General features: G+C 36.1%; 1 protein-coding gene across 2 annotated transcripts; it reads left to right on the top strand.

Moving 5' to 3' along the window:
* Positions 1–55169: 55169 nt before the first annotated feature.
* Positions 55170–95429, top strand: ANGPT2 (angiopoietin 2). 2 transcript variants are annotated; one of them, XM_062488536.1, is made up of 9 exons: positions 55170–55454; positions 77301–77456; positions 79485–79606; positions 81266–81498; positions 83764–83891; positions 89936–90037; positions 90564–90730; positions 93780–93910; positions 95269–95429. In XM_062488536.1, the coding sequence occupies exons 1-9, from the start codon at positions 55170–55172 to the stop codon at positions 95427–95429; spliced, it is 1485 nt and encodes a 494-aa protein (XP_062344520.1). The 2 variants fall into 2 exon arrangements, with proteins under 2 accessions (XP_062344520.1, XP_062344521.1); XM_062488537.1 differs by lacking the exon at positions 77301–77456.
* Positions 95430–142328: the final 46899 nt, after the last annotated feature.

Genomic DNA, 142328 nt, shown 5'->3' with positions numbered 1-142328 from the left:
GTCACGGTCCAGTCTTTCCTCAACAATTCTCAACCACAGCTTCACCCTAGACCAGCAGTTCTGGCTCAGCCTTTTTCCCCTCGTTTGGTCAAGCTCTCAGTCCCTTTGTATGTAACTTGGGTGGCCTCTGCCTCTGTGGCAGTCGGGTGCAGGCAGGAACAGCACTGAGAGAATGGCAGAAATAAGGTACTGTGGCCCCCCACCTGGTCCTTGGATGGGCTGAAGGGTTCAAAGCATGCTGTCTCTCAGGAAGGACAGCATCTGTACAGCCTGTTCAATGAGCCAGGATTTGTGCATTTTAGCTGGTAAACTTGGGTTCTGTATTATGCAGTTACAAACAGATTTATCAGAGGTTAGTGGCTTTACCAAATCTGAGCCCATTTTCACAGTAGGAGGAGAAGTCGTATCCATAGCTCAAATGCTACTAATGACCTTATCAAACCTTACCCCGCTCTAAGGCCAAAAGTAGTAAGAATTAAAAGGATTATGAGCAGTATAGCAGAACAGCAGATTTTCTATAGCTATATGCCCTAAAATAATGCAGTTTAGGAAATTTCAGCCTTCCATTTTAAAATAAGCAGGGGCAAGACAACAAAGACAAGCTCTTTGAAATTTGAAATTAAAATCTACTAATAAAAATGGACTTTGATACCAGGTAATGCTACAGTTCTTCCCTGCAATTAAGGCTGTGTTCATAGTAGAAACCCAGTTGATGGATGAGTTAATATTTATAATAGAGAAGCCTGAGAAACCTGGGATCATGAAAGACATGGGAAGAGAACTAATGTGATGCGCCTAGACACAGATATAGCTGCTTGTATTCAGCAGAACTAGGAATACTGTATATGAGTATTTAGGGAAGAAAAAATTGCCTCCTTCTATCTAAAGTTTTAGTTCTATACTACCCGCAAACACTTACTTAGTCATAGTAAACCAACATTTTTGCATGGAGAGTATGGTTTCAGTATAAGAAGTGGCACAGGGGTATTTTTCTGTAGGAATTTATACCATTGCTTCAAGGTTGTCTGAGTCTGACTGTATCTTATCTGTGTACCTTTTCCACAAAAGAAACAGGTAGGCTTGCTACTGAAGTTCTGCAGCTTTAGGAACACTGGGCTCAAGATACAGGCTTCCTATCTGCTGTTGTATAATTTATTTTGGTTTCCCATTTATAAAATTAAAGTAATACTTATCTCACAAGGTCATTGTAATGGCAAATGAAGTTTAGAGTGAAGAGACTCTTGTGATCAAGGGATGACATGAAATCTAAGTTTTCCTCCACGCTGCAGACCTGACATAGTATCTCTGTGATTCAGTCCCCTTGGTGTAAAATAAGGATAATATTTCCTCCCCACACCCTTTATTTGTTTAGATTGTCAGTAGAGCTGGTTGGAAAAATTCTGACATGTTTTTAATTGAGCATTTGCTGACTCATCAAAATCTAGTGTTTCAGTGAGAACCCTACTCAGCTTCCTGACAGCTTGCTGACCTGGATCCTTGGCAGAGATCTGGGAAGTGCTGGGAGCTGTGGCTCTCAGGGCCTCCAGGCTCATTCTTCCTGGATAGCTGAAGCTCTCAGTGTCCACAGCTGTGGGACAGCCTGCCGCGCATGGACTCCCATTGCTCACGGCTCTGGGGCAGTCCACCTCCACTTCCCTGGAGCTGCACTTTCACACCTTTTTTTCTAAATAGCATATTATTCCCGACAGAAGGACATTACATTATGAAATAACAGAATTTTTTTGCAAAACAAAGTTATGCTTCTCTATTGAACTTTTCAGAGCAGGACTGTTTTTTGCTTTAATGCTGGTACATTGCACAAGGCAAAGACAAGTACAGCCCTCTACTTAAAAAAAAATAAACAATGTAGAAAGAAGAGTGACACAGCAGTTAGTCCTTTTGCTGCCTTCCACTATAATTTCCACAATTTCCAGTCTTGCAACACTGGAGACTGTGCTCAAGCCATTTGCCTACAGACGAGACACCATAAAGAGTAGGTGATACCCAGACACCGTAAAGAGTAGATGAGACATGTAAAGAGTAGGTGATACCTACCCTATAAAGGGGAAGGTGATGTCCTTACCTGACATTGTAACACCATGGAAAAAGGGTAATAATGTTTGAATAATATATCCAGCATCAGAAAAACTAGTCCCTGTTCACCTCCAAAGGAATAATCTGAGACATGAAGCAGTCAATGACTTCATAGAAGATACACACATGCAAAGTCACAATTCTGTATGTTCACCTGTAATTTGTGAATGAATAGATGTAACAGGATAGAGGGTTGCTCACTCCTTGGCTGTAGACCATTTTTATCCCTGTATCCTGCAAAGAACTACTAGGGGAAATAAAAAGAAAATATGCAGATATATTAATGAAACAACCATCCCAATGCCCAAAGATGCTAACGGTGAAATTGCCAGGCCTAAAATGCCTGTTGGTGACTTTGGAAATCACTTTCTGTCTTGAGACAAAAGCACAGAAATGCAAAATGACACGTTAAGAGATTATCAACTTCAACCCCTTTGCATTAAGAAAAGCACAAATATCTGGTGTGCATCAGGAATCAAGTTGAGGGAGGTGATTGTCCCACTCTGCACTAGTGTGTCCTCACCTCTGAGTCCTATGTGCACTTTTGGGGTTCACAATATAAGAAGATTATTCAACTATTAGAGAGAATCCAGAGGAGGGCAACAAAGATGGGAAGGGCCTTGAGGGGAAGCTGTGAGTGGCTGAGGTCACTTGGTCTGTTCAGCCTGGAGGAGACTGAGGGGAGACCTCACTGCAGTTCCAGCTTCTGGTGAGGGGAAGAGGAGGGGCAGACCCTGATCTCTTCTCTGTGGTGACAGTGACAGGACCTGAGGGAATGGCCTGAAGCTGTGTCAGGGGAGATTTAGGCAGGATATCGGAAGAAGGTTCTTCACCCAGAGGGGGGTCGGGCACTGGAACAGGCTCCCCAGGGCACTGGTCACAGCACCAAGCCTGACAAAATTCAACAAGTATTTGGACAATGCCCTCAGGTACATGGTGTGACTCTTGGGCCAGGGAGTTGGACTTTGATGAGCCTTTAGAACTCAAGATGCTCTATGGTTCGTACCTAGCCTTTTACATTCTTCATGAAGTTTATTACAAGACTTCTACCCTGAAGTTTCTTCAGCCTTCTTTATCCAGGAACAAGTAAATCTAAAATTTCTTCAATCTCTTATTTCTATGCCACAATTTCTAAATCTCTTCTCATCTGACTTGGTTTTTTTTCTTGTCTCTCCTTGTTCTGTAAGCTTCTTGCTAAAGCTCAAGTTTCAAAACCTTCCCTAAGCAGAACAGAACAGAATAGTTATTTCATGTTTTACAAATGGTTTTGCTTAGAGAGATAAGAGCCAAGTAGCCATAAAGGGAGAATGAAAATACTAAACCTGTTGTGAACACCCAAAAACCACTGGATCAAAGCAATAAACCCAACACCACTAATATTTTACCTGAGTAGACTTCTTGAAAGGAATAGTATGTAAAAAAAGAAAAGAAAGGGCAATACTGTTGTCTCAAAGCTGGCTGCAGTATCCTAAGGAAGGACAATCTCCCATATACCCTGTGGACTGTAAAAGTGAGAACATAATATGCTGTAGAATTACTGTTTGTGAGATGCATCAAGCTCCTCCCTGCAGATATAACAATTCTGTTCAGAGTTCTGGAGAGAAGTTAGAAACAGAGCTGGGCATCAACATCACAGGCTGCAGAAAATATGTTCTTATTCCAAAGGGGCCTGCGGGGAGGTGTCCTACTGGTACAAGAGGAATTGCTAATATAATCCAGAGTAAATGCAAATTATCCAGTTATACCTTGGGCAATATAAAATGCACTCATTTCACATTAACCTACTTGAAAAGTCTGAATGGAGGAACTTATTGACTTCTAAAATTACTGCTTATCTACCAGGAGTGCTCTCATGGTCTACTGAGAATAGGCAGAATGTACTGTGTGCATGACGAGAGCAGTTCACATTGATTCTGCATCTTGCAAGGTTTCAATTATACTGGTGCTATATTTAAGGAGATTATTCTAGATAGTCTTTCAGTCTGACTTCACAGGACTTAAAAATCTATTTTTAATGGAAAAAAGTACCAAAGAGATTAAAATTGCTGTAAAATAGGATAAAATTCAAATTGCGTTTTCATGTTCTATAGTAAGATAAGTGAAAAATTGCAGTAAGAGTTATCATCTTCTCTAAAGGACTCAATAGAGTGCCAAATGGAAAATTGGTAATTAAGGTGGACAGCCTGAAGATCAGGAATAGAACTGTAGGCAAGGTGAGGAACTGGCCAAAGAGAAAAGTGAAACTAGTGTGAAATCAGAGTTCCTTAAAGACTGGTCTTGAGTCTGATATTCTTTAATGGCTTCTTTACTGACTTTGCAAAAAAAAAAAAAAAAAGAAGATGAAAATGTAGACATGTTGTGTGCTATTGTTTCTTCTCAGTGGCACTGAGAAAAGCTGGGTAGCTGGTGAGGAGATAGAAACACTTGACAGTAATGGCCCATCAGAGTAGTGCCTGGGGCATGCTGGTTCACATGTAGATACAGTGAAATTATTATCAAAGCTCCATGCTTACTTGTAGAGAAATAAAGTCATTCCTGTTCAGTTGCTTGTCTTGTTCATTTTGACATGGCTGACAGTTCAGCTGGAGGCAGTTTCCAGAAATACAGTTGAGGGAAAGCTACAGAAAATTAGCCTTACTTATGTTTTTATCTTGCTGTCTCTTTGCCCGTTCTTTTTCTAAGTATTTTATAAGCATACTGATTTTTACATTTTATATACCAAGTCATAATTTTTTGTTAATATGGTGGAATTCATTTTGGCTACACAATAACATTTGTGAAAATTACCCTCAGTACTCCTTTCGTAATCCGTGGTGATGTATTATTATGATTTAATGTTGCACTTCACTTCTAGCAGAAGACACCAGCACTCTCCTTTATGGAATGTGTACATATTTTTCTTTCTGAGCTAACAAGAAAGGTCACTCTAACCTTGCTGGGAAAGTAGAGCCCTTTCTGATTATCAGCAGAAAAATAATGCAGTTCTTGTCTACCTAATAAGTGTCTTAAAATTACATCCTCCCTAATGCAGCTCTGTAAAGGCAAAACACTTAAAGTTAACAGGCTAGATGAGAACTAGAGAAATAGAAGTGGGATTAAATGTGATTGTGCAAAATGTAAGTCAACGCACAAGAAGATTAATACTGGGTAATTCTGTTAGATGGCAGAATCTTATCACTTGGGAATGAGATCTTCCTAACAGGTGCAGGGAGGCAACAAAGCTGAAGTAGTTTTAAGATTGAGCTTGATAACTTTACAAATGGATGATGACATGGTCCTGAGATTGCAGACAGCTGGGATTTGATGACCCAGATAGTTCTTTCCTAGTCTGTGTTCCCTTTTTGGTGGTGGTGCTGCTGGGGGAAGAGCCAGTTGTCTCTGGTAGGATGGAGAGGTGCATATAAGGACCTATGAATCAGGTTTCACATGTCTCTTTAAAGGTCTGGGGACTACTCAAACCCCCAAATAAATGACATTTTCAGATATATGTGAAATAAAAGGTTTCTGGTGTCATACAGTAAGTCTCTCTTGACCTTGTGATCCATATTAAGGAGTGGATCTTGATACCTAGGCCAAACCATCTGGGAAACCAAATTAAGGATACCTGGTAAGAGCACCTGGTGTGGAGCAGGAAAGCTGAGTAGGTAGTGGGAGAAGGGTGTTCTGCATCTGTGTGGGTGGTGGTGTGCACCCTAAAAGGTTTTTTAAAACACAGTTTTGCAAAATCAGTCTCTCCTTATGTATAAGGAAAAAACAGACCAAAATCTTTATTTCCAGAGATTTGCAGGTTGTTGAAAAATATCTCTCTGATAACCAAAGGATCAAAAAGTCTGAGTCATAGGGATGGGATCTGTATGCAGCACATGCATAAGCTCTTAAAAACCCTCAAACTTGATCTCCCAGTTACATGGGGCAAAACCAGGAGACAGAAGTCATGAATCATTTTCAGAGTTAGTAGAAAATCCTTAGATTATACAGACAGAGCAGTCGGATTAAGATTTGATTTCCAAAGTGTAACTACCAATTATCTGAATTTATCCTAGGACATTTGCTAGTGGGCTGTAGTAGCCATTTACAGTATCAATAAAAATATACACATAACATTTCCTGTTTTGTAACATTTTTTGGGTAAAAAAATAAGGGGCAGTATTACATTAATAGATACTTGAAGCCATGCAGTCATTTCTATATAGATTAACTTTATTTTAGTTGAGTAATTATTTAAATAACTTGTCTATCCTTTTAAAGAATCAAAATATTCTGCCCAAACTGAAGAATACCAGTACTCCCATTACTCTCATCTTTGAAAGTGAATATTATCTTCTATTTTACTGTCAGAACTTTTAAGAGAATATGTTGCCTAACATTCACAAATGTAAGACATTTAAATGAAGAAAAGAATGAATGGAATTCCTTTCACATAATTATAGCACTATAATTAAAGACAGAATATATATTAATCATTTCCTTTAAAACCAAAAAGGAACTTTGAAATCCCACAGGTCATTAAGTTGGCAACTCATTAAAAACAAGACATTTCCCATGCAGCAGCACAAGTGTACTCCTTAGTTTCACAGAATCCAGTCCTGTAAAACTAAAGTTAGGTTCATTAAAAAAAAAAAAACTACAAAAAGCAGTAAAAGTCATGAATACAGTTAAATTTCCATCCTTCTGTAGTAGTAAGTGTTGTAATAAGCATTATGTAGTAAGTGTTGTAATAAGCATATAGGTATAAGAACAGATAATTTCCAAAATATTTCATCAGTGCCAGCACAGAAGATAGATAACATTAATCTAACTTGGCTTTGAAAATACAAAATGACAAATACCAGCAGATCACGTAATATCCCATTTTCAGGAGAGGGATCAATTTCCAATATTATGTTTTGATTTTTACCTTTCTGTCACTGCTAGAAATATTATAGTTATATTCTGGTCTGAGTAATTTACCAGAAATCTTACCCAGAAACTCTTTTCTCATGGGAACTTGTTTAGGGAATCTCCAAAGTCCTAATTATTTCAATAAAGAAAGCTTCTGTGGTTACACTACCTACCAGAAAATTCCAAAGGTTTTTAATGTATCATTGTCAAATCCCAGGTGCAGTCAGGAAGACACTTCTACTTGTTCATATGATGGCAGGAGTTTATGTCAGTGATTGCCTTTTCTCGGATGTGTTTGGAATTGGTCACAGACAACAATGGTGAATTGAACTACATGGTAACTGCGTTATTCTGGGGCTTTTTCCTTGCAGGCAATTCTACAGAAGCAATAATTTTAAGTAGGATTTAACTAGAAGTACTGTGACATGTTTCAATTGTATTCACACTGCGTGAGGAATGTCCCTTTCCCCCCCTGTTGGGCTGAAACTCTGAGTGCCTTGCTCAGCAGGGAAGGGGCTGTGGGAAGTGATGACATTTGCTGTAGTTCAGTTATTATTAGTACTACCCTGCCAAGGACACATTGGCTGGCAATGATATGGTGGCCAGAGCAAACCCATTGAAAAACTGAGGTCACAGCAACCCTTCCAGGGGCTTGGTGTAGTCCAGAGATCACCATGTCATCTGCCTGCTTCCCTCAGGGCTTACCTTACCTCCCTGCCCCATCTACCCCATCTAGCAGTTCAAAGGACTTTGCAGTTCCAGGGCAGCACACATCACTCTTCCACAGTCTTTCATGGAGATTTTCTCACTGCCAGGGTGAGGATAAATGCAGTCCAAAGCAATATAAACCTCCAAGGAATTGTATTGATTTTCCCCACCTAATTTTCAATGACAGGCTTGTCATTTAGGAAAACAGATGCTCATTCATCTCATTAATTGCACTGTGTAGAGACCTTTATCCTTTACAGTCTAATGCTGAGGATTCTGATCATGCTTTTCTTATGGGACAATTTCACAATATAAGTTGGGTGTGGAGCATGCCCGGTCCCCACAGCCCTGTGCTCACACATTGCTTCCCTGAGCGGGATTCAGATGTGACTACAAGTCCATCAAGCAGATGATTCCACATATTAACCCGTTGAAACAAGAAACAAAGGCTAATCAATCTCCCAAATCAGCAAGCTGCTCTATCTCCACGTGCCCATACTGGTTTTGGTCCCCTGTGGAGGGAGTGGTGGGCCCTCCCTTTTTTGGCAACAGTCAGCCATCACAACCGACTTGGTGTGATCTCACTCCTCCAAGGACTAAAGGTTTCCTTTGAGGAGGCAAGAAGTTTAGGTTCCTTCCCACTTGCTGAGGATTTTCCAGGGAGGTTGGTGTCCATGTTCCCATTTTACTGAAATTATCAGCAAGGGCCCTGTAGCTACCAACAGGAGAGGATTTGCATTGTCAGAAGGCATTTCTTATAGCAAGGATGGGTATGGAGGAAGCAACTGACCTTCGTCCCTCGGAGTCTGAAACAGAGGAGAGTGAGATGTGACAGAAGCAACTACAAATTAAACTCAGTTTTCAAAGTAGCCTAGGAAATTTCTGGGATTTCACCTTGACTGTATTAGATGATGAGATTTTTGACAGTGGCCCTGCTGAAATTCATGGAGAATCTCCTTGTGTTGAGGGAGGTTTGTATCCTGTCAGTTTCTGATCACCCAGATACATTTTCTTTACTCCGATTTGCCAATTTTAATTTTCTTTTTGCATTCAAACAAAGATTTCTTTCTCTCTAAACATCGCTTTTACTGCCTTAGGAGCATTGCCAAACTTGTGCCCTTTTTAATTCTCTGCAGCTAGGCTGGAGCTTTTAATTCATGATCTTTAAACAACATTTCAGCTTGATCATTTAACTCTTTCCTATCTCAGCTTACTTCCAAATTTGGCTATGTAGTAGATCTTACCTAGAATAGTGTTAAGGCTTGAACCTTGAACCAAGCCCTTGTAGAATATTGTTGCTGTTTGGAAAACATGCATTTGGCTTTTGGACTCTGTAAGAACTCGCTCTATGCCAAATGGGAGCAACATTTTGAGTTTAATCTGTTGGAGTTAATTGCATTATATCCTACAGAGATAGGGACATGCAGAAAAAAAACACTGCACAGAAGGGAGAGGAATGAAATTGTCAGTTCAGAGGCTGTAGCTTGTCCTATGACTATTCAAATGAATGCTTACTAGTAAAGGAACTCCACTTGAAAAACAAGATTGGAAAGAGAAGAACCTGAGCCAAGGAGCAGAAATGCTTGCAGAGTAACAGAGTACTTTGCAGCAATAAGACAGAAACTGTAAAAATTCATTTTTTTTTCTTTTTTCTTTTAAATTCACAGAAACTCCTGGGATTATCCTGCAGAACTTCAAGTGCACTGTACTACTTGATGCATACTTAGTGCTCTTTCCAATGAGGAAGAAGTGTTGTATATCAAAGCTGTGGTTATTCCTTTACCTTTGGGCTTATGTTCCTACTGTCATAACAGCAGAATAATTTTGCTGGTCTGCTGGTATAGGCATCTCAATTCCCATTCAAAAATACCCTGAATGAGAGAACATGCTGGTCACTGCATTGAGAGATCAGACTTGTCTTTATATAGAAATAATCTGTGATGTGTAGAGCATTTCTAAGTAGACTATAGAGCGCTCAATGATTGTATGACTTTGGTTGATTGGCTGTGATACAAAGGTTTGTTATAGTCCCACATTCTGACTGCAATGTAGGAAAATAAATATCCAGTCCCCTTCACAATGTGAAACTACCAGTTCTCAAAGATGTTGTAGGAGGTGGCTGTGCAGAGAGCTCTGCTTTCCTGTGCACAGTCAGATCTTCTTCTGTGATGAGGAATTTTCCATTATCTCAACAGCCTCTTTATCTGGACCAACTAAAATTGAGTCAATGTAAAAAGGTGGTATTTTTGAAGTGAGCCATACTTCGTTCAGTGTACAAGCATTTAAGAGGGTGCAGAGTTTGCATACCATGTAACAAATCTGTTAACAGGCTGTGATAGCAATACTCTTGGAAACATTCGCTTCTTTTAAGGAATCAGCATTTTGGTATTGCATATATCACGACAATTTGCATTCATTTTGTATACAAATTTGCTACTGCATAGATACAAATTTAAAGTTATTTTGATTTGAAGTGTCAAAAGAATGCAAATAAGAATTCCTGCAGGCATCTCAGCTTTTTTTTATGTGTGCTGAGCTATTTCACTGTGCTCTTAGTATTAGGAATCACACACTTTACACCTTATACTATGGAGGTTCTCTGAGTTGCTGGAATCCTATGGGGTTAGGACTTTCTCTTCTCATGCTCCTTGTTTACAGAAAGTCATTGCCATCTAATATTAGGAACTCAACATCCCTGCCAGTTCCTGGGCTGAATTTAAAAATGTTTGTTTTGAAACTGGTCTTTCATTACCGCTCATCTAGTTTTCTGTAGACATGAAGCCATGCATAAAATCATCTCATCAAACTGCTGTGTACTTTCAAAAGATATAATGGCATAATGTGATTTTCTGATTTCATATTTTTCACATGAGCATTTTTCTGGGCTACATAGAATAAATGGTCTGGGTCTGTCAACTGAGCTGTTCTACTCCCCGTGCTTCCTAAAATGTTGTGTGAAGCCATTCCCCGTAGCTGCATCTTGCAAATGCCTGTTCTTTAGGAGGTACATGATCTAGTGTCTCGGAGAAAATAATTTATCATCTTCTGTAACGATAATGATTATGAGCTTCTAAAGTGAAAACAGCGTAGTGGCTTAAGGTGAAATAAAAAAGGCAAGACGGAGGAAATTGAGGACTGAATGGCAGACAAAACTTGCCATTAGGTCAGTCTTTTCCCCCGCTTCTTGTCATCAGGGTTCCGGTGCCGAACTCGTTTTAGGGCGAGCTTGCTCAGGGCCAAAGCTGGAATTCCCGATCGCTGCCGCCGCCCCCCTGCGCTGCGCAGTGCCTGCGGTGCCGCGGGCGGGCGCCAGGGGGAGCCATTCCCGGCCCATTCCCGGCCCATTCCCGGCCCATTCCCGGCCCATTCCCGGGCCATGGGAGCCCGTGCGTACACGCGAGCCGAAGGCAGAGGCAGAGCAGCAGAGTGCCGCTCTGGTGTTTACAGTAGCGCCCGCCGAGCACACACGTCCCGCACGTCTGCGCGGTCGAGCCTCGCCGTGCGGAGCGGGAACAGCGGCCCCGCATCCCGGGGGCTGGGCGGGCACGGACGGACGGGAACGGCCCGAGCCGCCCGCGGGCATCGCGGACATGAACTGGCGAAGGACGCCTGACCCTTTCCTGATGCGAAACTGCCGTAGCTCCGTCTTGCTAAACTCTCCTAATTACATATTTTCTGAGCTGTGATCTAGCTTTATTCCCAGGGGTTCTCCAAGAAAGGAAGTGGAGAATGTTCTTTTCAAAAGCATGAAGTGGGAAAATGTTTAGAACTATTTATAGCTGCACTTAGGCTGTGGAAATCCCAGACATTATAAACTATTTATAGTTATTCTCTGGGTTAAAAGGGTGAAGTCAGAAATCCTATTGAAAAAGTTGCATATGCTTCTTATCCATCAGTTAGATTAATTGAGACTTCTGAGCACGGGATGGGGCTGGCTGAAATTGGTTAAAAACTCATTAGAAGGAATGAAATCAAAGATGAGGTGGAAAGACCAATGCAGAGAAACACACACCGCATGTTGTGGATACAGGAAGGGCCCTGTGGCACCTGTGGACTTAGCCCAGGGCCAAATGGGTGGTAGGGACATGCACACTCACTCTTCAGCTGTGGCTGCTGACAGCAAGTTAAAGTCTTTGGCTGCCACAGGCTTCTCCATCCTGGCTCTTAGGGGAACCCATGGCAGCTGCCAATGCGTTAGAGCGGCTGTCTCTGCCTGCTTTGGTGTCAGATCTCTGTATGCTTTAAATCCTTGGGAGTCTATGCATGAGCCTTTTCTTCAGTGAGCTCACCCGGGCATCGGGAGGCAGCAGGCATCATCAGGAGTATTACTCTGTGTGCTCTGGCCGTGCTGCCTCAGCAGCTCCAGCAGCTGGGATCGCCTCCATGCACATTGTGGTGGCCTGGGCTGCAGTGATGGTTCTTTGGGCTGGCTGGGACTTCCCGTCCTCACAGCACCTTGGTGACTGACTACATTTCAAAAATAAATAATGTCTAATGCTTTTCCTGCTTTTGTCAGAATTGGTTGCACCAAACCTGAATTTGCTCTAAGTAATGCAAGAACTCCATAGGACTATCTCTTTACTGACAGTTGAGCACAACCAGTAGATGGAAACGGACCAAAAATGTCCTGTATAAGATGAGAAATATGCTGAAACTCAGCTCATTAGAACAGAAATATCATATCAATACTGTTAATGTAACTAATTTAAGGGAAAGCTTTTCTTACTGTAACCTCCATAATGTCAGACACGAAATCCCAATGATGTTTGCTTTCCACTGCTGTGCTTCTCTGATGAAGTGTGCAAAATCAAGAATCTCTTTAAAACTCCTGAAAACAAACATCATAAAGCATTATTATGATGATTTTATTATAAAAAAGAAATTCTCCTATCATCCAACACTGCCTGGAATATCTTTCAATTAGTATCACTGATAAATAGATTATTTCAAGTCTTGAAAGAAGTATCCTAGTATCTTCAGAAAAAACTCACTTTTCTGTGAATAGTGGATTTAAATGACTCATTTCAAAGAAGAGAGCTGTATTATTTTTGCTCTAATCTATGCTTCTCTTTGGCCTTGCCTAATGCTGAAATTTGTGCCCGTGTCTTTGAAGTTTGTATAGTTTGCTGTTTGCCATGATTGTAGGGTCAGCAAATAACTGCTGTGTGGTGATGCCACTAATCAGGTAGACAGTAACTTCATACTTAAAATGGATTTTTGTTTGCTAGTGATTTGTTGGTCCTTCTGAACAAGCATGTGTGGGTGTCTAGATTGCCCTATATTCTGCCTGCAGTCAGTGTGAATAGAAATATGGGGTGCACAAACATGTAAAAACTGTCTGCTTGTTCTACTGTTGTCCTACCCTGCTTTCCCTAGCTTGCCTAGATTTCTGCAGTGACCCACAATGGATCTTACAAAAAGGTTTCTTGGAGTAAAAATAACCTTAGAAGTAAGGTATCCTTTTTCCCCCCACCTCCCTTTTCAGGTATAACAGGTTTTGTAGATGACACTGCAATTACATGCTGATGAGCACACAGAATAACCCCCCAAGGTCACACCACAGCCTTCATTGTTGAAAGAAGAAAGCCCTAGAGCTCAACTTCCTGCTCTCATGCCATTACTATCCTTCATGATACGAAGGGCTGATGACCAAACTTGAGGTCAATTTGGTTTGAAAAAGCCAAACTCCAGTTTAGGAGTGAGTTGAGTTTATGATCTAATTTGTCACAACTCGCATTTTGATAACTCTGTAAATAATTTTATTAACACTGCCATGTTTCTCTCAATGATGCAGCAACATCCCACAGCAAAAAAAAAAAACCCAAAAAAACACCAACTAAAACCAAACCTCCAGAGTTAAAAGGTTGCAGATAAACTTCTGTTTTAATAGGCAGACCTACCAGATGGCATCTTTTTACTGGCAGTAATGCAGCCATTAACAGCCTTGTTAGCAGCCACATGTGGATTACTCAAAAGTTTCCTGCGACAATCCTGGGTGTTTTTAAAGGGTATTTTGAAACTTATTTATCTTATTGCAGTGTGCCTCCCTTCTTCAAGATCACAAATTCATCAAGAGTTGAGGTAATTTTCTTTCCCTAAAAGACAGAAAAATGTTTTACAGCAAAATATTTTAAAAAACCCAAACCAAAACAGGATGTAAAATAAATAGCACCACTTGTCCATAAACCACCAGACTGCTCTTCAGGAGCAGTGGCTGACAGGGCCTGTGCTGATTCAGTTCTAATGTACCCTTTTCCCTTATTAAGGAGACCACAGTGATGAAGAACCTCTGTGGTGCAGCAGAAATGAAGTATAGAAATAAAGCTTCTCTCTGAATTTTCTAACTTGTAAAATACAGCTATCAGTTTTCAGGTATTCACTTAATTGAATCATGGGCAATAATAATGGAACAGAAATCACTTGTGAAGAGGTAGATACTAATACTTGTGCAGGTCATGCAAAAGAGCACAACTCTGCAAGTTAAAAACAAACACTACTTCTAGGTACCCATACTGATATTCTGCAGAAAGAGTTTATTAAGTCTGTAAATATAGCTGGATTTGGTGGCTCATTGTACAGATTATCTTGATATCAAACCCTCAGCAAAGCAGTGTTTTACGTCACTGACTACCAGTAATAGCAATGCAGAAGCAGAGGTGTTGAGTTTAAATGTCAGCCATGACCTGAAGCTCTCAGCATTTTCCCACACTCAATTTGCAACCTCCAGTTTTCCTGAGAGACCCCTGTATTTGTACTTTCCTTGTATAACTTGGGATTGGACATTTGTACACCATTTTTTTTCTCTGTGTTGGGAGCTGGAAGTCTAGCTTATTTAGTCTAGGGAGTAAAGTAGCAATTTTCTTAATGCATTTCTGGTTATATAGAATCTAGCTACTAAGATAGAAATGAATAAAAGATAAGACCACTGATATAAGTAAATTGTATTAGTTACAACACAACTGAGCACTTGCTCCTACTTTGAAAAAAGCAAAGATTTTCTTACCTCAGTAACTGTAGTTAGTTCTGTCAAAAATACAAAAGCAAAAAAGTTGCTAAGTGGAGATCAAGTATAGCTCCAGTTATTTACACAATCTAAAACTATTCTTTAATTCGTTGGAAAGAATTCTGATATAATTTTAGATATAAACAGTAGTAGAATATAAGACATAGAGAAGGTTGGCAACTGTACTGGAAGTCCTTGTAAGTAAGCAAGCTCTCCCACACACTGTATGCCACAAAGAAATGGCATCTGTGCCAGGAAAGTAGGCAGAGCCGACCACTTTGCTACTCATTTCCTATGGTTGTGTACTTATTTCATAGTCTGCTCCATGAAAAGAGACACTCTTATGCTATTGATTCTGGAAACATAGTCTTACAGCTGTGTAGGGAGAACATAAAAAGAAGGAAGACACCCCTTATTTGGTTCAGTAGTGATGCCTAGAGTCTACCTAGAACAGAGGCTAGACAGTGTTAAAGGAATAAAATAGGTATTTTTTAAAAGACCTTCAATGGATACACCTTGGGCAGTACAAGAATCTGGATGAGGTTATACCCAAGATGGACAGCTGGTTATGACTTTTCACACTTGGTTTGGTCCATTTACATATTGGGGTTATTTGTCCAATTACAGGTCCAGGTTGTGAAGTCCCATCCTCCCAGATTGCTCTCCTCAATTCACTGTTTGCACTTTTTGGGCCTGAAGCTGCAACAGTGTCCTCGGTTCTCAGGCTGGATAAAGATTGTTTTGTCTAACTAAACTGTGAGGAGAACTTGTTAACACTATATGAAGTTCAGAGTCACATACTAATGCAGTACAGAATCTGGAAAATATGAATGTTAAAATTTAAGGCATCAGTAGTGGTGGGGCCACAAAATTGGATTGCTAAGATTATTTGGATGTAGACATCTGCCTCCTGGGTTGGAAAAATTATGGTTCATTAGGAAGAGTATTCTTAAGATTCAACCTACACTATTTCAGGTTGTGACTATGACAGTCACAACTGAAGCTATAGCAGACTTAGGTGTCACTGGTTTCCTTGAACTCTCACAGCCAGAGGTGCAACACACACCTTCTTTGCTGCTCTGACCAGATGTAGTGGGTCATCGTCAGGATGTTGTCTCTGCAATATTGCAAAGGACTGTAGATCATCATATCCATCACTTCCATCTAGTTTTGGAAGGATCTTGTACTACTTGGCAGCAAAAAGGCCAGGAAGCACCTGGAATTGGTGCCATCAAGATTGAGGGAGTCACCATCCCATTCAGCAAGATTGTCCAGTCTCCAATGATTTCTACCTCAGTTGTTTTTAAATCCATATAAACTTTTAACATCCACTAAGTTCCACAGCTTGATTCTATGAGGTGTGAAGAGCAATGCTGCCCTCTCAGCCATCCCTTTTGAAGGCAGGGGGTTCCCCAGTTTGTGCAATCATTTCTCATACAGAGGACAGTTTATAGGTTTGACTTTGCTGCCCCTCTCTGAACCTTCTCAAATGTCCTGTATCTGTTTAGACACAAGGGAGAACACAGCCGAGTACTTGTGAACTGCAAAAGAAGATGCTGCTATTTGGCAGGAAGTAAAGAACCTTTCTTAAATTTCACCTTTTGGATTACCTAGGCTTTTAGGTCTCTAACTTAGGCATGAAACAAAGCTTCCTGAGATACAAACCTCTCTTCATTAATGACATAATTAAAAATTCAGTTGGATATTCAGACAATTTTTATTAGGAGTCTTTGTCCTTCTGCTGTCTTTGTGCCTATCTACACTTTTAACTTATGCTCTAAATTGCATAGATAGCAAATTTAGTGGTACAAGTAACACTCATAAAGGTATTCATAGAACTGAAGACCTGAGAACAAGGCCCTTGTTAGCCTGGGCAGATCCAGACTCAGATTTCCCATGAGAGCTGTAGCTTCACTTTGTGTGTAGCCCACTGCTGGTGGTCTAGGTATGCAAAAGATTCCAAATGGGAAGGCAGAAGAGGAGATCTGTTTCTGTAACAGAGGAGCTGTGATACTGGACTAGAGAGTATTGCTTAGAGACTATGGGTTTCTGTCTCTCATACAACAATTACAATGCTGTTTTATATATGAAATATCACTACTAACATCAAGGGAAAAGAGAAGACAAGAAAGCACAGAAGGAGAAGAGGCTGGATAAAATCAGGGCAAAGTGAATCTCAAGTCCTATAATTTCAGATTCTTTTATTTGCAGCTATGCCCTTTAATAGCTTCTATATGGGTCATCAAAATATGTTCAACATCCCTGCACTTAAGGACATTCTTCTCTTCATCAAGTAGGATACTGAGTGTAGCTGGGAATAAAATAACAGTGTTGATTCCCAGACTAGAGAACTCTGCTTTTAGCGTCAATTTTTTATTCAAGCCTGTGTTGCCTGGGCAATGTCAGGGAAAATATAAATTCTCTTCTGTAGGAGGAAATGCAGGAAATGCTCTTCCTCCAACTTCTAAAATGCTTATCTTTGTGTACAGCTGAAATATGATGAAGCATGTGTCCAAAAAAGTGTATTCCCAAGTCAGCATTTCAAGTGGGTGTGAATTTCAAGTTATTCAGAAATATTCAGTCATCGGTTGGGGGGAGGAGGAACACCAGGTTTCTTTAAGTGTACATTAAAAGTGACAAAGGGATGAGGCAGGCTCTTCACAGAGGTCAAGTATCTGCAAGCTTATAGCAGGGTTCCCAAGTGTCTTGATTTTTATATGAATTAATACACTAGGCTGTAATCAGAGCAGGTCCATATATGTTCATTTCTTGAACTAAAACCTTTGTGCCCCCCACCCCCCCCACAATGTTAAGGTCAAAAATCCTGGGTTTGCTCAACCTAATTTTTAAAAAGTATAATGTAGAATTTCGGATGTTGGTTTAGTTTTATCCATGATGTGTTGCACAGAACATTTAAAGTCATGACAATTTCCATACTGCATGCATAAAAATCATCTTGGATTTAGGCTTATTTCTAGATCCATGGGACTATTTATTTAGCAAATCTTCCCCTGAACAAATTTCAGTTTGAGTAAATGAGTTGGAATGCTTCACTCCAGAGCAGAAAATCTGGAAAATGTTTCTTCTTTACCTCTCCCCATACTTGCATCCAAGTCAACAACTAAAAATGTAATTTAGAGATGAGATCATCTCCCTAACAGTTCTCAGTCATGAAGCTATCTTCTGTGATTTTTAAAGTATATTTCTTTAATTATTAAAAGATTTGAAAAAGCAGGGTCTTAAGAGAGATCCATGTACTGCAAAAAGTAATCACTTGCAGAAGAGTTTCCAAGTTTCAGCTTCAGCTGCCATGACTGTCACATTGCACTTGTCACATAAATAATATTATGAAACTGTTTCCCTTTGCACACTACTTCCTAAAGACCTGGTTTTCTCTCTTAAAAGCCTTGAGTGTATAGCTCCATAAAATCTATGATGAAGAAGGAAAAAAAAAACCCAAGCAAACTGTAAACCTGCCTGGACTGGTAGTACCAATCCTTTCACCAACTCACATGTAGTCGCACCTTTTTTTTTTTCCTTTAAATACACCTCTAAAACAATGTGAGTGACATTATCATTATTGATAAACCCCCTTGGAAAATAAACACCCCATGGCAGTTTTGTCTCTAGTGATAGCTCAGGTGCCTTTCAGACAACAGAAGCTACAAGGCAAACAGCACATGCTGGCACGGAAGAGGTCTCAAAAGGTTCAGCCAGTGTGAGCTTGAGATTCCCAGGGGTGAGGAAGGTGAGGAAGGTGAGGACGTGTTGGCAGGCTGGGAGGACTGTGCCTCCAGCACTGTGCCACAAAGCACTCTCTGAAGGATGCTGACTCTGGCAGTTCAAGGAAACGTGCAGTCCTGCATCACACCTGGCTGCTACTTTACACCTTGGTCCTGCACAGCAGCCTGAGCCACTCCTGGGTTATTAGAGGTTGTTTCACATCTGTATCAACACAAGGAAAACCCTGCTCTGCGAGATCCCAGCAAAAGCTCTCAGCAAATACCTGTGCTGATAACAGTGGTTATGTTTTTACCACTGGCAGTTTATAACCACTCTGTTATCAGCTGCTGCATGATGCTGTAGTACAGGTGATACTCTTCCAGAGCCTGCTGTTAGATCCTGTCCTGCAAATAGCTAGTTCTGAAATAAAGCAATAAAATGAGATCAGAAATAAGACCCTGGTTATTGCAATAGGACCACAGCCATTTGGTTTTATTTTATGAGTGCTGTCATTAAAGATGAATGCTGGCACAGACACAGGCTTGTTAATATTCTTCAGTTTTCAAGGTGAGCAAATATTTATTTTTTTTTGTTGTAGTTGTTGAGTGTTTCTTTGGGGGAAAAATAATTAGTTTAATCAGTTTTCTAGATATTGTTCCTGGTATACCTCAACACTAAGCTTTATAAGTGTTAGAAACACTGCTCCGCACAGCCACAGTTCCTGCTCAGAAAGACTAATTTAAAGCACCTTTGCCTCACAGTCCCTAAGGTTTCACCAAAAAAAATGTGTGTGTGTGCTGGCAGCTTCAGCACTAAATGTGCTGATAACACTCAGCACATAATGCAGTTGTGCTAAATGACATTCTATACAGATCAATTAATATAACACAAATCTATTTTAGTGGAACTATAAACAGATGATCAAGTGATGCAATAGTTTTTATTAGTTATTTTTATTTAAAAAGGAACAATGTCCAAAAAGTTAACTATAGTTGAGTCAGGAAAATATCCAGAAACATAAAACCAGCTCAACAAATCTGTAGTTTAGTCGATACCAGATGGTTCATATACTGGGATCACTGTTAATATTTAGATACTTTTTACTCAATTGATATACTTACCACAAATGCAGTTACAATCTAAAACTGATTACAAAAACAGAGAAAGGGGGGAAAAGAGACATGAGATCCAACTACCTCATTGGCAATCTTTCTTTCAAACACATCCTTAGCCAATCTCACATTATTAGTCACTGAAATGAAGAATTTTTTTAGATCCTAAGCTATTTTAATGGATATACGGTTTGAAGAGGACACCAATTTTACTGCCATTCTGACACAGCTTAAGCAACACATTCTTCAAGGCCATGCCTGTGTTTGTCCTCAGTATTTGTGTTATTTGCCAATGTGAGTTCCCACTAAATTATGCAAAGTGTGGTAAAAGCTTTTATTATTTCTGGAAGAGGAAGGATGGGAGGGATATTGGTGGTCTGCACACCCAGCTGGTACCTATAGCACTGACAAAAGTAAAATGAGTTAAAATGTGCTGAGAGTTAAACTACATTTACAAATTAGCTCAGCTAATGTGAATCTCACAGAGGAATAACACCTACTTTGACTTTTCAGTATATTTTAGTTTAAACAGATTCCTAATCAAATTAAGCTGTCTTAGAAAGAGCCTTTAGAAGGGGAGCAGAAGCTCTCTGAGAAGGAGACACAGCATCTATGCTAAGTCATTTTCACAAATGATTGGCACAAGTATTCTTGCAGGATGAAAAAGATAAGGTGAAGACAACTTCTCTTGAAAAAAAAAAAAAAGAAAAGGAAAAAGAAGAAGAAAAGGAAGAACAAACAGAAAAAGAGCCAAAAAGCCCAGAATGTTCACTGACCATGGCATGTTGCAAAGATCTCAGAACTACTCATGAATCACTGATGACTCGTTGATGATTCTTGGTGCTGGGTGTACTCTTAGAAAGCAGGTCAGTCAGGGTGGACAACAGTCCTACTCTCACTCCAGAATGTGAAACCAGATTTTGGAATTCAATTTCCTGCTGGCTATATCTGCCCGTCCACTACAAATTCTGCAAGAAGAGCCAGTAGATAGAAATTTCTATCAACCATATAATTTAAGGTGGGATTATCTAAATTGGCAGATTGTTCTATTGGAAACCTTTTAGTTTTTAAAAAAAAGGATATTAGACTTTTCACTGTCAAATCTGTTACATGTGTGACTAATAAAAACCAATAAGATGATCCAAGAATTTACAACTTAAATAGCTGAGACTAATCTTAGGAAGATTTATGAGAAAGCTGATTTGGAGTGCTATATTCTATAAATTGTGATAGATTTTTATGGGTAGTACACTTAGGAAATGACTACAGAATAAAACCAGGAGGTTCTTATAGTCAAAGTTAAACAGTATAATTCAAACAAATGATTCTGTTATTTGTTGGCAACCATATGTTCACATGCCACAACTTATATAAGTGTTTTTATTTTACTATATAATACTTGGCAACCACCTTCTTAATAAGGGGGCTCATAAGGTCAAGGCTGAAGAGTGATAATATGTTACCAGTGCTCTGCACTGAATAGGTAAACAGTTTTGAGGATAAACTGTAGAATTTGTAGACGGACATGATTACAGAATTTTGTATCAAACATACCAGTTTTTATATCAAACATACTATTCCTAGGTGAGACACTCTTAAAAATTTGCATATCAGAAAACTCAGCAAGGAAAAGACCTCAGTAACTTAGATTTTATAGTTTATATACCAAAGCCAGCTATGTAATGTTTGAAAATGAGGTCTTAACCGTTTGAGTTACAGGTACTTAGCATTTCAGAAAATAAAAGTCAGTTTAATTTTCCATGAAAAAATCACAGTGTAGAGCTTTTCCATTATAAGTATACTTAGCATTAACAACAGAGCAACTATACACATGCAATTTGTACCTGAAACAGCCTGTCACCCACAGATACTGCTGAACTTGTTTTGAAGAAAAAGATTGTATAATCGTTGTTTATAGAACTTTTATATTCAAGTCTCTTTAAAAGCCCAAGGAGTTAGAACAATGCAAAAGAATGGCAATGTAAAAGTAACATAAAATCAACCATTGCACTTCAATTTTTCCATAATATTAACTCAAAATAATAATTTTTTTGTACAGAGTTTGCATTTTCTTGCGCTGAGGGAACTCTGAGGGGAACACTGAGTTTGGAAGGTGTGAGTTATGAGCTGCCTTCAAATTACTTGATAACGTTACTCTCAGGCATGATACATAATTTTGAGGGTACTTGGAAATCTTTAAAGGAGCTTGTACATTTATAGATAAACAGGCGCTATGCAACATACTTTACATATAGACCTCATTTGGTACCTGCTAAAAACAAATCTTAAAGGGGAATTTAACATGTAAGACGTTTCGTACATTTTACAAGCATACCTAAAGGATTTCATAGTATGTTCCCTTCTCAACACATTTTAGCATTTGAATGATGTGCTGTCTTAATGCATTTAACTCAGAGTCAGTAACTGTGCTTTCAGCCCAGGTGTAAGGTGGACACATCTTGAGATTCAATTAAAGGCATTTAAATAAAACAATACCTAAACTACACATCTGAGCATAATTACTGAGTTTCACTTACTTTTGAAAACTCAGTTTAGAAGTGCAAGTTTACACCAGCAGGTGTGAGTTGAACACCATGGGCAAGCTTATCCTTTTACCAAAGAAATGTATTTAGCAATGGTCATGAAGATGTGGCAGTGTGGTCTTCCAGGTGTGTGCAGAGGCACTGGGACTAGAGGAGCCAAAAGGATTCCTGCATCTGCCCTGGGAGCACAGCTCCTGCTGACTGCACCACACCCAGCTTAGGCACACTCACCCACACTGAGTGCACATCTTTTACCTGCGCTGCAACATGACCAGCCGCACTTGAAGACTAGAAAATTCCACTCCCTCCCAGTGAATAGTGATTCCTTCAGCTTTGAGTTCCAAGGATCTTCAACAAATAAAACGAGGATGACTTTTATTAGGGAAATACTTTATTTCAAAACCTAAAGATTTCTCAAGATTGCACACTTGCACAAGTATTAAAAATATAGAAACAATTCCTCTGTATTTATAAGTATGTAAATTGCATTTTCTTGGGAATTTCCTTTGCAGTTTATTTTTTTTTTTTTGTTGAATCCAAGCTGGGCATGTTTCCTTATGACCATATGGAAGCTCTTGAGTTAGCTCACATCTGAAAAATGTAGTTTTCCATAGGACATATTGTATATGAGTGATTGAATCTAATAAACTTTTAAAAAACAGGATTATTTAAAATAAAATAAAAAAAACCCCACACGATAAAGCATTAAACAATGTACTTCAGAGCAGTTTCTCGTACAAAGCAATTTGGTGGAGAACCCAGAGAGGGAAGATCAACAGTCAAATGATAATAGTGCAACGCTTACCATTTACTTAAGTTTTAAAAAGGTGTTGCATTATTGACCTATGTGCTTTTGTTCCGGTCAACCTTGAGTGAATTAATTAGCAGCTTGTATTAATAGCAGAATGCAGATAGCCACAAACCAACTGGATTGCAACAGTATAGTGTGAAAGATTAGAAACACCTTCAGATCTGATTTATTTGATTAAGACAGCAATTTATAGGTGACACTGTTCATACTGTTATGCACACAGCTGCTGAGAAAGGGACAGACCGTCAAAGCTCTGTATCATTCCTTTAAAGCATCATGTAGAAATACTTTTTTCTGAGATTTGATGATTCATCAAAATGAATTATAGCCTATTAACTGGTGTGCCACCGTGCCTCGTGAGCAGGATGTAGTGATTAGAAATCAGACTGCAAAAATGAACTGAGAAATCTGTAAATGGCACAAAAAATTCAAAATCTTTTTTTGTTAGCAGCTGGGTCTGCCATTCCTTCAGTCCACTGATGGGCTGAAGGTGGCTTGCCCAGCTGCAGGGAACTCATGAGGTCCTTGGCCTGGGATAAGGCCAACCTCCACGAGAGAAGTAGAAGAGTGAGTCACAGGAATCACACACTGCTTTAGACCACTACATTTGTCCATCTGGTGCACTGCTATTGGAAACTTTTGTGCTTAATTTACTTGTATTTTTAGTCCTGCACGAACCTCTGGTTTCATCATCTGCTCACTTTTTATTTTTATTTTTTTGAACTTGGTACACTTGCTCTCTAAGACTTCTTGGAAGCTGGAGAAAGGTACAATAAACAATGTAAACAATGTCACCTTCTTATGCCTCTCTCGTCAATCTCCACAATTTTATCTAATACTTTAAGTAGGTATAAAATGTGCATTTAGATGAGTATTACCCTTATGACTCACTTTTCCTTTCTTCTTTAACAGTATTTTCATTCATTCATGATCTGAGAGCATCATAGGCCAGGAGATAAGGACTTGCTTGGCTACTCCTGTAGTACCTTTATTGCTAGGATATGAGCGAGACACTTTCTGGAGAAGTTTGACAGAGCATATGACATAAATTAAATCCTTTTTTTTGTAAATAAAGTCCCTTTTTGGAAAATACCCTTGCTGAAAAGAAATTAGTATTAAAGTAAATGTGTACATAGGTAGTTGTCCTAGTTTGAAAGACAGGTATTTGCTAAGAAAGGAAGAAGCCTCCCTTTGAACTGAAAAATGTGATCTCTCCTCCCTACAAATTATTATAATTTTGGAATTAAGGGAGCTCTCAGGCAAAGATATGGGGGTAGGAATAACAGTTCTTTACTAGTATATCTAACTAGACAAACAAGAATAACAACAGCTATGAAATTACCCACAAACAGAACAGTAACTCAGTCCCAGTGTTTTTTGGCTGCAGGCACCTTTTCCCTGAGCTGCAGTTCCCGGTGCTGGGGGCGGGCGGGTCCCGCAGAGCCGCAGGAGGGCTGGGGGTGATGGCAGAGCTGTCCCAGGGGGAGAGAGAGATGGAGAGAGAGCTCTCCGCTCACGGTGTGGGTCCTGGTGCTCAGCAGAGTGCTGGATGGTGGCAGGTTACAGTGAGAAGGGAGCAGGGCAGGGTCTGACAGCAGTGAGGATGGCTCCCGATGCTGGGATGGCAGGGATGGGACTGAGGCACCGATCGTCCTTCTCGTCCGAACTCTGCGGGGGAAATGGGGCGAGCCAGAGCCTTCCATCTGCTCTTCTGGATGTTTGGATATCGAGGGGTTTCCCTCTTCTCTCTCCTCCCCTCCCCCTTGTCACCAGGGCCCAGTCAACAGGTATCTTAGCATGACAATGGGGAAAATTCCACAGAGGGAAAAGGGAAAGAACCAACCCCCAACACTAATTATAAGATCAGGAAACCCAAATTTTAAGGACCTAACAGCTCTCACCTCTGCTCATGTCCACAACTAGCATGCTTTATTTATGCATTCAGTACAGAGTAGGAGAACCCGGAGAAGGGAAATGCTGCTGTGCTATAGAGCAGGTTTTCTCAAACTGCATTTTACGATTCCATCTGGGCTCATTACCAGTGCATTTAAGAAGAGGACAGGGTAAGAACACAGCACATCCCAGTGGTAGCATCAAAGGAAAGAAAGGTTGAACATGGACTGTCATCTCTGCATTTCCTTCCTCTGGACCACCACCACCACTTTCCCAGTCAGCTGTGCCTGGATTTGCTCAAGCACACCGGATCCACAGAGACACAAAAATCACAGCGTTTACATCGAGAGCTCAGAGAGGAGTCTGGATGGTAAACTTTGCTTTCTGACCCACTGGCCTGAAAGTCACACTGCTGGGGAGCTGCTGAAGGGCAGCCAGCTGACCACACAGGCTTTGCTGGGGGGATGAGAGGGCACAATCCAGCTCTTACCCTGAATTGACTCAGCTGCCTTTGCAACATCAAAGCCTTTGTGGCACTCCAGGGGTGCTCCCAGTCCTTTGAAACCATACACATTTCATGAAAACTTTTACAAATAAATAAATAAATCCCTAGCAGAGACCAAGTCTGGGAAAATATCAGATCCCAAAAGCACCTATTTCCACAAATTGTGGATCTATAAGTTCAGCAGTTGTGGTTACAATTGTGTTAGTGCCTATTAGACAGCACTGATTTTCATTTTCAATGGTATTCTTTAGCAGATGAACACCAAAATGAAGTGTTATTAACCCATCTATTTAATCTTTTTGGTAGGACTCTAACCATGAACCGCATCCTTTCACTAGCTGGATGAATGGCTGGAAGACACCTTTTACATGCACATATTTCTCATAAATGTACCAATAATGTAGTTGTTTGTCTGAACCTAAGTTTTAAATGGAAAAAAAATTACTGCTGACAGAAGTAAAAATTAAGGAGAATGTATTACAAATAAATAAAGCCTTTCTTTGCCACAAATAAAAAAAAAAATCACAAAAAGACTTCACCAACTATTGTCCCTCATTTTCAATCCCCCAAGCCATAAGAGCACATAGTATAAAAACTTCTAAACTTTGTAGTTTTGTCTAGGACTGTATGAAAATAGCTCCTGCTGGGCGAGGTGTCAGAACAAACACAAAACTCCATAAACTCCATAGGAGACAGCTATCAAGTGACACAAATGTATTATCTCAGAATAATACCTGAATTAATGTAATATGCAAGAAAATAAATACTTTGGATGTACTTGGAAATTTTTAAGCACTGAAACTGTTTATTTCCTACATACAGAACTCAATTTTAAGTGTCCAACTTCCAGAGAATGAAGAAATGTCCAGGTTAAATTGATATTAGAATAATAATACTTCACATAAATGAAATTAAAAGTATGGTTATGATTTATTACAATTAAAGTATTGCATTTGTAGCCTAGAATTGATGATGTGAAGTACTAGCTTCAAAAATATATATAATATAGCCATCTTTAATGATTTCATGTCTGAAAATTTGTGCATGCACAATCAATGTATGCATTATAAGACTTCATTCATAATTTCAATTATTCATTAGAGATAAATAAGTCAACCAAAACATTTATTTATTAATTTTATAATTAATATTTGAGCATTTAATATAGCATTTATGAAAACATGGGAAGCTGTAATGTCTTAGTTATTGTTACTTGCAAAAATAATTAATATATTCTATTAAATGCAAACAGCAGAAAATTAATTTGCAGACACAACTTTTAAGAGACGAGATTGCACATTTTATGTTTTATATCTATTCAAAGACTGAATATTATTCCATTTGAAATTGATGAGAAATTGCTCATTTTCACTAAAAAGAAAACTGACTGTTGAAGTGTTAAGGACTAGTTCACTACTCTGCAAATATTAAATGACAAAACCCCCACAAAACTGATGAACACCAAACCCCATGAGCTTTATTCTTTGATAATGTACAAATTTAACAATGGATGACATAAAAAAATAGCGTATTAATTTAATGGAGTTTAGTGGTGTTGCTGGGGAAATATTAAGCTCTAAGATTTTAATATTCATATTATTTCAGGATGGATCATTACACTGTCTAAGTAATGTTTACATTTTCAGTTGCTATAATTTTTTATGAAGCCCTTGTGAGGAACAAAATCAAAATTATATCTCTTTTAGGAATCATTACACTGGTATGGTGAAATGCATATTTGGACAGTCTGTCATTTAGTAAAAATTTAAAAGAAAAACACATATGTGGAGCGCCGTGTATATGTAGAGATCAAGGGCTTACATCCACACAAGTGAACTATCAGCCTGCTTCTGATAAAAAGGAGAGTATTGCAATGTGAAGACTTCTGAAAGTACAGTTATCCTGCAGTGAGGAATTTGCAGAATCTGCAGGACCCTACAGGGATCAAGGAGGTTTGTGTTAACAGTGCAGTACTGATGCAAGACAAAGAAGAAATGTTTTCTTTTGCATCTTTCTAAGCATCAGGTTTAATAGAATAGAAGCAACTAATCAAGCAGCAACTCTATTTTTGTGTAGGAAAAACATGTGCCATACATTTTCAACTTAAATGAAAAGCTCATAATTTTAGTTTTTTTTTATAATTGCTTTTAATTTTAGCACTTGGCTGAGTTTTTTAGTATGTTGGGAATACTAAAATTGAAATAGGATTCATTAAAAGCTTGAAAAATTACATTGAAATGCTGCACTAGATAAATAAATTGGTGCTCTCTGGAATGAAAAGAGCATGTTAAAAGCTGGAAACATCTTTCTTTAGCAAGCAGTTTCACAAAAGAATAGATCCTCAGCTTTTAAGAATGTTGTCTCAGTTAATAGACCACCACACTGATGCAGGACTCCCAGTTGGTTCTGGATGTACTGCCATCCTATTATCTCAACAGCACCCAGAACCTCATTCCACTCTTTGGCACAACATGCATTTGTTTTTGCTGGTGATGTTTTTCATTCTCTGAGAAAAACTCTACTTGCAACATTCATGCAAAATAAATTAATTACATATACTGCATCTTTATCGCTGACTGTTGAAACAATGTGTTCTCACTGGTTATTGGTATCCTTTGGCTGAAATAGAAGCTCCCTGTCTGTCAAGACTTCAGACAGCCAGAAGTGAGAACATTTTGAATACTTAGTAAGGTACATCAGCACATCAGCACACGCATACACAGATGGAGATTGCATACAGCAAACAGGACACAGGTTTCTCTAGTAGAAAACCTGGTGCTCTGAGCCAGGAGCCAGAAGTGGAAGAGGATAGAGTAGAAAATTTGGTCCAGAAAAAAGAAACCTTCAGTGTTCTGGTCTTGAAAAATAAAAAGGAAAGCAAATGGAGAAATGGCATACAATTAAGACTCTATTATCTGAAAAGTTCTTAAAAACAGTTTCTTCCAGTCCCTTGATACTCCTTTATATAAGAGTTTCCTGGCCAAGGCAAGGGAGAAAGCAGGAACACTTGAATCCAGACAATTTAGCTGATACTGTTTCTTTCTACTGTGTTTTGGCAGACAACCATGCTTCTCTGAAATCCCACAGACTGATAAGAAAAGTTAATTTCACCAACTTATTCTCTGAAAGACTTAAGTCCCAGTGGAAATACTGTATGAAAATGTTTGGCAAATAATCTACTGTTTGGCAGATATTCAAAATTATACTGGAAGATGCCTGAACCATTTTTTTCCGGCATAGCAAATTTTTTGCAGGAAAAAATCCAACAAATTCACTTATTTTTAGTTTAATTTCCTTGTTTTGCAGAGATAGAACTATTTAAAAATACTACATAATTCAATTTAATCAACCATAGATTAATACAAAAACAAATCAGGGTAAAGCAATGTCTTTTTCCTTTTGAGAATAACTATGGCTTGCAAATCAAGGAGTTGTATTACCAATATATATACAATTTAAAAACACTCTGATAATATTGTAAGATATGGTCACTTTACTATAACTACTTGTTTAGAACTTAAAAAATATTCTGAAATACATATATTTGCATTTAATTTCAACACAAACTATTTTTGAAATTAAACAGTCCTTTAATTATAAATTAGCTAAGAAAGGATTTTTCAGGATTAGAAATTTAAACCTTTCTTCTGAAATCCCTCAAAACTTGTCCTTCTTCCATTTTGTCTTATTTCAAGAGAACTCAAGTGACAACCAAGCAGTGATAAGAATGCAAATTGAAATTGCAAATTTATATCAAAATTCCGCAAATTATCATTGGGAAGGGCTTTCCTCACCAGAATATCAACGAAGCAGCCCTGTTCCATGGCTCATGCCAGAGCGGTGTATGCGTGTGGCACTGTACCTCTGAGCCCTGCACCACTGGCATACCACGAGGGTTACATGTTCTACAGGTGACAAGTCCCCATGAATCCCAGTAAAATTCAAAGATAGAAATCTTCCACCTCCATACACAATCTAGTCCAATGCTTATCTTCTCTCACAGTTATAAAGCTTTCCTTAATGTTATAACCTAAATTGCCTCTGATACATTTTCAGCCCATTATTTCTTGTCCTAGTGCCAAGGGACATGGAGAACAATTTCTTCTTTTCCTCTTTGCAACAACCTTTAAATATTTGAAGAAGGTTATCATGTCTCCACTCAGTCATCTCTAGACTAAACAAACACAATTCTTTCAGTCTTTGTGCTGGGTTCATATTTTGTAGACCTCTGACCATTTTGTGACTCCCCTGGATTTTTGCCAATGGATCCCACATTTTTCCTGAAGTGCAGTGCCCAAAACTAGACATGGTAATCCAGCCCAGGCCACACTGAAAGCAATTAATGTGTCTTATGCTTAGCATTCCTGTTAACACATCCTTGTATGCCTGCTTCTTTTTTGGATTATGACAGATGTTACTTATATTGGTTCTGATCCTCCAAAATATTGAGTTGCCCTCCAGGCAGGAATATTGCATTGTCACTCTGCAGGTGATTACTTCTCTGCCTTTGCACTTGTCTTTACTAAACTTCATCATACTTATTTGTGACCATTTCTGCTATCTCTCAAGGTTATTTTAATTCCAATGTGTTGTACTTAGCCCTGGTGGCAGCTAAGCACCACTGAGCTGCTTGCTTCCCCACTCTGTGGGGTTTTGGGAGGGAGGAAATTCGCAAGGGTCAAAGTGAGAAAACTCATGAGGTGAGATGAAGACTGTTTAGTAATTAAAGAACTGACAGAGTGAATCTCCAGCTCTACTAACTTTAGGTCATGATTAATCAGATTTTGCAGCCTGGTATCTTAGCAAAAGCCTAGATTACAAATACAGTATATGGATGGAATAGTTGTACATTTTATGCTGATGGTTCCTACATGTGCTGGTGTGGTGGCCTCATTATGAAAAAGAGCTCATGTGAGCATATATGGATATTCTGTGCAGGACATCTAACTCAGCAAAGTTGAATCTATAATTTTATATCTGCCATTATTGGTAGGACTCTCCAACTAACACAGTTTGTAAATACATGTAAGTTCATATGTCTCAAAACCACAAAGCAAGTAAAATAAGGACAGAAAGTTTCTTCCCTTAATTCAACTGACAGTTGAACAAAAGCAGTTGAGATCACATCCAAACCAAGACAATCTCAGCCTCCAAACAATTTGATTTAGACAGCCAGCCATGACTTTGAAAGGTATGTAATATATACATAGACCTGTTTTTCCTCACAGCTGACAAAGATCTATTCTTGATGGATCTATCCTCACAGGACCTTTGGCAAAATGATACTTACATTTTTACTGGTCTAGTTTAGTGCAATTTTGAAACAAATATGTTAGTCATTCCCATTGAGTGTACTTTTAGTTCTCACTGTGGAGCAGCCATCAGGGCACAGGCTGTACTCTGTTCAGATGGAATACACTTTCTGAGCCCAGAAGATGGGCTCAGCTCAGGGGAGCAGGCTGGAACGAGCCCAGAGCCTGAAGTGTGTGTGGTGTGCATGGTGCTCTCAGCACTCACTCATGCACTCTGCAGATCCCTCTCCAGTTGCCTGGATTTCTGACTCCTAGACACAGGCACCAGGGAACATGGAGTCACTTCTGGCAGATGTAATGGGGTAGTGATAACGGTATGGGATGCTTCTTTCAAATGGAGTTATTAACTGCACAAAAATAATGACCTCAGCTAAATGTAGGCTATGTTTTAACAGTTGAAACTTGCCTATATTGGTATCTCATTGTTCATTCTCATACAGCAACAAGAAGGAGGAAGATTAGTTGCATTTTAGCATTTATTCCCTCATATTGCAACCATTTACCCATATTTCATATAAGATATCCTCTAGGCTTACTGAACTCTCCCATCCCACATAAGGCTTATTGTTTGTTGGGTTTTTGTTTTAAGCAGACCAGTATGAGACCAGTATGTTATTAATTTCAGCAGAGTGGCTTAAGGACTGAAGTATTAATGAAGTAAATAGCAATGTTTAATCATATGGGAGTAAATGTATCTGCATTTTCACAGACTGAAATAATACATTTCCAGATAACCATATTTCAGTGATGAAAGACCACACTGAAACAGGAATTCCACGAGCTAATAACATGCTGCACTTAATGGAAAACAACTAGATACTCCCCATGGTTAAACACTACAAATAATGAAGACATAAGGCATGGAAGCATAGTATTTGCATTAAAGAAAAAATCAAAATTATAAGCTCGTTTCAAATACCTTAGGCTTTTCAGATATTGAATAATTTTGGACAGTCCAACTTTTTTTTTTTTTTTTCCTTTAACCAACACAGGATATTGTGCAGTGAGTTTCAAGAATGACATTTGTTTTGCTGGCTTAGGGAAGTGGGGAATCCTTCCATTTGCCTTTAACAGTAAATGATAAATCCAGTGCTGTCAACAGATTTGCTATACCTGGCAATGTGCAGATGAATAATACTTTGATAAATAAAGGAGTCTTCCATTCCAGTAATAACAAAGTGAATGATCTTGTTGAAAGCGAAAGCCTGGCAAATGTGAAGGGTTACACAGATGCTCCCAAATGGCTCATTCCCCAAACAGTTGCATTAACCCATAAAAAATGCAATCTTAACATTAAAAATAATTGCTAGTTTTATCTTTAAAATATGAAAATGTGAATCCTTTTGCTGTGTCTCAGCAGACAGAATTGTTTTACATGAAGGCAGAGTACATTCTTCTCTCTACTCTTCAGTTTTAGCTGAATGCCATTGCAACGCCCAGCAGTAACTCAGCATGTGCCAAACATGAATATTTTTAAGCGTCATTAGAGTTTTAGAGGCTGCAGTAAGTGATGGGAACACAATCGTCTTGGGAATCTACAAATAACTTTAAAAAAGCTTATAAATCTGGCTTTCATGTTTTGGTTTTCAACAGCTTTATGAAATATGTCAAAACTTGAACACAGTGAGTTAGTTTTCCTTCAAATTTCTGAGGATTGATTTTTCTCAATCTTTTCTGATGCAGCAGAGAAACAAATAAAAAGGACTTGGCTTTAAAAAATCAGGCATCAGCAAATTAGTTTTTTTAAAGTTGCTTTCTTATTTTATTTTTTTGTTTTGTTTTGTTTTTGGTATCAACAGTGGAAAAACTAAGTAGGGCAGCCTAAAGTATTCCCTCATCAAAACAACCACAAAATGTTTCTGTTTAGCACACGATATATTACAACATACCAAACCAAATATTAACAAAAATGTGATATATAATTAAAATATTTTTTTCCTTAGAGTGTTTTAAAAAGATGCATCATAATGACTAAGCACAACAGAAAACTGGAGAGCTGCATTCAGAAGTCCCATGCAAACTTTCTATTTACAGGGAAAACTCATGCACCAAAGTTCAACAGAAAAAAATCTTTAAAATTGTCTGAGAATCACAAAACTTGAGGCCACTCAAAGAGATAACCTGGCATAAGATATGGTGCCACTGCTGTGGAATGCTGTCCACTGCAAAACTAGACCTGACTTGGGTTGCTTTCAGAAACTCCCAAAAGAACTGCTATTGTGATTACCTCTGGTCTATAACTTCCCTGAGTAGTACTCCTTGGCAGGAATACTTCTTTATGTGTAATAACATCTCCTTTACACTTAATCTATGTCACAAATTGGAAGATCCCATAGGAAGAATGGAAAGCAGAGACATTTAATCCTCCAGCACTAAAAGTAGCAAGTGGAGCTGCCAGCACACATAGAGCAAAAAAAATCCCCTAGGTGTTCAAATATTTGACCAGGTGCTTTTTATCAATTATTTTTTGAAATTACCACTACTCAAGGAAAGCTTTTTGGAGAGGACCACTTTCTTCATAGGTGCTAAATAAGACATGACTAATTATTTGTATTTGAAGAGTATTTTCATGAACTATTGTACTTTTTAGCATGACTATAATATAACAACTTTGACTCTATTGTGACAGCAAGCTGGGACTGTCTTCTGTATAACTGAGGGAGAAATATATATGTTGTGAATACACAGTAAATTTAAAGCTATGATAGTCAGTGGGGTAATGGCCTAGTACCTGGCACTAAATTTATTGTCTTTGCTATTCTTATTTCCCAAGTTAAGGATAAGCATTTGAAAAGGATTTGTTTTAATAAAGTGAAAAAATGAATTCACAAACCACAGGTGTATGTTGTGTGCATGGCAACAAATGATGCTCTTCTAAAAATAACTGATTCCAGTACCTGTTTGAGGAAATGACACTTAAGAACTTGTGAGCTAATACATTAAACACATTTGCAGCAGATTACCCCCACTTCTTTCTTCTCAAGAGTCTACAGAAAGCACATCAGTCACAGTGTCAGTAATCTGATCAAATGCTGGAGGAAAACAGAAGTCTAACAACTTGTTGTTGTGAGTAAGAAGTTTGAAACATAAGCCTTATTTAGAATATAATCTTATTCCTGATTGGGATTTCACATGCATTTGGGATTTCAACATGTGATAACACTTCCACTTTTTTTTTCTTTTTAATGACTTATTTATGATTTAATGTGTTTTTAGTGACAAAGACAATGTAAGAATATTAATTTGACTGACTTGGTACTTGCATTTGGTCTTGCAGGAACTGTCTTAATGAAGATTAAACAAAAGTATGACTCTAAAAGTGAAGCTATTGAAGTGCTAATCTGAAGTGGCAATCTAAAATCAAGTCACAAGAAATTCCACTTCTGTTTAGTGAAAATCTAATGGTGATCTTCTAAAAACCTTTTTTTTAAATTCTTGTAAATTCCATATGTAATTTGGGTTTGTTTTAAATTTGAGTTTGCCAGTTGTGACGCAGTTAAATGCGTAGAACTAGGCAGACTTATTATGGTAGTGGACTTTCAGTGACTTCTCATGTTAGCTGGGCAAAGTTTGTAGGGTCAAACTCCTGACCCCGTCATCCTTTCTGAGTTCCTTTCCTATATTCCTGCTGTTCTTCATCTAAGAATGGTGCAGGATTGAGTGTCTAGTCCCAGTCTACTACTATTCTACTACTTTCTAGTCTATCTGGATTTTAGCTGAAGTGCTTTAGCTTTAGTGAAAGCAGAAAGTGTTTTCAAGATGCTGCCATTGGATATGCAAGCAGTTCCAATTTGAAAACCAAAGGATACTCAGCAAGTACTGAAATGACATAAAATATGAGCAACTGAGATCTGAGCTTAAATGCAAGATAAATACTCTGAAGCACAGAAACAGTCACAGTCTTCAAGGAAAACTACTAGTTATTTTCTAGTCACACATCTGGATATCTTAGATAAAATACAAATGCCCAGTAACTTCTTGCCTGAAAATTAGTTTTCTAGTAAATTTATGTAAACAAATGTTTATCATATCTGGCTCTGCCCCAATCCAGAATTCCCACTAAAATCCATGGGAATAAGGTAGGTGTATCAGGAATACAGCTTTAGTCCTATAACAATGCAAACACTCATGATGTAACAGAAGGTAACAGAAGGTACTGTTTGTTTGCACACATACTATATTAAAATATATACACTACTCAGAGAATGAGGAAAAAGAATATAATCTAGCTAGTCCTGCATAAGGGAAAAAGTTTAAAAATGTCCTGCACACTCACTGGATCATGTATGTATCTTTATTTTCAAATTCCATTAGGTTTAAAATTGAGGAGCTACCATGGTAGTTCTGATGCTACCCATGGAATATTTTCTGAAACTGACATTACTGATAAAAAGTGTAATGCATTTGTCCTTATGCTGTGGACTGATACTGGGAGAGTTATAAAGCCATCATTGCTCAAACTGTTAATGGAGGCAAGAACTCACTGCACAACACTGGAATACTCCTCGGGTTAAACAGAGAAACAGTAATGATGTGATTTGGAGGGAATTCAATAAATCCTTCTTATTAAAAAGAGGCCAGTGTCATACAGACTTTGAAGGGAGGGGAAAGCGAAGTCTTCTCCTGAGAAGATACACACATAAACCCCAAAGTGGTTTTTAATGACTTCACAGCTAAACAAAACTACATGGCATCATCATGCTCTTCTCTGCTATATAACAGACCTCCTATTGCAAACAAATATGCCAGCTAAAAAGTAAACAATACCATACTAAACTTAAAACAGTAGTTTTATCAATTACAACCTTATCACAGCTGATTACTTCTCCAGTTTGAAGTAAAACTGAAATCAGGTATGAGATGACTAGAGAAGGAAAAATCAAAATACTTTGACTAGGCTGGTTTTATATTATTTCATAAATAAAAGGAATACAACAGGTTTTTTATGTTCATTAAAAGCTGAATATATTCACTGAGACACACTTTGGTAGTGCCAGCATGATACAGTCACAAAGCATGCACATTAGGGTGACAGCTAAAAAGCAACAGAGAGCTTTGCACATAATCTAAAACTAAATCTGTATGTAATTTCCTTCCCTTTGTTAATTGAAGATTAAAACTAAATCAAGGGGAAGCCTTCTATGAGGCTACTTCCAACAACAGATGACTCAACTAGCACCTGAGAATTTGTTGTGCTTGTGTGTACTGAGGTTCTGAACTTCCTGCTTCAATAAAATACCAAACAAGTTGTGTTTCCTTTACAAATAAGCTATTACATCAAACCCTGTTCCTATAATTCCAGTTTTTGTCCTCATTCCAACATTTTCTTTGGCAAATGTAGAAACATTCTAATTAAAGAGAAGAGAAAAACAAGCATCATTCATCATGGTAAGAATGAATGCTCAAGAGAACATCCTTACTGGTTACTTGTTCATTCAGTTTAATTTGGCTTTTTAAGTGCACTTAATTATGGCATGCAGTTCTCTGAGATAAAACAAGGGTAGCAGGGCTTCCACTAATAGTGTCTTGTGAAAGCTATTAAAGGTAATAATTCCTCTAATGCCATACAAATGTAATACCACCTGTGTAAAGCAATTAAAAGTATTTTTAGAACATCATAATACTTTAAATACACTATTGTTTAACATATAATTTGAACCCTTTTTTAAGTGGAAATGTGCCTATGTTTTCCTCAGTATGATCTATAAGAGCAATAAGAATCCTTTCCAATGTCCTCTTTCCTTAATTTTTACATTTTTGTTAATATTAGATACCAGATGAAAGATGTCTACTTCATTTTCAATTAATCATGAGAAAGACAAATTCCCATGAAAAGGTAAATACCAGACCTGCAAACACAGCATGATGTAATTGCTTAAGTACAATACAGCTTACATACTACAAGAAATGTGGTTTCTTTCCTAAATTTATTTAACCATAGAATTAGATGTGCTGATTCACCCACGCAGAAGCTCAAACTTAAAGTGATATTATAATAGGAATTATAATTAATCAAACAAATGAAATTTTGGATAAGTCCAGGTGCACATTGTATTTTTATGGAGAGCACTACTTTGTCTTATAAACTAAAGGCTTCCAGCAAATGAAGTTAAAACCCCAGTCAGCTGCTTGGTGTTGTGTTCTAGACAAATCTGGAATGCAGTAAGAAAAAACATCCACTGTAAATGGTTAAAGCCAGTAGAGGATGCTGAAAATTTCTAGTGATAGAAATAACTCCTACAATGTCTGCAACACCCTCTGAAGGCAGCATGAAAATAGAAATAGTGCAGTTAATCCTGGAAAAACCCGACATTTGAGGAATGATCTCATCAAAAAAGGAGAATGACTTGGCAGTATTGTTGAGAAGAAGCCAGCTGCCCTAGATCACTGGTGAGATGCTCGTGGGGAAAGCACACGACAGGAGATTGGATGGCAGTGTGTGCTCACAGCCCAGAACAGAAATGTCATCCTGGGCTGCATCAAAAACAGTTTGACCAGCAGGGCAAGGGAGGGATTCTGCACCTTTGCTCTGCCCTCTTGAGACCCCACCTGGGGAGCTGCATCCAGCTCTGGGGTTCTCAGCATAAGAAGGACATGGAATTCTTGGAGCAAGTCCTGAGGAGATCACAAAGATGATCGAACACCTCTTCTACAAAGACAAGCTGGGAGAGTTGGGATTGTTCAGCCTGGAAGAAGAGCAGGCTCCTGGGAGACCTTAGAACAGCCTTTCAGCACTTTAATGGGGCTACAAGAGAGCTGAGAGAGACTTCTACAAAGTGTATGTAGTGACAGAATGACCTTAAAATGAAGGAGGGTAGGTTTAGACTAGATATTCAGAAGAAATTCTTTGCTGTGAGGGTGGTGAGGCACTGGAACAGGTTTCCCAAAGCTGTGGATGTATTTGGAAGTGTCCAAAGCCAGACTGGATGGGACTTGGAGCAGCCAGGTCTAGTGGAAGGTGTCCGTGTCCATGGTGGAGGGGGTTGCAGCTTGATGATCTTTAAGGCCTCTTCTAACTCAAACCATTTTTTGATTCTATGAACCTCGAGAAAAAAATCCAGCCAAACAAATACCAAATGAAAAATCAAAACCAGCAAACAAACCCAAAGCAAAAAATCCAAGAAAAAACATTGTCTACTTTTAATATCAGATGAACCACTACATATCCTTCAGCATCTCCTGCATGAGTAAATTGCAAGCAGCCCAATCCACATCACACAGAGACTAATAATAATGGGATCACACTATGGTACTGCTTCAAAAGCACATCTTTAGTTTCATAATAAAGATAATAAGAGCTTAGCCAGACCAAAAACCCAGTGGGATGGGACAAACAGATCTTTCAATTTTTTATGCCATTCCTATTTTATAGTTTTTCTTCTAAGCCAAATCAACTCAACTATATAGTTCCACATAATAAAGTTTTGTGCAAAACTTCTTAATTAATGTCATACTTATCTACTTCCTTCACATTAGACTAAATCCAGAACTTCAGTCATAGTCCTCAATAAAATCTGTAGAGTTTGGCCTTGCTTTGTTTTGAAACTGCAGCTTTTTCAAGGCACTTACAGTGTACTTTGATTCAGGCAGGAGTCTCTGAGGCTAGGCAAAACTTGGTAGATCACTAAAATTTTAGGACAAGTTTTTCAGATTTAACATGATAGTGACAACCCCTTTAAACTAATTCTTAAATGTGTATTAAACTAATTCTTAAATGTTTATTAAACTAATTCTTAAATGTATATTTCCTTGTATTTTAGAAAGTCAGTACTAAACAGAATTTTTATACTTCTCCCCTGGATTGTTCTAATATGTCCAAAACATATTAGTTAAAAAGATAGATACTAATTAATAGTTACTGTTAAAACAGCCAACAAAATTCCACACCATTCAGACTACCCATAAAATTCCTGTCCCTCAGGCAAACATACTGCTGGTTAGACTTCTCTCTCTAGAATAGATTTAAAAGTAGGCATGACATGCAGCAAAGACTCTTGAAGGTAAGCAGAATCATTCTGCCTCATTTCCACAGGTAAAAATCTCTCACGCGAACCACTGCCAGAATTTTCTGCTTAAAATAAATTTGATAAAGCCTCCAGGCTACAAATAAATCTGGTAGAATGAAATATGGTAAAGTGTGACCTTTCAGTCAGATTGGGAAAAAAGAAAGGACAGAAATTCTTTTGAAGATCAAAAGGTCCCTGGTGCAGACACTCTCATTTGTTTTGGATTTGTTCAATGCATTTAGATGCAAAGTCTGCTTTTATGTTCCATGGAAAATAATGAAGAAATACTACCTTTGTAATAGTAATATACTGACTGGCAAAGTGAGGCTCTTTTTTGATTGCAGCCTCTGGGACCAACTTTAGGCAATAATACTCCTTAAAAATCAGAAATTTAGACAAACTTTTAAATACTTCTGATAAACAACTTCAATGCACAAGACACAAATCATTGTAAGAGAAACATGACAATGGAACTTGTCTTTGAAAAAACCTCCAAGGTCTACAACAGAACCTCATCAACACATAATAAATCACAAAAGAGTAAGAACAAGTACAGAAGTATATTAGTATAAAAAACCATACAAGCACAGTAAGTCAAAATCATTGCGAAGTAAATCAGCTGAAGATAGAATTTAACTTGACAACTATCTTACAAATACTTTTAAAAATTGAATTTCTTTGGTGTTTGTGTGGTTGGAGCAAAGGTATGGGAGTTAGGAATCAAAGAAGCCTAATTAAAATGCTTATATTAGGGAAACTAAGACTAGCAGGACAAAATCTGGCACTTAATCATGGAGTATTTTCTTCATATTAGCTGTGAATTACTTCAGCCTCAATTTGGGAGGACAGAGCTCTGCAGTTTCGACTGTACCTTAGACACACTTATGAAAATGTCTGAGAAGATGAGCTAGGTCAGCTAAAATGCACAGTCTGAAGCTCTCAGGAGATGTAACTAAGAAATACATTCAGAAAAACATCAGGTCTGTAGGCCATGATCCTACCCTGTAGAGACATTGTCATGTACTTCAGTGTCATATTCTCTTCCAAGAACAAGAACAGAGTTGCAGTACAATCTTTTGCTTATGACTAAATGAAGAAACAGCAAGGAACTTATTAAAAACAAGGGAATTTTAATTAAATAAATAAGATTCACTTTCGCTGGAAGCATTGCATGACACTGTGTTTTGAGGGTCAGATTTGTAGCTAATTTTACTGCCTGGATGTAGTGTACTATAACTGTAATAAACAAAAGCCAACAAGAGCATCTCAAGAGCTCCACTAAAACTGCCAGACCAGAATTTTTCTGTTTCCAATATAGGTATTCCATCTAGAGCTACTGTTAATATGTTAATACGATACTGTTAATAACGATAATATAATTATAGGAGCCCATAATTCAACACATTTTGTCCTCTTATAAAACAATGTTTATTGATACATATATTCTTTTGTGCTACATAGTAGTTCTTTACAATTTCACCTCTAGTTCCTTACAATTTCACCTCTAGTATAAATGGAACATATTTTGGACTGACAGCATTTTAACTATTACAGATAAGCACTGCATATAAGCCTGATTTACTGTTATGCAATAAAATATGCATAAATAAATAAAATATACTTAAACACTTTCCTTCTACCATAGTAAGTGTGAGGATCAAGTAAGACAAAGCAGGATTTCTGATGCTTTAGGCTGTATAAACCCTGTGGGGCTCTAATGGCTTAACCAACAAAAAATCATTATATGCAGGAGCCAGGAGATTTTCTTGAACATTCTGGTCTCATGAAACTCTCATTCTTCCATCTTGTTCATATACGGAAGACAGAACTCTAACTTTTCTTCACTACCATCCATACATGCAGTAGGTTTCACTCATAAAATACTGAACATGTACAGAGAAACCTTTTTTACTGAAGGATAAAGGTATTTAGATGGCAGTGACTAAAACAACCATGATATTTCTAGGCATTACGATAATATACATTACTTACAGTAGGACAAAAATATTAAAGCTGATTATTTGCATCAAGTACTTTTGCAAAGTGTACGTGACCATCTGCCAGTGAGCTTGTAATGAATCACACAGACAAACACAACCACAGTGCAATATCACCAGAAGGGAAAAGACAAAGGCACATAAACCTAACTATGTTTTTTTCTACTGTAGGAAAAAGATCAAAGTAAAACTTTGATTGTGCTTTTAAATGATAACACAGTTTCCCCAAGTGCTGATTTTCTAGAATTGCAAGATTACAGTTCAGATGATAATGTAAAAGCACTTGTAATGCATGCATAATGTGCTACCATTGCAGCAAAGTAGAAATTTACCAAATCTACATCAATAGAATATTATAAACATCTGTTCTTCCTTGCAATTAATATTGGCTGCAAAGATGACTGGGCCTGGGTCTGCTCTTATTACCTGTATACTAGTTTCAGCTTCTTTGCTGTAGTCTTTGCTTGCTCTTGTGGTACTTTGTTATCACAGTATTTCCCTTTTAAACACATCCCAGTGGTTTTTTTCATTTAAGAATCATGTCCTTTCAAGAAACTCAGAAAACAACCCCAAAGCAAACAAACAGAAACTGCAGTTTCGGTTTATGAAATGTAGTCTATATTTATGTGCAGAGAAAATTCTGGGCTGGAACAAGCTGTCCTGTCAACACTTAAGACCTTCTTTTAGCAAAAAATTTACATTCACTCATTTTTCATTTCCATGTTAGCCCAAACTAGTCAAATGCAGAGAGGAAAGTGGTGGCAAACATCACAACTACAAGCAAAATAACCAGTGAAAAGTTTTTGTGACCAAAGTGTACCAAGGCAGCAAGGTTCTATTAGTCAGATATATGAGGCCATTGTACTATAAGCAAGGACCACTAAGTGGTGAAAAGTAGTTACAGAACTGATTTTTATCCTGGAAAATTAGCTATGTAGATAAAACAGAGCTCTTTTTAGGAGCTAATTGGGGTGTTAAAGTTTTTTGTAAGTCATTGTAGAACATAATGGTGCTCACAGATTATACTCATGTGCCTAGATTAAGCACATCAGCCAGAGAAGCCACAGAAGTAAGTGGGTGTCCTTCCCAGGATGGGTTCCTGAGCAACAATCAGATACATCTAAAAAGTCCAACAGGTTTCTAGAACTATTTTATCTTGGCTATTTTGTCATGTATGCTATGTATATCTGAGTATACTACATTTTCAAAAGCAACTTTTGGATAAAATTGACCTTTTGACCAGCAGGTCTTTGTAAACTAACATTTAAAGGACGCATTCCACAAAAAAATGATGCTATGTCTTCCTCCTTCCAGTTTGAGCCAATTTCCCTGGTATGGAAGCAGGATGTACTTCAAGTTCTCATGTCTTCACTGGTAATAAAGGACAAAATTAGTGCCAGGCTCAACAATCTATCTTTATTAAATAAAAATAGTAATTTACATATGCATCCTGAATATGTAAAATTTCCTTTCTTTCTTGTCTGTTAGCAATGTATTGAATACAGAGATTGAGTTTCACAGATGTAACAAAGACAAAGAAAGAGCAGTGGAGGACTAGAATATTAGAAAAGCAGCATACAACTTACAGAAAGTAGTAGCCTGGCAGTACCTTTTTTAACCTGGGATGTAAAGTGAGAGGTCAAGTAGATGATTTATGCTGTCCTGTAATAGGGTTAATACTAAAACTGAAAGCTTGATAAATGAAGGTCAATATTCTGAGGGTTCTTTCAGTTAGACCAGGAGTTGAAGTGCTTAAAAAATCCCCCACATGCACTAACCTGAACATTATAAAAGTTCTATCTGCAGCCACAGTAAGTTTTAGCAAGTGAAGCCACTATGTGACTGTGGATTGTATTGTAGACAGGAACCCAATTCCAATTTAATTTGAAGTTTTCTACAGCATCCAAGGTATTGAGAGGACTTGCTTCTTATTAGGTACAATAAACACATACATGCCAATAAACAGGAGTTGAATGGTATTTGATTTATAAATAGATACAAGAAAACAACATCTTGAAAGCAATGCCAAATATGCAGATGTTATCAGTATTTACTTTCACATTCTGGAAATGTGAAAGGAAGGTCTTACAATGGAACTTTAGAATTTACGTTTCTGGGACTGCTAACTGAACTATTCAGAAACCAGGATTCTGGCTTTCAAAATCATGCTAAAAAATATGGTCTTTATTTACTTGCTTCCTCCTATTGCCATTTTGCAGAGGAGCATTTTCATGCTGTAACCATGAGGAAAAGAATTATTTCTCCTAAATTTAAGATATAATTTCTTTCTTAATCTAATTAGTTCACAATCTAGGACATAACAGACCAAAAGGACAGAGTAACATAATCACTGACAACACCCAAAAACAAGGCAAGATTTATCTTTTACCATAAAACTTGTGAGAAAATTTGTAACAGCTGCAGTTTACATTTCAAATACAACCTAAACTACTCATGCACAAAACATATTAAAAGCTATCAGGCTTTTCCAAGCTTATAGATCAGAGATACATTCTTACCTAAAGATGCAAAGGGAGGCATACTAGGATTTCTGCAAGTCTCTAAACCTACACTGAGAAACCTCTGAAAATCTGTCATTCATTTGTGAACATTAAACATTTTGAAGTTTTAACCACGAAGTATTTTAAAGCACAGAATACGTGGCTATTCCAGTTCAGAGACATTGTTAAAAGTTGAATCTAACAGCTGAGACCAGAGCAGAATATAAAAATTAAAAACAGAAAAAGGATTTAGTAATCACTTATTCCTCTGGTTTTGTTCTCCTGCCTGTAACTTGTATTTCTGCTGAGCTTGGCAGATGTCCCACAGAAGGGAGGATGTCCAGTATTATGCAGTCAAGTCTTATGTCTCACATGAAAAGCATATGGAGTATGGCTTTCCACATATTTTCATTGAAACCAGGCTGATTTTCAGATGCCTAGTAAACTGGAAAAAGGACAAAATGCATACATGGATAAAACGTTCCTGTACAGCAGATGCACTATCAACTACATTGTATTTGATGTCCACGTGCAGAGCTTTTACACAGTCCCAAACTGTCCTGAATTTCAACTATTAGTATTTAGGATTCACAACTCTACCTTTATAAAATAATATTATCTAGAAAAAAAAAATAATAAGAAAAGTAAAAGGACAAGATAAGAAATCCTCTCTCCCTTATTTCTAATTCTAAATACTTTAATTTCTGTTTGTCTTCTGTTCATTAAAATGACTTCCTTCCACCAGCTGTGGTATGGTGCAATACTTACTAAGTCATCTGCCAGTTAAATTTTTTGGAAACAGGTGCCTCCTTCTGACATGGAAGAGCCAGGAAAGAGATGGAATTTGATGAATTAACATTTAATGAATTTATGAACATTGAGAAATCAATGAAAGGGAACCAAGTTTCACTTATTGCAAGACCTGATTTGGACCAGCCACGAAAGCCAATATTTTAACTAGTGGTAACACCTCTTGAAAATGCTTTCAATTGTTTAATTATTTCACAGAATGTTTGGTGAGAAATCTGTATCTTTTAAAAAAATTCTCACTGTGTAAAGCTAATGCAGATGGCAACTGTGTGAGGATTCACACATTCTGGTTTATTTTAGAAATACAGTTGTATTTCAAATAAAGACAGTTCTTGGCTACTGTTCATGTCATTAACAATTTTTAAAGCCTCAGGCCATCCTCTGTAAGCAGGCACAGGGCATCTGCAAATTACAATAATGCAGAACAGACCCACATTTTGTTTACTTCAGCAGCTTCTGATCATTTTCCATGACAGATGTATCACAAAAAGGTTCTGACACCAGAAGAGTCTTTAAATGAGAAACCCCCAGTTTGCCTTTAAAGCATTACTTCTTTCCTTAGTCCTCGAGGCTATCAGTTTATTGAAATAAAAAAGCTATCTTAAAAGCATGTGTTATTTTTCTTTATTGGGTGTACTGTAGTCTAAAACTGTGGGCCAGCAGAGTAAGTTCAGAGGTAAGTGAGTGCAGACTTTCTGTTCCCATTGCAGAGCCAGCAAGGTAAAAACATTAATAAAAGGAGCACACTTCACATCAAATAAATGTTCAAAAATGGAGGTTTTAAAAGTAGAGAAATTAATCTATCCCAAATTAATGAAGAGCAATCTAATTTTGATTTTGATGATGTGGCCTTTTAAGTTCATGATGTCCATGAAATGCATTTAAAAAAAATTATTCACTGTAAATATGTTTAAATAAGCTTCCTATAAAAAAAACCCCTGAAAACAAAAGCAGCAATTATGACATTGATAATTGAGAATAATTTGTCTGGTTGCAAACTTCTCAGCCAAAGTTTTTTGTGTGGGCAATAATAGTCTATGAAGCACAGTCTCACTCTGAGGCTTTTAGCAATTGGAATAACTGTATTTTTTTGCATGCCATTGATGGAATTAATAATGTAAAATTAAGTTGTCCCAATAGTGCAAAGAAATCTGAAACCATAACAATTTCCAATATAAAACCCAATATGAAACTGCTGCATTATATTAGAATAATTGTACTTAACATTTTGCAGGCATTAATATTAGCTTGTGCCTGATAGGTTTAATTTAATGTCTGTGAGAAAATGCAAGAATTATTTCAACTATATTAATTATATTTTTATCATCTGAAGAGGCATGTTTTTTCCTATAAGCACTTTTCACATGGAGGTCCAACATAAACATTTTTCTTTATTTCATCAGAGTGAGGAGGCTTGATGAGAGAAATTAAGAGATGAAAAAGCTTATTAAATCACTTAATTCATACTGCTGCCAGAACGGGATTTTCCTTTACATTTTTCAGTGTTTTGCCATCTGTATTACTCATACAACAGGGATTCTACTGCTTCTCATGAGAGGCTTTTCTACAGTCTCATAGATCTCAGCTTCAGAAGATATATCTTTATACTCTGTATGAAATTAAAACAAATTTTAGGCCATGACTCCCTACAGTTTCCCTGCCTGCTGTAGTCCTGCCTGGAATATTTCCCAGCTGGCTGAAAACTTGGTTCCATTGCTAGTCCATCCCTCCTCAGCATGGGCTGCACTGGGGCTCCAGAACAGTCCCTGCTTAGACATTTCAACTGACATTTACCAAAGGTATAGGGCTCTTAGCCTTGCAAAATGTGCCTACAGTGTGACAGAATTATGTTTCCAAGGTGAACAATCTATTTTAGACCTTATTTCTTACTGGCCTGTTTTTTTTTAATCAATTCACAGTCCCAGTGAATCCATTACCAAAAGAGAAGAGCAATAAAACAATACAGTTTGTATACAATAGTCTGAACAAACTGTAATTAAATGAAAAATACTGATTATATATTAGTAACAGCATTTTAAGATAATGAAACAGACATGAAATCTTGAATAACCATCATTTATTTCCATAAGTTTAATGACATTCATTTCACCTAACTTCTGGTGCTGTCATCTGAACTTGTTACCTGAGAGTCTCCTAATCAACAGAGAGAAATTTCTCTGACTCCACAAGGAAATCTTGGCTGATCTGATATATGCATCCAATGAAAGAAAGGCACCTTAACACCCAACACAAGGATACAATCTTCATTAATGCAAAAAGAAAATATTCTAAGGTGGCTGAGTTAGGAGTCATTGTCATTTCATGCCATCATCTAGTAAAAATTTGAAAGTATGGATTTTGCTTCCTAAAAATGATACTCAAGTGGGTGAACAGGCAAAGGATAGCAGAAATTAGTAGAAGAGCATTAGCTGATCACTTATTTGATGAACTAGGAATAAAGTTATTTATGTTCAAGAAAAATGCTATTCACTGGACATTGCTATTAAGGCTCAGGCCACAATGCTGAAGCAGTAACAAATCAGAATGTATCATTTAAAACCAAAGGTGAAGCTTTACTAGTTATTTATAATAGAATTTGATCACAGATTTGACTGAAAAGACTGACATAAAAATCAAGAAAGAACATAAAAATACAAGCAAGATGTTCTATAATCAAGCTTAACCTCAAGTTAATAAGCTAAGATTAAACTGTTTGATTTGTAAATAAAAGTCACTTTGGCTGTGGCTAGCCTGAATGTGGATGCACATTAGAAAAATATAGACATCACCAATGTCACCTCCAAATTTCCTGTACATATATTTCTAGTGAGACAGAATAAAGATTTTTAAAGATATGAATTTTCTGTGTAGGGAAATTACTCAAGTAATAATTCAGATTTAGATAAAAGTCCAGTAAAAGGACTTTCTCATTGGTTTGTGTTGGGAAGAAAATATACCACTTTAACGATAGGGTACTTATAAGAGATTGGGTCTTGTCTACATATTCCACTAGAGACGGAGGATTATCTTTCCAGCAAAGGATTTATTTGGACAGACAAAACCAGAATGTTACTCAGCCAGTGAGGTACTTATGTTAATATTTATAGAGCAATAAGTTGTATGGAGGCAAGAAGTCCAAACTCAAAGAAGCCCTAATCTTGGTATCTGTATGCAGCTAATCTTTGTGCTGCCCCATCGTGGGTTCTGATGTCTCACCAACCAGGGAGAAAAAAAACCCACTTTAATTCCTTCCTTTGCTTGTACAGCAGTAAGACCAACAACAAAAAGAATGCCCAGTTTTTGTGGCAGAATCAGCAAGAGGGTGGGCAATGTTTTTGAGAGCTATAACCGAAATATGTTTATTAGTACTGAAAAAAGAAAATATTTATCTTTATGGAGTGCAAAAATAGTTCGTAGTTGCTCTGTCCGCTTCAAATTGCACATTCATAATACAGTTCAACAAATAAGAATATATGAAAACATGCTGCAAATATTTTTCTTGCACTCTCCATAAAAAGGTTAGTGCACGTACTGTATTTTTTTTCTTGAGGGAAACAGATGTCAGGAACTAGGTACCTTACTGTTGCCGTAAATGTCCTCTCTCTCTCTGAAAGTGTTGTTTATTCCTCTTACACAGTTTTTCACTTCCTTTTCGCTCCCTCTTTGACACCAGTTTATCTTTGAATTCAGATCTTAACTTGAACATGCTCTTAGGAAGTGTGACATGCTGTTATTATCAAATAAGTGTGCTATTACCAGACGGGAGAACCTTCTGCTAACCTGACTGACTGCTTACAAGAGGAAGGATTTAAATCACAGGCACTGGGGTGATTTGTAAGGCTATCTTACTGTCAACTGCTTAGACGTTTTATACATACATTCCTTTAAACAGACTGCATATGCATTTTTCTTTAGGATGTCAGTAAGGCAGATTTCCCATTTTCCAAAAGCCTTCTGGATTCTTTCAGAGTCTGCTGACTTTTCACATCAACATAATACAGCATTCACATAATAAAACAAAAGTCAAAACCTTACATAAAGATTTTAGGTTTAAATTGTCCAAATGCACAAAACTAATTTAAAAGACATTTTTCAGAGCATTGAAACAGTATATAAGCATAAAGAGTAAGAACACCTGCTAAGTTTTTAACTTATAATTCAACAGTAAAGAGTAAATACACAAGTGCTATGGGAACAATTTTTAAAAACGGGTTTTAAAGGCTTTACCACACATTAGCACACAAGTTATTTCATTGTTTCAGCTAATGATAACCTGTTTAAACAAGTGCTCTATTATGCTTTTCCCAGTATGGGAGATAGGCAGGGCACAGCACTTAACACTGTCAGATATTCAGCAGTGCAATTGCAAGATCCTTAACATTAGCTGTAATTTCCATGTTAGTTTTGAACTCGTGATATTTGAGTTTAAGATGTAATTGCACTTCTTACCAGCTAAAGTTTGCTGTCATCACACAACTCTGAAGAGAATAAGCACAGCCTTTGAGCATTATAGCCAAACTTTATAAAAATGTTAAGGAGGAAGAACATGTATCAACTATTCTTCATAATCCTGGGACTCACTTCCTACTTCTGTATGTGGATGACTCATCTTTCAAAGATTAAAATAACATTCATTATTAGAAAATGCTCACAGTGAAAGACACTACCATCTGTCCCACAAACAGGAACTTCATTAATGCACAGTGAGAGTCTTCTTAGATATGTGCCTACATTATTTGTATAGACTAGAGTTCGATAGATACTTGTGAATTCTACTTTAGATGTCACTTGAAAATTTGGAATGAAAAAGGAAATCACTATAAAAGTAATGAAGCAGCAGAAATTCAGAAGTATCTTATATTAAACAAGGTTTTGGAATGTGGAAGTGATAATGACAGGAATTAAAAAAACCCCAACATTAATTCATGTTACTGTTATTACTCAGGATGTGATATCATAAAGTCCCAATCTAAATTAACATGACTAATTATATTTTAGGTACAGTGGCATCAACAACATATTAAGTACACACATACATACAAATATAATTATGTATATATAAAACATATAATGTCTTTCAATGTTAATACAATGTTACATTAAAAGAAGTGGGACACTACAATTTGAAAATGTGATCACATTAAATATCTCATTATCTGAGAAAAGATATCCCAAGTTTAACCCAAGAGAAAGGAAAGCCAATCCAGCCAGTGGCTATGAAGAAAGCAATGAAGTTGACATATTGGTAGGAGACGTGCTGAATTTAGACCTTCCAAATTCAAAGCCATTAAGTATATAATTTACTTGTGAGAAGCTCTGATGGTTGCCTAACCATCCTTATGATAGAAAAGTTGAATGTAATTTACTGTGGCAGAACTAATACAATAAGCTTCATTAACAAGTCATGTTTCAAATATTGTGGAGGAGCCAGACAGATTATGTTACAAAGCTCAGTATGTTGATGATAAAGACCAAGACAGGGATTTTAGGCACATTAATGAAAGCATAGCATCAAAAAAGGGAGAAAATAAAACATCAATGAAATAAAGAAAGCCTAATTTGCAGATTACAGATTTAAATGCATTGAAGAATGATGACAGTGACAATTGTTAAAGAGAAAAAGGGAGCATGGAAGAATTTCCAAGGGAATACATGAAGTCTGGTTTTGGCTGCATTATGCTTCCACTAGTGCTGTGACATCTAGGAAAAATGCTGTGTACTGAAATGATGGATTGGATGTTACAAGACAAGATGGAAAAAACAGACTGAGTCACCAAGACAGAGTGGTAACTGAAATTTTCAGTGGATCAGATTATTGACCTCTTGTCCCTTCAGCAGAAGTACAATATGAGAACTATTGGGCAAATGCCCTCCCTTGTAAGGAAGGGCACTCAAAGGAGACGTGATGGAACATCAGAGATGGAACATACTGATGATTATGAATTCACAAGATGTTGCACCAGATGTTCTGAGTGATTAGAAATAAGATGCAGCTGAGAAAGTGAGTGGAATCCTGAGACTATGTTAAAGAAGTCATGAGAGAGTGGTGCAGAAGCTCAGATGGAATAAAAAACATAATGAGCAAATAGTGGGAAAAGTATGAATGATTGGTAAGATATTATTATTAATTTTAAAGTGCTAAAAATCTGAACTATGGGTCTGGTTGAAAAGAAATTGTTTGGCATATAGGAAAACATAATAATCTATCACTCCTCTCTTTGAAAAAGACTGTAAGATCTAAAAACAGACAAGATTTTCAGCAGACTAAAAATCCAATAGGCTCCTAGATCCTGTTCCTTGCTTTTTAAGTTACAAGTTCATGAGTCTTGTCCTTGTTGACATTTGTTCCTGAGAAGAATGCTAAACTACTTACAGTGAAAGAAAATATTTTTAAGACAACAAATGGAATTATCATAAACTAATATTAAAGCACCAGGAACCAAAGGTGGGAACTTAACATTGAATGTCAAAATGTGAGGAATGTAAATACAAGGAACATATAAATACTTTATTAATTTATTCCATGTTTCAGATGATTTTTCACCTCAGATTTCATTTTGAAGTTACATTGCAGTATTGTCATTTATATACGTAGATTAAATATCCCTGTAAAAATGCAGCACCAAAACCTACTTGTTTACATGGTTTTGCCTTCAGTTTGTACATATTTCGTGATGTATTTTTTCCTTCCTAAAATGAGTAAACTGCTTAAATGAGAACTTACCTACTAATCAACATCTTGAAAGTTTTAGGTGGCAAAGTTTGCAGATAGCAGACTAAAGCCAAATCAACATTTTCTTATATTACTTCAGTTTATATGCTTCCTTTTCTATCAGAGGTTTCACAAGATGCCTGTATCTGCTTGTCAAACAGAAGCTGTGCAGCTGTAAGTAAAATGATAGTTGGAAAGATAATGTTAGTAGAATTCAGGCATCTCTCTCAAAGCAGCCTAGTCATATGCTGTACTGAAGAAACCCATGGTTGGCTGAGTAAGGGAATTTACTGTTTCCCAGGAAAGGAAATTGCCTGCACACATCTGGCAAAACGTTCTAAATGTTTAGTTTTGACAAAATACACATTTCAGCTCTGCTTATAAGGTGAGCTCTGTAGAGTGGGTATCTTTTTTCTAAAAAGCAAAAGATCTAATTTGTACTTTAAATATATCCACTATTTGGTATTTTATGGCATATACTGTATACACTTGGCTCTAAAGCAAGCAGGAACTCACAGGCTAAAAGCTATATTTTAGTTTACAGGAAAAATGTATCATGAATGTAAATACAACACTCCATATCGACAGCAGAAATGAAAGATGAAGAGAACAACGAACATGAAAGAAATACGGAGAGGATGTGACTAGTCTGAATTACAACTTTTTACTCAGTTTCTGACATTTATAAGACTCCATGCCAAATTATTTAAATTCCTCCCTACTTTAACATGTCTAACAAAGAAATGGCAGTTCTCATAACTGACAGGGGACAGATCTCAGTCATTCAGTTTTCAGAATAAGCCCTCCCTCTCAAGCAGACTTGCTAAAATGCCTCTAAGGCTCAGTAAAAAGGCTGTATTCAGGCATCTTCCTTCCTCTTCCTCAGATTTCAAGGACAAAAATGGATTTAACTTGCCTTACTTTTCACACCAGTTTTCTAAATTTAGCTGTTACTACTTTCTTTCCCCCTGAACTCTGACTGGCTTTGACTCTCTGGAGAGGCAGAGAAGACCACTTCCTCCTCCACAGCTGGGAAAGCTGCTCTCAAAGGGATAGAAAGGGTGAAGGATCACAATCAGCTGCTCCAAAAGATGCACCAAATATGGCACTAAGCTGCAGCAAAGGGTTAAAGGGATGTATATTTATTTTGTTGGCAAGGTGAACAGCCACTAACTTTCCTGGACAGTGGGAAAGAGCACCTCATTAAAGCGATATAAGTCCATTGGACCCAGATGGGGAAACAGCAAAACCCTCTCTCGGTTGTGTGTCTGTGTGGTTTTACTGAGTTTCTGCCCCTTACAGCCCAGAATTACCAATGAAAAGTTGGGGAAATCATTACCATATTACCATGGTGCACCTCAGGGTGTTACTCCAAGACCTAGACGAGAAGCACAGTGAGCAGAAGCTAACTGGTGGTGCCTGCTGTGCTGGTAAGAGTCTTCCATTAGGAGTTTGTTGTCACATCTCAGGATGGTATCTGTGCTTTCCTACCTTTTCCCTGAACTGCAGACAGCTGCCATAGCAACTGGCCATTTACTCATTCATTCATTCACAACAACAACAAAAAAAACCAAGCACAAAAACCAAGCCCAGCTTAAAACACAGTAAAAGGTGAACTTGTTTCTCTTTCCAGTATTCCTACAACCACAGTTCTCCCTAGTGGAGGCCCAGGATACAGCAAGGCTTCCTAGGCAGTCTCCAAACACAGTTTTGCTCCTGGCCTCATTACAGCTCAAGGGCCTCCCGGGGTCATGCCTCAGCCCTTCATAAAGGAAAACAGACTCCAGCTCAAACCTTTACAGACACTCATCTCTTCCCCAAAACCCAGCAAAACTGAGCTGCCCGATTACAACGGTGATGTGAGTCACTAGGGCAGCATACAGATGACAAGCTTTATAGCCATTCAAAAACTACTGATTTAATCAAGCCTCTCATGGAGATGGTCTCATGTATCTCTCATGCTCAGTCTCATATTTTCACTTAATATCTAACTAAAGAATTTAAAAACAAAATCCATGAAAATATAATGAGAAAAATAAAAATTATCCTCCAGTTCTTCCTCATTAAGACACAGATATTTCCAGGACTGGAGCAACCTAATTTTCAGCACTACTCTATTGAGTATACGCATATGGTGAAAGGAGGGATGACTAGTTGGATATGGCCATTTATTTTTTCAAGGCTAGCTGTGCAAGGAAAACAGGGAACAGACCAATTTAAGGACAAGTTGCAATGGGAAATTCTCATTTAACTTAGCAAATTAATTAAAGTACCCAAATAACAGAAAATACTGATTTGGAATGTCTAGTTAGATAGAAATGCTTCACACAGCCTAATGGATTAATCTAATGCTATATTCTGTCTTCATTGGAAAATAGTAGGTTGGTCAAGTATCTTGAAAAGACTGTTATTTATGTGGAATTAAACATTCTTTAAAAGGCTTATTCATTAAAAATTAGAAATATAAAACAAGTATAGAAGTATACAATAACTTTGAAACTTTGTTATCAATGCAAGTAGCTGTCACATTTATGTGCTTGGTTATTGCAAAGCAAAATTGAAGGGATGGGGAATGCATACTTCATATACCAAACCCTTTAAATACATACATTTTGTTGCAAATAATCTTGACCGTTCCAAACATATTCCTCTGTTTCCTCTGATTAGAAAGATGAACACTGGCATATGAATACTCCACAGGAAAAAATCCTACAAATTGGTTTCACTCATCACAGTCCAAATATAATCAGAATCTTTCTGGAATTCACCAGAATGAAATTCTAGAGATTTTCCTTTCCAAAGGTAACTGTGTAAAGAAATATCAGCAGCTTCTAATCTATGATGTAATTTTGACTGCTACAACTATTTTTGCCAATCCCTGAACACAGCTTTCATGATATAAAAAAGTAAAGCCGCATTATGCACTATACATGACAAAGCAAGTTATATAAAAGTCTGTCTTAAGAGATGCTGAGACATGCTGGAATTTTCCTTGAAGATGAGAACCTCTGGTCAGTAATTCATGTTAGTTTGACTAGCATGGCAATCCTTTTGTTTATTTTAATTAAGAAAAATCTATCATTTCTAGATCCAGACCTAGCCAAAATCTCATGCAGTTTGTCTTCAGGAGTTAGTATCCTATCATGCTGGTTTCAAGAAGACAATTTCTTCTTACAGAGAGGTAAACTTTACCAAAATTTCAGTGGAATGGACTCTTTCCTAGGGTCTGGTAAATTGGCCAGTAATTTTCCTCTTTTTCAAGATGACCAGTCATTGCAGAGACTATGGGAGTTGGGAAGTAGTAATTTTTACTCTTACATATAAATTTCAAATACTTTATTTATTAGAATTTCCCTCCCCTTTTATGGGTATTTCCCACTCCCAGTGGCACAGAATTGGGCTAGGGAGAGCTAACAGGGTAATTCCTATTCAGCCATGCGACTTCCTGAGCCATACCTTACTGCCACTGCCTCTGGATGGCTTTTCCTCTTCCAGTCCCAGCTGACTTGTGATTTCTAACTCTTTTATTAATATTAACACTTCCAAAGTTAGCATGAAAATGTCATACAGAACCCCCCCCCCGAACCATTAAAACAATAAATAAAAAGCTTGAAAATGCTCAACCCTTGAAAGACATGCCTAAAATTGAGTGTCCCTATCAGAGATTCAGTAAAACACAGATTCTGTGTTGAACTGAAAACCTCTAATTACTGCCCCCCACGTTCTCTTTGCAAGGATGTACCCAAGCCTGCTTTTAAATTAATGGGATTTCTCTGTAATTCCATAATGTATTTAAACTACAACTAAATTACATCTTGGTTCGGCACATTTTAAACAAAATAAATTAACAACAAACATGCTCAGGGACTTGCATGTCTCGTGTGTGTGTGTGTGTGTGTGTGTGTGTGTGTGTGTGTGTTTAGCGGGGTGGTCGAGGGTAAGGGTTTAAAAATGATTACCATCACAAATAATTTACTAGCATAGTCGGAGGCTCTCGGAACTGATTGCTCTGTCTAGGAAACTCTTAATTATAGCCGTGCTCAGGAATTCGCAGGGGTCCTGCCGCTGCCGGCTCCTCCCTGGGGTTTCCTCTCGCCGCCCCGCTCCCGCCAGGCGCTGTGCGCTGCCCCTGGCCCTGAGGGACGGACGGACGGACGGACGGACGGACGGAGGGAGGAGCGGCTCCGCTCCACGCGTGTGCTGGCTCTTACAGCTCCTGCTGTAAGGGCAGGGGGCTCGGCTGGACTGGACTGGGCTGGGCTGGGCTGGGCTGGGCTGGGCTGGGCAGGGCAGGAAAGGAAAGGAAGGGAAGGCAGCGCGGCGGCCGCAGCTGCAGCTTTCCGCGCCGGACAGTGCGGGCACGGCGGGAGCGGCCGCACCTCCCGGCCCGCCCGGGGCAGGCAAGGCAAGCCCAGCCCAGCCCAGCCCAGCCCAGCCCTCCCCTCCCCTGACGGCACATGGCAGCGGAGAGCTCGGCTGCGCCGCAGGTCAGCTAGGGCCGGGCTCCGGCCAGCGCATCCAGGCTCTCTAGGTCCGCCGAGTTACCGCAGGGATTAAAATGCAGCTGGCCGCCTGCTTCTTTTTGGGCTGCGGCGTATTCTTAGCTTCAGGGTACAACTCCTTCAGTAAGAGCATGGAGACGATAGGCAAGAAGCAGTACCAGGTTCAGCACGGGTCGTGCAGCTACACCTTCCTTCTGCCCGAGGCGGACAACTGCCGCTCCTCCGCTCCCTACGTGTCCAACGCGGTGCAGAGGGATGCGCCCCTGGACTATGATGATTCAGTTCAAAGACTGCAGCTGCTTGAGAACATCATGGAAAACAACACTCAGTGGCTAATGAAGGTAGGGTGTTAAAATTCCCAGAAACTTAACATCTTGTTACCTCTTTCAGTGCGATTTCTTTTTTCTTGAGCAGTGCCTAAATTCACAGAGTGCGTTGTCTGAGCTAAATTTCTGAATCACCTTTCGGTCAAAAAGTTGCTCTGAAGTCTGGGAACATAATATTAACTGGACAGGAACAGTGAACTGCACAGTTCTGCAGAGATTGTGCTCTAAAGTTTGTCATTGCATTTGAGTTGCTTGGACAAATTGCATACACAAACGGACTGTGGACATGTCTGAAGTTTCTGAATTAACTGCCAAGGGTTATTTTAGATCTATTTAAAGACTATAGAATGCACCTTCATCCACGGCATGCCTAAAAAAAATGTTATCTGAAATGTGATTTCAGAACTTGAATGCAGAAATTAACCTGTTAAACCCCACTGATAATGAAGTGTAGCTCCAGCAAAGACTGCAAGTCAGAATTGCAGTGAAATTAGCCTTGTGAAGTGATAGAATTTCAAGAAAATTCTTTAGCAGACATCCTTTGCATCCTGTAACATTTTCAGTGAAATGTACAAGATTCAAGGGAAAAACAGTCTGGCAAAGGTGTTACAGATGCCACAGTGCTTCCTTTTATGCCTTCCTTTGAGGGAAAATGACATGTTTATTGCCAAAGTGGCAACATTTGTACCTGAAAGAGTAGGGGGAAAAAAAATGCAGCATGTATTCTTATTACTGGAGAATAAACCTTATCAGTATTTCACATTTTTATAGAAATTCATTTAATTCAAAATACTATGCACTTCAACATATTTTGACTCAAAAATCCTTTATTTTACTACTACCTAGAGAAGTGTGATAGAATAGTCTAATTGCATAGTAAATTTATAAGTGTTTAATTTTTTTACCAAGATGCCTGTTTTGTAAGCAATAAATATTTTAAGGACTTGGCACTATATTTTCAAATGTTCCAGTGATGCCATAATGGTTTCTTCATAGTGAAAGAAATCTGTGTTGTGAATGGAGAGAATTCAGGTTTTTTTACAAAGAATGGCCATTTCATACATAGTTATAAAATAATTTTGCATTAGGGCTCACTACTCTCATCAGTTATAAAGTTACAATGAAACCTGCTGGTGAATTTGTGAGTGTTGAAATTCACATTCCAAAACAAACAGAGCAGGGTTTTCATCAACCTGAAAATGAGCCTTGAAGCTTAAATCCAAAATGCATACACTTGAAGGCTCCAGTATGGAATTCTGAATCTCTCTTTATAGGTGTAGGATGCTTAATTTAGAGACACAAATAATGTCAGTTGAGTAGTTTTTGTTTTTTTTTTTTTTTTTAAACAGGCAACTTACTTTCCTTCACTTACTAACCTTTCTACTTATTTATTTACAATGCTCACTACTGTAATGATAAGACCAAAATTAACAGATGTGTGATGTAAGATTAAAAACACATAAAACAGAATAGTCTAATTGACTCAGCTGCTAAGCAATTTCTTAACATAAATAGTAAATCACACAACACTTCAGTCCTAAATGCCACTTAAGTAGACAAACACAGTATCATAAGTGGCATCAGGTAAACAGAAACCAGTAAGCATCCTTATTTAGTAAAAACTATGCTTTTTTCCTGTCAGTCCCTGGGAACTCAGTGCCAAGAGGAATAGGATAACTATCTCTAATCCATTCTTTGGGGGATCAAAAGATAGATTCTGAATTATAAGACAGAGAAATGTTTCTTGTATTTGAGCAAAGGCTTCTAAATAAAATGCTTTAGAACAGCCTGTTTTTTTCCCCTAGCTCTTCCACAGCTAAACATCCTGTAAAATATCTGCTGTTTGCCTTTTTCACTATTTTAACACCTGCTCTCTGTGTCATCTGTTTTGTTCACAAAGAGCCTCCAACAAAAAGTGGCTTTTCCTCAGATTTACTTTGCTAGAGACACCTGGTCTGCAAGTGAAGATAAAAAGCAAACAATAACCTTTAAAGTTGCTTACAGAGTTTACTTGCTCTTTTTTTAAGGTCGCTAATACACATTCTTAGGTTCATATTTCAACCTCCCAAAATATAGTGCAAGGCCAGTCAAGGTAGGGTGAAGAAATTGTATTTGCTTAATTTTTTTAGTGTATTGAAAGTGTAATACAAGATTGCTTTTAAAAATAACCTGACATTCTGCTTCTCAACAGTTGCACAAAAACCTGCATTGGGTCTTTCTCTTTAAAAGTTACTTTTGTTCATTTAAGAGGCAGAATCTGTTTTGTTTTGAACTTGTGTAGAATATTCCTTACAAACTTCTAATGTGAACTAAGCTTTAAACATTGTTCCTGAAATATTGCACATCCCCAAACATTTTTACACACCTCCCCCTCTCCTGCCTTTAATCCATCAACTAAAGGAAACATTCTGTTTCTGAATGAACACTGGGCTGTATGAATGGAACAGCATGGGAAGTGTGCACTTCATCTGCTTAATGGACAAACACAATGGGAAGAAAATGAGTTAGATATGTCCAGGTTCTTTTCTGATCTGCTCCTGCGTAGGAAGCAAAAGAGTTTTTCTACAGTTACTGGAAACTGTTTCTTCATGAAAACACATTTTTTAAAATCTGAAGTTTAATAATGCTTTATGCCACTACTGTATGTGCCATACATAAAACTGGAAAATGTCTTTTGAAAAGCAGATTATGCTTAAGCATTCAGATGACAAGCTAGAACAGACCACTATTCCACCTAATCCACGGTTTAGCAGTAAGCCAGTAAGTGATACTTTGAAGCAAAGGCCAAAACCCTAGATCTGCTGTGCTGCAATGTACCTGGAATGAACTTTCCTCTTTGACTTTTCCTGTCTTGGGATCAATTTGTATACTGAAGTGCAAGATTTTTTCTAATGTGTGTGAGCAGGGAGAATAAAGTTCTCAATAATAAAATTTTCAATTAACTTGAGATGATAGCAGGTTGGTATGCAGCTGAGATACAAGACTGGAAATTTTAAATATAGACATATATGTTGGCTATTATACTTTGGAACTTCTAATATAAAACACCAGGTTTTCAGATATTCCTGAAAGCCAGGCAATCCCTTAGGTTCAACAATTTAACTACTTCTATCTGAATAAATGGCAGCTTTACCATTTGGATCACAGCACTTGTACTCACGGAACTGCAGTTTTTTCAGATATTAAGACATTGAAATAACTGAATGCTGACTTGAATTTGCTTCTTAATATATTGACTCAATCCTATGACTCAGGAGATATGACTGTCCACAGCAATAATGTAAAAGTAAAGGTCATATTTTCTCAGTCTTGCCTGTTGCAAATGGCTGAAAACAATGTGTGTTCAAATTAATGATAGCATCTGGAATATAGGTAATTTATTTGTTGTTTATCAGCAGGTCAAAAGACTAGCAAATAAAAATCTGTGTCAGGAGTCAACATTTAAACCCATGATCAGAGCTTCATTCTGAACCATCCCAGAAGATTTGGAGAGGGATGCACTGCTGATAGAAATGCAGTATCTTTGGATATGCTTAACTGAGATTCATTTTCCCTTGTCTTGATACCCTGGAAGGTTATAATTATTGCTGTACTGAATGTCGTTTGTCAAATGCAAAAAGACACTTCAACACGCTGCCATGCAAAACCATCTGCACTTAATGGATAAGGACAAATATATTGTTCAATGTTGGATTTTGAAGTACGCAGGAGATTATTCTGACTCTGAATCCTGCATTCCTTTCTTAAGTAATGCATCTGTTTCTACTTATTGTGAAAAGTGCTTGTTTCTGTCTATCAACGAGTATTTGCTAAGCAAAAGAAAACTGGCAGGACTCAAAAGAAAATACTTTCTTACTTTCAGATTAGTTTCCACACTATAAAGTTTCCACACTACTCTGGATGACATAATTTTGCAGTTTATTGTTGTATTTCCTGTAGGTAAATTTCAGTGAAAGGATTTGAAGTGGCACTACTGCATGTGTTTAAAAACTATGTTGTAGAAACCATTTCTTCATCATTCTGGAAATACCAAATTGGTGATACAGGTATGAAATTGTACAAAATCAACAAAGAAGATAAGATTTCCTTATATAGATCTACAAGACAAAATAGAAATAGAGAATTCATCTTCTCCAAGAAGTTATCAGTAAAAAATGGGATAAATAGAAGCTTGTTTTACAGAACCAGTCTCTTGCCAGCATTCAAGACAAATTTTCCTGTGCTTTGTTTGTTATTAACATGACCATAAACTTGTCATCTTTGACTGGTCCAAACAGCAAACTGGGAGATTTTCTCCATCAATTATTGACAGCAAGTTTTCTTTTTTCTTTTTTCTTTTTTCTTTTTTCTTTTTTCTTTTTTCTTTTTTCTTTTTTTTTCTTTTTTTTCTCATAGAGAAAATGAGCTTGAAGATTCTTGAATTGCAGGTTTTTTTATTTGCATACCCACTTTTAATATATTAAAATTTAACAGCATAACCTTTAGAATATCTTTGATACTTTGTCAGAGAGACTCAAGTTGAGGATAGTGTTCCTTTTACAGACAATTATTGTTACTGCTCCTTTTTCTCTTGTTAGTTATGAAAAAATTCAACAATTTGCATCTCATGTCAAATTTACCAAGTAAAACAATATGATTTGCCTGATTCCTAAGCTATCATGTATGTATTTCTTAGAATGGAAGTTACCCTAGAGCCCACAGAAATGGGTTAGACCCATTTCTAACCTTCCAGATATGAAAACTAGTACCTTTAGTGACTGTTTAATACTGTCCTTTACCTACTACAGCATTTGCTTTTGAAAATGTACCATATTTGATTTACAAAACTAAGCAGCTTAGTTAAGCATTATTTCTTTAATAACTTTTAACATACTTCAATGCAAGAATCTCCTGCTGCATCTGCCATTTCATGGGCTTCTACACAGCTTTGGCTGAAAGCCAGAGTGAGGGCAAAGTAGGATGGTCTTCCCCCACTGTTACTACTGCTATAGTGCTAGACAGGCAAAATGTAGTCAGACTTACATCTTACATTAGTGTCTAGGACAGAAAGGGACCTCTCTTGGATCTTTGGAAGTTTGCAAACCCAGGGTTTCATAGGTGCCTCAGTCTATATTAATTAGCCTCCTAGAGTAAGTTCAATCAGTTCCTTCAGCCTGGAGGAGACAAATAGAAGAATGGAAAACTTTACAGAAGTCCCCCTTGAAGTGGCAGATTTGTCAGCATTGCTGAAGAACTTAGAAAAGCTGGTATGCTGCATGGCTCTTATTCTGACTTGTATCATCATCATACTACTTTAGCACTGAAGTTTGTAGGCCTGAAAATCCAAAGACAATAGGTAGAAGGTACAGCTGTGGACTAGACTGCAAATATTGTATGAATATATAGATAAACATTATGCTTCCCACTTGAGTTCAAGAGCCAAATCAGGATTGATTGCTTTTCCATAAGACTTTGGTGTCTTCCTATTCTTACATCCTCACAGAATCACAGACTGGTTTGGTTTGGAAGGGATATTCAGAGATCATTTAGTTCCAATCCCTCTGCTGTGGGCAGGGCCTTCTTCCAGATCAAGTTGCTCAAAGCCCTATCCAGCCAAACTTTGAACACCTCCAGGGATGGGGCGTCCACAACTTCTAAAGGCAGCCAGTTTCCAGTGTGTCACTGCTCTTACCGTAAAAAAAAGAAACCCAAAAAACACAAACCAAAATGAAACAGAAAAACCACAACAAAACCAACCCAAAAAACAAACAAACAAACAAAAAAACCCCCAAACAAACAAAGACCAAAGGAAAAAAAAAAAAAACAACAAACCATCAAAAAACCCTAAACTTCCTGGAACTGGAGATGCGACTTGTACTTCAGGGAAAAATGGTTCTCACATCTAGTTAACATGTTAAGATACGTAGGAGAGTTTTAAGGTTACTTGTACAGACTGCATAAGGGAAAATGGGAGAAGATGGCTTTTGGAAAAAAACCAAAAATAATGTACCTGAAACAAGGATGTCATGCACAGAAAATACTTTGGTAGTCCAAATGCACCCTAGGAACTATCTCACTGGTAATAACAGTGAAAACAATGTGTCAGGTCGACCATAAGTATCACTAGATCCTTCAAGAAAGGAAGAGCTTCTATGGCACTGAATAAGAAGCTTCAGAGATACGCACTGACAATTGTATCTGCCATTATATTAATTGAACTTCTCAGACTAGCCAAATATAAAATAGAGATGGGAAAATAATAGGAACTTCACATAATTTAAAAAGGCAAAGCATTTGAGGAGAAAAAAGTATAGTGCAGTAATTTAACACCTGGAAATGCTTTAATGATATGGCACATGACACAGCATTAAATCAAATAACCTAATGCACACAGTAAGTTAAAAAGTGCTTTACAACTGAAAACACTGTGATAGCTTCATTTCCTTGACCAGACATATTTCTAGGAAATGGGGCAGAGACAAAAAGAATTTTATTTTTTCTGTAGTGCAAATAAGAGAAATACTTTTTGGTGAACCTGATGTCTATTCCAAATAAACCAGGCTCAGAGGAGATGTTAATTCTTTAGGTTACAAAATCCAGATCTATGTTTTGTGTAAAATAAATCCCACACCTAGATAGTTCTCTGCAAGCACTCACTGTGTCAGTTCTTAGCTGCCTAGAAAAAGACATTACTACTCCTTAAAAGCTTTTATAGAAAAAATTCTTACTGTGTTCCAAGTAATTACTGAAAATCCTGTTAGTTTTTATCTGTTTGTAGAACAGGTTAACCCTAAAATTAAGATGTTGTTTACAAAGCTCAGCAAACATATCCTGCAATTTGTATGATTAAATGATATCTATCCTCTTTCCAACTTCCATTATGGCTTAGTCTGAAGAGAGAGCAGGAAGCTACAGGAACTCTTCTGCTGTCTTTATACTGCCCATATGAGGCTTTATCAGTTTAACTAACAATCTTCCAGGAGTCTATTAAGGCTATAAAAAGGTCTTGCTACTAAAAAGAGAAGGCTGATAGAATATGCAACCCTCTTTCTGCTAACTTCTCTCTGTTAAGAAAAGTATGGATGGAAATCTAGTATTCTTCACAGAATTCACTATTCACAGAAGCTGTAAGAAAACATTTTCCCCTCTCTAGACGAGCAAAGAATTCTTAGATGACAGCAACTTTTTTTTCAGAATTCAGCTGTCTCTGGAGATTTCTTGTTAAAACCAAGCAGCATGTGTCACAGCTTTCCTCAAACTCCCTTTAATAATGTAGGGGAAAAAAATCTTTTTAGTTTTCTACTTGTATTCAGGTCTCAGGCATTATGATAGAGTTTTAAAATGAAAATCACAACTATACAGAGTTCCTTTACCCTCTAGGGAACAATATATCAAATTTGTATCATTGATTTTGCTGAGGTATTAAAATCAGTGTGTTGTGGTAACAAAACAGAGAACTTACTATTTCCAGAAGAGGGAAAAAAAGCCTTGCTTGATTCATTACTGCTCTCTCAATCTTAGCAACTGAAATTCTTCTAATAGGCATTTAAGTATTAGACTGTGTAATGCCTTTTAGTAATATAATTATCAAGAAATTGAAATTGTATTTCATGTATTTCAACATGAAATATGTGTATTTCAACATCTGTACTAAACCATTGATGAGGACCAGAGTAGTTCAGTATGAAATCAAAACTGTTGTATTAGAGCATTCCGGTGTGGTACAGCATAATCAGTCATAAAACTGCCATAATTTGTGACCCTCAGAAGCAAAGTTTTATTATGTTTTTTGAATAAATTGTTTGTCAAAACCACAGGAAAACACACTGAGCAAATGTTTGATCTTTATCACTCCACTTAAAAGAACATTTGACATGGAGAAAATCTAAAAGTTCTCATCTTTGGAGAAAATAATTGCATCCATTTAAAAATAGTAGGATCTTCTGGAAATGTCTAGTATAAAAATGTCTGAGCAGTGTCTTAAGTTCTGTCCAAACAAAGCTCTGCAGACCTGTTCATTCTGACACTGCAGGCACTAAGAGTCATTCACCTCCTGCACTCACCGTATCAGCTTCATCACTATGCTTGCTTTTTGGTTCAGGCCTGCACCTGATGTGCGTGATCCTGGAAGGAAAAAGCCTCTTTGTTCCATTCTGTCAGGGTGTGGGAATGGGGAGACACCCAGCTAAGTGGAAAGGACATTTCCTGGGCAATAGCCATAGCCCCCACAGCAGCTCCCCAACACGTGATGTGACATCTGTGTGCCGCAGGGCTGCTGCTCATCCTGTGACCTGATGCACACACTTACACAGAGGTACCTGAGTGAGCTGAGAGGTTTGATTCTGATCCCTGGCACCTAAAAATCATTTTAGCTTTGTCTTCCCTGACAGAACTTGTAGACATCATGTTATCACACTTTATATACTTAGGTCTTTCCCCATGTACTACATTATACTCTATGCAACAATTTTCCTCATTTTCCATTTACAAGGTGTACCAGCAACATAGTAGTTCAAACCCAGAGTTTCAGAATGAAATATAAACCAGAACCTTAAGGAGAATATGCCATATTCTCCGTAGAATATAGTCAAGAAGCAATAATCTCATTTTTCCACAGTATCAGCTGGGCAAAGTCTTAACATTCGAACATGTAAAAGCTGCATACCAAGAACTAAAATACATGTAGTAATGGAAAACACACTTGCCATACTTCAGTTTGCTTTAACAGATACCCTGTGCAGTCAGACTGATTTCTTACTGAAGAAAATTCCCCCAGTGAAGACCTAATGAAAAAATTTCCATAATTTTGCTTTTCTTTTCAGAACAGTTTTTACAATCAGAGTAATTCAACTATTCAAATGAAACATTAGTTTCCAGTTTCTTAGTACAACTTAAAGAAATGGATAAAGTAGGCAAAAGACAGCTTAAATGAATAAGTAAAAAATACAAAAATCTTGTGTTTTACTGCTTCTAAGGAATCGACTTAAAAAAACTCTCCAGGCTTCCTTGCATGAGGTCTGAACTTTGACCATATTAACTATCTCTGTGTTTTCACTTATGTTAAACTGTCATCCTGATGCCAGATTTTCTGTCAGATATAATGTTTGCCTATAAAGTAATAGTAAATTAAAAAACCCTATTGTAACTGCTACTGGAGCCTTACTGGGAAAGCTTTCTGAAAACTACTCTGACATGATGAAATAAAGTTCAAATAACTAGAAAGTAAGCCCCTAGACTAATAACCTAGCCCTTAGAAAGAGTATAAACTGCAACAAATATAAACAATCTGACCCTGTTGAAATCTTAGCACATACAAGCAAGGATTCTGACAACTACAGTTTACCAGCTAGGCAAGAAAGTTTAAATATATAGTTAAAAATACCCTAATTTTTTCCCCTGACATGTAAGTTTATTTGACTTGAATCTAGAAAAAACTTAGCTATGTCTTGAGTTCAGCTTCTTTGTTATGGTAAACTTTATTATTTTAAAAAGGCTCTGAGGATGGCATACAAAATCCTAGCTCTGCTCCAAACAAGTAGAAAAATTCCCACTGACTTCTTTGTGAAACTTAAAATACTTAGTTTCACTGATTAAGTATTAATAAAACTATATTGAAAATAGCTGAAATTGATAGCAGAGCAGGCCAGTAAATCAGACAAATGCTTTAAGGCTGAATTTATGTGGAATACCTCTAAATAAGTAAGGATGCTACTGGAATAGAAAAAAAAAGTAATAATTTTCATCACAAGGAAATAAACATTTTCCTTTTCTTGTCCCTCTCTAGTCCATGTGCGAGCAACATCTCCCTGGAGTCTCATCCAGTCAAGTCCTTTGCACTCATCATTTTCCTCAGTGAATTTTCTTCCAACTTCACAATGTTCTTTAATCTACAAGCAAACCAGAGAATTCATTCCCTCAGCAGGCTTTAAGATGAGCCTTCTAGTCCCCTTTTGCAGCTTACTGTCATTAGGAATTCTTATCCCTATTGCTATCTGCATCCACTTTTAAAATTAATTTCCTTTATTTCTTTCCTTCTATTAAAGTTATGCAGCTTCCTGGCTGTCCCTTTCCTCTACATTCTTTCTCATTCAGAAGTCTCAGTTCTGGATTCTTTTGTTCTCATTAGCTAAATTTGTTTTTAACCTTCTGTGCATACTTTCCTGAGTATTCACAGAATGCTTTGGGCTGGAAGGAACCTATAAGGTTACCTAGTTTCAAGTTCTCTGCCGTAGGCAGGGACACCTTCCACTAGACCAGGTTACTCAGAGCTCCATGCAGCCTGGGAGTGAACACTTCCAAGGATGGGGTGTCCACAACTTCTCTGGGCAACCTGTGCCAGTGCCTCACCACCATCACTGTAGATAATTTCTTCTTAATAGCTAACCTAAACCTACTCTCCTTCTGTTTTCTGCCATTCCCTCTTGTCACTACATGCCTGTGTGAAAAAGTCCCTCTCCAGCTTATTGTAAACCCCTTTTAGGTACTGGAAATCTGCTCTATTGTCTCTGAAAATCCCAACTCTCTCAACCTGTCTTCATAGAAGAGATACTTCAACCATGGGGTCATCTTTGTGGCCTTCCTCTGGACCCATTCAAGTCCCTGTCAGCAGCACTGCTCCAGCTGGGGTCTCACCAGGGCAGAGCAGAGGGGCAGAATCCCCTCCCTTGCCCTCCTGCCTACACTGCTTTGGATACAGTCCAGGATACCATTTGCTTTTGGGGCTGTGAGGACACACTGCCAGGACATGTTCAGCCTCTCATCCACCAGCACCCTTAAGTCCTTGGCAGGGCTACCATCCGTTCACTGCCCAGCCTGTACTTATGCTTGGGATTTCCTGGAACCAGGTTCAGGACCTTGCACTGAAATTTATGATGTTTTCATGGGCCCACCTCTCAAACCTAAGACAGATGGCTTGGTTTTCTGGCTCGGTGCATGTAATATCGATGTCATTGTACTTTCTCCACTGCTAATGTGCTTACTCATCTTGACAGCAGAGTTTTATATCCAAGAGAGTCTCAGGCAAGCATATCTAAAAGTCTCCCTCTTCAGTGGCCCTTCTTGTCAGATCTTGACAGACAGAGAACAGTGTCCTCTCATAAAATACCTGTCCTATAATGTATAGCTTTGGCTCTCAGACATTTTTTCTGAGTTTCTCCTCTTCTCTTATGGTTAATGCCAACAGCATTATTTGTTTTGAGAGGATCTGGCTTCTGGTCTTTCTAAAAGGGCACTAACTGGCAGCTGCCTGGTGTCAAGCTTTCAGACTGGACTCACCTCAGGAGATGACTTTCCATCACCACCTGAGTGCTTGGGGGTACCAGAGACAAAGAGGAAATTTGGAAGCAATGGATGGAAAGACCTGTCTTCCTGTTTCTGTTCCAAAAGCCTAAACTATCTGCTTTTAGATGGATACTTCCAGCTATTGAGACAAAAAAAAAGTATTTTAAATGAAGATTACATAATTTTTTTTTTCTGTGTCACACGCTACATTTTGTTTCTGCACTATGCCACCTATATGTTCTGATCTTGCTTCCAAATATTTGTGTTTGTCCACTTTTAACACAGTAGCTTCCTATTCTATCTTTCAAGCATGGAATTCCTCAGAAGCTTTTGCACAAAAGACTCTTAATTGGGCTAATGGAACATACAGAGAAATAAATAAGTAGCATTTGACAAGAACATATAAGGATTTTAATTTTTTTAACTAAGCAGAGGTGATCACCCGAGCTTCTCTTTTTTTAAGGCAGACTTTAGTGCTTTCTGTAGTCATACTCAAGGCTAGTTTGGTTTTCCAGTCCTGCTTCCCCTGCCTAGTACTTTGGAAACCTTTAGGAAGTTGTCTAAGAGGTTTGGTCCAGCAAGTGAGGAATTTTCAAGCTGGTGATATAAATGTAGCAGTTCTCCAGACACCCCACCTCCTCAGTCCATCTAGCATATCAATCAAAGTGGTAATGAGAAAGATGCAGCACATCTCATAAAAAGAGCTACAGTACTTGAGCACAAATTACTTTCTTTTCCTCCCTTCAAAATCAGTGAATGGGTTCTTAGTAAAGAAATTCAGTCCCTCAAAACTGAAATCAGCAGCTGACATGTTCTTCCCCAAAGTCTTAAGCATTCAGAATTTCAGTGATAATGATTTCAGCAAAAATGACTGGTTGTCACTTGGTAGCATCACTGAGACTTCTTCTACAAGTACAAGATCTCATGAAAGCTTAACAAACTATAATTCGATGGCAGTATGTTGCAAAGCTTAAGAACTACTAAAAATGCTTTCAGTTTCCTTAACTTGTGAAAGATGCTCTGTGAACATGGCTTTGAAACCGTAGTCACCCAGTTTTGTAGCTTAAAAAAGGGACTAATTGTGTACCGTAGCTTCCTAACTAGTTTGATCCTTGAACTCCAAATCATTCTTCCTTCTGGTTGGAAATGGAATGCAAGATGACTGCTTCCCTAGAAAGCAATGCTGAGAGTGAGTTGTAAATGCCTAGCTCTTTTTCACTTCCCCAGTTACATGTTTTGAAAAGTGGAATTTGCTTCATATTCGGCAAAAACTTGAACTCTGATTTGCTTCACCACATCATGAGCTATTCTCTAAAATAGACTGTCCCGCTGAACGAGGAATTAATAAAAAAAACTTGATATTGTAAGTTGAGATAAAAAAGATAAATGGCTTTAACTGTGACCAATATATTTGCTAAATATTTTGTAAAGTTTATGAGGCTACATAGACAATGTTTTTCATGAAAAATGTCACCAGCATATCTGATAGTAAATTTATTTCAGCTGCCTATCACTCAGTGGAATGGAAAAAATACACAAACGAGAAAGGATTATTGAGATTTGAGATAGCAAGTGTTTATTCAGATGTCATCTTTGTAGGGCAGAATCTCAACCTTACACTGGTCTGGTAAAGTCCTGATTCCCTGATCGTACCATGCAAGTCCAAAATCTGTTTGAAAACAAGTAGGCTTGTCTCCAGAAAGTTTGATTATTCAATTTGTGAAATTATAGCCCAATGCCATAAGCTAATATTTAAAATTTAAGTATTGCTTAGCAGTATTTCCTACACTGTTTATAAATATGGAATCCTAATTTTGAGTATTGGTGGCTTGTCGCATATAATGTAAAATATTTGTATGCATTTCAGTGAATGGCAGAAGCATCACTGGTTTCTTGTCTTTCTTCCTGGCTTCACTGCTACTGAACTTCGGCAAAATGCCATCCATGACTCACACTATTTATTTATTTATTCTTTATTTTTAGACTAATGGGAACTTTATGAATTCCTTCCCTAATTTTTAAGAGAAATACCACTTAGCTATGATCCAGGAAAATGGTGATGCAGAATCTTAAATTATTGACTTAATGAATAGCCTTAACTCTTAATGAGTATGGGTAATCACCAAATAATTGATTTTAATTTTGAAGATACTCTTGTAAATATTTTTAAAAAATTATTTACTTGCCTGTATAGAAATTGAAAGTGTTAAGCAGTTTGCCAAGTTGGCTATTTAATTTTCATGAGCAGTGGTTTTTTTTGAAAATAATCTTTTTCATCTGCAATTTAATGTACAATTCCACAGAAATGCACCAGAGAAAGTACGTGCACCATATATAGTACAAAGAACCCATGTCATCATCCAAATGACAAAACACATCTGCAGGTAGGAAAGCACTAGCGTAATATTACATGTATAAAATAAGCTCTGTGTCTGGAATGGTGGGAGCTCAACTCTACGACAGCCTTTGGGAGTGTTTCAGCTGTCAAAGTCTCTTCCCTTTTCCTATGTGCTCATTTGTCTTTTCTACACCATCACTTGGATTGTATAACATTCATAGTTAGTTCAAAACATGCAGTAGAAAGTACAATAATCTATAATAACTTTTAGAGTTAGGTACAAAATACTTCCAAGAACACAGATTGAAAGTCATTCTTTAGAAATATTTGCATAGAAAATGGACACATTTCATACACTTTGTTTCATGTTATATTAATGAAAATTTAGTTTTTACTTGAGTTTTGCCAGTTAAGGAAGGGGGGAATATTTTTCTTCTGCTAGCAGGTGTAAATTATAAAAGTGTAACATTTTCTTGTCAATGTAATGTTATCAGGCAGGAGAATAAGCTGGTAAACTTTCATTTAGTGTACAAGTGTCCCTCCCAGAACCATCTGCATATCATTTACTTTAAAGTCTGTGTTTCCTATTTTAAGAGTTAGCATTTAAACCTTTCGTATTTTGTTGCACAATTTTAGCTTGAATATTTTCCAGTAAATCACAGCTCACTTCCAGATAGTATTCATTTATGATGTTACTTTCACCTTTTGTTTGCTGACAGGAAAATGAGATAAGAGAAAAATCTTAGCTGGAGGTCTGGACAGGCAGACATATTTGATGGAGCATGTAAGAATCTAAGAGTGTAGAGACATCTCAAGCATTCCCATATACATTCCCAAAAGATTTTTTTCCCTCCCTTGAGAAACAACTCATAGACCATTGCAGTGTCCTCTAGGGAAAAAAAATAAAAAAATAAAAATAAATCAAAAGGAAGCAATTTTAAATGTCTTTTTGTCAGACATGATTGCATTTTATTTCTGCAGTGTACTGAATTTTTTCCAAAAGTTACAAGCTCCTAAAATTGATAACTTACTTCCAGAAAATTCAGAGAAATAAATTAGTTTATTAAAATCCATATTTAAAATAGCTTAAGTTCTGATTGATGGGGATTGATGCAATGCCCTTAAAAATGTGTTCCCTAAGGTCTGTCAAGATAAATGATTCTTGGAAAGGGTAGTAATTCTTCTATTTCCATTCTGACTTTAAACAGTGGCAACATGGACAGACTGAAAATAAGTATGAAAAGCTATTTTAAAGAGAAAAAAATTGTCTGCAAAATTGAAATTTTGACAGTATTTTGCCTTCCTAACACCAATGCATTAATGTGATGTGGAAATACAAATGCAAGCACACATGGAGTGCCTGTCAATATGGCTACATACATGCACATTAAGGGGCATGTGTAGCCTATATATGTCACTAAAATACTACATATTGCTTACATGAACTGCTGTGATGAAACTGAGGAAGTGTTTTCTTCTTTTTTAAAGAGTACATTACATTTCACTGTTATCCAGTAGGCTACAAGGTGGCTCAGACAAAAACCCTCCTAATGTACAAACTTCAACTATACTACAAATAAACAATTTAAATATTTAGTATTTTAATTGAAAATAAAATCTGTTTAAATAGTCTATGAAAAAAACTATAATTTTGTCTTTATATAAAAAATGTGTACGTGAATGAGAAGTTTAAGGATTTTGTGGCATATAAGGATAACTTTTACAATCAGAAAACTGCACATTGGCAAAGCATTTAAAAATATTTCCAAATTATGGGCTAAATTCTACTTCAGATGACTCATGAAGAAATCAGATGTGGCTACAATCCAAATAACCTGCCACTCTGAAAAAAGGGCATGGCAACTAAGACCAAGCATTAATATGTTAAAGATACCTCAAGACATCTGGCGTATGAGAAGCAGGAAGGTCTCATCTATACTTTGTATAGAAAAAGTATTCCCAGAGGAACTAATGCGACTCAACAGTTTTCTTATTTTGCCCTGTTACGGAAACTAAGCAAATCCGATTATGGATGCTTAAGTACATTTTCCATCTTGCTTGCTTTTGTGTGTATAATGAACATCTTGGTGAATAAGGCACCAGGATGATGACCACAGGTATTGGAAGAGCTGATTAAACTCAAGTGGTTTAAATTTACGAAGATAAGTTTTGAATAAAGCCCCTGACATTTTTATTAGGGATCTGAGAACCATAACTCAAAGCTTTTGACAGTTTAATATATGTGTCACATGTCACTCCTTCATAGAAGGGAGCACTCAAAATTCATCAATGCCTTTGGTCAAAGAAGTGTGGCAAAAGCCAAAAGGGTCCAAAAGAAAAACACTCACAAACTTTTATTAACAGATGACACACTTGGCATGGAAATATGTTTGCCCCTATAAAGAGAAATGAGACAGGAGAGGAAAAGGGATCACCAGTTCTGGGTCCAGTACTGGTCAGCCAACAGGGACGTGGTGGTGCCACCTGAACTTTGTAGGGGTACCTTTGTATAGGTAAATTTCTCTGCCCTGGGATTAGGTTTCTATCTCTTTATGTAAGTAAGCGAGCAGCTGCAGTCTATTCTTCTGGACCTTTCTGGAAATGGGTTGAGGGTCTTTTGATGGTCTTGATCCCCCTCTACTGGATTGGCCCTCAGCTGACAGTTCATGCCTAATTCCTGACCCCACTTCTGCCCATCCGCTGTCCTTTATGTCACCAGCCAGAACAGGAAAGTGGGTTCCAGAAAGGTGCCGTCCTACTTTCCGACAGCTTCTCTTTCTACTCACATCCTCTTCTTGCCCACTCGAGTAGCCATCAGTGTTTGAGCCATAACAACACTTTAACTCCTTACTGCCCAGGCTTTTACAATTTGCCAAACTCTGTAGCCTCAACACATATTTAAAACATGCCTATCTGTAAATCTATTTTTTGTTGCTTGGTTTTCTATTGGATCTACTCCACTTTTGTAAATCCAAAAAGAAAACTAGAGGAAAACCACTAAATACAAGTCATTAGCCCTGCAGTTTTCTCTGTATCTACATTAGATGAGTAAGCACACAGTATGTGTTATAACACAATGTGTTCACACAGGACACAGCACTGTATAGAAACTCATGATTAACATTACTTCTTGCTGAAAATAAAAGTTAGAGTTGACTGAATCAGACTATAAACATTAGGAAAATCACCAAACTTTATTTGGAAAGCTTGCTCCAATAACTGACAAGTTCTATAAAATAGAACAAGCACCCAGTACTATTTGTACTATTTATATGGGGTAGCATTTGGCAAAGGAGGGATGTATGCATTCATGGAGCATAAATGCTGCCAGAAACATGACTGTTTAATTAGTATAAATTAAACATTTGTCAGCAAAGAATAAATGCAAGACATCATTCATAACTTAAAATGGAAAAAATGTAAGTCAAATGTCTATAAAATGTACAAATAAGTTGCTGTTCTGATATGGACACAAACTATACAATCAGGAAGGCTTTTCATTTGACTGAGTATTGATAACCCCTCATAATGGATTAATACTATCTCTGTCAATGGTTAGAAAACATACTTCTTTTAGTGCATACCCTACATGTTGTCTTTCCTTTTTTGCCAATTTAAAGCCCGTTTAAAAAAAAAAAAAAAGCCTTGGCTATCAAAGCAACGTCTTGGAATGTGTTGCAATATTACTGACCTGTCCTTGTTTTTTTGGCAACTTAGCTGAAATATTTTTGCCAGATTTTATGATTTTATATTATTTGAAGTAATAAAGCATGATGCAGTCCCAAAGTGATGACCTTAGAGAATTTTTTCTCTCTAAAAATGCATCACTGTAACTCTATAACAAATCTTAACTGTGAAAGTATTTCAATTTTCCCAGCTGTTTTTGCAATTTAAACATATTTCAAGACATGTTTTTTCCCATCTGTGCTTTCATTTTTGTATTTACTTTGTTCAAGAATATGTGCCAGCCAAGTTCTTACACAAAAGATGGAATGTTTACTTAAAAAAACCAAGAAGAATCACTGAAATGCTATCAACTAACTAGTCCTTTCAGATATTCCCTCTCCCTTGTATTATCTTTAAGGGAGGATTCACTGATTGATTTACTCCCTCATAAGCAAAAGTTCTGGAAGATGCATCACTAATAGTCAGCTATTAGGTTTTAACATTGATTTTGTTCAAAATAGCAATAATGTAATAATAATGGTTAACAAAATTCTTATAATGCTCAATTATTATTTGAATTAGAAAGAGATTAAACCATAGCTAGCACCACGTCAAAGGAAAAATCTTGCAAATAATCCCAGTTTCACCTTCCAGATTTGAGCAAAATATTGAAGAAGACAGACATGCTGTTCAAACTACCAAGCCTCCTGACTGATGGATGGGGATTGAGGCATTCATTCCTGTGTCCTCCCCTCTTTTAAACCTCTTTTCTACCCAAGCTATTCTTCCCCCTTCAGAAACTCTAAAGAAAGGAGGCTCCTTGGCAGGAGCTGATGAATAGTTCTCTACAAAGAAATGTGCCACAAAGAACTGCAGTCCTGCAAAATGGCTGCTAATCCTCAGTGTTGTCAGTGGAGCTCAGTGTGGCTGTGGGAACTGGAGCTCGTGTTAAAAAAGTTCTTCCATCACCCTCTCAGTGAAACCCAAGGGCCTTGCTTGCCAGGAGTATGCAGTGGGAACATGTACTGCTGTCAATAAGGTCAGTGCGAGATGGTGGGGCATTTTGGATGGAAGTCATTCTTTTATTCCTCTTTGAAGAAAGATGAAAGTAAGCACCTGCCACTAAGAAAAAGTTAGGATGTTGTAGTTGTAAAAAATGCTACTTTCTACCATTTTGCATTGTATGATGATGAGAGAAAGGGGATATAAGCAGAGAGGGATCAGTGAATATCTTGGTTCAGGTCAGAAAGAGATTTTATGATGTGTACATGCAGAGAATGTAAAAAAGTGGGAGAGGATTAATGAATATGAAGGAAAAAACAGAAGGGTTTTATGTAATCATGCTTTTAGGATTTTTAAGGAAAAAAACATAAGAAGCTCCAAAGCCACTTAATAGGTCATTATAATTTTGATGCTTCATGTTGCTCCGAATTAGAATAAATGAGTCAGATAATGAAACGGGCTTTAAATCTTAAATCCCTTTTGGTGTTCACATTTCATGCTTTCAAGTAAGCACAGATACCATGTTCCCTAAGTTACATATTTAATATTTTAAGTTGAAAAACAGATGTGAAGACAAACTTAAAACTGGAGTCATGAGAATACTTCAGTGATTTGGAAATCCCCACATAAATGAGAAATTATTTGAAAGAAATCAGATACTTGGAGATATGCTTACACTTACAGATATTCAAATAAGATAAATTATGAAAACGCAGATCTGTGTGTCCAAACAAAACTGCTTTGCAAGGTTACAAGTACAGTGACAAGGGATGTAACACCAGAACCACCACATGCCTTAAACTGTAATCACGGGTTTTGCATACTGTATTCAGAGCAACCTTACATGTCTGTGTTTGAACTGGGCAATTGCCTAAGCCTACCATAAAATGTTTACCTTACCTTTAAGCCCAGAATTAACTAATTTTCTAGTAATGTGTTTTGGAATAACTCAGTGATAACAGTTTCAAAGAAGTCATGCAGTTCTGTAATCCGGTATGCAGAGATCACTTTGCTCAGCTTCTCATTCTGCTTTCTCTTTGGTGAACAAAGAACCTTGAAGAATGAAGTTAAATATCCACAATTATTTCATGAAAGAATCAAAGCTCATTAACTGTTTTTCTTTTTGATCTGTTTATTACTGTCTTCCTTTTTATTTTTGGCCTTTTTTTGAAAAGTAAAGATGATGCAGTATTTTCAGTGCATTGAGTCTGTCAGGTGGAGCCATATCCTCACCTTGATAAAGGCATTTCTGTACTTAACTGTGATACTGAGGCAAGTAAAATGTATTCAGAGATCTCACTTCATAGTCTTTTAACAGAGCTGCATTTGAGCAAAGTTTGTTTCAATGTTATCTATAATGATGTCTGGTCTATTAGATTCAGTTGCTCAAGTTAATTTGGACTCATAAATCATTTAACTCCCAGATGTCTACCCTTTTCAGAGGGACACTTATTAGGTTTTATTCTTGGTCTTCATCTCACTTTGGTGAAAAATTACTTACTTTTATCTATATAAAATCTTCAGAATTTTGCAAACATCCTTTGACTATGGTGCACCAAATACCAATTTGCATTGCTTTTCAAAATAAATTATCACTATACTTTGAGACTCATAGTCTAATAGTCATAGTCTAATAATCAAGCACCAAAGGTACCTTACTATTGCTACTCAATTAAAAGGCACTATCATTGGCCAACATAGAAGAAACTGACGTAAAAGATGTCACCAAAGAAATAAAAAAATTCCAACATGTTTGGTCAAATTAGATATGTCTCTGAGTGGAGAAGCTTTTGAAAATGAGGAATAGCCTGGAGCAAAAAGCTAACACTTAAGAATTAACCCTGTGTATAGTGAACAACTCTAATTACCATAGTATGATGGCAATTGAAGATACCCATGTTAAATTATTATGCCAAAACCCAGTTGATTGTATGCTTACTTCTAGTATTCAAAAAGATCATTATGCAAAGAGCATGTAAAGGCTAAAGGCTGGTTTTAGATCTATGTATGTTCATGGAGCAGGACAGTAGATGTGAGTCAAAGCTTATGCCAGGTCAGAAATCTCCCTGTTGTGCATTGCAGTTCACCAGCTGCAGGGAGAGCCTGGAGTGAATAAACAAATACTGCTTTGACACTTTGGTCACACTGGGCATCAAGAAATAATGGTTACTTCAAAGATGAGAATATACTATCAATTTTAGAGGGTTTGATTTCTTAATAGACCCTGTTTTCTTCATTTGCCACTTTTAAAACAGCTGTGAAGTAAGAAAAAATTAACCCAGTCCTTGCTGAAGTAATATTTAAGAGGGAAACCTTAAATATTCAAAGCTGATAGATCTTCCCATTGATCTTTAGCTGTCTGGAAGTGGAATGGTTATATCTGAACAGTGGTTAATAAAATATTAAATCACAAGATGCTTTTTCTTCACTGATATGGAAAGTAGCCAAAAAATAAAGTTCAAAGTCTCTCTTTACTACAAGTCATCATTCATATCAAGATAGGACTATCAAAATATTATTTTTTTTAAATTAAGATACAAACCTGTTCTACCATTTCCCTTAGATTACGAATTGGTGATGTATTACTACTTGTGCTTAATGACACTAGCTATTTTTTATTAGCTATTATCCTCTTTGTAGGTAGAGCATGAAGCTCAAAAATTTAATATGGTTCTCTTGATGGAACAGTGTTAGAGTGAAGTAGAAGTTTGATTCTGGAAATTTCCTCAGTCAATGGAAAAAAATGAAGTCTTGTGGCCTGGACTTTTATGAATTCAAACATAAGCAATGACACAAAAAACATTAAATATTTGCAATTAAAAGAAATAAAGAAATAAACACGTGTGAAAAAAATCAGACTGCTTTTTCATAATCCAGACAGGTAGAAAGAAAGAGTTATGCAAAAGGCTTCTTTAATTTTCTCCTTCCTACTTACTTTCTCCTCACTTTCCAGGATAATCTGTTATAAAATGACTAGTCAAAAAGCCTTATTAGTTTAGACAGAAATTACTTCAGAGGCAAGTATTTTAAACAACTTTTGCATTCCTTAAGCATTTAAAGTATTTAAAGGTTTTTCTACTGTTTTGTTTCTTTATTTCAAATTCTCTCTGATAAAAATGCACACATAACAGTGTTAAATGACATCTGACCTCTTCTCTGACTTCTAGTCATGTGATGAAAAATGCTGTAAAAATAGTTAAGTGTAAATACAGGAAGATGACTAAACTCCTAAACTTTTATCTTCTAAAAAATTCCCATCACTGCCAAAGCTGGTGAAGCTTCTCTGATGGTTACAGTGGGTGGGAGCACTAGGGCAGAAAGGCTTCCAAGTGCCCACAAGCACTTTCATCACTGTACTTACTACCTACCTCCTGCAAATCTCTGCTCCTGCCTTTAGAAAATGAGTAGCCACACATTCCTTGTCACATTTGGTCTTCCTCTCACAGAGCTTAACGTTGGGAAACTTAACATAAATACATAATAAACGAGGACAAGGACCAAATTTGTTCAGCAAGGCTGCCAGCAGGCTTACTGTACTACCCCCTTTCCAACATTTAAAGAATGCAACTATCTTCTCTCTTTCCTTTCCCATGTAGCTTGAGAATTACATCCAAGACAGTATGAAGAAAGAAATGGTAGAGATCCAGCAAACTGCAGTGCAGAACCAGACTGCAGTAATGATTGAAATAGGCACAAACTTGCTAAATCAAACAGCTGAACAGACCCGCAAATTAACAGATGTTGAAGCACAAGTAAGTAATGAATTTCAACCTCAAAATGCTTCTGCTTCCCAAATACTACAGCTGTACATTTAACAGTTTAGTGTTACATGCTTCTGTTCAACAATTAGAAGTCAGTAGTTCTGACCCACAGTTCTACCCAGCTTAAGGAAACTTTAGTATTTTGTAATAAATAATTCCATCTCAAGCCGTGCTGTCACTTGAGTGATTTTCTTTACAGTAGTATTTTAAGTAAGTCTAGAAAGACAATTGTTAAATTAATCTTTAAAGATAATGTATTTGAAACTACTGTACTATGTCCAGGCATCAGCTGGGTCCTAGTGTGCTTTATGCACCCCTCTCATTACTAATCTTAACTAAACGAGTCTCTTCAAACTGTCTTTGTTCCATTTACCAGCTAAACCAAATCTTTCCTTTTTTTTTTAAACTTTTCAAGAGAAGGATATCTTTTTAATTAATGTTTTCACAGATAACTCTAAGTGGGATAACAGTTCACTTCCAGCACAATGCACTGTATTGTGGTTAACAAATGGATACATAAACAAATCTAATATTAATCAAGAAAAAAGAAATTAGGAGGCTGCTAGAAAAGCATATTCACACAGAAGTAAACTTGTCTACTGTACATTTGTTAACATCAAACAAAAACAAATGGATTTTAATTGAAAAGCATTAAGTACATTAAAAAGCAATAAGTAATATGTTCTGTTAAACAGAATGCAGATATTAGTAGAAGGACAAGTCCAATTCATGTAGAGTGGTATGTATTTGCAGTTTTGCAGACATGGTAGGGAGATGCAGACCTATCATTGCCAAAACAAATAATGGATCTATCATGTAGCACATAATATTTTGTACAATATAAAAAGTATGGAAAACCTAAAATCCTTGTTAGACGTTTTGCTATCTGTAGAATTCACCCAATGAATTAAATTACATTTTTTAACCCAAATCAAGACTTTGTGAACTCTTTGATAAACTGGTAATTCATAGCTCATAGGCATACCGAGTTCAACTTCTATGGTATTATTCAGGAGCCTAATATTTTGCACATGTTTAAAGAATGTATTTAATAATTTACAGTAATGTCTTTATGGAAATTACTCAATTATTTTCTGCTTAGAGGTAGAAAATCATCACTGTAACTTTCCTTCTCTGCTTGAAATTACTGGTGACTCAATTAAATGCTTAATTAGCAACATAAGGAAATTAACCAAACAATTGCTCTCTCAAGGACACTTACTTTTGGCAATAGTTTTCAATTACACTTAAGTGTGAAATCATGTCCTGAATGACTGTTTAACATGAAGGACATGAGTAATCAATTCTTCCTGTCAAGGAAAGCCAAATTCTGTTGAATTAAAAATGCTATTCTAAAACAATTAGAAAATATTTCTAGAAAACTTGCCTCAAAGTAATGCAATATAAACCGTAGAGTATCTTACATGTTTCCTAGTGTCTGCATTTCTTCATTTAAACATGTAAATAAATTGTAAACAATGCATAGAAAAAAAGATAATATTAAAATGCAAAGAATGAATCAACTAAAGTGTGGTTCACATGATAAACACTTCAAAATATAATTTGGGTTTGATTAAAATAGCTAGGAGAGAACTGCCAAGTGATTTCAGGACTGTGCCAAGATTTCAGCAAATGAAAGACTTATTTTCAACACCAGATGGGGAAAACAACTCAAGTCATTCTTTGAGCCACAACCATAGTACTTCCAGTAATGAAATAAGAATGTAACAGAGAAGAAGGTATAACAACAAAGCTAAAGTACACAGTAACTCTCATCAGAAACACAGCATACTACTGAAATATTCCCAATGATATATGGTAGTGTAATAGCAAAATTACTGCAACTCTGTGCATTCTTCTTAATTCTGATTCTATGAACATTTGTGCCTAAATTAGGTGTTCAAAAAGATTATTTTAATCACAGGTGTACATAGAGATTTGCATGATTTCACAACAAAATGACAATTTATTTAAAAGAAATATTTTTTAAAAGAAGTATTTTTCTTGTAAATTTTTTAGGTATTAAACCAGACAACCCGTCTTGAACTTCAACTTTTGGAACACTCTCTTTCAACAAACAAACTAGAAAGACAGATTTCAGATCAGACCAATGAGATAACTAAATTACAAGAAAAAAACAGGTAAGTTTGCACAGCCCAATAAAACGCTATTCCATGAAGTACTCTTCTAATAGTTTTAGAAACAAATATACTCAAGTAGGAAAATAAGAGTTTTTACACAAGCTCTCCAAGCTGATTACAAAATGTTACCCACACTCATTACAAAGGTCATATATTACTTAAAGCCTAGAAGTTTAATGTAGGCTTTTTCTTGTATTCTATTTATATGTTGTTCTTCATGATCTGAAGTTCTCCTTTATATGAGGAACTTAAGGCTAAAACTGGAACAGTACTTCCGTTGTACCCACTTTATATTCTATATATTCTGTATTTATATTTTATATTCTTCTTTAGGCTTATCCAGATGAATTTGATGTAACCTGATTCAAACTAATTGACTGTATACCACATCTCCAAAATCTTATTTCCATGTAGTACACAGCTATCCTAATAATTAACCATGTCATTGCTACAATATTTATCTAATGTAGTGAGATAAATAAAGCACTAATCATATTCAATGTTTCTTAAGTCAATGTTTTGAAACTGACCAGTAGCCAACTATCACTCCTGTCCTTTTCTGTACTTGGCTGTGGTCCAAAGGCTCATACCTTTTTTCAGCTAGTTTTGTTTCCATATCACCCCGGTCTTATTTTACTTTTGGCAATAAATAGTTTACAGAGGAATCTAAAAGCAACAATAACAGTAAGTTTTCTCCTTCAAAGCAATATTTTTCAATGAGAACCATATGTGCAAAGTGCTTTTTCTTTGAAAGAATTAGCTTAATAAACCCAGGAGACATGTTTTGACATTTTTGTTCACTATTCTACTACATTTATATATGTTCCCTAAAGGTTTTATTTACCAACTTAAGAAAAACAAGCATCCTTATCAAATGGAAAGCAAAGGAAATACTGATTTTTAAAAGGTTACGTTTTTTGGTGTTGAACTCAGTGGACTTTAGACTGCCCTTGTAACATCCACATAAAACACAAAAGCATTGTTTCTCACCTAACAAAATACAATCTGCATTGAACTAATCTGCTTGAAACATAATTATATTTAAGGTTCAGGATTTTTTTTTTCAGTAACAGCAATGGATTTTACATGAACTTTTCTCTTCTGGTTTTGCATCTTTTAATATCAGCTTTCTCAGACTCTGTATCAAAACAATTAGCAGTGAAATAATGTTCCCAGCCAGTTCCCTAATAATACTTAGCTCCAAAACTAGAGAAGGATAGCCCATCTTCAAGTGACTATTTGCATGTTTCCCAGTCTTAATGGCATAACATTTATATCAAGTATGCATTTTATTATAGGATATTTGAAATGTTCATAATTGCACCTTTAAATAAGGTTTGTCTTTTAATAGGGTTAACCCATGAAAATTTAATCACTTTATCTTTCCTTTAAGAATGCTGAACTATCAAACACCCAGTTATTACACTTTTAAAGCCTGCAATACACACTGTAGTAGATAATATTATTTATTAGTGCACTTATATAATAAATTAAAGCATATGTATCACACTAATCTTTCATTTAGTTGTCTACTGCTTGCATAGCATCAGAGAATGAAGCTGACTGTTTATGAAGAAAGAAACTTATACAACATGCTTGATTCTCTTGAAATCAGCTCAAAATTGTTTCTGGAGAGCCTAATTGTAATCTTTTATTTAGCTTTTTAGAAAAAAGAGTACTTGAGATGGAAGACAAGCACATGCTTCAGCTGAAGTCAATAAAAGATGAAAAAGATCAGCTTCAAGTCCTAGTAGCCAGACAGAATTCTATTATAGAAGAACTAGAAAAACAGTTAGTTACAGCTACAGTCAACAACTCAGTTCTGCAAAAACAGCAACATGATCTGATGGAGACTGTTCATAGCTTGCTTACTATGATATCAACACCAAACTGTAAGTTAAAGCAGACATGCTCATTATCATTTCAGTACTCTTTCCTAATTTGTGTACATTGGTACCTATAGTCTTACAACTAGTTCTGACACACTTCTGCCTCTCAAAAAGTCTGTATTTTTTGCTTTAAATTCTGCTTCTGAGTTAATTAACCTGCTTTTTTGGGGTGGGAGAAACAACCACATTTATGTGATTTATTGTCAACATTTTGTTTATCTTCTCTGGTATGTTTATCTTCTTAACTAGTTCTCCAGTGGTTCAACAAAACAGAGATGCCAAATATCATTCATCTCACATGGCATTCACATGCGTGGCAATATACACTCCCTTGACCATATATCTAGGTGAGACTGCATATTGTAGGCCTGCAACTTTTCTTCCTGGCTCACAGAGATTGTTTCTGCCACATCACATTGCTTTATGCACATGGAGTTTATCAAAGAAAGGACAAAGTATAATGGCTATCAAAGGCAAAGGAATAAGCACAGGCATAGTTTTTAGCCCCCAAAACCAGAAAGTGCCAGGCCAGCGCCACAGGTACTCCCACAAGTTCTTCACCAAGGTATCCTTGTTCATCCTAAAAATCCCTCAGCCTAGCAAACGTCATAGGCAATAATCTCACCCCTAAATGCCTGACAATCCTGCAACAAATCATAGCCACCAAGCATAGCTTCCAGATTTATGCAGATTAATGTGCTCCATAAAAAAATCCACAAACCATAAACTGAAAGTTGTGGTTACACAGGATTTAAACATTCCCTGCATTGAATTTCATGTCTGATATGAAATTGGACAGATTAAGAAGCTGTTCTAAAATACTGTAGAATCTGGCAGAGTTGCCTGTAAAGTTCTCAGGGCTCAAAATATACAAACATACAGAACCCCTAAAGAAGGGATTTAAAATTAAATACTGGGAAAAAATGTTAAAAGCTGTCATTACAACAACTTTTGAAAGTTGAAAGACAGTATAGGTGGTCTGTGATACATTAGTGTAAGGTGGATCACAGAGAAAAAAAGGGTGTTTGGAAGTCCTCACTTTTAGTATTGTCCTATACATTATTATCATAACATAGGTTGTAGGTTTTTCTAAACAAAGTAAATTCCAAGTTTTTTTGTCTTAATAACTGACGCCATTCCCTTAAATACCAAGGCTGTACATGTTCCTGCTGATGTTATCTGCTATGCTAGTGCACAAATAAGTAAACAAGTCAAAGCCATGTTGGCTACAGCACCATTAAACCCAGAGTGGAAAAAATAATGAGTGTTTGCCAAAAAGACAAAATTAGCAGAGAAAGCTTCTAAGACCGTATGCAAACAATAGAGTGTGGAAAAGCAATTAAAACACTGAATGTGTTATTTTTCTATTTAGGGCAAAGCACTTAAACAGGTAAATAATGAATAAGCAAGCTAAAAGAACATAATAAGCAACTGTAATATAAGCACATATTTATATGGCACCTAAACCTTTGTAGTAACTGACTGTGATTGTTAGATTAAATTAAAAGGGAAAATACACAGAACCAACCCCAAAAGGGTCAAATATGAAATATTAGTCAGCAGGCGAAATGCCAGGAAATTCCAGCCTCCATAGTTAATAAAGAACTGAACAAAAAGATGATCCTTATATTGTTCTTGTTGAATAAGAGGGCTTAGACATATGAAAATATATTTTCTACACAAATGAATTCCAGAATGTGTATCTCTTCAGTGGGTTGGGCTGAGCTACCAAGCTTTGGCTTGGTACATACAAAGTTGTTCCTGCTCAGCACAGGGGCAAAAAAAAAAGCTTAAAACGTTTTAAGGGTAGTTCCACCAGTCTGCTGCATTATAAAAGGTTTCATAACTTATTTCGTAATATAAGACTACTGGCCCAAAATTATTATTAACTTAACAATTTGCTACTTAGGTATGTATATAGCAGTTAATACATGCATGGGTTGTAATGCCTGTAGGAGTCCAGCCAGGGCAATGACTGGAAGCAGAAACTGTTCAACTGAATGAGATGCAATATCCTGAGTTTTCTCATTCAACATATTAATAAGTGTTGGCACTTTTCAACCTATCAAACAACCACAGTCCTATCAGAATAATGTCTGTAAATGATACAAAGTAACAACACACATAATAAGTACCATGATCTGACATTTCTTTCAGAACCAGACATATATTTGGAACTGCTTTAAGCCAATTATAACATAAATTGATTTCTTAGTAATATCATTCACCTCCTCTTAATGCCTTCAATTTCTGTTGTATTTTTAACAGCTAAGAACAACTTCATAGCCAAAGAGGAGCAAATCAGCTTCAAAGACTGTGCTGAAGCTTTCAAATCTGGACTGACAACAAGTGGAATCTACACTTTAACAGTTTCAAACACTGCACAAGAGAAGAAGGTAGGACGACTATAAAGAGCTGCCTTGGCATTCTGCGTTTTAAACATTATTTGATCTAGCAAGTATGCTGTTTTAAGGGCTAGTTAATATTGAAGTTTACTACTTACGAGTTTTTTTTTACAAGCATTTAATCACTCCTAGATCTGAGTATCTCACAGGAAGAAAAACGTCCTTCAGGTGAAATCTTGGCTTGGTTGAAATGAATAACATTTTGTTGTTTGCTTCATCGTGCCAGAATGTAATTCTTTTTCCCACATAATTAATGTAATTAAATCAGTAAGGTACTGTAATTTCTTTTTAAAATCTGTAACTCCAACAGAGTTGCTCTGCATGATCAGCAGACTCCTGTCTCCTTTAAGTTCTTAGTTCCTTCATATGCCCAGGGCTCTTCAGGTGGCAAAAGGGGGTAAAGTCAGGGGCATGGAAGATTACTCGTGGATTTATACTCATGAAAGCAATCTAGTAGTACTGGACTCATGTAGGGTTTTCAGTTCTTTGTATCACAGACTTTTAAGGACATTTGTGTAACAACCTGATTAACAATTAGACACTGTCTAACAGAGAGGACTTTCTGAAGAATACTGCTCTGGAAAATACTAATATTGATTCATAAAAAAAGGTGAGTTTGCAGGGGTTTTACCTCTATGGACATTTTTTCCCCCATGTGTTTAACTGAAATGAACTTCAATGTCAATTTAAGTTAAAGCAGTATGCCATACCTCTGTAGAAGAGACCTTCAGCTAAAAATGGCACTCAGTGGATTATATACTGGATGCCTGACAGAGATGCTCCATCTACTGAAGTAAATAAAATAATGCTTCAGACAGTATAGGTCAGTTGAAACAATCAATAGAATTTGAAAGGGAGAAAACTCACAGATGGATTATGAGGATAAAGAACCAAAAACCTGGAGCAAGCATTTGGAGGAGTGGGGCTCACACGATGAAGGCACAGCAGACTGAGGAGGCTAAGGGATGTATTCATATACTATATGAATATTAAAAAATGCTTAATATATTTCTAAGCAAACACTAAATAATTTTACCATTTTTTTTCCTAAATTCTGCTGTAAATGTTTCTTTTACACAAAATATGAAATATTTTGCAGAATTCCTAAGGCTCTACTTTATTGCATCAGAAAAATTAACAGAAAATGTAAAAAAGGAGTGGAAAAATAGGTGCAGTGTGGAAACGGAATTGGTAAAGCTCGGACAGATAAAGCATTTTTATTCCCAAACAAAGGTTTAGAAATGAAGTTCACCAGTGACTAGTCTTTGAAGTTCCAGAACTTCATTTAGCCCACTCCAGACTGTGATCTTTACACTTACAATGCTAAAAGAAATTAGCAATTTGTTTGGGATCTATAAAACACGATAAAACCTGCTATTTTTTTGTAGATATAATCTAGAGAAATTATTTGCAGTCTGCTTTTCTTGGGAAAAAAAAAAGAAGCTAGTTTTCCTTTAGAATAATCTAGTCTAAATACATCCATTTCACAAGAAAATGAGTTACATAATAGGCAATGAAGTGTTTTATTATACATGAAGTTGAATGACATTTAAATGGCATAGAAATCTACAATCACAATTTTAAAAGCTTAGAGAGATGAAACCTACTGCATCTCTAAAGTAATAGAATGCAGCAGTCATTCTTAGACAGCTCAGGAAGGTTTACATTCCTTGGATCTCTTACTATGACTTGTCTCAAGCTTTTATCTTTGGTTTTAATTTCACTGTCAAATATGGTATACAGAGCATGCATATTTTCTAAAAGCAAGTGCATGACATATTACAGAATCAAAAATTGTCATAAACTTTAACACTGCATTTTCAAAAGTACAAATTTCCTAGACTATAAAATATTAAATGCTTTACATTTGAACATGGAGGCTTAAAATACTTAATGCAAATACTCATTTTGGTAATTTACTATATTAAAAAAATAAAAATTTAGTTAAAATATAATAATTTCACATAGTATTATATCAGTCATTTCATAATATTAAAGAATTAAAATCTTATTTTGTCCATTTCAGATAAAAAAACACAGGAAAGGTTTTACTTACCCTATGACATTGAAAATAAGAAACTAAAAAGTTTTAACCTGATGCTGATTTTTTTATTCAAATATAAATGCATAAGAGGAGTTGTCAAGGGAAGTGAAGGTTATGAACAATCAACATGCTGCACCATTTTCAACTGTTTATGATGCGGATAGCTACTCAGACCAGGAAACAGAGTGACCTTTTTTATTTGCCAAAAGTGCTGCACTGCTGTTTATGTTTTTGTCTTTTCCTCTTGTAACACCTTCTGACCTCCCAACAGGCTTATAAACAACTTCTGTGTAATCTGTAACTGATCCCATGTTACTAATTTGCCTCCCATCATAATCCGAAACTAAGGAATTGTATATGACAACAGAGAGGAAAACAATTATTTAATTTCATTAATATTTTCAAAGTTTCCTGTTCTGCACCAGCACAAAAGCTAAGTCCTTCTCAAAACATTGAGGAAAACAGCAAAAGACTGCTGACACAAGGAAAAATGGCAGAGGCAAAACTATGAAAAGTCAATAGTTTTATGCTCACAGCAACCTCATGAACCAATTAGACTGTAGTTCTTATCTAGTTACATCTCTAGGAGACAGAGATAGAAGAAAAAAAAAATAATTGGACATAATGACCTCAAAAGTGTTCATACCACAGCTGGAAGTGATGCAAAGGGTCACTGCAAAGATGTAGTGACTGTACTTGTTTTGCTATAAATTGCAATGGCTCTTCATCCTGATAACTCAGCCTGAGCCTTACCATTCACAAAGCAGGTCTGAAAAGACTTATACCTTGAAGACCCTCTTACAGTGCTGTAGCTGCTAGAACTGTCATAACTGAAGCAGTTCACAAGATACATCAAATACTCCCCATTCCAGTTTGTTGTAACTTGAGAGGCTAATCTCTTTATTCTTTTTGGCGTCTGTTTGAAGACTCCTGCTGCCTGCCTAATCTTGGTATCTATTTTTGCTAGTTTTATGAAATGTTACATATCTTTCTTTTGAATATAAAACCTAGAATAGGTTGAAAGGTCAGAAAAATTCTATTCTAGTAATGGGTGTTAAGAGAAATACTTAGAGTTGATTGACATGAAATTTTTTTGGTGTGGAAAAATTATACTTCCAAATTTACATAAGCTTTTTAATAGTGGTAAGAAAAATCTTCATGAGGTTTTTATGGTTATCTCTTCTTCAATTTCTCATTATGTTTTCCTGTTCTTAGTGAGTTGCTTCTTCCTTTGGGAACTAATTTGCATACCCCACCATTTATCTCAAAGAATCTATAGTGTCCATTCACTTAAAAAATGGGTACTGCCTGTAACAGGAATATTTTATGATAGACATTCACAGTCATTCATTTATATTTTAATCTCATTAAAACAAGATAAAGTGCTATTTAAAGGCATTGATTTTTTCAAAGTATTAATTCCAATTAAATTGAAATTTAGATGATAGGTGTAAAGGAAATTGCATATAACATTAAAAAACATTAATTAACATCTACAATAGCAACAGCTCAAATAAATTAATACACGGCCTCCCACTGAAACTACATATTTCAGAGAAGGGTGAAACAGTTCTATTTTCATCTGGCTGCTTATAATGTTCTTTTAAGTGGGGTGAAGCTTTAGAGTCAACAACTTTATTGACAACCAGTAATATTTGATCATTGTTAGATCAGCTTTTAAACTTGTATTGATGCTTAAAAAAGTATTTTCATCTGCTTTAGCCCATTCCTAGTATCTCTCTTCATAGCCCTCTGTGGAAATTAGTTTTCACATATACATCACACATCATGAGTTAGCCTTCTAAAACATCTTGATCTTCTCTTGCAATACCTTATCTTCAACCTTTCATTTGAAGGGAATTTTTATTTTAACTAAATTAATTTAAACACAATTATCAAATTTTTACCAGTCATTAAATACAGATGTTAGTAAAGCCAAACAAAAAACAAATTTTGAGGTGTAAGGAATTGCATACATCAGTATATATTGAGGTAGCTGCTTTCAATTAAATTCCATTCACAAGACATACTTTAAAAAGTAATCCCAACTCTTCCTTATTTAATTTACCTCCCCTAAAAATCTCAATCAGAATGTCTTGTGATTCTCTGATGCTGACAGGAGTCTACTGCAACCTTAAAGTACAGTATCTGCTTTGGATTTCCAATATATAACAGCCTGTCGAAACACTAATATATTTGATATTTGCAGTTATAAGGATTTTTTTTCCTTTCAAAAGTCTGACACCTTTCAACAGTATATATGACACTGCATGAACTGTAAATACTCTGATTTATGTAAATATATAGATGTGAGTGTACAACATATGTACAATACACAAACCCTAAAAGAGCTAAATGTATTGAAAATTCAGTGAGGAGCACACTTTACTCCCCCAAACGACACACATAACACTACCACAGCACAGAAGGAAACTGGCTTCTCTGAAGTCATACTTTTTCAATGAATTTCCAGGATGTCTAGCAGTTCAAAGAGCTCAAATCTGCTAACTGCTAACACTGATAAGACAGCCTCCCATAGAGAGGACAAAAAGGACATTACAGCTTCAGTGTCACCCAGTCATGATTTGGGGCATTTATAGGCTTATTGTGACAAGCAGCAGTTAGCAAAGAAGCAAGACTACTGACAGAACTATTAAACAAAGAAGGATACGAGTTTCTTTTTAAATTACTTATTTAATTACTCTAGAAATTAAATACGCTATTGAGGTATAAAAAGTCAGATCTTGCCTATACTACTATAAATGGGAAGACACAACTTCACTTATGGGATGAAAGAATACAGATTAGAAGTTAATGTAGTTTAATACACAAACTAGAATTCAAAAATTTTCAAAGATGTGAAGTGATTCTGAAGAAGGCTCCGAACTTCAGTATCTTGGCAGAAAGTGGTCAAAAAAAATTAAACTTCCAAATGAGAAAACATTAACTGAGAATTCTCCAAACAGGAATACTTGTACAAGAAATTAAATATCTTTTTTAAACACAGTATTGGTACTAACATGCAATTTAAAAGGATACTGACTTCAGTTTGACTTCCACTGTACTGTCTTACACCAGCTTAGTTCCACTGACTTCACCCATCTAGTTATAAGTTCTGTTAATTTTTGGAAAAGCAGAATTAGATGCAGCAATTTGAAATCCTTTCTCAGGAAAAAACAGATATCTCATATTCACAAAATTTTATTGTTAATTTATTCCCAAACATCACTCCAAAATTTTGATTAGTTTTCAAAAGACTTTTTTTCCCATCAGCATCTCCCCAGTATATTGGCACTGAGTAATACCTTTCACCACTTACACTGAAGGGATTTAATCTGGAAGACTGATTGAAGAAGTCACCTATAAACTTGAATTTTACTGTGCCAGGGATACACTTATTGAGCATTCTAAAACTGACTTCAGTGAACGGCTTATTACATGTCAGCCTTTTCAATTTTTTCGCAATAACTTGTTAAATTCAAAGGTGATTTATGAATATTTGGAAATATCTTTTAGTTATCACTTTTTTTTCAAGCATAGAAGATGTTTGTTGCAGTATGCACAATAACATGGCTTTAAGACACCACTTTCAGATAATACACTTAGATTTAACTTTGGGATCAGACCATTTACAAATACACTGAACAATGACTTTGATAATAAAAATATATTTCAATTTGTTCATTGCCTGAATTTAGCAGTATCTATACTCTGAGAAGTCATGGGAAATTCGAATCGATCTCTCACAAAAATGATGGAGAAGTGAAAGGTGTTAAGGTATTCTGTTAGGTGTGATATGTACTGAGGAATCACATTTATTTGCGGACAACCACAACTGATTTGTATGAAAGCTACGAAAAGTTGCATTTTTAGGTTAACTCATATTTTGCACACAGCTTGCCACTTTGTAGAATGATGCAAATTACATGATTTCTGGTTTTGTTTTGCTGTGACTGCATGCACTCAGGCTGTTACATGCTTACTCTGGTAGGCCTACTGTGACATGGAAACCGGTGGAGGAGGTTGGACAGTTATTCAGAAGAGAGAAGATGGCAGTGTGGACTTCCACCGGACATGGAAGGAGTACAAGATGGTAAACAATGTTCCCCAAAGCCTTAATATCAGCTGTTATTATTATTTGAAATCTAATATGCTAAAGTTATATTAATAGCATCCTTAGAATGTAAGCAACTTTAAAAAGTTGTCTTTGCCCTCAGATGCTCATTTTGAAAATGTCAGAGTAGTGTAAGTTGTTTGCCTAAGCAGATGTGCAAGTGTGATGTTTGTTTTTAAAGAGAAACCTTACTTTTTTTAATCAACTGTTCCATCGTATGTCTACATTTTTTGAGTTATTTATATTTGTGTTTCTAGTGGCAACAGTAGGAACTGCTCCAAGTCTACAAAGTAATATTGATTCACTCTTTCAGATTCCTGAGCTTTTCCTTCTGAAATCAACTTTTTGAAACATTAGAGATCAATAACCCCCATGGAAACAGTAAAATTCTTAGTTGACAGGCTGAAAACTATTAAATTTAAAAACTGATAAAGTGATCATTTCAAACTCAGAGGAAAAAAACCCACCCAAAGAAAGCTATTTAAATATACAACTTGAATTACAGGGATTTGGTGATCCTGCTGGGGAGTACTGGCTGGGAAATGAGTTTGTTTCTCAACTGACTAATCAGAAGCGTTACGTTCTTAAAATACAACTGAAAGACTGGGAAGGAAATGAGGCATATTCATTATATGACCACTTCTCTCTAGCAAGTGAAGAACAAAAATACAGGTAAGCATAAAAATCAGATCTTATTAAAAAAAAAGTTCTGATAGTAATATTTCTAAACTTTTAGATGCATGGCCTTATTTCATACAAATCATGATTATTTTCCATTTCACTCAGAAAATAATGTTTACTTCAGTTTTCATCTCTTGCTTAAAAAAAAAAGAAAAAAAAATCTTTTTCTGGAGGAGAAAATGTATATTTCACTAGTGCATCCTGGGTGAGCATAGCACACAAAATGCAAAGATGACGAGATTGTATGGAATAAGATAGGATACATGTGCCAATATAGTGGGTGACTGTGCAATGTCATTGGGAAAATAGGTGCCTGTCTGCAGTTGCTACCAAATCCTGATTCATTGCAATAAATACATTTCTGGAAGCTGGATAGTTTCCTTATCAGTGGCTTCTGGGAACTGTTCTGTTGTCATAAAGACCACACTGAGGTGATGTGGCCTTATCCTTCCATGAACCACTAGCTTAGATTCTCAATAAATCTCCTACCTGTGAAAATGGAACAAATGTGCATTTTACCCACCACCAACTTGTCAATTTAAACACCAAATTTTAATGGATCTATTATTTATGCTCTAATCCTGTAAAATGTAAAGGTTCACAACCTCTTAATTCTTGTCTAAAATAAAAAAAAGACAGATTTTAAATAAATATTTTATATAAATATTTTCATAATATTATATACTTTAATTTGTATAACAGTATTACACATTTTGATATAGTATCAGCCACAGCTGAAATATATGGGCAGTTCATTCACCAGATTATCTGTAAATGCAATAAATAGTTTGATTTATTATAGAAGAAACTAAAGGCTTCAAAATATAGCAGATGCTTTCCTACTATGTGGTCCATGAAAGGTTTCTTTCTAAGAGTCTGACAGATTCATGAAACTTTGGGTGATTGGACAGAAAAATTGTCTACATGTAGATTAATTTCTCCAAGATCTCTAGCAAATATTTGTTGTAAATAAAGTCAACCTGACACCTGAGAGAACTGATGCTGTTATTTCAACTCAGGTCTTATATGTAAACAAAGCAATTCAAAACTATCAGCATCTGCCCCCCACAAAATGTTAGATCTTAATGCCTTGGTAGTATTTAGTTGTCTCAACTCCAAAATAAATATTTTTTCATCTGGAAACAGTCTGAATCTACAACAGAGGTTTTTTTAAAGTAATGCTTTAAAATACTTAGAAAGGCAACTTTTGCAAAATGGGTGATTACCCTTGTCCATTTACAATATTAAAAGATAATTACTGAAAACTAAGATGGTGAAAGCAATTTTATTACAATATGCAATCAAACAAGGAATTAATCATAAAATTGAGTGATTTAAAGAATATATTTAACATTATGAAAAAAAAAAAGAAAGTATTCAGTTAAGAACATCTTCCCTGCCCCATCCCTTGCAGTGTTCAAAGCCAGGCTGAACGGGGCTTTGAGCAACCTGATCTAGTGGAAGGTGTCCTTGCCCATGGCAAAAGGGTTGGATCTAGATGATTGTTAAGGTCCCTTCCAACTCAAAAAGTTCTATGATTCTGTGATCCATTACATTAAAAAGATTAATACATTCTGAAAGTTGGAAAGATTATGAGTTGGGCCATAAAACTGAAATTTCTTCTTATTAAACTGAGATCAGAATGGACTTTTTTTTGAATCAAACTTCCTGATCTCAAAGCTATGAAGTCAAACCAGGCTGCTCAGAGTTCTTCATTTGGGTCTTGAAAACCTCCAGAGGTGGAGATGGCCTACTCGTCTTTCCTCACGATAAAAAGTTTTTCCGATATCCAGTCAGAACATCTCATTTCAATTTCCATCCACTGCCTCATCTTCTGTTATACTACCTCTCATCTTCTGTTATGCTAAACTGTACCTTTAAAAATTTATTATTAATCATAAGTAAATAATTTAGACTTCAGATGATATTTGAATACATTATACTTGGAACCTTTAATATAATTTATGTTAGAAAATGGCTTATATAATTTTGTACTCATCTTAAAAAACAGTGATTTTTTAAAAAGTTATTTTAAAGAAAATCTGTAATGAATGGATTCTTTGAAACCTAAATGAATAAAAATTAATTAATTAATTTTATTTTAAAATTGGGAATATAAAATGGGTTAAAATAATCTGTTAAACTACCAAAGACAATTTGATGATGAAGACTGACTGGGGGACAAGTTAATTCTCAGAGAGTCAGATCTCCTCTTTAATCAAATGGAATACCTCTGAGGAGTATGAGCTATTTGATACAGAAGTGCAATCACCAAAAAGATACTGTGGGAGAAGAGGGTTCAAGTCCTTCCAATTCAAGGTAACACAGGAATAGCTGTGTAATTGTCCTGCCCAGTGTCCTGTGTCTCTCCCCACAGAGACTGCACTGGCACCCGTGCAAGCAGATCCCAACAGCAGCAGCCTCGCTGGGAGCTTACCTTGCCAGGGCATTGAAGCAAACTGAAATACTTGTGATGAACCAACACTAAAATTTATAAACATTGTGAAAAGGATGATAAATTAGGACAATGGAAAGGGAAATACTGAGAAACTTCTAAAATATAATTTACTAGCTCATAGTTAATACTCATAGTAAGGCTGTTATCTTATATATGTGCGGTTGTAATGCTAAATTGCTGTGTTGTACTAAAAGCAAAACAAGAATCAAAAAAGTTTTGGTTTAAACTTTTGAATGTAATTATAAAAAAAATTGCATGTACTGTTGCATTGAAGTACAACAACGCATTTTTAGAATAAATAAATACATGATCTGTATGAAAAATCCTAGAAGTTACTATCTACTTGCTCTCATTTTCTTCTAATCTGACATGAACAAACACATGTTCATTAGAATATTGTGCTGACTGTTTCTGTTCATATGAAAACATTGTGCTGAAAAACATCTTACAGCAGTACATTGGCCAGAAGAGAATTAAACTATTGGAACAGGATATTTATTGCAAATTATTCCACCATTATTTTGCAGACAACTACCATCAACTTCCATGTAATAATTGTTTTTCCATTTTTCACTTCTACAGGATTTACCTTAAAGGACTTACTGGGACAGCAGGCAAAATAAGTAGTATAAGCCAACCAGGAAATGATTTTAGCACAAAGGATGCGGACAATGACAAATGTATTTGCAAATGTTCACAAATGCTAACAGGAGGTACGAATGTTTTTATGTTTCTCAGTCTTCCTATTTTTATTGGCACTGAGATTGTCTATGAGATAAATAGAGATAATTTTGACTTAGTAAATTCTGATTATTAAAAAGTTCAAAACTCACAGATCGAAATACTAGCATGGTGACTCCATATTAAGTGTTTTACCATTTGACAAAAGTTAGTTAAAATGAAACAAGAGAAGTTAAAACTGGAGGGAAAATAGGTCCCTGAATTTGGGGTACAAGAAAGTATCAGTCAGAGACATGGCAGATTCATTCCTCTTCCAAGGAATGAAGGACACATTCAGAGATCAAAACACAACTCCCTGCAGAAAACCTCTTTCAGAGATTCAGTTTGTCAGTGGAATGGTTACTGATTGTTTAGGCATAAGCCCTTTCCCTAACTACCCATGATGAAGAACCATGAAACTGCTGTTTGCTGCAAGCGCCACAGAAGGGTACAAGAATTTAATTCCTTATTTCAATATAGTTATGAAGTGGTAAAGATATACCACAGATATATCTACATTTTTCTAATGATTGTTCACTAGTTATATTTGAGTTCTAGGTGATATTTTCAACTCAACAAGTAATTCTATATAATTTGTTAATCCAGAATTCCATGTTCTGAAATGTAAACAAGTACTTTGTAAATGTGGCTTCTCTTCCTGTTATCCCTTAAGCAATTGTTCATTTTCCTATAGCACAAGCTGCAAGAAAAAAAGACAGCTTCAGTTTATCCAAAAGGATAGTTGGAAAACTGCCCTGTAAAACAGAACACACACACTATCGTCACCATAACAGAAATATAAAAATATTATTTTATTAATAAAAATAATTTTTTTGTTATGACCCACTAACAACTCAGGACTATACAGATATAAAGTACATTTGGGCTGTTTTTCTTCCTCCTTTTCCTTCTTACAAAGTTCCAGAAGGTTTTGAACTGACCTGCCCAGAGAACTGAATAATTCCTCTAGAAAGAATTAAGAAAGGAGTTTAAATCTGTGAAGAACAGGAGTTTACCAAAGAGTAGATAAAACCAAAGGCAACTCATTATCATTATAGTTCAAGTTGTGTTCTGCCCTTAGACTGTCAGAAATGTTTGATGTGGATAATAAATTGATTGAACACTTTCCCTTCTCAATTTTCAAATACAATGTACTGTGTAAGATTCAAGAATATGTAGTTGATACACAAATACATTTCTTTCCTGAGTTTGGGGCAAGTATTTTATACCGACACTTCCAAATTGTAAGAACAAAAAAACTGGGTTTAAATTTCTCATTTCCAGACAATAAAGTGACCTTAAATACTATTTTGAGGATAACTTCTGCTGATGTTTGTCTTCTGTCTTGCAGGATGGTGGTTTGATGCATGTGGTCCTTCTAACCTCAATGGAATGTATTATCCATTACGACAGAACAACAACAAGTTTAATGGCATCAAGTGGTACTACTGGAAGGGCTCGGGATACTCTCTCAAAGCTACAACTATGATGATTAGACCAGCAGATTTCTAAATACTTTGTCATTATGTGAATTATGTATTGTATAATCTTCAAAGATTTATTTTACCAAGCAACTTGTCTCATTTTTTCAAGCCCAGAAACATGCACTAATGTTCTGAAGGGGTCAATTCAGTACAGTTCCTGAATTGCAATCACCTTGATCAGCTAAAGCTCGTATTATTCAATCAGACACAAAGTCTAAAGTATCAACCTGATGTAGCAGTGATTTGGCCAAATGACTCAATAAAAAGAACATCCAAGAAACCGACAGACAACTTAAGGACTCTGATTTACTATCATTTATGTTATGTATGTGTTAGTAAATAACTGGAACTGTGAAAAAAACCCTAAAATAGTTTTAGGAATATGCATTTTGCCTCACCACTGAACTTTAAACATTAATATAAAACACTTAGCTGGATCTAGAACTATTTATCTTTCTGTGTCATGTGTGCCCTTTATGTACATAAAAAAAATAGTTTTGTAATTAGCTCAATCCTATAGTTAGGGAATACATTATTTTCCCCCATAGTCTCCTAAACAACTTCTTACACTTATTTGAGAATTTTTCCGGTAGCCTGTATGACTGTGTTTAACATAGGACAAATAGCATTTAAATAGTTTGCATTTATTCTTGGAAAATACCATTTACAAAAAGCATCATTTTTTCAGTCTATTTCAGCCACTGTCTTTAAATTGCAGAAAATCCCCACGAATTACAATATAGCATGTATTCCTATACATTTTTATAAAGATGCACTTTTTTTCTTCCCTTGTCATTTGCCTGTAAAATAACTGACCAGTATTGTATAAACTGAGACAACGGCATTAACACCAGATGTCCGGTTGTCTATGACAATCATTTATCACCTGGTGCTGTAATATATCTATATGTTTTGTAAAAATAACCTAATTGAAAAACATATGCATGTTCTTTGATATAATTAAATTTATGCTTATGATTTAAGATACAAATTACTACATTTTAAGAACAGGAAGAAAAATAATCTGAAAATTATCTAAGGTCACACTATGTTTTTTTTTTCAGTAAGGTTAGGATTTCTCCCTAAAAATGCTCGGTAGATAGGCCCCAAATGTACACCACAATGTGAATAAATTACTCTACTGGATGATCTTTGCTTTCTTTTCCCCCTTCATTTTATTACTATATGGTATAAAATTGTGTACTAAACACTGCAAATCAGATTGAAAAGGTATTTCTTCATACATCACAATAATTTAGTGGAGGTTTTTCTCCAAATCAAGTTTAGCTTTTAATTCTCATGCTTATTCTTTCCCTAATATTTTTGTAAAACTTTGATTTCAGCAGATGACTGAATTAGTTACAATGCAAGAACTTAAGCTGAAACAAAACAAAAACCTCAGACATATTTCCAGAAGCTAATTTAACAAAAAGTATTATAAGGGCAACAAGGCTTGTGAAGGATCTAGAAAAAATATTGTATGAGGAGGTTGTGAGGGTTGTTGAGATGGAGACAAGGAGGCTCATCACTCCCCAGCACCACCTGAAAGGAGGTTGTAGAGAGGGGGGGGTCTGGTCTCTCTTCTGCTGTGTTGGCAGTGGCAGGCCCAGAAGAAATGGCCTTGAGACAGGGGAGATTCAGAGTAGATATCAGAAAAAAAATAAATTTCAGCATTACAGTGGTGAGGCATTGGAACATGTTGCCCAGAGAGGTTGTGGAGTCACTATCCCTGGAGGTGTTCAAGAAGCATCTGGATCTGGTGGGTGATGTGGTTTAGGGGTTACAGTGGAATTGCTGGGTGGACAGTTAGACTGGATGATCCTGTAGGTCTTTTCCAACCTTGATTATTCTATGTTTCTGTCTTGAAAACAGTAAATAGTTTTGAAAAAGATGGAATAAATCTCTCCATTTTATACTGAAAATCATTAAAGCTGCTGTCAGAGTACCCCACCACTCACACCACCACCATTCTTCACTGAAAATGTGTCATCATTACTAAGTGTAGCTGAGACAAAAAAAAATCCATTATTACTTCATGATATGATTTTATATAAACCTACAGAATGGAAATTAATAGTCACTATCTGAAGAGTTCCATAAAATAATCTCAATGTGTTTGAAATTACTGTTTAGTGTTTTATTGTTTTTCATATCAAAATTCTAATGATATAGATATCCCAGACTAAAAAAAAAAAACCCTACAAGAAAAACTTCCCAAAATTGTTTTCATGAATTTCCAAAAAATATTTTAGAGGGCAAGTCTGGAAGAGTCATCACACTAGTAGAGGGGCCACACATAAAAACAATCACAAAGCATACCAAGAGAAGCCTGAAGAGCTGCCATTTTTCAGCCTAGAGCAGAGAAAGGGAAGGGGAGACCTTAATGGTGCCTACAACTGCCTTGATTGATTGAGAGCATAGGGAAGACAAAGCCTGACCCTTCTTGGAGGTGCTCTGCTATGAGACAACAGACAGGGACAACAGGCAGTAAATACAATTCAGAACTGGGGAAAGTGAATTTTCCTTTTAGTTTATTACCAGAAAGGTGGATTGGACAAGTACCCTGGAGCACAGTTTTGCACTAGACAACCCTCAGATGTCCCTGCTAATCTAAAATGCTTTATGATTCTATGAAATTTAATAGAAATACTGAGTCTACATTACAGCATTTCCTGTGTTGCTACATTTAATCAGACAACTAAAGAAAGTACTCCCAATATTTGAGATAGTAAGCATATCCACACCAATAATAAAGGAATGAGAAAAAAAAGCCAACAAAACAAACAAACAAAAGTGTTTTTAAAAACCATGATAGCATCTGAATGCTCAACCTGGCAAAGAAAAGCAGTGCTAACTTCTGGTTGACACTAACTTTTTTATTTTAGTAAGAAAACCATGTATGACAAAAATAATTTAATATTACATGACTAGTTTTGATTTATTGGAAAAAAAATTATAGAATTTGAGGCTTTCTGATGACTATTCTCGGAAAGTGATCAAAAATAGTAATGTAGACATTGAATGGATCAACTGTTTAATGAGACTTCATTTTGGAGGAAAAAGGATTAATTTATTAACACAAATATAAAATTTTAGAGGGAATATGTCTTTAAATAACATTTCATCTACAGAATATTGCATGGCTTGAACTCCAAACACCAAAGTGAAGCGACAGGGGAACATGTCAGAAGGAAGTCTACTATAAGAAACAGAAGGCTGCAAAAACTGCTTTGGACTTGGTACAAACAAATAAAACACAACAGCAAGGTAACCCCTACTTTTAATTCCTTCCTGTAATCAAATAAACAGTATGTGAAACTAGAATGTACTTCCATTTTCTCTAAGTACTTTTTAGGAAGCAGGAAAGAAACAAGAAAAAAAATGCAAATAAAACTACCACTCATATTCAAACAATAATCACATCTTCAAGAAAAACAGGTATCTGTTACAGTAAGAAATGAGAGTGACTAAATAAGGGAATGATTGGAATGGTAATGGAAATATTTCCTTGGACCCCAACTTTGTTCCTTTGCGAGAACAGCACATTGCAAAAAGAAGTGATCCAGGTTCTTAGCACCACCCTAACCCTCCTCAATTTTACATTCTCACCATCTCTCAAATTCTCCTTACTTCCACATCAGGAATAAAACCTCTAAATGGAATCTCAAAAAAAACCCCAGGAGGAATCACTTCTAAAGAATACTGTGTACATTGTTACTGATAGCATGCTTTGTTATTAATCAGGGTAGTGTGAAAAGAAACAGAAAACTCAAAGTGATTTAACATGAAATTCAGGGTAGATTTTTTCATAGGAATACAGAAAAAGGGAAAAAATAGAACATGCTTCTTATTTATTTTTCACATTAAGTTTTACCATTCTTACTGAATTTGCTATACAAAACAATCTCTCATTTTATAAAAAACTGAAATTATAATGGATAATTAGTTTCTTTAGGATTATTTGAACATAACTACTACAGTTTCCCTAAACTTCGAGAACATACAATTTACAATCATGAAATAAAGCTTCATGTTGAATATGGAAATTTACATAAAGATTATATATAGTTATAGATTTAGAAAGAAGGCTAAACAGTTCTTAACTGTTCTTAACAGTTAATAAAATTACAGTGAAAAAAATTTCATACCCCATTAAGTGTACTTTCTTCAAAGCCTGTATAAAACTTTGCGAAATAAATTGCAGACACTAATTTAGTGGAGGGAAAATTATTGGAATAATTGACTAGTTCTAATTGTTTTGAAACCAAAATAGAATTCCTGTTTAATCAATTACTATACATGAAGTGCACTGAGGTCTACACAGATACATCATGCCCTCACATACCCACTTTTGCACTAATTCCCATTCAGGACTTAAGAATGATTATCAGAGGCAGGAAAAATGCTTCATTTTTTCCTAGTTAGCAGTTCTAGAAGACCACAGTAATTTTCCATTGCCCAAGTAATTTCTGGGCTAAAAAAATTGAGTCCCTGACCTGCAAATCTTTCAATTCGGCAATATCATGCCTCTCCAGTTGGTATACAGATATAAATAGAAATAAAATTAAAGTATATTTATACTTCAGTAAGATTCTAGTTTATTCAGGTGTTAACTGGTCAATTAATATTTTGCATTTTCCACACATACCAAAGTTTTTGCACACACTTCAAAAAGTAGTGGATGAAGAAGAAAGTAACTCCTTACAGTATCTCCTTTAAAAAATATTTTCAAGCAGGCTTTCTTATTCACAAAACCTATTTAGAGGGCAAATAATTTCCCAGTTTAACAAAAGAAAGTTCACAAGCTTAATGGCCCATTAAACAAACAGGAGCTGCAGGGAAGCTGGATGAAAGCTCATATGGTTCCTCTGAGATCCAATGGCCTAATTCCAAAGACCACAGAACTTAAAATAAAGTAAGTGGTAATTAGAATGCTAAAATTTTTAAAATAAACTTCTTGAATGTCTAATTAGAAGTGGCAGTGCTGTTACAATAGCTGTTTTGCTATTTCATTTACCCAAACCAAATGATTTGCTGAAAAATCAATAAATCAGAAAGATATAAATTTTACAACTAAAGCAAACCATCGGAATATCTGTCATACTTCCGTGCATAACTATATTAAATTTTAAAACATTGTGAGCATATTAGAAAAGTCAACTATTTTTTATCACAATACATAGAGCAAAAATTTGAAAAGGGAAGTCATAATGTATCAGTTCCATTCTCTCAGTTCAATAATCATTGAATTTAATGAGGTTCCTGTTGGGTCATTTCTCCAGTTTGTCAAAATCCCTCTGAACAGGAACACCCATCCGCTGTATCAAATACTCCTCACAGTTTTTTAACATCTGCAAATTTGCTGAGAGTGCATTCTTCCCCATCATTAAGCTCATAAATGAAGATGTCAAACAATACTGGATCCCTACTACTACAAGGATTATGCAACTATTGCATAGAATCCACATAACATATATAAATCATCCTGCAAAGCAGAATAGCTCAATTTCTTTCTCTGTGGTATCCTCCTTTATCAGTGTCATAATTTAGAGCACAAAAAAAGACTGCAGAATACTGACTCTCTAGAAAAGACATAACCATTTTTATTCAACCGAACTCTGAAACACTGGATCAATATGATCTTTAGAGACTAATGATCCTCAAACTGTGGACTACCTGTAGACTGCTCCCATCGGGACCAGCACCAAATGGTTAACAGAAAAAGTCCTACTTAAAATGGTTGCATTTCCAATTCCTGAAATACAGTATTTTAAATGGGTTTTTTTTGGTAAAACTTTCCCCAAACTACTCTATCCAGCATTTTTTTAGGGATTGATTTTCTAAATGTTCTTCAGAACAATTTATCATAACTTGCAGTTGGTTGACTGTAGTATTAAAAGCTCCATGGAAGTGTATTCAAGTACTATCCGTCAACTGGTAATTCTTAATGGGAAAATGGAAAAAGACAAAGTTGCTACATTGGGCATGCCCTTAAGTCATATAAAAGATGTTCTAATTTGTAGACAGTCTAAATTCTGAAGCCCATTCTGATGGAAGATGAGATTCTTTTCCTTATTGGTTTAACAAGTGGTGAGCCATGAAGCTTCTCACAGAGGTAAAACACTTCTATCTTTGCCAAATCTGTCCACAGTCACTCAATTCAACAACTTTCCCCCATACATTATTAGTTTTAATTTAAATTATAAAATGTTCTCTTTTAAATTTTGTGAACAAGTCTATGAAATATTCCCCATAGATAAAAACTGGCACTATATATACTGAGCATAGTAAAGTTATCCTTTACAATGTTACAGCTCACTAATGGAAAATCCTAAGCTGAACAAATTGATCATAAACTAACAATGCAACCTTATAAAATGGCCTAATTGCATGTAAGAAAAAAAGTTTCTGTAAAGGTCTCTTTTGACCCAAGTCTGTTACTACAAGTAGTAAATTATAAATTCAGTTTTCATAACAAAATGATTTTCTAAATAAGTTCTATAGTTTTCAGTCCAAGGTATCTTATGCCCAATGACTTCCAGGGAAAACCAACAACCTCTAGTATGAACTTCTACAAAAGCTGTTGCCTTGTGTGATGTGACAAGTGGTGTTTGACTTGTGAAGAGAGGTGTCCAATTTTTCACGCTATTGGAAATGAAGAATAATTTTTTTTATGACAATAAAAAGCAGCATATCCTTAGACTTATTGCTAAATTTGATTACAAAACATCCAAAGAATGTTTGTTTTTAGAAAAAGAACAATCAAATATTTGAAAATACAACAGCTGTGCAAAAAGAGAAAATAATTTCTACAGTCATTATATCATACCAAACATAAAAATAAGAGTTAAGCACATTAATAAATCAATGACATTTAAAAAAATATTCAAAACCTAACAATGCATCACAGTCTTCAGCTAAGAAAAATATTGTAACTTCTTTAAAAAATACAGTTCAGACTGCAATTTAGGATTGGAAGTTATAAATTTTAGGGTGGTACTTGTGTATACTTTTTATAATTACTTTTAATAATTTATAATAAGACTATCAAAGCCTCTTAGCTTTATACTTATAGCTGCATGTATTTTTTGAACATAAAAGAAACTTAATGTAATTTCTCTTTTAATCACAATATAAATCAACTTCAACTGAACCAAGAAAATGGCAATTTTGAATAAAATTCATACAGACATAGTACATTAAAAGAAATTCTTCATAAATAAACTTGAGCAGGAACAGATGTACTGTGCTGTATTATATATACATCATGTCCTTATAGTACCAAAATTATGTTTGTATCAAAAGTAGCTGGAAAACAAGTGAAATATTAGTTATGATTAAGTAATCCTATTTCCTTTTCCAGGCCAATTCTACAGAAATGACCTTTATCAACCCTTGTAGTATTTACAGAATTTTGTTTAGAAATGAAATTTGTTTGTCTTAACAAAAGATGGATTAATGCTTGTCTATCATGGTTCTGGAATTGAGTACAAAGGCATCGTATCTACTTTCTTAGATAAAAGGAAGATTGGATACTGAGTTCATGAACAGGTCCTGCAGTAAATAATTAGGTCAACATTCACTAAAACATTCAGTTTTCATGAAAACAAAGACAAGAGCTTTCCATTCCAAGTCACTGAAAGTTTGCTTCTGAAAATTTTGGCAAATTTTCAACCAGTTATATTTTCATAGCAACACCAAAAAATGCTTCAGATTCATGTAATTAAGAAATGTTAGGATATGCAATATTATTCTCAGCTGAAATACTTCAGAATGTGTGTTTCTATTGAGAAGAAAGAGCTACCTAGAAGTTTTCAAATGTGCAGTTACAAAAGAGTTAGCTCAAAGGGTCTGAAAACACACTATTTCATTAGTTATTATTTAAGGTGTCTCACCTATGCAGCTAGCACACTGAATGATCATATGGTAATTGTACTTGGATAATTCATCTTGAAAATGTAAATGGAGTGCTATGAAGATTAAATGTCTGACGGTAAATTTGGTAAATCTCCAACATCCATCTTTAAAAATAACATTTCAAGTTTTTCTCAGAAGAAAAAAAAACACTTCAGCCTGAATTATGTCCACATTACAAGTCAAAAAGCAGATGTAAATAGCTTATTGAAATGCTGATAAACATCTTCTAAAAGACAATCATCACTGCTCAAGAGTAATACTATGTTTATAATGTACTTCTAATTTCTCCAGACTGATAGATTATTTTAATTATCCAATTTGAACTATTTTATCAGTGAAAATATTAATGGTAGGATTGATTTCATTTATTCAGTTATGTAGCATCAATAAAAGCAGAAGATTATTTTCTTAGGTGAAATTTCCCTGACTAATTTTCTACTGAATTCCTCATTCTGGCTAGGCAAGGCTTCAGTTTTGTCTTCTCTAGTTAGCCAGTTTGGGTAAAAAGATGGCAAAAGTATGCCAATGACACAATATGGAATAAGACAATAATGCTCTTACATGATATGATTCAATGATTTAGCCAGGTGAAGAAGTATTTTTAAAAAAAATTCAAAGCACGGTTTTATTTCAGTTAAATAATTAAATAAATAAATTGAGGAATACACATGAGCAAAGTTGGACCCAGTCTCTGTGCCAGAGATAAGCACAGTTCTAAAAATATTAAAATAGCACTTTTCCAGATAAGCAGATACTATAAGATCAAACAAACTTTTGATCTGGAGATCTGAAGTTCGTGTCTAGTTCTTTCTCATGCGTCTCACCTAGTAACTTTAGAATTTTGTCTAAATAGCAGCTCAATAAAATGAGTGAAAACAGCATTAGCATTTGATCCAATAACATCTACAGGAACAAACTAGTCCTTGGAACAATTTCATTCAACTTATTGACATTATATGAGGGATATAGATGATCATGTGGTAAGTCTACAAGGTAGACCACAAGACAGGAGGACATTTCCCATTAATACTGGTCTATGAAGTGCACAGGTAGATATTTTCACCATGCATTTGTTCACAGAAGTGCAGGGCATAAAACGGGCAGTGAAATTCTAGGACAGCACTTGGAATACTGATTATCCAATACTGCCCTATATACAAAGATAGGAAACTATTTTGTAGTATTTATTTCTATCTCTAGCTCTCCTAGTAGTTATTTGAAGCTTTTTCTCAAGGAATAATGCAGCTTTCATTGAGCAAACTGTTATGAAGAAGTAACTTGTGACAATTACGTTGTGATTCCTTAAATGCTCCATACAAAGCTAAGTGTAGGACAGGTCATTCAGCGCATTTAATTAACAGATGCAAGGAATCATATAATAGGCTGGAATGAGTCGTGGAGATATTCCTCTCCAAATCCCCTGCTCAAATATGTTCCTCTTAATGCAGCCAAGGATGCTACTAGTCTTCTTTCACCACAAAGGTATGCTGCTGTATCCTTAAGGTGACCAAAGATGCAAACCCTCTATTCCAAGGGAAATTGATCACCAAGAATTTCTGAAAAACCTGAAGTATACCACAAAAGCTTCAGATAGCTGCATATATATCATATAGGACAAGCTTCATACTGATAAGTGCCAGACATCTTGAAAAAAAAAAAAGAGCAGTAATTTATTATCCACCCAACAAGTAAATTTTCAAGTATTTATAAGAAAGAGGAAACCAAGAAATTTAGTTATTGAACAACCCTTTTCTGTATAAGATGAAGAGCTATTTCCATATAAATTTCAACATCTGTGTTTTATAGCTCTGGAAACATAAGGAAAGCTGAGAAACTGTCATCTGCAATGTCAAATTGAGTGGTTAATCTCTATTATTACAGTGAGCAGTTGAGACAGTTTAAACCTGGGCTGACAGATAAGTTCCCCACCCAGTCACTATTATTTCAATTTTACATTTTTTCCCACTTGCAGTGAAATATCTAAGAATTTCCCTTTATTTTTACCAATACCGAACACAATAAATGTTTCAGAACATAACAGAAATACATTATATCAGGACATAAAAAGTTCAATCTGAATAATGTGAGTTGGCTAATGTTGAGCAGAAATTAATCTGTCCAAAAATAATGCATGGGGCATGAATTTCTCATCCATAAGTCCTTGGACCTTTCTAAAATAGATAATGAGGTACAATACAGGAATACTTGGTGAAATTAAGCACTGAAAAACTGTAACTAACTAACACATCTTCACACAAATTTCATCTAATTGAATTAACTCTCAGTAAGCCTGAGTAACTTAACATTGCCACCATTGTATGTAACACGGACACAAACTTGGTTGATATTTCAGCTATGCAAACTAAATTTAATTATTGTGTAGCGAAGTTAAAAAGCATTTCTTACCCATTGATAACAAACAATCCAACACTCACCAGCAATTCCCAGCATAACATTCAAGGTACAGTGAGGACTCCCAGTAACTACATGATTTGTTCCACATGCTTCAATTAAGAACAAAAAAGTCTCCAAGTTTAGGTCTTCACGACCTAAATTACTGCATTTTACTTTCTAAAAAGAAGTTTAAAAAGCCCATGCAACATTGAATGGAGGAAGGGAGAATTATAAAAGAATTCATAAAATTGTTTATAAAATTCTTTATAAGAGAACTTATAAAATTCTTCATAAAAGAATTATAAATTGATTCCAATTCACCTCATTTCTTTCCCCACTAAACATTTTTCATCCTTTTCTCACTAAGCCTCCTACCTGCTTGCTAGCCCTAAATTCATTACCTGCTCCATGGAGTCCTAACAGACCCTTTGCCATTATCACACTATCAGATCCACTTGCACATCAAAGCCCTTCAGCCCCCCACATCTATCTAGTCTGTTTAAATAAAAGCTTTTGAGTGCAGAATTATCTATTATGTTGTTTGTGTACAATGTCCAACACAACAGAGCCTAATTCTTGGTTTCTTTTGTAGTACTATAAAAAATATTACCAAGAAATGTAAACATTTAGAAACAGTACATTTAACAGTTTTTCATTAGGAAGCACCAGATTTTCAGCAACTGAATAATGCTGTGTCTAAATTTAGAGAGAAATCCTAAAGTTCTATCTCCTTGCTACCATCTATGCCAATGTTTCTCCAGAAAACTCTGGGCTTGCTTCATTCTCCCTACATCTAACTCCACAGAAAGGAAGTCTGGCAAAACTCCAAAAATATCCCAGCTAAAACAAGCATTACTTAGCAGAATCTCAAAAAAATGGCAAAAAAAACCTCTCAAAAATTGGAGTAATCTATTTTTCAAGAAATTTAAAACAAAACAAAACAAAAAAAGAATAGTGAAAACAGTGCAGCAAATTAATCTCACAATTAAATCAAAAGGTGATATCCCAAAGTAAGTTGAGATACTTTTAAAAATTGTATGACTAACCCTCTCTCCAGTATGAATTCTGTCCTTGTTTATATAGCTTTGACTGTTACTTGAATTCTTAGTATTCCCTTTTCATTTTGTGATCTTTAGTTTGATATAGCCTGTAAGTGAACGTTTTTGCAACATTGCAACCCATAGGGGCTGGCCTTGCCCAGACTGTATGCTCCATGCTTTACCTGAATCTTTTCTAAGTTCTTCCTGAGTCTACACAAAATTCCTTAAAAGGAGATGAAAAATTTCTGTTGTACAAGTCTTGAATCAAAGATGTCTTACAAACTGCAGAGAAAACTCACCAGTTTAATGGATGAAAACTTACAGCAAAATTTCATCGAATTTTTATATCAGAAAATTAGATAGCTGTGTGGTTGTGAACCAATGAGCAGCATTTAATATAATCTCAAAACCCAGTACCATGAAACCATTGAACTCATGAATCTTAAAATGTAAATTGTAATGAACCACTTTTGAGGCTGTAGTACTGGGTAGTGGAATTGGTTTTTGACCACTGGGTTGTGTTTTGGAGGATGTTATTCTGTTCTTTAGCTGTTTCAGAAGCAGTCCTTTTCCCTTCACCCTTCTGCAAGCTGATGAATGCCTGCAGCTGTAGTCAGCCAAAAGCAGTCTTGATGAAAAGGTTCTGGAGAAAAGCAGTTGTTATCCCCAGACAATTTAATTTAATGAAATAGTAATTGGGTAATGGGAAAAGTCAACATATAAGAACATGAAAGAAATAATATACTAATGACCGCTTTTAAAAAAAAAAAAAATTTCTCCAGCTCAGCCAGGATTTGTTCTCTTCTTTCAGTCAGACCACAGCCTCTGTTTTCCCCTACTATCTGCACTGTAGTGATGATCTTTACCTACTCCATAGTGATTCTGCATTGCATGACTTGTGAGGTTCATTTTATAGTCCTGGTGCTACTAGCATCCATTCACATTAAATAGAAGAAAAATATTAATTCTATTTTATGTTTCTGAAATATATAAGTACACTTGTTAATAGCTATTGATAACCTTTCACAAAAAACTTCTGAAAGCATATCCACTAAGTGCTGTTTCTCAGTATTTATTTCTATGTAACTGTCAACATTTAGTAACATCAAACCTGAAACAGATTTTTGGGTAGTATAAATATCTTGAGTTTTGAAAAAGAATTCAAAAACTGTAAGCAAGTGTAGTATAAAATATGGAATTGTGTTTTTGTTGGATGTTCCTTATGCTTTAAGACTTTTAAGAGAATGATAAGAGCATGCCAGAAAATTATTAACTCTCCCCCAAAATATGCAGCGGCAGCTGCTTCTAATGTTTTGAAACTAAGTCACTAAAAAGTCTGAAACTGGTATTTATTCTGCAACGATTCATATGAAATAAAACATTTTTAACTGATGTTTCAGATCATGACTTTTTAAATAGAAATAATTAAAATGTATGGTGAAAAGGCCGTGTTGGGCTGAACCATTTACTAATACAACTACTATTTACATTTCCTTCAGAAAAATTCAAAACTGCTTAAGATTTTAGTTTTATTGCTCTGAAGCCCTGTTGAACTCACCTGTGGAACTACTTCAGTCTCCACCACAGCAAGAAAAACAGACATATACAGTGCAAATAACAACAAAATATACACGTACGAACAAGTTTCTAGCTAGAATACAAAATGACAAAGTGCAGAGCCCAAAGATAAATTTCATTTTCTATAGGCATAAAAATATTATCAACATTCAAATTTAAATGGTGGGCTGAATAAAGAGTCAAAATGGTTAATACTCACTCAGAAGACACACTTGTCATGACTAGTGTCCTTGTTGACTAGAGATGTGAAAGAAACAAGAAAACATCAAAAATCTGAAAAAAGAAAACCCTTTGAAAAAAAACCCTTCAATTAGAAAATGTTATGTTAAATAAAAGGTGCAAACTACTTCATAAGTATAATATCACCTGGAGAACAGTCTGTACCAAATAACACATACGCTAGAAATACTAAACTTTGAGGACATGGAAGGAAGAAAAACCCTTCAATCATGTTTTATATCAAAGCATATGATATAACAGAAGACACGAGTGTAAGCTTTTTTTAGTAAAAACAAAATGCATAGGATTTCTTGCCTGAGATACCGGAGAAATAGTATTGGTCTACTGACTTTTCACCAGATGGAAAGGAAAAGGCAGCTTACCCACAACAAAGGAAACCTGTAATTTATAATTCCAGTTTCTTCCAAAAAAAGGTAGAAACTGACTGGGATGCTTTAGAAACAAGGAAAAATATAATTTTAATGATTTTGGTTTTATTTTGATAGTGTATTTTTGGGGAGTTTTGGCACAACTTCAGTATTTTATGTCAAGGTTAAGTAAACATTCTTTCACTCTCCGGTATTTTCTAGTGAATAAAAGTTGTCCAAGTAATATCACACAGAGGGTATACTCAAAAAATACAGCAATCTTCAAATCAGCAATTCTGAGACACCTTAAAATGCACTTCTCCCTTCTCCTGCAATATTCCCCATAGCTTATGTGAGAAGCAGGAATGTTTGCCCCATATGGGCTTTAAATAAGCTTGAGAAGAATTATTATTACAGAGGTCAGAAAATGAGGAAGTTAATCACCACTGACCATGAAAGCCTCCCATATGCACAAAGGCAGGACAGAACATGAATTTTAGCAGTATCAGAGAAATACATAGCTACATAGAATATGGTCATCAAAAAACATATGTAAGAGGTTTTGATCCTCTTAGCTAAGCATTACTTGTAGCTAAATAAACATGCACAAATATATATTTATATACAAAAAAAATGATCTTGTAGCATAAGGAGACTGAATTTTATACAAAGATTTTAAAAAAAACCCTTCTAATTTTCAAAATCAGTATATGAATTTAAATTATGTCTCCATATAGCTACTTCTTCATATGAAATACTAGCTCCCACTTCTGCCCACCAATGTATCACCACAATGAAAAGTAGTAAGCTCCCAAAGCCTCTGCTAGAATTCAGTTTGAGTAATTTACTGAGCTAAGAGGAAAAAAATATTTCAAATTGGGAGCACAGGCAAAAAAAAATATTTCAGGACAACTTGTTTTATCCAGTTATGAATCAAAGAACAGAAGAGAGAAATCTGATGCTGTTCCATCTGACCTTTGTTATCAGTACAGAATGGTTCTCTATTGAACAACCAAGTGATCTGTCACATTTAAGAAAATAGTTTAATTTACCTGTGTAGACTATTAGACTAACAGAACGTAGACTACTAATGCACACCATGACTGTTCATTATATGAATGCTCTTTGCATAAATAGAACACAATTTGGATACCATTGACAAGGTAGATTAAAGGTTAACACAAGTAGTAACACAAGTTATTAAAGGTAACAAAAGTCATTTCAACATATACATGGTAATTTTATACTGCAGTTTTGTACATTTGAAAATCACAAAATCCAGATCCCATTTACGTCTTCAGAAGTAACATAATGCAGCATATTCAATAAATTTTAAAATTAATGATAAACAGGACCACACTATGTAAGCTCTCCAAAACTTCAAACTGACTATGTATACAATGTGAAAATATAAATCCAAATAACAACAAAGTAAAATTTCAAAAGAAAAAAGGATTAAACTTTTGTATTAAAGTATTTGAAAGTAATTCTATGCAGTACTTTTGAAATACAAGTTTCCAAATTCTAACTTGTTACCAGCAACACTTACTGATGATGTCTTACTCTATTGCTAGCCTTACGGCTGAAAAGAATATGCACTTATCTTGATCAAATTTGGTTCTATTCTTAGCTAGAAGAATTTCTACTGCATTACTTCCAACTCCAAACAAGCAGTCACATTTAATCGCCCTTGGAAGTTCCAACTCAATTCTACACTGGAGTTTTATAAGTAAAGAATTTGAGCAAAAATAATGACAATGCAACAATATACATCAAATATGTCTATCATAACATGAATATATTAGTATTAAGTTGCATACATTCAAAATTTGAGAATAAACACTCAAAAAGACATCTAGTAACACACTGAGTAAGGGTTCTTGTGGCAAAAGAACTGCACATTACTGCACAGGGTAGTTTAGATGATTAAAATGAGATGTGAGGCCACATTATTATGAGCATATGCCTCATACTGCCTTAATACACATTGTAGGAACTCTATAAACTCATGAGCATTAAAGGATTCTGGGATGTAACTGCCTGGGAAAAAAACAGGGCTTAAAAACAAGGTATTGCTTTGGTCCGTCCAGTCTTTCTGGGTGGAAAAACTCATCTACATCAAATGTGTCTGTTTCACCATGGTCATGACATTCTCTTGTACTACCTGATGCCAGGCCTCATTGCCATCACAATCAGGCTCCTTGTCTAAAAGTCTGGAGTTAAACCCACACAGAGAAATTGCACTAGGTTCTTGAGAGTGTGTTTCTCGTAATAGCTCTAAAGTAGATCCCAATGTGTCAGCTCAGAATGTGCAGAAACATATCCTTCCTCACAATTTTGTATTAATGTTATGAAAGTATTACTAATTTTACCATTTTTGCCAAACTTGAGTTAAAAAGAAGCAATAGTATAAATCAAGGCCAGCACAGCTTGAGATCCTACAGCTGCTTCTTCAGCTTCAAAGCAGAAATGTTTGTTAGCAGTTCTTTAATACCTAGTCTATAGGTAAGTAAAAATACTGGATTCACACAAACCAGGAAATCTACAGCCTGTCCTGACCTTACTCTGCCAAGTCAGCTTTTGAATTGTAGCTTTGATGTTACAACACATTGTGTACAAGATAATGCAGTGAGTATTCTGAACAAATGTCAGTGCATTTAGAAGTGGTTCAAAGACTCAAGAATGCAGAAGGGTGCACACAAAATGTAGAAATTGGAAATAAATTTAGTTTCTTCCAAGCTATTATTTCATTTGTATTCAGAACTGCATATTTTTGCAAGTTAAAGGTCATTTGCTAAGCCGACAATATTTTGTTTTATTGCTTCAAAAAGACAAGCAGTTCTCTTTAATTATAGTTACCAAGTAGAAAACTTAGCCAAACTATGTTCTAATTTTCAGTTCTACATTTTTCAAATTAATTGCTTTCTCCCCCACCCCCTACTATGCAATTTTTCTTCTGTGCTTTTTGTGTCTGTTTTATTTTACATGTTCCTTTTATTGAAAAAAAAGAGTTAGCATTTACTTTTCTGACCAGCAAAAAGACATCTGGTGAGCATCAGTATGAGTTCTAATGCATGTTTGTAGCAGGATTATTATTAATAAAACACTGGAAAAGGTGGCATTAAGTTAACTGGTCCTTTTATTTACCATTTAGCTCTGAATCCTGAAGAGTTGCATATCTGTACTCTGAATCAGAGCACACGCTTCTTTCTGAATTATTTTTGAGGTCTGGAATACAGACTTCATTATAAATGACAGCTTCAGCTTTCCTTTATATATTTCTTAGAAGCACAGTTGCATTAAGTACTTCTTTAGTGTCTGCCAACAACAAGACTTTTCTAAATAATCTGAAATACAGAACATTAATTTCAGTAGCTAGAAGGAAACAGCATTTGTAAATCTCCCCAGTACTTAAAAATGATACTTCCTATATGTTAACTGACCTACACCACAAAAGAGGTATTCAACCTCAAAATGTATTATTTCTCTCTTCTAAATTTGACCTGGTATTTCTTGGAGCTGAAGGACAAGAGGAAAAAGGTCTTGTTTTGTACAACATACTTTTCAAGAAGGTGAACTTAAACACTGCTTCATTAAGCATGTCATGAGTTCTTTTTCGTATGTAACAAATGAATGAAAATGAGACCAAAAAATGTTTTTCCAGACTAGTTCTCAAGAGTAAAGTGTAATTCATGCAAAGAATTAATTTGATAGGAATAGGTTTAGATTTAGATTAACCAGTCACTGGTTAAATTCCAGCCTATGTATATTAGATCTCATCTTGTCTTTGTATCAAGAACCCAGGTCTCAAATATTTTTCAATAAATTATTTTAACTAAAGCACTTTGAAATTGTGTATTACTTAGTCCAAGTGCTCCTCTTGTGCCTTTGAGCTGATTGAAGTTCTGAAAGAAATAAGCCTCAGAGTAGTCTCAAACTCAGATACATATTTTAGTGGAGTGAAAAAAGATCTTCAATTTCAGGACTCAACAAGATAGCTTAAGTGGTTTGGCCGGTATACCAGGGATAAAGAACTTTTGGAGGGTAGGAGGCAGGAGGGAAAAAAAACAGTGAAGGTGTGAGCAAACAAAATTTAAGGGAGATTATATTATACTATCTGTTTTATAATCTTCAAATACCTTTCTCCCCTGGCTATTGTAGGTCCATCAAATGGCTTTGAAATTGGTTTAGTACCCTTATACTCAATTTTGATCTTTACAATTGCATTTCAGAAGTAATAATCTTCAGTCTTATTACTATATGAACAAAAAGACAGAGATGTATGTAGCATAGGAATATTAAAAACTCATGTTAATTTCACTCTGCTTGTATTTAAGAAGATTGCAGTGAGGACCCAAAAATTTAAGGCTGTTTTTAGAAACAATTTATAAGTAGTACTACCTTAATTTACTCAAGTAATTGTGGCTCATAGCTGAAAATAATTGGTAATTGTAATGAGTGATTACTATTCAATATTTTTAAACAGCAATTATTCAAAGCTGTAATATACTTCCTGGCTGGCCTTCCTCTTATCAGTCCTTTGATACTGATATTTTTCAAATTTCCTCTGCCTGCAAAAGTAAATTTCAACTGCAATTTCCTCACCAAACACAGTACCTCGGCTTCTGTCCTAGAAAGATGTGAAAAAATGAGCCCATCCTAACCAAACCCAGTATTCTCATGTGGAAAGATGAAAAAATAGTGTATTAGAAAAAATAGAAAAATTAGATGATGTAATGGGTGCCTGGGCATAATTTTTCCTTCACTGCCAAATACAAGAAATGAATGAGCAATCCTGTAATTGAAGACATAGGAACCCCTAGAATTTCTGTTGTAAGATAAAAGAGAATTAATAGCTTCAGACTTTCCAGACTAGCAGAGTTCACGACTTTCTGACATTTTCAGTTCTCCACATGCAACCAATCATAGCTAACAACTATATTTAAGAAGAATAAAAATTTTCAACCACAGAAATGCAAAACTGTAGCAAGAGATAGCTTTCCCAACATTCTACAACTTCGAAGGTCAGGTTTACCTGTCTGTGATCATTAGGAGAACTGGAGAGGAACCTTTTTAATTTGGATAGTCAAAAATTAAGGGGAGAAGAGATGCTCCTTCTCAGTCGTTTGACTGCAACCAAAAAAACTTCTCCATCAGTCAGCATGATATTATTATTATCATCATTTCTACAAGTACATCCACTAGTGATTCTCATTCCAATGGGAAGACAAAGCCTTTCCAACAGGTACAAATTAGGGATTGATTTCCTAGTCAGCACCACTCAGGAAAAGCAGCAGTCTAGTTCTTAACTGTATTTTACTAGGAAAGTTTCATGTCTTTACCTTATTATGTGAAACACGAGGAAATTCCAAAACCATAGAATATTCCTGTTTGGAAGGCACCCATGAGGATCATCAAAGTCCAATTCCTGGCCCTGCACAGGACACCCCAAGAGCCTCACCATGTGCCCAAGTGCTTGAACACTTCTCAAACTCTGTCAGGCTTGGTGCTGTGACAACTGCCCTGGGGACCCTGTTCCAGTACCTGACCATCCTCTGGGTGAAGAAACTTTTTCTAGTATCGATAAGAGACAGAAGTGAACCCCAAGAAGTGGGATGCTAAGGGGAGGAGAAAGCTACTATATAGTTTAGATTCTAACATGATTAGATTCTAAAATGACAGCTTAGGTGAAGGAAGGGTATTTGTTCACCCCAAAAAAGTCACAAGACAGAAAAAAGAGGAATCAGAGCTATCACGACGCAATACTAGGTTACAGAGAAAACTTGTATAGGCAAGGACAAACATTTAAAAGACAGCACTAAGGCAAAAATTATTTCTGTCATTAGCACCACATAATGTCCAATGTATACTCACCTTCCCAAATGACGTGTGAAAAAGTCATGCACAGTTAACTTTTTTCTGTGGAAATTTTAGGCTATATGAACTTCTTCTCCCTAACCCCAGCTTTACCAAGGTTAAGAAAAGTAATTTGTAACCTTCTACAAATAATTCGAACAAAAAATTAAGTATGATATAGAATGAATCTGTTTCATATGTTCAAACAAAAAAATTGATTACGCTTGCATAATGATTCAGTGAAGTGAACAATGCCTCCGGACATCTGACTTATGACCAATTAAAAGCACTTTATAAACTTCAGGTGAGATACCCTATGGCCTTACTTTAAGATAAAAAAAAGAAGCTACAAGGGTAGAGAGCAACAGTAGAGTAGCTTCAGTGAAATTAATTGCTTGATATTTAAGATCTCGTCAGCATTCAGTTTTTGGTCATTATAACTTCCACCCTTCATGGAAGGTTCATTAGAAATGAATGTTTGACTCAGCTACTTCATGGGAGACACCAGTGGCTCATTAACTATACTCACAAAAGGTCATTGGGCAGAAGAACAGAGGCACAGAGACACATTTCTGTTGTGCAGGCTGTAGGTATGGAACCATTTTAAGAGAGAAAGAACCATTTTGCTTCACCCCAACTGTTACATGGTGGGTTTGCACAATTGTTAGCAGTATGAGGTTAATTTGGATAGTTAAAGTCTTCTGGAGACTGCCAACAATGCAACAATGAGTGGGATTTGAGGTGAAGATGTTTGCAACCTAAAAGACTCAAGCCAAGATTGATGTTAACTTTGTGTTAAGATACAAGATTTTAAACTTCGGTAAATACTTTTCCGACAAGATTTTAACCCACTTGTTGATGACAATTAAAGCTTTATGGCCTTCTAGACCATACACTAAACAACTGGACGATATTTACTTGACGCTTTAAAGTGCAAGAGCAATATTAGGAAGGATAGAATAATAATTTTTTAAAAACCCACCCTAATTTTTTAGTATCTTGAAGGATTATGAAGTAATCATGCTTGCAGACAAATATTTGAAACACAAAAGACTTGTAGTGCAAGATTTTTTCCAATTTGACTGATTGCATATTTATGTTCCTGTTCCACACAGACTTGTTTGCAAGCTCATAATTCAATTCTACGAAGACCACACCAATAATCCATCAAATCTATCGAAGAAGAGGATGGAGATATTTGTCAAATTATAAAAAAAAACCTTAATGAAGACACCGAATGCTGTTGAGAAGGAGCTTAGGAAGTCTCTTATTCAGATTGATTTTCAACAATTTTCAAGAACTGAAAGATTATAATTTAAAAAAGAGACCCATTAACAAAAGGATTTCTAGCCTGTAAAGTCATGCCAGATACCATCAGGTTTATATAGGGTGCTCATTTTCCCAAAAGCTAAAAAAAAAAAAAAAAAAAAAAACAAACAAACAAACAAACAAAAAACAACAAAAAAACCACCAGAAAAAAAGGCTCTAAGCACCAGCTGCTTTTCCTCTGATAGTTTCTAATTCCAAGAGGGAAAACAGTTTCAGTTTTGCAGTTATTCTCTGCCAAGCCAGCTGCAGTCCAGTGGATTATGTGGTTTTCTGGCATGATGGTTGAGAACAAAGTGCATCTCAAAACTGGAAAAGAACAGCATATATACATATCTTCAGCAAAATGAGGAGGTGTGCTTCAAGCATGGACTCTATGATCTGACTTCTTGCACAGTGTTTCTGTACTGTTTCCCTAACACTCTGAGCCAGGAAGCTGCATTTGCTTTTTGCACCTAAGCCTTTCTTCCGCCATTAAATCCATTATTTGAAATTATGAAGATGACATAGATGTACTTCAAATAACTTGAGATTTCAGGATGTAACTTTCGGTGCTTATCTACCTTTCACTGTAGATAGACCTTGAGTAATCTCCTACTTGCCTAAAAGTAGTAATAAAAAATATGTTCTGAATTTATATGAAGCCACATAGCCTCTTAATCAAAAGTCACCAAACCTACCAATCTTCTGGGAAAAAAAAAACAACAAATAACAGTGAAGTGGGTTTTTTCCCCCTTAATTCTATGAAGACAAAAAAAAAATCAAAACCCTCCATCTCCTTAGGCCTCTATGTCTTCTTTTAGAAGAAGGTTCTAAAAGTAACAAATATGTTAATTTGTTGAGTGAACAGAGATTTAGTGACAATTTTATATAAAAAAATATACAAATTCAGTTCCTGGATCTTTACTATCCTGCCTGCTAAGATGACAAGCTACAGTCAACCACCTCAGGTTTCACTGTCACAGCACATTTCTAGTGTTCCAAAAAGCAACGCATACAAGAGTATGAACACCAGCTGGAAGTGTCCCTGGAACAACAGGAAACAGCTTGAGCTGAGAGGAGCATGTGCCTTTTGCCCTAGAAAGAAACTGATTTTCAAATACACTTTTTTAGTACTAAGAAATAGACCACAGCACTTCAGCAGGTACTTCCAAATAGCTAATATGAAATCCGTCAAAAAGAGAATGATTTCTAGGGACCCAAGGTCACAAATCAACCCATTAGGTTCATCTCTACAGGAGATAATCCTGTCAGGAAAGGTAGTATCATAGTTTGGGTTTGTCAACTCTAATATATTTACTTTTTATTGTGAAATAGAATTAGAAGGAAAAGCAAAGCAGGTCCAAAACTTAACAGGGGATAAAGAAAAACTTTATTAACAACACAAAGTAAAATAATAATAAGTTCAGAATAGATTTTCAGACCACTTCCTCTTTCCCCTTGTCACAGCTTAACAACATACAGAGACATTTCAGTCAATTCCTTACTTAAATAATCTTTTTCAGTTCACTTTACAGAGAGGAGTTTCTTCTTGTTCAGCCAGAAAGATCTTTTTCAAGAGAGGAAAGAAGCAGTTCTCTCTTGACTCCACTTTTCCATGAGTATCAGCCGCCCGGGATCTGCAATCATGAAACTCCTCCCACCTTCACAGCCTTCCCAGAGCTGTGCTTGTGGGGCATGTCAAAGTCACGGGGTATTACTTTTAAGGATGAGCTACTCAAAGGCAAAAGTTCTCTTTAGCTCACTTCTGTCTGTCCATACTTCATTCCCAGGTACAGAGATGCCCCTTTTTTCCCTCGGGGCAAAGGATTTTCCAAACACTTTATACTTCATTCTAACCCCCCCCCAATGATTTTTTTTTTCATGGTTTAAAGGAATTTCTTCATGTAGTACAGTCGACCCCTATAACTTACAAAAAGATTTTTCAGCCAACCTTCATGGCATCTCATTCTCTTTCCATCTAGAAACTTAGCTTTTACTTCATTGACTTGGGTGTATCCTTTCTGTTCTTCACCCTCTGACCCAAGGAAGGATGGAAGGTCTGTAAATCTTATCTAAGCACTGGAAAAGTTAAAATCTCCCCCAGAAGTTGCAGGGGCTGTGCCAGGCCATGCCGGAGCTGTGTCAGGATCTCAGGGTGCCCAGGCCACGCTGGAGGGGCAGGACGAGAACTGCAAAGTGCACGCAGAGGAGAAATGGGTGCCAAGGCCGCGTGTCCATGGCTTTCCCCCGGCGCTGCCCGCCCCCAGCTCCAGCCGCAGCCCGGGGGTTCTCCCTCTGCCCTGCCCAGCACACAAAGCCCTGGGGGCTCTCCCGAACCGGGCCCGGCTGCCTCCCCCCAGCCCGTGAGGGCGGCCGGGCGGGCTCGGCCACCCCAGGGCTGCTCCGAGCCGGGGCAGGGCAGGGCAGGGCCCTGCTGAGCTATGGCCACACCGGGAAAAGGGCCGGGATCTCAGCAATGGGCTTTGATTCTTTTTGGTTATCGGGGCTCCTGGTTGGAAACGGGGCCCGGCAGCCTCCCGAGCCCAGCCCTGCCTGGCCCCACATGAGAGGGACCCGGGTCAGGTCAGCGTTACCTTGTGAGAGGATGGAAATGCAAGAGAGCTTTCCTGGGCTTTACTTGCTTCAAATGTGATTCACGGAGAGAACCGACTTTTCCAATTGGTTTCTCAGGCTGTCAACAATTAAACCAGCCTCCAATTGGTCCCATCAGTTCACAGAGGATGTTCTCTTGGAGAAAAACTTCCCAGTGTGCCCTCCCCTCAGGTGCTTTCAAGGTAAAACCAGCACAGGTATCATCCCTAAGGGGTGATAACAAAACTGCTGACATTTAGGATATGGCCCAAAGCATGCAATATAAGCTGCAGCAGCAGATGCCAAGGGTATGGCATTTGTCTTGGAAACCCTCCACTTGATGGGGGAGAGGTGTGTGGGACAATTTTACTAGCTGGAAAAAGCCCTGAGCCAGAATTGCCTTGCAAGATTTGAGAGAAAATAGTAATGGGATTAATAATATAGAAGTATTTTCATATAGAAGTCTCAAAACTAAGAGTCAATTTCATAAATTTTTCTGTATGCACTGCCTTTGAATACACCAAAAGTCCTGGTTTTGGGGTGGTGGTGATGTTGCTTTAGATCCAAAAATCTTTTTTCTGAAGCCATTAAAGATTCCTGAAAATCTTACTTATCCTGCCCAAACATGCATGTAGCTGCCATTATAAACTGCTCTGTCTTCATGGCTTTTGTTTGTTGACAGCACAACTTTACATATAATTGATTAGATGTCTTCCACATTAACAGTACAATAAGCATGCCTATGTAAAGAGCAAAGCAACTATGAGTACTTTAATCTAAAATTGTGATATACAAGTATCTGAACAAAGCCATTCTTAGTTTTGACTTTAGCTGAAACAAAACATAAGAAACTCAACCTGCATGAGGTTTTGAAGAAAATAAAAGCATAACACAATAGCACAGCAGGGAAATACAGAAACTATGGGCTGTTTTCTGTTAAAGAAACTACAAATTAAAAATTGAAAAAAACACAGAAGTAAATAATGTTAACATTTACACCTAGTCATGTTTCCTAAAGATATTTTTCCATGGCTTTTTAAATATTTACCACAACATAGTGAACTCCAAAGGCCTACTGAACATGCATTCACTGTACTGAATGAATGAGAATTGTAGTGTTCACTGTAGCATACACCACAGTGAATGAGTTGTAACTAAAGTACACTGATTATCTGGGAATTCCATTCAGCAAGCACCTAAAGTACTTTTAAGGAAGCATAAGATTTAAAACATTTTTCTATAAAAAAGATAGCTGCAATTTACATAGCTGTCTCTTATTTCGGGAAGCAAAGCAATGAATTTCACAGATCACACTTATAACAGATTCCCAACAATATGATCTATCTGAAGAGTCACATAGTCACCTTTGTGGAAATGTTTGTACATCTAGGAAATGGAATTTCTTTTGCAGTTGTATTTTTAGCATAGACTTTCTTTTAAGATTTAAACAAATGTTAAGAAATTCTTCATAACACTGTGATTCAATAAAATATTTTTAAAAATACTTGCACCATTTCTCGCTCACTTGCTTCTTTAGGCAAAGGAAAATAACTAGCATTTTCTAACTCAACTTTTACATTGCCAAAAGTTAACAAAAAAGTTGCAATGTTTAAGCCTAGCCACTGGAAAAAAAATATTAAATACAAATGGTATATAATGCTTGGTTGCTTTTATAAGGCTTCAAGAACATATTTTGATTGGTGTGAGAGAGGTTTAGCAATGTAATTATTTACAGAAATTTACATAGTCTGATATTGTTTAAAACAATATTCTGTTTAAACTTTTCAGTGCAACAGTCTCATTGTCAGACATAGCACCTGGTTAATTACATAGCACATTTCTGTGAAGTTGTTTTTTTTTAGTCAAATCCCTGTCCTTCCCCAAAATTGTCTCCATATGAATCTGCATAGTCAAACTGACAATGAAAACCTTTAAAATACATTTTTAAAAGCATTCATGATATGAATGAAATTATGCACTGCTATTTTATTGATATTTGAGTGAAATGGTATTATTACCAAGATGAAATGGGTGGATAAAAGAAGCCATCTCAAAAAAATTGATTTGGAATTTTCTCTAGCACCTACTTAGCTTTACTACTGTTAAACACCTCACAGAGCATGCTTTGCAAGCAGACACCATGTAGAACCATTTAAAGATACCTCTGACTGCAGGGGTAAAAAGGGTAACAATAATAAAAAATCTACTGCTTTTTGTTTCTCTTCAGTATATAATCATTATGTTCCGATCTTAAGAGAAATGAGTCAAAATTAGCACTGGTGTGTAATGTTCTTATTGAGTAATTTCACTGGAGAAGGAATCGGTACCAACACACCTGACAGATCTCCAAGCACCCATTGTGAATTTACACACAGCACCTTCAGTCAGATTTCTGTGCCAGGAAATGAAACTATTCTGGAGAGATACTTTAGCCTAAAGAGTACACTATCTTAAATGCAGAAGCATTTAAGACATGCATAGGACATGCATCTAGAGTGATTCATACATTCTAGTTATTAAATTTTTCCACAATATATTTAGGAAAATAAAGGGAATAATTAAAAAAAAAAGTAAAAAGCAGTGAGACACAGACAAGTCAAATAATCATTTTAATCCAGAAATCACTTGTCCATGGAGATTAACATTCCATCTTCAGGATGTTTAAAATGTTGAACAACTTAGTAATTGCACCTGCACAAAACCTTTACATAAAAATAGTTTCAAAATCTGTGATCTGCCTCTTTGGAACTTCACCAGTACCTACCAATGAAAAACAACTTATTTCAAATAGTTAACAACAGCAGACATCCTTTAGGACTTTCTACTCTCAAAAGAACTCAGAACTCATTTCAGTTGTGATTTGCTACTTACTGATTAGAAAAACTGGTATTTATTTTCCTGATCAGTTTTATATTTACTTAGAAGACTTTTACAAAAGAAAAACACTTAAAAAAGACTCAGTGCTGACTCAATCCCATCTCCCTTCTTTACAGTCAAATTGAGCTCAAATACTAAATTAAGAAATTTACTTTTCCCAGAACCTAAAAGAAAATCTTGCATAAATCTTTATTCTGCAGAAACACCCACTGGCAATGATCCAGTATAAAACAAATTTTAAAAACTGCTGCATTTAGTAACTCCTCCAAGAGGCAGGCATCGTTTCAGGTAACCTCAGTGTCTTTTCAGCTTTTTTCAGTTTGATCTGGCTTACCAACCTCCTTTATGATATCAGCTTGGCATGGATTCAGCCACCACAAGTTACCAGAGAGCTCAGTTTTATGGCTATACACCAAGACCATTAGCATATTTCAAGAAAAGTGATATTCAGGAAAGTTTTAAAATTGAAGCAGCAAAGAGTATTTATTATAATTTTTGTACATACAAAGGCACTCAATGATCCTCCAGGAAAGCCCTTAACAAAGCAAATGTCCAGTTAAACTGACCTTTCGGAGTCTTCTGGCTTTTCTGAAGCCCCCAGTGGGCTTATTCTTTCATTTGTTAAAAATTTTGCAAGAGCCATCACTAACATGACACTCTGAAACTTTATTTCCACCACCTAGAAACCAAATTTAGAAACTTAAAATGAAAAATGCAATGTTATGAAACTGTAACCTATTATTTTATCATAGCACAGCACTATGCACCCTTAAGATGCTTCTTAATAATTTGTACCAGTTATTTTTTCACTGTATTAATTAGGAAAAAGGAATGACATTCAAGCATCTGACTTCATCTTTGAGTATCTGTTCTTATAAATAAATCAACTGTAAAACTCCCAAATTCCTATCTTTTGAAAATCATGTATTAGCTGCAAGTAGAGAATCTGCTAAATTGATTTCTATTTATTATAAAATGTGCATTTCTCTGCATAGAGGTATTTGGGTATGAAGCTTTAGTGGCTAGATTTTGTTTTTCTTATTGACACATCAATGCTTTTGGTACACACTTTGTTTATCTAAAATGACATGAAGGTCTGCAACTTGTTTTCAAACACTTTGCATGCAAATCTGGCAAACTGTGAGCAGGCAAGGATTCTGTGCACATAAAGGCATATCAGATCTATTATATATGAAAAGGCAGCATCCATAAGAATGCACTCTGTCAAAAAGCAGTATTTTTCATTATGTATTTTACGAATTTATACACATTTAATTCTTCAACTCTGTCAGGATGACTTTCCTAAGAACTAAAGACTAAACTTCTGAATCATTTGAGAAATTAGCTTGCCTGCCTAAGATGAAAAATTTTCATCCAACTTTGAAACAATTAAGCTTTAATTACTCTAAATTTAGGGATTTTTTTTCCCAAATGCCATTCAATAAAGTCTACTTTAGAGCATTTGTTCATTTTTAATTTCAAAGAAATGGATGAGATCAGTTAAAGAAAGTTTAATTACTGATTCAAGTGGCCTAAATTTAGCTCCTGGTAACTAAGTTTCCTTGATTAGTTCTAGAAAGTACTGAAGTGTACTATCCCTATTTAGTATGCATATATAACTAAGAATCATTTGTTTTTCCTCTGTCAGTTACTTAAACTCTTAATCCTTGAGGTGACAGAACATCAAATTACAATCCATTATGATTACTCATTTTAAAATGATAATATTTAAACTAGTCAAAATTTATTGCAGTAATTTTCGTGTAATAATTGCAAACCTGGCTTTCAGGTACAATTGTTGATTTGAATTCAATAATTAGGTATACAGTGCCATGTAATAAAGTGATATGTTAATTTTATTTAGTACTGCACTGAGGCCCATCATTTTCAATCACTGAGGAAGACTGATGGCAAGCAGAAGTAGATTTATCTTGCCATACAATAAATAAAAAAATTACCTCTGTTTTCATAAAAACCAGAACTTTTAAAGATGCATTTAAAATCTTAAAAAGTCTAATTACATGACTGCATATAATGCAAGGCAATCATGTACTCCACTATTTTACCCAAGCTATTTAATGTTAATGAAATGCTAATTTCCATTAGGTTATTTCAGGGTTTTTCTTGGTTTTTTTTTTTTTTTTTTTTTTGAGAGGTAGTTTGGGTTAGGGGTTAATAGTGAAAAATGGCATAATATTCTTTGTACTATTCTTGGCCTGAATGCTCATGCTCCACAGCACTTGTCCCACTTGGGCTTAAAGTCTTAAAACCTGTATTCTTGGACTTCTTTCCAGTTTGGGTTCATTCCTGTGGGCTCTTCAGGAAGGGATAATATCCCTTATCTCTGATTATTAACTCACAGATCTTAGGCACTACATTAATAAGGGCTATTCCTTGCTATTCTGTTCCTGTCTATCAGGATTTCTCATGCACTTTCCAGCTTTTCCATCCTATAGGTCTCAAGCTTCACTATTTTCTGCTTTTCTTTCTGATTACTCCTTTTGAAAGCAGTCACTCAGGCACAAGTAATGAGTTTGCATCTTTAGTAGCTTTTCCTAGAGGACTTTAAAGTTGACAGAACTTATGAAGCAATTGTATCCCATGTTAGTTCTCACTAAACCAAGTTCAAACATGCAGGTAACTCCTGCCACTGTGGTGCATTAGATCCCCTAAATCCACTTCCAAAACACTGCTCAATGACTGGCACCAAAATCAACAACTGAGCCCTCTGAAGCATTGTCACAAATTAGAGTGATTTTACTTTGCAATTTAAGCTTCTATTCATTCATGATAATTTTAACACCAACGAGAAGTTTTGAACCAGAATATTATCTTCAAAATTTCATTTGCAAAGCAAAATGAGCTAGTTCTGCTCCATCAAATAAACCATGTCTATCTAATATTTTTTTTTCTGTAGTATAGTTCTCTACTTTAAAAATACTGGCATGAAGTGTCATTATATTAAGCTATGTTGTATCTACTATTTTGTATTTATCTATAGAGCTATTTACCCCAACTATGAAAGAATTAAATCTGAATTTGTCATCATTAGTATTCCTTCATGCACACATGCACAGAATATTTGATACCTTGTGTTGTTATTATTACTGCAGATATTATTGAAGCATGGCAAACACCAAATTTTTATTATATAGAACATAATTTCTTTAAGTCTTCTGAACACGTATGTGTCCCCGTCCCCTGTCCCTGCCCCCCATATCCTCAGAGAGAGCCTGTTTATGGTTTATAAAAGAATTATGTAGTTTGTTATGTGCTCTAGGCCAAATGCCATCAGGCTTTGGCAAATATACCCACATCAAATAAATCCTCAACCTGTTCCTCTACTCAGAAATACTTGTCCTTTTTTGTTTTAATAATTCGTTACAATTCAACTTTTTGTGAAGATAAATAAAGCATTCAAGGAAGAAACAGTTTTCTTCTTCATGCCTCATTTGTTTTTTAAAAGGACATAATAAAATGTCGATAGAGGACATTATAAATATTTTTAGTGAGCCTATCTTCTTCCAAAGCTGAAAAATACCAAAAGGCATACGAAATCGAAGGAAGTTTTCACATGCGTGCTTTTAAAGAAATAAACAGTATTTTAGCAGCATTAAGCCCCATTGGACCTAGAACCTCAGGTAAAACTCATTAATCTAAATTAAACACAACGAGTTCTTGCACCAAATAACAGAATGATATTCCAGATTTTCCAATTTAACACTGAACTACATTGATTACAGTACAATGGTCCTTAGTTTAAGTATTTTTGCCAATTTTTTGACAATATTTGCCTTCCACATTACCACAAATATATAAAATTCAGATAAGCCTTAAGTTTATTTTTAAGACTAGAAGTAATGCTAAGTGTGAGTTCAAATTTCTAAATGATTTTAGCATGATAAAAACTTAAGAGAGTATACTCTTGCATTCCTTGTCTGTTATTATTTATTATTGTAGCTTTCAGATGAAGAGTCACATGACCTGGATTAAGATGGAAATAAGTAGCAGTATTTATTTCAGGTGAACTAGGCAGCCTTGAATGTGCCCTACAAAGGAACCTGAAGCCTGCTATCACATAAGCATTAAGCCCTGAAAATTTGGTTTCAAATTAGCCTGCATATTACACTTCTACTTTAAAATGAAATGCTCCATGTAGTCAATTGAAAGCAAGCTGATAAAATCTTCTTGTCATTAAAGATACTGGGTAAAAGTGCCACTGACATAAAATCACAACAAACAAATGGGCAAGAAAAATGGTATTTAAAATATTTACAGACATTTTATATGGCTATTTGATTACTCCTAACCATATATATGATGAAGAGAATTCATTAGTTTTTAAAAATATACTGGATTTAGCAGCTTTCAAATAATGTACAATATACAGAAAAATCCCCCAATTTACTATTTATTTACTAACAGGGACAAGAAACAACTTACATTTAATTAAAAGAAGGAAACACTTTACCCATAATTAATAAAAATAAATTATTCCATCATAGGAGTAAGTGTAATACAGTATTTTCTTTTTCTTCCACAAAACTTGCATTATTAGGGAAAATACAACTTCTCTTACATTATTGATTCCTTCCATTTTTCAATGAGCTCATTCAAGCTGTCAAACTTGAGGTCCTACTTGGCTACACAAAAGATGCACGAAGCTGAATATACCATACTTGGGAAAATGGCCATCACTGATATAACACAAATACTATTAAAATGAGTACAAACACAAATTGAGATTTACAGACACTCCTAACAAAAAGGATAAAAAGTATAAACATTGGATAACTTGTGTTTGCTGAAACCTATTCCTTCTTTTTGGTCCTCTAAAATCTATTATTTTAAACACATTGTCCAGCATGAAAAGTGTGACTTGCTAGAACAGTGATCATAATTAAGTTGCTAGAATTTAAATGATTAAATCTATATAATTATATAATATATATAACATTATATATAATATATATAATATATATATATATTATATGTATTATATAATATATAATTAAATTAAAAAATTAAATCTAAAATTGATGGTAATAACCAAGTTTAAACATAGTAAATAAGCCTGATAGAGTTCAAGAAGCATTTGGACAATGCTCTCAGGCACATGGTGTGATTCTTGGGGCTGTCCTGTGCAGGGCCAGGAGCTGGACTGATCTTTGTGGGTCCCTTCCTTCCAGCTCAGAATACTCTGTGATTTTTTTCTCCTTCCCTATTTGTTTCCATGACTGTATAATGAAAACCAGACTCTTTGCCATTAGGAACTATACAATTTAAGGATCATCTTCTAGTTCATTGACACATGACAAAAAAACATATACAGTGGGTTCCTATATTACATACAATCATTGAATGATTTGGGTTGGAAGGGACCTTAAAGATCATCTAGTTCCAATTCCATTGCAATAGACAGGAACTAGACAGGTTCCACTAGACAGGTTACTCAGAACTCCTCCATCCAACCTCACCTTGAACACTTCCAGGGATGAGGGGTCCACAGCTTCTCTGGGCTACCTGTTCCAGGGCCTCAGCACATTCAGAGTAAAGATGTTTTTCCTAATACCTAACCTAAACCTATTAATTTTCATTTTAAGACCATTCCCTGTTGTCCCATCACCATATGCCTCCATGAAAAGTTTATCTCCAGTGTTTTTGTAAGCCTCCTTTAGGTACTGGAAGGCTGCTCTTAGGTCTCTTCAGAGCCTTCTCTTCTCCAGGCTGAACATCCCCAACTTTCTCAGCCTGTCTTTGTAGGAGAGGTGCTCCAGTCCTTTCATCATCTTTGTGGTCTGCTCTGGGCTTGTTCCAACAGGTCAACTTCTTTCTTGTGCTTGGGGCTCCAGAGCTAGAGGTCTCAAACCTGGATTTCTCCTACACCAGGCAGTTCTTTATGCCCCCAATCCCTGCTGCAACATGGGTGGTGCGGCTGAAGCACTTGCTGGTGAAGCCTGGGGCAAAGAACCATGGTGAATATGTCAGCCTTCTCCACATCCTGGGTAACTAGTTCTACCATTCCTTAGAGGAGCCATATTTTCCCTAGTCTTTCTTTTATTGCTGCTACACCTAAAGCTTTTTTTTGTTACCCTTCATATCCTTGGCCAGATTTACTTCTGATAGTGCTTTAGCCTTTCTAATCAGATCCGTGGGTGTTCAGTTTCTCTGTATTCCTCCCAGGATACCTTTCTCTGCTTCTGCTCTTCAAAAACTACCTGCTCGTGTTTAAGATTGTCCAGGAGCTCCATGTTCATCCATGCAGTCCTCCTGGCATTATTCCATGATTTCCTCTTTGTAGAGATGTGTTGTTATTCAGACTGGAGGAGACAATCCTTGAATATCATCTGTTGGGTACCTCTTCTCATGCTACTCTACCAAGCAAATCCCTGGTGAAGCCAAAGTCTGTTCTCCTGAAGTCCAGGGTAGTAAGCCTGAACTCAAACATTTCATGGTCACTGCAGCCAAGGCTGTCCTTGAGTTTCACATTCCTTGCCAGCACCTCCTTCTTGCTGAGAACAAGATCCAACATAGCACCTCTACTTTAAGGCTCATCTATCACTTGGAGCAGAAAGCTGCCATTTACAGGTGTACATTTATACCTGTATAACATACACCTGCATCCACTGTTTTATAAACTGTGTAAGAAATTATGCACTCCAGATATTAAAGTGCAGGTGTAATGAACTCAAAATGGCAGCTCACAGTTCAGCATCTTATTACTCACATGTATAGGCACAGTCATGGTTCAACACTTCCAGTGGATTTCCTAAGCCTGACAGCAAGTTTGTTGAGCCCTTTAAGTTAATGATTACTTTTATATAATTAATTGATGCACTACTACAGAATTTCTATGGAAGATAAATTACTAAAACACACAATTATATTTACAAATATTGAACCCCATGTAAAGCTTGACATAATCCAAAATATGATAATCTGAAATTTATTCCAATGCAAGTCAGGAGCATCTTCCAGAGAAATTCCTGAGATTCCATATTTTAGTACACCTTTACATTAAAATACTTTACGCTAAACCAACCTGGAAATCCTTAAATACAAAAAAGTAAAAAATAATTAAAAATTAAGATCAATTCCATATAAAAAAAATCATAGTTGAAATAGATGCTTACATTGCAACTCTTGCAGGTCTTATTTCATCTTCGTCACTGCACAAGTTATAAATTGCCAACTCAAATATTTCTTTCCACCAGAGATTTTATGATCCCCACTGCAATTTTGGTAACAATTTTCTCTTGTGAAATAAAAATAGTTTGAACAAGGGAACCTATGATGAGACCTTGGTTTCTTAATCAGATTTTGAATAGCAACAGAAAGTTAGGAGATTAGGAGAAAAGAAGGCTCAACATTACTTTTGTTGCATATTCTGAGAAGTTTCCTTATCTCTTATGACTTTGTATTTGTAAGGTATGGGAAAACAAACAGGTGTTCCTTTGGATTCTATGAATTAATTTATTTTTCTCAGTAAAAACGTCAGTGCCACCAGTACAGTATCAGTATTTTCTCCTTTTGGTGTATTTCTGCATTATTTTTCCTTTTGGAATGGTAGTACATTTTGCAATTTAGTTGCATTGGTATATCTAATGCAGTATGATATCTTTTGATTTTCCAGCTCTAAGTAGTAACTTGCCAGTAGTATAAGCACAGACATTTACACTGCTGTAGGATTTTTCATGTTTTCATGAGCATGCTGTGGCAGCCTGTTCACATCATCAGCATCTAGAGCTTCTCCAGCATCATCTTTTTCACCACCTGATGTATTTAATGGTATGCTTCCTGAATGTTTAGCTGGTTTGGTGTTTTTCTTTACTGGAAAATTATTCCTTGAAATAGACATCTTTCTACTTTTCTTAGTAGTGTTATGTGGCTCACAGAAACTCACATCATGTAGGTCCATGCTTGTAGAAGAGTCTTTGCAACAAACTTCAGGAGGATTCTGTGATTTCTCTGGTAACTGTATCTGTACTTGATTTTCATTTAAATTAGATGAAAAGAAGTCTTCATAAGAAGCCTCTTCAGGGCAGTAAGACTTGTTATGTGTAGTAACTGCCTGCAAGAACCCCTTAGAATCTGATGCACCCAGTAATGAGATAGCCAGCTTCAAACTAGGTAATGTTCGTAGTTTCTTCCTCTTCTTGTCTTCAAGAACACAACCAATTCTGTCAACAGGAAAGCTTTTATCCAGTGAACAAGCATTTAAGTCTTCATTATTCATAGGTGAATTACAGAGACTGTCAACCAAAGCAGGAACAGTATTTAACTGGACTAGTTTTTTGGAAGGAGTACAGTCACCAAAGCCCTTGAGAAGAGAACTTCCATTTGCAATTGAAGTAGTCTTTCTCTTCTCGTTTTTCTGATTTTTCTTTGGAAACTTTAGATACTTCTTTCCAAAAGACAATCTGTCATCCAAAGCGTGCTGTATAATTTGTTTCTTTGTTAAACTTCTGGGATGTCGTTTTGGTGTTAAGCTCTTCTGCTCATTTCCATGTGAGGGAGAGTTCACTGATGCACTCATGGATACGTGAATATCAGTCCAAGTACCACAGGCGTGTTCTGCTACCTCTTTTCTTTGTCTCTTTAAGGTTTCAGTGCTCCAAAGATAATCACAACTTGAGTTCAAGCAGTCTTCCATTTGCTCTTCTGCAAAATGAAAAAAAGTGGCAATATAAATGTATTGAACAAAACAGAAAGAGGATAAATTTCTTAGTGAAATGTATATGGAACTCCTGAACTGGAAAAAAAAAAAATAGCCAGTTCTCTAGATATTATATGGCAAGTCAACAAAATCTAAACAGAAAATGGATTAGAAACAAAGCACATTCTGTGTTGACAAGAACCTACAAGAGTTTTAGCTATTGCATCCCCTTACCTGATCATAAGCACCCAAAAGTCCCATTCTGCTTTCTTGCAATAAAGCAGCAGAGGAACTTATTATTCCTCTTGCATTTCTAGAGAAAGCAAGATTATATGCTGATAAAGTTAACTTAAGTAACAGTGGAAACTTAATAATAATTTTTGCTACCACAGCATTAGCACTACCTTGAAGATTTTGCAGTTAAGATAGAATTAAATACATCATACTATTATGTCACATACATCAATACAATGTATTAAAATTATTTGAATGTGGATAAAGAATTACTTCTTGTAGCTATTCTTATGAAATTAATTTGTTAGGTGTTACACAGAATCTATTCATAAGTCTTCACAATAAATTCCTCTGAAACAAGCTAGTATTTCTGATTAATCAACATACATTTTTTAAAATCCTGTTGTTCTACAGTAACATGATTGCAAGAGATGCCTTTGTTTAAGTAGATTATGAGTGAAACATCACAGCAATACTCCTTCTGTAAGTTCTCTTGTAAATTTTAGGGGAAGTCTTGATGTTATTTGCTTACTAAATATAGGTATTTTTTTAAACATATGGCGTAGCTAACTATATTAAGAAAAATAAAACATAGAGAGAGAAATTTCACATGATATGATCAGTCTGTCATACTGACAACTGAAAAGTCAACTTCAATCCTCAAATTAACCTGGCTTCTTGAACTTTCTAAACAGTTATTAACCAATCTCATGTATCTCTCAGGCATAAACACAGGGGCCACTGTCACAGAGCACTGGAGATGAATGTTGTCATGGGAATTAGTGGTCTGCTCTTAATGTAAAATTGCATTGTGCAGTTGCAAAGCTGAAGGGACATATGCGAGGCAAAGCTCTCAAATCAGAATGTCCTACCTTATCAGGACATAACTAATCTACCAAAGTAAAAAATAGTTTGCTGGCACAGCTATGTTACTTCCAGTATCCAACTATCACTTCTCACTAATATTGCACAAAGACATAACAAGCTGTCGCAGGCTGCAAGATACCACCGTGTTCTTAGGTAAGCCAACATGACAGAGCATGATTCCTGTTTGATGTCAATAAAATACAACACCTCAAAATAGGATGTGGGATAGCTTACTGTTGAGGGAGAACAGAGAGCAGGCAAACTGCTCTACTGGCCCTCATTACAAATTCTAAAGATTCCCTTCTCCTGACTTTTCTACTGAGATCACAGCCAGCATTTGACTTGAGATTTTTGCCCCTGTGACTGACAGAGAACATGAGGTCTGAAGCACAAAACAATTGCATACATAATCAATACTATTAATGTGTTCCCTGATGTAGCTCAACAGGCTTCAATCTTCTCTCTTATGCCCCACTAATACACCAAAACACAGGAACATACCCCTATTTTTACGAGAATAATTTTATGAGGTTCTTACTTTGGTAAAAATTATTTTAATCCATCTCGAACCATTTAACATTAACCATTAAAAAGCCAATTTAATTTTACTTGTTATTTCTTCAAACTTGACTACTTAAGCTGAAAAACATATTACGCTAAATTTCAAATTGCAACTGTAAATTTGGAAGACATTTCAGTTCTTTGAGATCTTACCCTCTTTCAGATCTCTTTTAAGCTTCCCACATCACACCCTTTGGTGTGCACTCTGTGTTCTATATATGACCATGGTCAAGAGCAGAGGAGATTGATATCATGTAGGACAAAAAGCTATAGGGCAAGTTAATAGGGAATGGTACAAGTAGAGAGGAGGAAGTGGGGCAAGCAATACAGCAGTAAGACAGAGTATTTACCCAGTGGTATTCCTCATGCTCCATTTTTCTTGACTTCTTAGTGCAACATACTTTCTTTAGCAAGGAAAAACTAAGATAATTCAGCTTTAAACATAAAAGAGAAAATAGATACAGTTCTCATTTCAGTATACTGTACTTTCCAAAGTAAGATATAAAGGCCATGTACTATTTTTAATTTCTGTAATATGTTAAGTTGTATTAATTACCGGGTAGCAGCACATCTTCTGAATTAGTTAAGATACAAGGAGAAAGTGGGCAGTCTCCTGCTGACCTACTTGGAAGTGTTTGAGTCATTTGTGAACCTAGGAATACAAAAAAAACATTAGATATTTGCAAGCATTTTTACAAGGTAACTCAGCAGCACATTTTTCTGAAACCAAAGAATACTGTCAAACTATTTAGAAATTATTACTGATACTTCTAAAGTCTGTTAAGGCATTTTACTAAAGAATCTGTGCAATCTTGCAATTGGCAGTCATGTCTTGATATAGCAGAAAGGCTTTTGATGTTTGAAGGTTTACCTTAAAATTTGGAGAGAAAATAAATACAAGCCTCACTAAAATAAACTGAAATTTAATTTCTCATCCATGTATTACTGTTTCTTTACTTTCACAATTATTCTTGAAATTAGAAATTGACAGTCTAGCTGACATGCATGGCTTAAAACTTCAAACGCTATAGATTCTGCCCCACCAAAGATGTTCCACATTCAACATTTTTTGTAGTAACTGGCAAAACTGAATGACTTAGACCTTAATATTTTCTCAGTAAGGTAATGCAAGCACTAAAAAAACCCTGAAAACTACAAGCTAAATTAAATTCATTAGAATATGCATTTTAAAATCAACTAGATTTATTTAATTAGGTTATTACAATTATTTTCTTTTTTATGTCTTGTTCTTCAATACCTGGACAGGTATCTCATCAGTTTTGGGCTCCTTTCTGAACTGTTGACATGGGAGTAATAACATTACAATCTTTGTCATGAACAGCATCCACATTAAAACTTAACAGGAAAGAAGATTTAGAGTCTCACTGTAAAGTTTAATCAAGAGGTGATATCATGGCTAGAAAGTCTGGCTAAACATTAGTCCTATTGAGCACTCTAAGTGATCAAAAAATTATTTTCCAACCACTGTGTTCCAGACATACAAACAAGACATGAAAAAAATTCTAAAGGTGAGAGCATGAAAAGTGCTTGAAAAAGTCAGCAATAAAATCAGCAGCCATTTGTGCACATTCTTAAGTAAGATTCAACTTCTTACCAGTAGGAGAAAGATTCTCTCTTTTTTCTTTCATACCCTTTGTTCTTCTTTCCATTGCATTGCATTGATCTTTTATCTTATTAACAGGGCTGTATATAAGTGAACCATTGTCTTCAAATAATAAAACTGGTACATCTGTTTCTACACAAAGAAATTGTATTTACTTATTAATACTTCAATCCTGTAACAGCTTGAGATGAAGTTTCTTTTTTTTTCAAAAAAACTTGGCAAAAAGAAATAGTTTTCTTAGATCTGAGATCATTACAGGTGTCTTAACACAACTGAACTGCAAAGAACTCTGTAAAAATCACATCAACTTCCTTTCGCATGACAAGATGCAAAAAAACTAAAAAACCTCCAAGCAATAAACACCAAAATACCATCAAGTGCTTTAAAAAAACTTCAGATATTTTATTCTTAGTAAAAAATAATAGTTCTTACCAGCAATAACTGCTGTCTTTTGTAGAGCTAATTCTTTAGCCATTTGGTTCAGTCTTCTCTGAAGCTTTCTATTATTTTCTGGAGTTTTTTCAACATAGTCTTTTGGCTGCATACATTTGTGCTACGAGACAGACAAAACTCTTACTTATATGCATAAATTTGCCAAAATAATGACACCTCCTATTTTGCCTACCACTTAGTCACAGTATTTACTATTGGCATTTATGCTGCTTATCACCTCCTTGAGAGTCACAGGTTATTGTAGAAATTAGCATTTTGCAAAGTAAACTTTAAAAAAGAAAAAGAACCTAACAAACCATTTTTATTGTTTGCAGCAAAGTTAAAGATTTAAAGGTAGTTTTTTAAATACTAGCATTTGTTGCAACTCTGTAAAACATAAGCCACAAAGTAGTCATGTTTTTTTGATTAGTCATCATTTCATAATTTGAATTTATATCTTAATTATTTTAATCACTAATACAAAAAATTGATTTGTAGTATATTTTCTTCAGGTAAGACATGATCATAGCAATAGACTATCTTTAAACTCTTACTCAGATGGACAGGTAGAGTTTACAGAATGTTCTGAAGATAGTTCAAATGCTTGAGGTCAAAATGTCAAGTTCAAAAAGTTTTTATTCTAGGCCCATTAAAAAAATAATCACAGACTTACTTTTTTGACTGGTAGTAGAAATCCTTCATTAGTGTCTACTGCAGGAAATAGGGATTCATCAACACGGACTCCAGTTTCTCGACACCTGTACAGTAAATTAGAGAAGGTTTGGTGGGTTTTTACTCTCTTGGTTTTGTTTGAAGAAGAAGAATGAGAACCTTTATTGCAAGAAGAGTTGTCTGAGCCCTGCAGTCATGAAACACCAACCCTTCCTAAGTGTGTAACTTTAAGGTAGGCACTGTAGTGTTATCCCCTCCCCCACCTCCCCCAATTTATCTATTACACGCCAAATATGTGATCCAAATTTTTGCGCCAATGACGCCCTCCAAACTGCTGTTCTGGAAGGGCAAGATTCCCCTGCATATTATTTTCCACACTTTTCCAAGCTGCGGGACTGTGCTCACAGCAGCTGCTCGTGTGGCTCTGGTGACACCTAGCGATGGAACAGCTCTGGCCTCATCCTTACTCGGGCTGGAATGGACAAACCACTGCAGGTATTTGTCAAACTCACTGAATTTAGAGTTCTCAGGAGCATCAAAGAGAGATTCACCCCTGGACTTCAGTGACTGTTATTAAATTCTGCATAATAATCAGCACAGATTTAGGCTACATGAAAAGTTACATCAATCCAGAGATTTCATTGATTCAGAGAAGCTGAACAGAAGAAAGGTTTAGCATTAAATCTATGAATCTTTTACTCTGCAGAAAAATCTGAATGCAAATGATTTATATAACTTATTTGTAGGATGAGTTATCCTGAGAAGAAAACACAGGTAGAGCATTTGATGTGGAAGTATTAAGTGCTCCTAATTTGGGCAGATTGTAGCTATTCCATTTTGTATGGGTTCTTTTTGTTCCTGGGTTTTGATTTTCTTTTAGGTTGCTCACTGCGGTATTTGTTGAAGAAGCAGTAAAAAACTTTTTCTCAGTGGTCCCAAAGCTGTCACTCATTTTGTATTACACTTTAAATTTTTTTACATGATAGCAAGTCCAGGACTTTTGTTTGCTATTTTTAGACATATCTATCATTCTTAGAAAGAAAGAAAGAAAAAAAAAACCCACAAAACTACCCCCCCCAAAGGAACCCAAAAGCAAACAACAGTTTTAAAATTTAAAAAAACTTTACTCTGCAGTTATAAATTTTTCTGATTTTCAATTTTCATCTTAAAGAGTTGTCTTCTCAAATTACTTGCTAAACTGTAGTTTAGGTTCAAATAGATTCTCATGCTATAGAGCAAAAGCTTCCAAAAAAAGTTTGAGGCAAACACTGGAGAGCACACTGGAAATCCAGTAAGAATTCAACAAGGCAATGATCAGTAAATACTGCACAAATCCTTCAAATGTTTCAGGCTTCTATGGTGAAATCTAAGTATTACAGCACTTCTCAGCTCATAGGGCATATTCCTCTGAGAGGCTCAAGCACTGCTCAGGGGATGGCAACATTGGGGTACATGTCCAACAGGCTGGAAGTAGGGGTTCACTAGCAGTTAAATGTGAGAGTATTTTCCAGAAAGCTGAAGAATCAGGAAATGCTGGACTAATTGTATATTACTTACTTCCTGGTATTTTCAGAGCTCAAGCATCAGAAAGTAGCATCCTGCTAAATATATGTTAAATATCATATACAACAGCATCCTGCAGCACCCTCCAATATCATCCCAATTGCATCTAAGAACATAAAACCAAAGCCAAACATTCCCAGTTTACTGTGTTCCACAGATTTCTGGTTGTCAGATGGTTAGATGCAACTATATTTGGGTTTTGATAAAAGGAAGTGTTTAATTGCTTCAGCAATTTTTTAAACCTATGTAGATCTTTACTCACTAGGTTCTGTAACAAGTTCTACAGCCTAACCCTGTGTTATTAAAACCCATCATTTACTTTTTTCTCTGAATCTGCTCAGGTGAACTGATGTAATGCTTTCCAATTTTTCTATTAGAAAGCAAAAGAGACATTCATTTCCCATTCAGCCTCTCTACACAAACCTTTGTGCTCACAGTAGACTCCCTCCTGCACTCCTTTTCCAGACTGAAGCATTCATATCTCTTCAATTACATCTTGTAAGAAAACTAATTTATAACTTCAGTCAAGCTCACTGCCATCCTCTGGCAACATTCCAAATATAACCATGATAAAATGCTGTCATTCCACTAGATGAGGTTTTATGCTCTATTTAATTTGATTTTTGACTACTGCTAAGGTAACAATGTTATGAAAATATCTACTCTAGGTACCAAAATGCAATGATCATCTTTCAGATATGGTAAAGAGGACTGTTTTAAACAGTCTTCTTGACACCAGCAAGAATTTTACTCCCTTCAGTCTTAGCTTCTTAACAGAACTTCTTCCATTTTAAGTAGACTTCTTTTTAAATGTAAGCATTTAATAGAATTTCTTGTGTTTGGTGTTCCAGTATGAACACTTGTACTGTAGACATACTTACGGAAAGGTTCTCTGACATAGTTTGGACAGCAATCCACAAACAAGTTAAGACCAAGCAATAACTAACATACTTGGTTTTGTACTGCACTCTTACAGGAGTCACCAACCCCCAGTCTATACCAGAAAATTGACGTGTACTATTACCTTGCTGAGATAACACTTCTCAGCTTTTGTGACCATTTTGGGAATGTTCCACTTGCTACTGAATGAAGCAGCTGGTTAATCAAGCAATCTTCTTTAGCACTGCTAAAACTTCAATTCATAGGAACTTTGCATTATTTGCTTACACAGTTATCAGGGTCAAACTAAGTTTCCATTCACACAAGACCACAATTATATGGGTACATCTTATTCAGTCCTTCCTATTCACATTGTTCCAGGGCTCAATATACTGTCTTCTGCCTCCCAGTGTCTGAGATATGGATGTACTAGACATGTAATGTAGTCAGGCACTCTGGTTTCCTCATTACATAAACCAAAAATTAGTATGTATACTAGCACAGACTAATTTTAATTTTCTACTGCCTGTGCCTCATTTGAATAACCCATGACCAGTTAGAATATTCATAACTATCTCTTATACAAGCTTTGCCCAAAGATATGACTTCTCATGAATTCTGCTTACAGTATACACCAATGTAAGCTGTATGTTCTGTACCTTTCAGCATTTGCTTTAAACTAAAGGGCAGGAAAAAAAAAGATTACAGAGAAGTTCAATCATAATTCACAGCGTGGGGCCTCTTCTGCAATAAAATACATCTATTTTAGATGATTCTCCCAGATCCAACCAACTTCATCTTCTGAGGCATGTACCAAGACCTTGCTTTGGTCAGAAAATGATAATAGGAAAACTTAAAAAATACTGGGAATATGCTAACCTTCTCTTTCCTACCAAACAGCTCAAGTTTTCCCTCTAGATACTTTCTCCTGTCTTTTCCTTTGTTGCTGTTATCTAACAAAAGTTAAAGTCTCTTGAGGCTTTTACACCAGGATTTCAAAGCTCCATGCTGTCCCCTACAAGTCCAGTTGTCTCTATGCCTCAGCTTTCTACAGTGTTCATCCACTCAATGCCTTCCAGCAGTGCAGAGGAGACTCTTTTGGTGGAATTGCTACAACAGAAAAGAGTATTTCTGTACAACAATTCCCAGACTCTCCCCTGTAAGGCACTCTCATTCTTCCATTGCTGATGGTACTCACCTGGACTTTTCTGAGATCCTTTTTGCTACAGCACATCCAAATCCTCAATAGTTCATAGTTCATGTAACTAAAGATTTCAAATTCTGTATTTATACACTTAGGCACATGAAGAGCATATTTAATTTTGCAACAGTACTGAAATCATCATCACTGTCAACTGGCACCAGGTCCTTGAAAGATATATTCACATAAATAAAATTCTGCATTGCCCTCATTTTAGAGAACTTAAGGTATTTCTTCTTTGGTGTTAAAGCTGGCTGGGTTGTGTGGCTGTAGCTTCTATATCTGACATACTTTAAAAAAACCCCAAAAACCCTTGCTTCTGCAGATCTGCATGAATTTCTTTTTTGGCTAATGAGTTGCATCACAAGTTTCCAGGTTGTACTGGCCTACATTTAGGTGCCTGTAGGCCTCAGATTTGTCCTCCATTGTTGTGCCCCACTTTTTTTAAAAAAAACAAGCCCAAAATGTTTGCACTTACACCACTACCTCTCCATACGACAATTGGTACAGGTAAGGCCCTCTTTACTTAATTTATATTCTAATTTTCATCATCAAATTGATTTATCAATTGGAGTGTTTAACACATGCATATCCATAAACTGAAACTATCCATCCCTTCATCTGAAATCTTAGTTAGGCCTCAAACACTTTGCAAATTCAGAGAAGCAGCTATGGACTAGCAAATTCTAAAGTACTGGTTGTAGAGATGAAATTTTTCTTTAATTTTTTCTTTTATTTAAATTTAACTTTTTCCATATGGTAGAAGAGAATCTTCATGCAGTTTTGTTCTGAACTTGCCAAATATCATAAAAACCAGAATACCTATGGATTTTTTTCCTTCTTGCTAGGATATATTCTGTTTACAGGATTTAAGTACAGAAACGGTACAATGCCCTTGATGAAATGCACTTTTATATACAAAAATGGAAGAACTATATTCAATATAAGTACACTGTCTACACATGTCATCTGAGAGCACAGGAGTATAACACTATTAACAAATACACTATGAAACTACTTCACTAGATTAATTTTTGATGAGTTAATATTTTACCTTTTTGTGCAAGTCACATGCTTTATAATAGGAATAATGTCATAGAGAAGTTATTTACTCACAGATTTATCCCTATTTTAAGTACATTAATGGTTTCTGTATTTAAGTTTTTCAATTAAAAATTACCAGAACATATTATCTCTAAAATAGGCCACATTAATTATAACCACGAGTACTCACTTTTCCACCCAGAGTACAGAAACTATTTTTACACCCATCTCCTGTGCTTTCTTCCATGTAGTCAAACGTCCATCTTTGAAGACCACATGGGTCACATGCTTGTTCAAAGATTTTGAAACCTGCAGAAATACATAGAAAGTTCATATTTAAGTCTGATAATTGGAAAATACTAATGAAACCAGCTAGTGTAGTCCATTTTTAGTGTATAAATCATTAGCATAAAAATTTATTCTAAAAATTACGTCAAGGACCCTTTTGATCTTTCCCAACTTCCAAGAAACCTCAAGCAACGGAAAACTCGTCTCATTAGTCAAGCTAATGCAGGCTAAAGGGATGGAATAGCCCTTTGTTTTTAATCTTCTCTAGGTTACTGTTTTCAGCTCTCTACTCCAGATGTATCACTAATTTTGCAACATTTTTACTTATATAGTGCAACATCATTTCTTATGCAACGGCCAGGACAGAAAGCAGATGCCACCACCCAAAGAAGTAACAAAACATCTTTTAGGCAAAAGAGCTCAGGCTTAAAGCGGAGAACTCTTTAACCTCACCTTTTAAACTAATTTTTGTCAATAAAAATCCCTTTTAGTTTTGTGGGAAAGGCTGAAGGTACTACAAACAAAAATTATATGGAATGCTTTAAAAATGAGAAATACAGAAAACTGAAGCCAGCACAGATGATCAAATTTTCAGTTCTCAGCCTCCATTGGCAAACAATTTTTTCAGTTCTAGATAGCTCCTTTTTTCACAAACAAGGTTTCCTTTGTGGAGACTAGGCACCCTACACAGAACTGCTTGATCAGTTGTGATTGTTGGCTTGGTGACATCAATAGAACTAATTTTTTACCACAGCATCTCCCCAGCCAAATGGAAATTGCTCCGTAGCTTTCTGTTGTGCCCTCAGTTGCATCATTATACTTTGCTTGCAGCATTCTGGGTCTGTATTTAGCTTTATAGAAAGCCGTATAGCTTTTCGAAACATTGCTGGTGGCAAGCTGACTAGGACTTCTTAGAAGACAAAACCCCATTGATCCATTAGTCTCTTATAGAATAAATTATTACTCCAGATGCAATTGCTTAATCACTTTTGCCAGTATTTGGCTCACAGCCTATGTCCTACAGATGCTTGATGTAGCTTTGCCTCCAAATTATGGAGAAGCACCACCTTACACCTCCCTCTCACCTTTCCCACCTCCTCCCCTTACCCTGTGCTTCTTCTGCTGCTCAGCTGAACTTACTTTGAGATATGTCAATCAACAGTCTAGCAAAAAACTAATTTAGAATTTAATTTCCTGATGCAATGAACCAAGTCAGCTTAGTACCATGTGCTCAGCCAATAAAAGGGAAGTGTCTAGAATATGGAAGGGGTATGACCATCCCTATTTAGTCAAAGGGATAGGCTAAACAGGCTCACCTGTATCATCTGCCTGCACTATATTTGGTTATTTTGACCATTTTGAAGAATTTTGAAGCCTTATGCTCCTGCCATATTTTCTGTGAGAAAAAAGTCTTACATCATCAGAACAGAATTACACAGGACTGATAGTACAGCATAGAAATATTTATTGCTCTTTTTACTCAAGTTATTTATTGAGAGTTGTGTTTGCTTTAATAACAAAACCAGTTATCCAAACAATTCTGTCACACTCCCTCACCTTACTTCATACAGAAAGAGGGGATTTGGGGAGGGAGAGCAGCAACATTTCCTAAACTACAGTAAGAGACATCTACACACACTCATTTTAAAGAGCACTGGGAGTCCACACCAGTATTTTTTAGAGCATAATGTGGACTGTAAAAATATCCATCAACCAGCAATAATATGCAAGAGGGGAAGATGCCAGTTTGACTTCTGTCTCTGGTTGAAATGTTACAGCTGGCAATTAAACATCTTTTGCACCTACAAGTTAACTATATCTGGTATGGAAAAAAATCATTGAGACATACTGAAAATCTTAAGATGTATTTTTACTAGATCATTCTGCAATGGATCCAAATTTGTGAGAATGAATGGAAGAATAAAATATCATGGTACTTGGGTTAGAAAACATTGTACTAACAGAGCAGCTGCTTACAAGTTGACAAAAACAAAACAATATAAGGTACATACTTGTAAACCATTACAGGTTGTGCTTGCCACAGACTGTGGGCAAAGCAAATCTAAGTCTTGAAAACGTGTATTGGTTTACAAGTAAAAAAGCCCAATACCTCCCAAGAAGAGCATGCTATCATTAATATGCAAAGAGGTCTGTAGATGTAGAAAGGCTTTAAATGCATATCCCATCTGTCAGCAGCAAGAATCTTACAGCACATTGGTCTGTTCTCAGGTCTCTGATTTCCTTCCTTCCTGCCCTTTAGAAACTCATACTAAAAAGAAATATATGTGACAAGCAGAACAAACAAGCTAATTTATAATAAAGATCTTTCCTATTTCATTTATTTCAAAACAGTCTCCTTACTTTTGCTCCCATATCAAGAAGCTGCTGTTCGAAGGTTTTTGAGTAATCTTCTGTTCTGTTAGATGACCAAACTTCTACAAAGGCAGAAATACCTGGATCAGAAGAGAGAAAACAACAATTAATGAAGTACATTCCATGGTAAAACTGGCTAGCCTGCCTTTCCAATAAAAGTTTCTTTTATACTTATTTCATTTGGTTGCAAATACAGCTTCTAGTAAACTGAGTATCAGATTTTATCAGCAGATTTTTTTTAGCGTATTTATTTCCCCTAAATTAATTGAAATGGAAATAACTTTAAAGTCTGACACTAGTTAACTTTTCACTTAATCTATTTAAAACACAGTACCATCTTAACAAGCAATACATTACCTTTTCATGACTGCTCACCCTTACCAT

Source organism: Cinclus cinclus, chromosome 3 (assembly GCF_963662255.1).
Source record: "Cinclus cinclus chromosome 3, bCinCin1.1, whole genome shotgun sequence".
NCBI classification, from domain to species: Eukaryota; Metazoa; Chordata; class Aves; order Passeriformes; family Cinclidae; genus Cinclus; species Cinclus cinclus.
Note: the sequence above shows the minus strand (reverse complement) of the source record. Positions and strands in the feature narration are given on the sequence as shown.

Bases quoted from the DNA above. Each gene is read 5' to 3' on its own strand.
- ANGPT2 (XM_062488536.1), top strand. From the start codon at position 55,170: ATGCAGCTGGCCGCCTGCTTCTTTTTGGGCTGCGGCGTATTCTTAGCT. The intron at 77,457-79,484 runs GTAAGTAATGAA...TAAATTTTTTAG, and splicing joins TAACAGATGTTGAAGCACAA to GTATTAAACCAGACAACCCG. The intron at 90,038-90,563 runs GTAAACAATGTT...CTTGAATTACAG, and splicing joins CATGGAAGGAGTACAAGATG to GGATTTGGTGATCCTGCTGG.